Source organism: Boleophthalmus pectinirostris, unplaced genomic scaffold (assembly GCF_026225935.1).
Source record: "Boleophthalmus pectinirostris isolate CB_2022bp ecotype Guang Dong unplaced genomic scaffold, ASM2622593v1 HiC_scaffold_19, whole genome shotgun sequence".
Taxonomy (NCBI): Eukaryota; Metazoa; Chordata; class Actinopteri; order Gobiiformes; family Gobiidae; genus Boleophthalmus; species Boleophthalmus pectinirostris.
Window position 1 is genome coordinate 1,815,396 of NW_026571140.1, and position 110,771 is coordinate 1,926,166.

The 110,771-nt window shown below is 41.7% G+C and overlaps 2 protein-coding genes and 2 long non-coding RNA genes across 4 annotated transcripts; 2 read left to right on the forward strand and 2 right to left on the reverse strand.

Annotated features, from left to right (window-relative positions):
* Positions 1-2,467: 2,467 nt before the first annotated feature.
* Positions 2,468-60,455, reverse strand: LOC110174521 (beta-1,4 N-acetylgalactosaminyltransferase 2-like). The gene is made up of 13 exons (XM_020940624.2): positions 60,445-60,455; positions 59,289-59,465; positions 37,320-37,462; positions 34,202-34,342; positions 23,692-23,798; positions 23,583-23,620; positions 21,841-21,913; positions 13,412-13,525; positions 12,533-12,619; positions 10,889-11,070; positions 10,360-10,503; positions 9,714-9,942; positions 2,468-3,394 (listed from the first exon to the last, which is right to left on the reverse strand). Exons 3-13 carry the CDS (start codon positions 37,460-37,462, stop codon positions 3,207-3,209), a joined length of 1,446 nt encoding a protein of 481 aa, XP_020796283.2. The 5' UTR covers positions 59,289-59,465; positions 60,445-60,455; the 3' UTR covers positions 2,468-3,206.
* Positions 60,456-61,796: 1,341 nt separating this feature from the next.
* On the forward strand, positions 61,797-62,504 carry LOC129409291 (uncharacterized). Its single transcript, XR_008632351.1, has 3 exons — positions 61,797-61,836; positions 61,917-61,992; positions 62,135-62,504. It is a non-coding gene; the product is annotated as an uncharacterized LOC129409291 (long non-coding RNA).
* A 2,622-nt stretch (positions 62,505-65,126) lies between these two features.
* Positions 65,127-67,055, forward strand: LOC129409262 (uncharacterized). The gene is made up of 4 exons (XR_008632328.1): positions 65,127-65,236; positions 65,466-65,569; positions 65,927-66,076; positions 66,470-67,055. It is a non-coding gene; the product is annotated as an uncharacterized LOC129409262 (long non-coding RNA).
* Positions 67,056-71,297: 4,242 nt separating this feature from the next.
* On the reverse strand, positions 71,298-90,430 carry paqr5b (progestin and adipoQ receptor family member Vb). The gene is made up of 9 exons (XM_055155026.1): positions 90,279-90,430; positions 88,718-88,845; positions 82,594-82,799; positions 81,946-82,072; positions 80,026-80,070; positions 78,934-79,030; positions 77,202-77,346; positions 72,149-72,466; positions 71,298-71,470 (listed from the first exon to the last, which is right to left on the reverse strand). The coding sequence occupies exons 1-8, from the start codon at positions 90,330-90,332 to the stop codon at positions 72,198-72,200; spliced, it is 1,071 nt and encodes a 356-aa protein (XP_055011001.1). The 5' UTR covers positions 90,333-90,430; the 3' UTR covers positions 71,298-71,470; positions 72,149-72,197.
* Positions 90,431-110,771: the final 20,341 nt, after the last annotated feature.

Genomic DNA, 110,771 nt, shown 5'->3' on the forward strand with positions numbered 1-110,771 from the left:
AGCCTTTGTTTAAGCCGTTCATAAATGTATTTGTGAGATGTTTAATGTTAAACATGGTCACAGTCTGGCTTCTAGGTTCTTAGCAGTTTAGACTCATATGAGAAGCACAAGACCAGGACACTCTCACACAGGAGAATGACTAAGATGAAGGTAAACAGTTAAGAAACTAGTTTCTTAACTGTTTACCTTCATCTTTCTCTCCAGTGTGACCTGACTCTGAGTCCACATGCTGTGTCCTCATCACACTGTCCCAGTCTAGGGACATAACTGACATGGGCAGATGTAGGGACAGGAAATAAGAATAAATTCACCTTAGAACATTACAACTCTCTCAGTTTATGTTTGATTTATTCTTTAAGTGTTTATGTAGAAACTCCTCAACAGTGTAGTAGAGTGGAGTGTCTGTGGATCACCAGGAGATCCTGCTGCCTGTAGTTTACCATGTTCAAGGCCAAGTCTCTTGAAGAGGAAGAAAATGAATACAGACTGTTTGCTGTGAGCTGAAAGAGTCAGACACAGTAGAACACAAAGCCACAAAATGGCTTTGTTGACCTAAATATTAGTGTACCATGTCTCATCTGATCTTTTTGTATGAAAACATGATCACATCATTTACAGGTTTTAATTGGTACAGTTTTTGTGTTTCCTAAAAAATGTAAAATAATGACTTTGGCCTTTATTTTAGGAGGCCCTGGATATGGAACTTTATGCAATAATACTTTACAAGCCATGTTTCCATACTGGCTCGTCAAACCTGATCCCATCAGATCTCAGAAGCTCAGCAGGTCTGGGCCTGGTCAGTACTTGGATGGGAGACACTGGGAATTCCAGGTGCCACAGGAGGCGCCAGTGGCAAAAACTGTCATTGTGTCCTTAGGCAAGACACTTCACTCACATTGCCTAGTATGAAAGTGGTGTGTGTGTGAGTGATGGTGGTGGTTGGAGGGGCCAATGGTGCAAATTGGCATCATTACTTCCATCAGTCTGTCCCAGGGTAGCTGTGGCTACAGTAATAGTTTACCACCACTGAATGTTGAGTGAATGAACAATAAACTGTAAAGTGTTTTGGGCATCTTGAAAGGTGCTATATAAATGCAATGATTAACAAGCTGAGACAAACTAAGAACTACAATTTCATTCTGTAGGTATTTTTAAAGCTGTGAAAGAATTTCTGTGTTATTTTAAATATTATGAATCATTTAAATTCATAATCTTTTGTGTGTGTAATATAAAGTTATCAACAATTGCATTTTTGGGTTTTTCCATATGTATGTCATATGTCCTAGTTCAAGAACTCCTGACTCTTTAAGCTAATCTACTGAGTCGCCCATGAGAAGACAGCTAAGGGTTTTTTCCCTCATGTGGTTAGCATAAGTTTTTGGGAGAAAACTGACCAAATTGTTTATCACCTGGAGCCTGTAATCAAGTGTGAAATGGGAGGGTGGTTTAGCCTAAAGATTGTTACCATGTGATCATTGTAACCATTGTGTGATATAACATAATGTACTGTATTGTTATCTGTGAAATGACTGCAATAAAACCTGCTGTTGGGAGGAGAGCTGAGAGAGTAGAGTGGCTCAGCCAGTGGTATTGACAGGCTCTGACAGCTCTCTCTCCCTTGCGCAAGTGATTACTTTTAACTCGTTTTGGTGTGTCTTTATTTAATGTAATTTGATGTCTTAGGGTAAATTCCCTGACAAAAGCATAACTCTTTCTTTGTACTGTCTCTGTGTTTGTCTGTTTAAATAATGCACCGTGAGACTGGGATAAAGATGAACTGAAAAGTAGTGTGTGTGTGTGTGTGTGTGTGTGTGTGAAAACTGCAGAGGCTGTGTGGGTGGAAACCACAGCTGACAAACAATCGACATGAGAGTGCAACGCTCTGCAAATGTTCCTCATATGGGGCTGTGGTTAAGACTGGGCTGTATGTTAGACTTCAGATAAGGGTCAGGATGAGGTATTGGTTTCCTCTCAAAATGTCTTTTAAATGTGAGAAAACAGAGGTGTGAGACACACTCACACACCAGGAGGATACAAATAGTAAACTATCAATGACGCTGTTTTCTGATCTGTTCTGTTCTCTTTCCTCATCAAAAACACACCTGGAGTTATGTTTTGTTACTTTTGTTTCATACAAACTCTGCATCTTTAGGCTGAGCTCTTCTCTCAGGTCATGTTGCCATACACCTTCACTAGAATCATTTGGATCATTTCAGCCGAGTGCCGTTCTCTACAAATCAAAAGGACCTGTTCACTTCAAAAGTACCGCTTCATGGCATCACAAGGTGGAACGGAACATTTGGAGTTTTGGAGATGCACACAGACTAACAAAGTGTTACTCAAACATGTGTGAATGAAACCAACAACTCCGGCTCTGTTTTTAGACAAACTTTACTGACTGAAGAGGTAACATTAAAACATGGCTTAAAGCTCTTTTCTGTTATCAATTCTGTTATCAACATCAGATAATAATTTAAATATAAATACTTCATATAAATCTATTTTTTTAATAGAAAAAAAAATGTACATCTTTTTTTTTTACCAAAATGACACACATATCTGAAGGAGCTGCAAAAATATAAATATTTAAATTATTTCATATTGTCACATAAAGCTTTTGTCACTTTACACTCACTCACAGTGGGAAGAGGAACCACAACTTTTACTCAAGCAAGAGCAATAAATATCTCAAGTAGAAAAGTACTCTGAAAAGTAAATTCTGTAAAATGTTAACGTTTAAATGTAACTGAATAGGCCCCACCTCTGCTCTCGCTCCTGACAGTGAAAGCAAGTGGAACTGTCCAAGGTTCTGAAACCACAATGAGTCACACACAGAAGCTGGAGACTGGGAAGAAGAGGGAGGGATTTGGGCAGAGGCGGGTAGTATTCAGTTATATTTACTTGGGTAACTTGTACTTTTCAGGGTACTTTTCTAACAGCATACTTTTACTCCTATTTGAGCAGTATTTTTACTGACAATTTTGACACTAAAGAACAGATTCAGTACTCAATAATGATTCCAATACCACAAGAATATAAAGCACTCTTCCCGGACAATGTTATAACACATACATATATACATATAAAATGTATAATGTATGAAGTGTAAAATGTATACAATTTGCATAATACCCCCTCTTTCATTTTTGGTATTTGGTTGTGTCTTCAAGTGTGAAATTATTTTGTAACTGTCTTCAGCTGCTCATTCATCCGTACATGATACACTTGAGATAGTTTTTGAAGTAATGATGTTGTAGTTTGAAGGTCTTATCCGACGCATCATTTGGGTACCGATACTTGTTATAGTCCTTTGTGAGAGTCTTTGGCTGGTGTCCTATCTGCACATGAGCACACGAGGCCACCATCAGCGAGCCCAGGCCGTCCATGAACCATTCTGCACAGACACACACAACAATGAATGAATGTGATCACACCAGACTCCCATGTGGGCCACACAAACATTTTCTTATTGATACTTTGCAGCTGATGTCATCAACATTGCCTTGGGGTGTGATGTGAACTGTAGGCACTGCTCTGTCTGAAGCTGTTCTTTATTTTACTATATTCTGACCAGAAACACATTTTGTACTTTTTCTTAAGTATCTTAAAAGTTTTTGACAGTATTGAAAAGACTTTTGCTTCCGGTGGTAACATGTGTAAGAAAAACTGCTCCTGAAACTGGCGAGTGGTTTGGACATAGACACTGAAAGAATGAGCAGAGCAGAGAAGAGGAACAACAAAGCCCCGAGAGCAATAATTGAGCACTTCTGGAACTACCAAGTGAAAGAAATGATTATCCAAGTGGCATGGAAACAACTGACTGTATGAAGGACAATCATTTTATTTCAACTAAGATTACACAGCAAAAGTACAAAAGCAAAGACGGGTTTGTGATGTCATTAAACAACTCAAGAAACAAAGCATGACACACTCTACACGCACTCTACACGCACTCTACACGCACTCTACACGCACTCTACACGCACTCTACACGCACTCTACACGCACACTACACGCACTCTACACGCACTCTACACGCACACACGCACTCTACACGCACACTACACGCACTCTACACGCGCACTCTACACGCACACTACACGCACACTACACGCACTACACGCACTCTACACACACTACACGCACTCTACACGCACTCTACACGCACTCTACACGCACGCACACTACACGCACACTACACGCACTCTACACGCACTCACACGCACTCTACACTACACGCACACTACACGCACTCTACACGCACACTACACGCACTCTACACGCACTCTACACGCACTCTACACGCACACTACACGCACTCTACACGCACTCTACACGCACTCTACACGCACACTACACGCACTCTACACGCACACTACACGCACACTACACGCACTCTACACGCACACTCACTCTACACGCACACTACACGCACACGCACACGCACACTACACGCACTCTACACGCACTACACGCACACACGCACACACGCACACTACACGCACACTACACGCACTCTACACGCACACTACACGCACTCTACACGCACTCTACACACACACTCTCTCCACACACTCTCCACACACTCTCCACACACTCTCCACACACTCTCCACACACTCTCCACACACTCTACACACACTCTCCACACTCTACACACACTCTACACACACTCTACACACACTCTACACACACTCAACACACACTCAACACACACTCAACACACACTCAGAGCCTGAACTGGGGCACTTGGTTCCATGACGTGAGCAAACAGCTGAAGTCCGAGCGAGGGGATGTGGGACACACTCTGTGCTCTCTGCCCGGCTCGGGGCGTAGCTCCCGGACCTGAAGTTAGCCTTTCTAATAACCAAGAAACCTGGAGGCAAGTACCTGCCAGTGGGATTAAACATGTGACAGGTGTTGGGTGGATATGGTGGATATACGTAAATGTTCAGGGTTGTGTGACGCAACATGTAGGTGACATTAACGACAGCCACATGAACTTCCTTGAATGTCTTGTAATCAATGTGAGCTACATATGAGAAATATTTTAGCACCACTGCCAGTATTTTTAATGCTGCTTGAAATTAAATGTAATGCTTTTTAAAGCTTTTCAAGACCTTAATTTCAAGAAAAAAAAAAAATCTAGTTTAATAGCACGGGACTTCTGAACACAACCTGCTGAACTGTTGGTTTAGTTCAGTTCATATTACCAGAGAAGTTGTGGTTTAGTGGTTGGGACTTTTGAGTTTGAGTTTGCACGCTCTTCCTGTGTCTGAATGCCTCATGTTGCCCACCTCTTCCTCCTAAAACTAGCACAATATTCTCTTTTTACAAATCAGACACAGTCTTATAAGGAATGGAAATATATTTGTAACAACACTCATCATTATCTAGAAGAATGATTCATGACAAATACATGTAACACTAAAACATGTATTAAAAAAAAATATAGTCCTAAAGGTTGAATCAGAGGACAATAACCTGAGCATTAAAGATCATCAGAGGAGAACTGGAGGAATCGTTCAAAGACGTTTCTTACATTTGAATAGAGTTTGAATAGAAATCTATGATGCAAAATGTGATTGTTCCAACAAATGTAAGAAAATACACTGCAAAATGTGATCAGTGCACAGTACACACACATGTCCTGTCACACACAGGAGACTACACACACATGTCCTGACACACACGAGACTACACACACTGTCCTGTCACACACGAGACTACACACACATGTCCTGTCACGCACGAGACTACACACACATGTCCTGACACACAGGAGACTACACACACATGTCCTGTCACACACAGGAGACTACACACACATGTCCTGTCACACACGAGACTACACACACATGTCCTGTCACACACGAGACTACACACACATGTCCTGTCACACACACGTCCTGTCACACACGACTACACACACATGTCCTGTCACACACGAGACTACACACACATGTCCTGACACACAGAGACTACACACACACATGTCCTGACACACACGAGACTACACACACATGTCCTGTCACACAGGACTACACAGACTACACACACATGTCCTGTCACACACGAGACTACACACACATGTCCTGTCACACACGAGACTACACACACATGTCCTGTCACACACAGGAGACTACACACACATGTCCTGACACACACATGTCCTGACACACACGAGACTACACACACATGTCCTGTCACACACGAGACTACACACACATGTCCTGACACACAGGAGACTACACACAAATGTCCTGACACACACGAGACTACACACACATGTCCTGTCACACACGAGACTACACACACATGTCCTGTCACACAGGAGACTACACACACATGTCCTGTCACACACGAGACTACACACACATGTCCTGACACACAGGAGACTACACACACATGTCCTGACACACAGGAGACTACACACACGAGACTACACACACACGTCCTGTCACACACGAGACTACACACACATGTCCTGTCACACAGGAGACTACACACACATGTCCTGTCACACAGGAGACTACACACACATGTCCTGTCACACACGAGACACACACACATGTCCTGTCACACAGGAGACTACACACACACACACATGTCTGACACACCATGTCCTGACACACACAGAGACTACACACACATGTCCTGACACACACGAGACTACACACACATGTCCTGTCACACACACGAGACTACACACACATGTCCTGACACACAGGAGACTACACACACATGTCCTGACACACACGAGACTACACACACATGTCCTGACACACACGAGACTACACACACATGTCCTGTCACACACGAGACTACACACACATGTCCTGTCACACACGAGACTACACACACATGTCCTGACACACACGAGACTACACACACATGTCCTGTCACACACGAGACTACACACACATGTCCTGTCACACAGGAGACTACACACACATGTCCTGACACACACGAGACTACACACACATGTCCTGTCACACACGAGACTACACACACATGTCCTGTCACACAGGAGACTACACACACATGTCCTGTCACACACGAGACTACACACACATGTCCTGACACACACGAGACTACACACACATGTCCTGACACACAGGAGACTACACACACATGTCCTGACACACACGAGACTACACACACATGTCCTGACACACACGAGACTACACACACATGTCCTGTCACACACGAGACTACACACACATGTCCTGTCACACACAAGACTACACACACATGTTCTGTCACGCACGAGACTACACACACATGTCCTGACACACACGAGACTACACACACATGTCCTGACACACAGGAGACTACACACACGAGACTACACACACATGTCCTGTCACACACGAGACTACACACACGTCCTGTCACACACGAGACTACACACACATGTCCTGTCACACAGGAGACTACACACACATGTCCTGTCACACAGGAGACTACACACACATGTCCTGACACACACAAGTCTACACACACATGTCCTGACACACACGAGACTACACACACATGTCCTGTCACACACACTACACACACATGTCCTGTCACACACGAGACTACACACACATGTCCTGTCACACAGGAGACTACACACACATGTCCTGACACACACATGTCCTGACACGCACGAGACTACACACACATGTCCTGACACACACAAGACTACACACACATGTCCTGACACACACGAGACTACACACAAATGTCCTGACACACACGAGACTACACACACATGTCCTGTCACACACAGAGACTACACACACATGTCCTGTCACACACACACATGTCACACACGAGACTACACACACATGTCCTGACACACACGAGACTACACACACATGTCCTGTCACACACGAGACTACACACACACATGTCCTGTCACACAGGAGACTACACACACATGTCCTGTCACACACGAGACTACACACACATGTCCTGTCACACACACACACACACTACACACACATGTCCTGACACACAGGAGACTACACACACATGTCCTGACACACAGGAGACTACACACACATGTCCTGACACACACGAGACTACACACACATGTCCTGTCACACACGAGACTACACACACACACACTGTCCTGTCACACACGAGACTACACACACATGTCCTGTCACACACGAGACTACACACACATGTCCTGTCACACAGAGACTACACACACATGTCCTGTCACACACGAGACTACACACACATGTCCTGACACACACGAGACTACACACACATGTCCTGACACACAGAGACTACACACACATGTCCTGACACACACGAGACTACACACACATGTCCTGTCACACACGAGACTACACACACATGTCCTGTCACACACGAGACTACACACACATGTCCTGTCACACAGGAGACTACACACACATGTCCTGACACACACATGTCCTGTCACACACGAGACTACACACACATGTCCTGACACACAGGAGACTACACACAAATGTCCTGACACACACGAGACTACACACACATGTCCTGTCACACACGAGACTACACACACATGTCCTGACACACAGAGACTACACACACATGTACACACACATGTCCTGTCACACAGGAGACTACACACACATGTCCTGACACACAGAGACTACACACACATGTCCTGTCACACACGAGACTACACACACATGTCCTGACACACAGGAGACTACACACACATGTCCTGACACACACTACACACACATGTCCTGTCACACAGGAGACTACACACACATGTCCTGTCACACAGGAGACTACACACACATGTCCTGACACACAGAGACTACACACACATGTCCTGACACACAGGAGACTACACACACACACACACATGTCCTGACACACAGGAGACTACACACACATGTCCTGTCACACAGGAGACTACACACACATGTCCTGTCACACACGAGACTACACACACATGTCCTGTCACACACAGGAGACTACACACACATGTCCTGACACACAGGAGACTACACACATGTCCTGTCACACAGGAGACTACACACACATGTCCTGTCACACACAGGAGACTACACACACATGTCCTGTCACACAGGAGACTACACACACATGTCCTGACACACAGGAGACTACACACACATGTCCTGACACACAGGAGACTACACACACATGTCCTGACACACAGGAGACTACACACACACACATGTCCTGACACACACGGAGACTACACACACATGTCCTGACACACAGGAGACTACACACACATGTCCTGTCACACAGGAGACTACACACACATGTCCTGACACACAGGAGACTACACACACATGTCCTGACACACAGGAGACTACACACACATGTCCTGACACACACGAGACTACACACACATGCTATGGGACTTATTCTAATATGAATCACAATAGTAAAAAAACATAACTGTATCCTGGCTAAAAGCACAGCCTCCAGGTCTGTTTGTGATGACGAAACCACATTAGAAAATAGTGTGACATAGGAACTTTAATACTGATTATTCTTTGGAATGAACATGACCATGAGCATTGAGACAGATAAATACCAATCTTCATAAATACAAAAGTGTGCACAGGTGAAAGTGTGTTTCACTGACATTCTCTCATAACTCTGTGTGTCTGAGCACGACTCAGTGCCAAAGCACACAGATATAAGAGGAGCTCTGTCTATGGACGTCATTCATTTGCTTACCTGAGTGTGCCACTCTTTTTAGAAGAGGATCAAATCTGGCTTTTTGGACAGAGTCAGTTCGAGCCAAAAAGAAATTGACCACTCCGTCGGACAGGAAGCATTGTGGGTAACCAGGAAGTGCGTGGAATTTTCCTGTGGACTTTCTGGTAAGACAGCCTCCTTCAGCCTCATCTCCTTCATCATACTCCAGTGAAAAGTGAAACATGTTTCCTTGTACTGAGCCACCAACCTTTAATAAACAAAGAAAAACAAAGTATATGTTTGCCTTCATTCAAACTACTCTACATCTGTTCAAAGTACTAGTTTCAGCTCTTGTATGGGATCCGAATCTTTTGGATCTGTTCATTTTAAAGAGCTGTTCAAAGGACTGTTTATTTTATTTATTTATAAGAAAAGAAACAATGGGAGCACTCAATTTATCTACAAACTAATGACAGAGAAATGTCCAAAGCTCAGATGTAAGGTGATGAGTGGGAGTGTTTACCCAGTGAAATGATAATAAAGCATAGTACCACAATACTAAGAAATTAAAAACATACTGTTATTATGATGCTAAATAAGTCGTGTTGCCTACTCTGCACCTGTGGCATTTCCTCCGTTGGTTCAGCGTGAATAAATAAATATGCACACCACTTTAAGTTCTCACCACATCTAGATACGGAGCAGCCTCCATCACCTCCACCAGCTTCTCCATCATTGTGTTTTTTGTGAACACAAAGTCGTCGTCCACCCACAGAAAATATTTAGTTGTGACTTGAGAAACTGCGAGGTTTCTGCCGGCAAACCAACCCTGACGAGATAAACATCACATCATCACGTCTAAGGACGGTGCAGAGTGAGGTCATTCACATGATACGTGTGAGTTCACAAAAATTTACACAGCTCCTACTGCTGTGGCTCCCGCTGCCATTGGGTCACAATGACTGACCAATCACAGAGCAGCATTGTAATTTGGATGGAAGCACAAATTTGAGCTGAAATATTCTATTTGGATGAGATTTCTCAACTGGATTTAGCTAAAGTGTGATTTCTCTGCTTTCTCCTCTGCTGTGACGCTTCGATCAATCAGTTCAGTATTTTCTGAACATGTCTAATCACCTTCAATTTCAATACATTTTTGAAGATTAACACTAAAGACATCTATTTCGCTGGAAATCCTGAATTTGAGTGGTTACCTGAGCTGGGGGCATGATGTAGTGCTGGATGTTGTCTCCAGTGATCTTCTCGGGCTCCAGACTATCGTCAGCTATGATCACTGTCACTGTGGGGTAGAACTTCCGGATGCTGCTCAGGAGAACTTTGAGGTTATTGTAGCGCAGGAAGGTCTTGGTGGTGATGGTGACTTGAGAATTGATGTCTGAAAGACAGAGGAACAGTCACATATCACACTCTCACCCACTTCCAAGTCCGCTTCAGTTCTGGAAGTTAAATTTTCATACTTTTGTTATTATTATTCTAATACACAGCTCAAAAAAATGTAATATTTTGAAAACCCATGAGGTCTCAATGTGAGAAAAAAAAAGCTGGGTATCTATACAAATATAGAAAGGGTAATGTCTTAGGAACAAAAGGATGCTCCTCTTTAAATGGAAATTAAATGTTCACCATACAAAGGGCTTTATTTTATAGACAGGTTGGTCCATTTTGACAAAATTTTATTTCTGCAACTCAAAATACTTCTCAGTATCTTGTGTGGCCCCATGTGCTCGTCTGCATGTTTGACACTGTGACATGCTCCTAATGAGACGATAGACGGTGTCCTGTAGGATGTTCTCCCAGTGTAAGGGCATCACTGAGCTCCTGTAGAGTCTGAGGAGCAACCTGGTGGTGTCTGATGAACCCAAACATCATGTCCCAGATGTGTTTTATCAGGTTTAAGTCAGGTGATGGTGAGGGCCATTTGCTTGTATCAATCCAGGTTTTGCCTGCAGATTCTTGTCACGAGGTCGGGCATTGTTGTGCGTCAGGAGGAACCAGGACATACTGCAACAGTGTAGGATCTGACAATGATTCAAAGATTTCCTCCTGATATGACAGTCAGACTGCTGTTTTCTAGCCTGTAGAGGTCTGTGTGTCCCTCCATGGATCTGCCAGAACATCACTGACCCACAACCTAACTGCTCATGTGAACCATGTTACAGGCAGCAGAGAGTTCTCCTCATCTTCTCCAGACTCTTTCACATCTGTCACAGGTGCTCAGGGTGAACCTGCTCTCATCTCTGAAGAGCACAGGATACCAGTGGAGGACTTCCCAATTCGATGCTGCGCGGTGAACACAGAATCCACTACAGGACGTGGTGCCCTCAAGTCACCCTCATGAAGTGTGTTTGTGATTGTTTGGGCAGAGACATTCACACCAGTGTCCTGCTGGAGGTCATTCTATAGGACACAGGCAGAGTCTGTTCCTTCTGCACAAAGAAGCAGATATGTGTCCTGCTGATGGGTTGAGGAACTTCTACAGTCCTATCCAGCTCTCCTACAGTAAATGCCCGTGTCCGGAAATTGTGCTGGAGACAGCAACAGCACGTCCAGATGTGCCATCCTGGAGAATTTAGACAATCTGTACAGTTTCTGTAGGGTTAAGGAATGGCCTCATCCTCCCAGTGGTGATGATCACTGAAGCCAAAGCAACATTAGAGGAGAAGAAATAATATTATAAACATGCATGGATGACATTTAAAACCTCTTCAGGCATGCATTTGATGATGAAACAACATTATAACAAGGCAGTAAGCTAAAATAAAATGGATTTTGCATAAAAATGGCATGAAATTCAAACCAATTGAGGATTTCAAATGATGTGGTAAGAATGGACTTACCAGTCCCCATGTCGAACAAGACTGGGAGCTGAGGCCGCTTGATGACGATGGGAAACGTGGCTTCATGGTTCTCAAAGGAAAAGGAGGCTAAAACACAACAGAAAACTAAACAAAAGACACTAGACTCATGTGAGAGGACAGAGAGAGAGAGGACAGAGAGAGAGAGGACAGAGAGAGAGAGGACAGAGAGAGAGAGGACAGAGAGAGAGAGGACAGAGAGAGAGAGGACAGAGAGAGAGAGGACAGAGAGAGAGAGGACAGAGAGAGAGAGGACAGAGAGAGAGAGAGAGAGAGAGAGAGAGAGAGAGACAGAGATGAGAGAGGACAGAGAGAGAGAGACAGAGAGAGAGACAGAGAGAGAGAGACAGAGAGTGAGAGGACAGAGAGGAGACAGAGAGAGAGAGAGAGAGACAGAGAGAGAGGACAGAGAGACAGAGAGAGAGACAGAGAGAGAGAGGACAGAGAGAGAGAGAGAGACAGAGAGAGAGAGAGAGAGAGAGAGAGAGACAGAGAGAGAGAGAGACAGAGAGAGAGAGAGACAGAGAGAGAGAGAGACAGAGAGAGAGAGAGAGACAGAGAGAGAGAGGACAGAGAGAGAGAGAGAGAGAGACAGAGAGAGAGAGAGAGAGAGAGACAGAGAGAGAGAGAGAGAGAGCAGAGAGAGAGAGAGAGACAGAGAGAGAGAGAGGCAGAGAGAGAGAGAGAGAGAGAGAGAGAGGACAGAGAGAGAGAGGACAGAGAGAGAGAGAGACAGAGAGAGGACAGAGAGAGAGAGAGAGAGAGACAGAGAGAGAGAGAGGACAGAGAGAGAGAGAGACAGAGAGAGAGAGGACAGAGAGAGAGAGGACAGAGAGAGAGAGGACAGAGAGAGAGACCTACCCAGATCTCCAGTGTGGACATGGTAAACAGTGCTTTTGTAGGACACTGAGGCCAGCACAGAGTTCAGGAGCTGCAGGCTTGTGGACTCCACAGTGAAATTGGCCTCTTGGTTCCCTGTGTTTGAAATGATATTGTAAAGTGTTTGTAAGATGGTGAAAGAAAATAGATGTCACGCTAAAAGGTGAATGTAGGGCCACAAGTAGAACTAAATGTAGCACATTTCATACACAACAACAACAACAACAACACAACACAACAAAGAGATACAGAAGATACAGACACTACCAGGCAAAAGTTTAGACACACCTTCTCATTCAATGTTTTCATTCAATGTTTTCATCTCATTTAATGTTTTTTTTTTTTTTTTCTCTTTATGTTAACCCACTGGTCACCTTCACATTTGTTATCCATTTTTAAATGACCATAAAATACACATATACTCAGATCTCATCTACCTTTAGTCTATTCATACATGTGCACACTTTATATATTTGGTGCATGTATTTGACATTATTGAGCTATTTTACCATCAATGTACACCCAGAGTAAACAGTCAAAAAATATAATAATAATTATAATATTCTTTCCAAAATTAAGAGTGAAATGGAAAATTGTAGGTAAATTAATTGCATCGTACTATATGTGAATAATTCACACACACACGCAAAAAAATGGCAAGATGAAGAGGATGAGAGGTCAACTCATGGAGGAACCAAAGAAGATCTCAGCACAAGTATGGAGAAGGTGTCAGATGAAGAAATTGTTAAGTTTAAGGGCACAGGCAGATTAAGACAAGTGCTAATTAAGGTAGTAATTAAGTAGTTACTAAGCATGAATCATTATTAATTAAGTCTTTGTTCATTATTAATTAAGCTTTTGTTCATGCTTTATTAAGGCTAAATAAGGTGTAGTGATTATAAAGTGTTACCAGGGTGGCTACTTTGAGGATTTGAATATAAAGTATATCCCGCAGCCACAGGTCACACAGCCCTTTCTGTGTGGAGTTGCACATCCTCCTCGTGTCTGGGTGGGTTTTCTCAGGACCAAACCCCAAAAATGCACTAGAGATCAAATCCTCCAGCAACACAGTCCTGACCAAGACTAGCAACAAGATCACGGAGATGGGTCTCTGGGTGCGTGACTTTAAATTTAGTCCTGAGAGATCATACAAAGATTGTGATCAAGGATCTGTGACTTCTCAAAGGTTTATAGGGCACTACCAATTCAGAAATGTATGTAGGTGTGTATTGAAACAAGTATTTTGAAATTGAAGGCTGTATCAAGTGGTGGTTTGAATATTGTTTAATGAAGTTACACGTTGAGTTGAAGCTTAAACACTGAGATCTTATCTGTTGAATAGTACTACTGTGTTTCCTACATAATGGGTGACCTACGTGCTTCTAAGCAAATTCCTTTGCAGAACTGGACTGTGGAGATAACCAGATGGCTTATCTAAACAGACTTGGTGTGATTTACAATGGTTTGGAGGGGGTTGTCACTTCCCCCAAAGAAGAAATGCTGACACTTCAAGGCGACGATTCAAGGCGGGAACCTGCTCAACATATATGCATATTCATATGGATGTTTATAAAAAATGGGTTGAAGTATTCAGAAGGAGTCAGATGCCTGATGTAAGCCCTCTGTAACTTTGTAGGCAGTTAGGGACAACGATTTGACCCAGAGCTCTGTATTAGAATTGTATTGTCAGGGGAATAAATTTTTGTAATTTAAATTGATTGAGTCTAGTAATTTTTGATAGAACACACCTAACAGTTTATTGGTGACCCTGACGTGATAAAGGTATGTTGTGATTTTTAAGTTAATATTGTAAAGTTGGGTTAGAGTCCCATTGGGTTAGAGTCCCATGAAATGATTGGAGTAGGACTCCGCACCCTCCACTTGACGGGATTTCTCTCCAAGAGCGGCCGCCACTTTCAAAAGGTAAGCAGACAACCTGTTGTTCTACGGAACCGAATTTCTGCTATTGGATATATTAAATTGAGGAGAGAAGTACTGCCCAGTGAAAAGTACTAAGGAAAGGTTGACTCGCCGTAGACTGGCGTTACACCAGACGTGGTGTAACATTGTGAGGTTCCTGTATACCTTGGGGAGTTTGGGTCCCTCAGAAACAGGTAAGATATTTATTTTTGTGTGAATTACTTTTGCTTTGTGTAATTAAGTTGAAAGGTTAAAGTACGTTATGGATGTGGAGTGTGGCAGCGAATGTGAGGAGAGGGGGTGTCTGCCAGTGAGTGATTTGTATGAGAAGATGGAGCAGCAAGTGTTGAGTTTTGAGCTGGATAAGAGAATGAATATAAGAAGGAATAAAGAAAAGTTGCAGAAGGCCTGAAATCTGAACAGATAGTGTCATGGGTGAAATTGTCAGGGTGGTTGATGGTGGAGAAAGTTAGAATTAAAGAAGGAAACAGAGTAGAAATTCATTTAGTGTAAGTGTATATTTCTTGGGATGGACTATTTTCCTGTTTTAGTGTTTAGTGTTTAGTAGGTGTATTGTGTTTGTACTGTGTTGTCATTGTTTGTCCTGTGTGTACAGCACTGTGGCCAGCTGTATAAATAATAAATAGTTATAAGTAATAATAATGATTAATAATAATGATAAATAGATTTGGTATAGTATGATATGATAAGTGGTAGGTGAGGAGATAATATATGTATTGGCAAAGGTGGCTGCAGCCCAGGTGCAATTGGTTTAATACAGAGAGACACAGAAGGCAGAGAAACAACTGCATACTAAGGAATTTTTAAGTGATAAACAAACACATACAACTGAAAATATATGGGTGTATTCTGCATTATTCACTGCACCTATTGCGCCCCCAGTGTACACTGAGGCCTCCTGTGGGGACAATGGCGCCTGTAAAGGAAATGTTAGGAAAAGTTAGATACAACATTAGAGAGGACTCCCAAAGCTTGACTAGACATGGGGGAGAGGCGACAGAGACCATGTAGTCCATCAGACTCTGGCTCAGATGAATGGGACTGAGTGAGCATTTTGGCTTATTGAGTGTAGGACACACTCCTATGAACTTGTCTAAATTGGAATATCAAAAATAGAGGCCAATATCTTGAAAAGGAGTTTAGAGGATAGAAGGGAGAAGGTGACTGACAGGATGAGGACATAGAGGAAGGACAAAAAAAAAGTACAGAAGAAGAAATTAAAATAGAACAAATGAGAATGGACTAAGACTTACTGCATAGAGAAAATTAGGAATTGAGAGAACAAACTAGATTTATCTGTGATACTATGAAGGGTCAGGAAGAGGTCATGAGAGAACTAGTATAACAACAGGGACTAGAGACTAAAGACAAGACCAAAAGGTGACTGTAGCCTCCAAGAAAGGTGTAAAACCGAAAGGAGTCCATAATTTGACTGAATGGGACAAGGAGGACACTGACAAAGACTGTGATGAGGATAATGAGACTACTGAATACAATAGTGACACTTCTGTCACTGCACAGACAAACAGTAAAATGATTGAAACAACTATGGACAACTAAAAAAAGAGCAGAAAGGGGGTGCTTATTTGTCTCACTTAAACCAGTGGATGGGGGTTGGGAGACTATGTTCCTTTTGGAGTGAGAGACCCCACAGCCCTAGTTGATAAATTACCAAAGTTTAACCAAAGTTAAAAATTACAAGGGTGAGGCTCTAAGGCTATCTGAATTTATTAATGTTTCAGGCTGTAAAAGAGTTGTTTCCAAAACCTGTAGAGACTCCAACTGTCCTGTCAAGGACTCCTGGATTAGATTCTGGGGAGCATTATGATAAATGTGTGAAAATGCGTGGATCATGGCCACAGGGCATTTCTATATAATGTATACTTTTATGATTAATTCTACTCTTTTGCAGCATGAAATACTGACCAGGACTCATGGTAGAGATTATACTGATTATGAGGATTCTACTCAAATGCAGGAGGCTCTCCCTGACCACACATGCTCTGGAGGCCCAACAGATGTGGCATTCTGCTCTGGATTTGCACCCTTTAAAATTGACATCAAGGAAGATCAGGTTGTATATGTTTTACAGTATGAAATCAAACAAGAAGCAGCAGAATAAATTGAAAAGATAATATGTGGGCTGTGAGATGCAGAGGTATTGGACAAATCTGATTCTGATTGGAACACTCCCATCCTACCTAAACAAAAACATGACAGTCAATATTATGGTTTGGCATATGATTTGAGAGCTATTAATGATGTGACAATAACATTTTTCTTTCCTGCTCCAGATCCTCATAGGATTTTGACAACCCTTGAACTACAATATTAATGGTTCATGGTATTAGATTTAGTTAACACTTCTTCTGTCTCCCTCTAGTGAAGGAGTGCAGACTCTATTTTGCATTTATTTATAAGGCTGTGAATTACAGAACACAAGGTTACCTTAAGGTTTTAAACTAAGTCCAGGACTGTCTAATCAAACTCTAAAACCTTGTTACAGGATTTGGTTCTTCCTGATGGTGTGGTGCCGATTCAGTACATGGATGATATCCTCCTGGTGTCACCCACTCCTTTGGCCTGTATAGAGGCTACTTAAACTGTACTGACCAAGTTAGCTTTTTAGGCTTCAAGGTGAGCAGGAAGAAGCTGCAGTGTTGCAGACCTGCTGTGATCTTCTCAGAATGAACTGTATCTGGAACAGGTAATGCAATGTCTGCAGAACATCATTTGTCTATTTTATCACACCCAAAACCAAACAATGTTGTCCTTTTTAGAACTTTAGTCTAAAAAGAAAATAGAGGTTTTGTACTATGGGAGTAATAGGCGAGTTTCATTGTTGACAAAAGCGCGCGTTGCATGCTGGGAATTATTTTGGTCGGTGGCAAGAAACACTAATTCAACATGACGGACGGAGCGAGAAAGCACGTAAAGGGTATTGATCCCGGTTATTTATCCACTCTAAGGGCAGAGGACCCAAGATGATTAGACCAGAAATTGGTCATAAGCATCGACTGACGACAAATCACCCTTTTCAACCCCGACAGAACCTGGACCAAACCAAATTTCTGGTTGGAATCGCCAACTACCTGGACAAATATTCACTTTGGTGATATCCACAATGACTTGGTGGAAACTCCTGGGTCATTCACAGCAGAAAAGATGAAAACCTCCAAGAGTCTCGATGTGTTGTTGAACTTGTTGGAGTCCACGGTTTGTTAGGATCTTCTGCGTTTGCTCTGTGGATGTTTGAAAGTCGTTTAATTCACCGTTAGCGGTTCTTTTCACTCGGAATACGAAAAAGACATTTTCCTTCTTCCGTCCTTCTATTTGTGCATCCGATAATGCAGCAGGAATTTACCATTATCGGGGATAAATACACAAGGTTACGCACTGTGTTTGACCGCTATCCTGTTTCTTGCCTCCGACCAAAATATTTCCCAGCATGCAACGCGGGCTTTTAATAACAATGACGTCAGATGAAACTCGCCTATAGAAGACGACGATCTCTTTTTAAACCTGCTCAGCATGTGAGCAACTGTAAGCTCTGGGTACCAGCAACCATGCCTTAATGTCTGAAAACACTGAAAATGCTGAGGTTGTAACACTGAACATGTATTTTAAAATGTACTTAAGTTAAAACTGTTGTGGTCCAGGCATGTTCTATATTTAGGTGTCGTTTCCTCGTCACAAACAGACCTGAGCTTTTGTTTTGTTTCACACATGTTTAACACACAAATCCTGCACATTTAGATCCATACACCTTCATTAGAATCATCTGGATCATTTGAGACAGACTAATAACAAAGGGACATGTGTGAATGAAACAAAACAAAACAAAAACTCCAGGTTTGTTCTTTTGATAAGGTAACAACATTCTAACATGGCTTAAAGTTCACAAGAGTTGATTTTGTGTAATATAGGGCCTTTAATAGAAAATGGATTGGTATCAGTGTGGGATCGATATTTCTACTTGTATTGTTTGGTACTGGATCAAAATCAAAATCACTGGTGTCACCCATCACTACTTCACACTAGAAGTCACTAGTAACAGAGTTTACTAACAGAAGGTTCAGGCTCCCAAACTGTAAACTCAACAGATTCAAACATCCTTTTGTGTTGTTAATCTGCTAAACTCTGATAGTGCAGTTAAAAAAATTATTGCAAAAGGCTTAGGGAATGTGCAATCAAAACCGCACATAGGTCAAGGAATGTTGAATTATTAACAGAACAGAAGAATGCAAGAGCTCGCCTGTAAAGAATGATTTAAAGGTCCTGTTGGGGCATCACTCATGGTCACACTTGGTAGGGATGTTCCGATCACATTTTATGCCCCCGAGTCCGAGTCCAAGTCATTTGATTTTGAGTATCTGCTGATAACGAGTTCCGATCCGATACTTGTATAAAAATTATGAAATGAACTAAGAGCAAAGAATAAGATCCAGGATGTGTGGGGGGATCAGATTGTGTTGATTTCAATGTGGCGTATTTGGGTATTTGGTAACTTAGTGTGAAAATATTTATTTTATTTTTTTTATTAACTTTTCTAACCATGAACCATCATTGTTGAAAATGTTGACTTTTACCACAGTCTGGTCTTGGAATGTGTAACTTGGTAAACTTAATGAACTGGACAAAACAGGAACCAGACCAGAATCAGATCAGACCTGAAACTAGACTCCGCACAATCTACACTTTGTACATTTGATATTATATGTTTGCATGTGCATTATATTTGAAACATTTAGGCTCATCTATGAAATCCAAATAATACAAAATCTTACCTAATAAAAACGAGATGACAGAAGCCCCACAGCCTCTCTCCCCCGCACCACCACCACCACCACATCCACAAACCCACAGTGGAGCACACCGTAACATCGCTCCCACCGCTCAATAAACACTTCATGCCGCTGTTCCTCTTCACCAAAAGCAACAACTCCACAGAGCAACATGCAAACCAACAGCGCCACAACAGTGTGATGACGCCATCGGCCGCGCAGGTGTAAACACGGGCCACAGAACCACAGGTAACAGCGCCCGAGTACGACAGCCCAGAAGTCCCAGTGAAAGTGTGTCTCTAGTACAACAGGCACTGGGACAGTCGCGCTGACTGGACGTCCCTGAGCAAATCTCACACCTTAGTAAAAAAAACAAAACTGTTGTGTGCTGTTTGTACTGTGTGTTATATACATATATTATTTATCCGATACCTAATCAGACCATGACGGCTGAGTCCGGATAGAGTCCACAGTCACGTGATCAGATCGGGACAACCCCGATACTTGGTCTCGTATCTATTTTATTCTATGGTATATGTTTGTGTGGTGCTTTCTGTCGTCTTGTTTTTTGATAAAGCATGTGATCCCCTGTCCCAAGACAAAATTCTCCCATAGGAAACAATAAATACAACAAAATTCTCCCATAGGAAACAATAAAGGAAACAATAAAGGACTATCTTATCTTATCAGAGCTTAGTAACAAAGTTTAGTTAAAGACAAACTGGCTTGACTCTTGGCCATTTGTACTTTGCACTCGTTTCGCACTTGTTTCATTGTGTCATTAGCAAGAAAAGCTCTACCTAAGTATCTGTTTATGTGAAATCTATTGCATTTATATGTGTGGCCATCTTTTCTTTTTATAAAAAATAGTCAGTAACCATTTAACACAGGGCTGCTCCACGCACATCATACAAGAAGCAGACGGCCATACTGGTGCTTGGTGTTAATACATTGAGTCGTTCAAATGATTACTGTATTTTCCAGGCTATTAGACGTGCTCTTCAGCCTCCAACCCCATCAGAAAACGACCACGCACCCCGCAATCCAGAGCACCCTATACACGAATCCACTTGGGTGTCCCAGCACGACTTCACTAAACTACAAAGCTGCACCATCCACAGAACACACAAACACAAACGGAGCAGACATCGACAAAAACCCACAGACACACTCATCACTCCACGTCGACGAGGAACGGAGGAACGAACCAAAAAAGCGAGTGCAATGTGCCACTTCTAGACACAACTGAACAACTGAGTCACTGTGAACACGCCGACAATCCGTTGGTCCCAGACAGCACCCTCCCTACACGCCACAACTGAACAAAGCCCAGAGTCACCGTGAACGAACAAACAAACAAAACCACTCACCCATCACACTGTTGGGTTTCCTTTAAAGTCCGGTGCGGTTTATTTGTGAATAAATTTGGTAATAGGCCATTTAATGACAGTGCGCCTTATAATCCAGAGCAACTAACAGTGCGGAAAATACGGTACAAAGGTTCTGCCACCGCATTCAGGCTCAGAACGTTACTTTCAAGTCTTTATTCCCCCAAAATCTGACTACTGAAATAATCTTAGTACCGGATTGTCACAAAAATGCATCTAGTCATTTGGTCAATTTATTAGAAGGTTTGAGGGCCGCGTTTGCCCCCCTCCCTGGACACACATTAACCAGGAGGCTCACCTTGAACTGTCACTTCTTCAGGAAAAAGTACGGTGTTTGTACTGAAGATGCCTCTGCTGACTTTTAGGGTCACCTGAACAGATGGACAGAGTTACATGGTTACAGAAATACTCCAATTACTGCTTGTAGGCCTGTCACAATGATTATTACATCGAATATATCATCGATGGAACAATATATTTTAGGGATCAGTATGTATCTTGTGTACAATTTCTTTGCAATAGTGGGAGACTCGAGCTCAAGAGCTGGATAAGTAAGTTCTATGGCTAATTATTACTTCATTCTTTTTATTTGGTGCAGCTGCTGCTTAATAATGATACATCAGGGTGTGCGAAAAAGAAATATCAGTGCATCATCTCATTTAATTTGATGACAATTTGATACTGTATCGATGTCGTGGGCTGCTGTATCGATATCACCAAGAGTCATTTTTGGTATATTTTACTAAATTCTTTTGTGTAAGAGCTATAGCTGTGTTGACATTTTCACCATTTTGATAAGTAAAACGGGTGTTTTTCATCATTTCCAGACTATTGAGCGCACCTGTCGATAACCCGCGGGTGTCCACGTCTTCAAGAACGTTTTCACATTTGGGACGTCTGCTTTTATTGCCTCTGAAAGTTTAACCAGGACTGATCCCTGGATTGAACCAGAACTAAACCAGGACTGAACCAGGACTAAACCAGGACTAAACCTGGACTAAACCAGGTCTAAACCAGGACTAAACCGGGACTAAACCGGGACTAAACCGGGACTAAACCGGGACTAAACCAGGACTAAACCAGGTCTAAACCAGGACTAAACCAGGACTAAACCAGGACTAAACCGGGACTAAACCGGGACTAAACCGGGACTGATACTTGCACTAAACTAGGTCTGAACCAGGACTAAACCAGGACTGATACCTGGACTAAAGCTGGACTAAACCAGGACTAAACCAGGACTAAACCAGGTCTAAACCAGGACTAAACCAGGACTAAACTGTGACTAAACCGGGACTAAACCAGGACTAAACCAGGTCTAAACCTGGACTAAACCAGGACTTAACCAGGACTAAACCTGGACTAAACCAGGTCTAAACCAGGTCTAAACCAGGACTAAACCAGGACTTAACCAGGACTAAACCTGGACTAAACCAGGTCTAAACCAGGTCTAAACCAGGACTAAACCAGGTCTAAACCAGGTCTAAACCAGGACTAAACCGGGACTGATACCTGGACTAAACCAGTACTAAACCGGGTCTAAACCGGGACTAAACCAGGACTAAACCGGGACTAATCTTGGACTTGAGAGATGGCTGCACTTAGTCCTGTGATGTGCGGAGCTCTGTGTCAGTCTTTTCACCCACGATCACCTGACGGTCTATGCGGACGCACCTCCGGGCCCGTCCCAACACTCAGTCCTGCTTCAGTTCTGGTTTAGTCCTGGTTTAGACCTGGTTTAGTCCTGGTTTAGACCTGGTGTTTCTTCTGTTCAGTAAATAAGCCTGTGAAGTGATGCTTGTATTTTTGACAGTTGAGTTGCGTCTGTGAATTTGTATTCGTACTGAAGAAAGTAATCGTACATTTTCAGTTTGTAATTATAATTCTTGATGCCTCAACATTTCAGTTCGTATTCTCATGGATAAAATTCACACCAGTCCCTCCAAACCACATGAATCCTCGTAAAACTACAGTCGTCACACGGAATCTCCGCGCAGCTCTGCTTTGATGCCAAGACAGAAACCACACCCACAGACTAACCTTGTATCTGCTCCGCCCTCCTGCATGCAGCGCTAAACCTGTCACCAAGACAACTCATGTTACTGACTGATCGTGTGTGTGTGGTTCCATGTGAAGAGAGCGGCTGTACCTGGGATGAGGCGCTCCTTCAGTGGAGGAACAGTCACACCTTGAATGGGATACTGCAGAGGAGAGTTGGCCGGAGCCAGTAGCAGTTTGGATAATTCAGGCGACGTTCTGTGAAAACACATGAACTTTAGTGGTACTTCCTGTAGACAATGAGTGCGTATACATGCACATCAATAACCCAGTTATGATCGGGTTTTTTGAGTATCCCGGTTTCTTCATGGTGCATGTATACACAATAACCCGGTTTCAGTATCCCGGTTATCAGAACCCGGGTTACTGTAGCTGGTTTATTCCGATAGTAACCGGGATACTTGTGGCATGTATACGCAGTATCCCGGTTACTGCAACATAAAGTTGAGTGCACAATCATCCAAAAGACACTTTTCAGTCTTTTCACCACAACAGTAGTGACATAAATAGTGACCAACATAAATAAAGTGACCAAACGAGTAAAATGACTGTAAAATGAAGAGCTGCGTTAAACCTGCACTCGTGTGATCACTGAAAAACTAAAACATGAACTATCTCCTATACAACACACGCACAGAATAGACTCACCATCATCATTAGCGCCTCTTCTGTCACAAAAAGAACACACATAATCCACTGAGTCGTGTCATTTAGTCCAAAAGAAGCTGATCGCATCAGCGGCACAATGAGCCATGCAGTTTTAAGTTTTGTTCCTGTAAAATGTAAACAAATGTGATCAGAGCTGAATGATCTGATCAAACGGGCTGATGTGGCTCTACAGTGGTTCTGGTTTATATGTTGTAAAGTTGAGTTTATTTATGCAGAAGATTTTAATGAAGAATCTGTTGGGTTTGATGTGTGCAGTGGATTGTGGGAGATCTCAGAGCTCCTTAGCTTCTTATGCTAAAGGAGCTCACGGTTTCTATTTTTCTTGGTTTATGAAATTGATTTAAGTTAATTTTTTGCTTGTGCATTTGTAAGATTATGTCAAGAAACCGGGATACTCCATTTGATCATGTACACGCGGATATGAGTGTCCCGGTTTCTCAGTGCACATGTAAACACAGTAACCCGAATACTGACAGAACCAGGATATGGCTAATAACCGGGTTATTGATGTGCATGTATACACACTCATTTTTGAATGTACAGATACGTTGTAATGGATGTCATCAACGTCCTCTAGGGGTGTGATGCTAACTGAAGCACTGCTCTATCTGAGGCTTGTTTAACTTTAATCTGAGCTTTATTTCAACGTAATCTGACCAGAAAGAGATAGTTTAATTTAGATGATTGGAACTTGACAACAGCTGGGATGATTTGTGCACCTAAACAGGAAACTGAACGCTCAAACCGACCACGGGCTCCTGAAAATGTGCTGTTAAAATCAATGTAGTATTTTTTTTTTCTTGAGTTTTATCTCTAAATGTTTTTGACGGTGTTTGCTGAAATATGCACCATTATAACTGCTGAACATTCCACCATAGAGATACATTTAAAACACCCCCTGTGTGATGTCCCTGCACATTAGCAATAGTTTTCATTTTAGTGCATATAACCGCTTAGACTGCACGTTTCATTCTAATTTATTTACATTATTAATAATCGTGTCTCGTTTTCTAGTTGAAGAATTAGTTTTCATGCGCGGTCGTCCGTCCGTGGAACATGTTACCAACAGAACTGAGCACATGTACAAACTATGGCACATTTTCACACCTGGTGAAACAGTGGCTCCTCTCAAACCAAACCTGCACCCATAGTGTGGACTGATGAGTGTCTGATGAGAGAAGAGAGAGTGATGCTCTGGACTGAAAGAAATGAATGATGCTTTTGATAAGGATGATGGTTTTAAGATGCTGAGGGAACTGGAAGTGAATGATGTTACAGAATTGTTATGATGCTCTGGACATTATAAAGACATTCTCTTTATATAGCAGAGGATATAACAGAAACATCATGCAAATTATGATAAAAGCAAAAAAATTGGCAGAAGTGTTCTTTGGGATATACAGATCAAATTTACCTGATTGGTCATTTGGAAATTAAAGATGGCAACCATTTTTCAAGATGGCCGCCAAGCCATCCCAACAAACATGGCTTTTGTCATGTAATTTTGCATAGTTGGACAATTTTAATGATTGTGATTTCTATTTGTAGATTTTAAAGCATCCTTCAGTGATTGACTAGTCAATATAGTCATAAATAAATATATTTAAAGTACACTTTAATTAAAAACCACAAGAAATTTATGGCATAGAGATCAGCTTCACACTAAATTTGTTGCCATCATCATATGGCATTTACAAATCACAGAAACATCTTAGATATAATAATAATAATATATATATATATATATATATATATATATATATATATATATATATATATATACACACACACAAATTCTTCTGTGACTAGAAAGCTACAACATTTAAAACTACATCAACTAACAAAAAATGAATTTTAAAATCGTGACCTGAATATCTGAAATATGAGTAAATATGAAATACTGTATGTATTTCATGAATTGTCTAACCATCAACAAAAATATGATGCATTGTGCTTGATAATTGAATTACAAAATGTTCTTATTGAGATACAAAACTCTTATTAAATCAAAACCATCAAAATATGTTATTCATCAATCTTAATACAGTTTTAGTCACTAAAATGACAACTACAATGAATATTATAATGACTCAACAAAATAATGAACCTAATTCCAGAGCCATGATGATTGAAATATGTATAGGTTAAATACAGTAAGATGACTGATCTTACTAATAACAGAACTAAGGTGCAACTTGTTTGCCAACTGAATTTTTTTTTAAATCCTTATTGTGTAGATTTCCTTGTGAAAACTAAGCAACTGCATTTTGTAACATCATTTTCTCATTTTCTCAGCATATGAACAAGATGACATTTACTTAAACATCATACTAATCAACCAGGAAAAATGAACTTTAAACTTTTTGAGACACCTTGTTCATTCCCCAACTACTACTGATCACATACACAACTGCAAAGTGTTGTACAAGAAAGGCCCGACTTATAGCACTTGCATCTTCCTTGACAATTTTTCTTGCATGCACATTTGGTCAATTCCTGACAGCATGCAGCAATTGGAGGAAGTGTTGACCAAACTGTGCACCATTTTTCCATCCCCAATGCAATGGATTGCCAATGTCGAGGGTTTATTCTTTTACAACCCTGTAATTAATAATAAGCACTTTACTATATGGGATGCAGCTAAGTTCATGCAGTAGCCCTACACTTTGTGTAGGGCTATCTGGTGTCATTAGTCCCGTGCGATCTGTACACCATCCAGATAACTATAACCCCTGTTATCCTTGGCTCGGCTTTCCCGCGCTGGCACATCCTGTCAATTCAGGTGCGGCTACCCAACCGATGTAGGGACTGATCAGGTAGCATTTGGGATGCTAAGTTGTTTATGTTGACATGTATTTCTAACCTAGCTGACACTAAACCCTATGCTGAGTTCCACAGCAGTGATGTCACCAATCTGCCTTGGTAGTGCCTGACAATCACTCCATTGCCAAAATGTTGATTACCTCACACTATGCTCATTGTGGACAAATGACTTCTAAAAAAATAACTTGTTTACTAGGTCATGGCCTTTTGATTTCAACTTATCAATTTAGTGCACATCTTACTGATGAGTACTTCTTACAAGCAGTTCTGTGCAAACCCTCATCTAGTTTAGTCTGCGAGCCAACATAGTTTACTATTTTGCAGCCATTCCTATATGCTGCAACTTCTTGCAGCCATAGATGAGCGTTGGACCAATCATTACCATTGTCATTAGTTCATGCAAGACTTGTTATTGACTACTGGATTAAGGTACCACTACATCCATCAATTACCAATGCCAATGGATATGCATCAGTTAGGATAGGAGATTAAAATTAATTTTAATTCTTCAAAATGACTGAAATTTGAAATCAGAGGGTTATGGAAATAACACTTTTGACACCAGAGAGGTTGACAATATTGAAATAGACACCAAAATGGATAAAATCGACAAACTCTACCCAAGTCTATATGCAAAAGATGTTTTCCTGCAACATTTTGGTAGCCATCTTGAAAAATGGCCACCATCTTGGAATTTTGAATGGCCAATCGATCAGAATTAACCAGGAACCTGTGAAGGTTGAAAATTCCAAATTTCATGCTTTTATCATAATTTGCACAATTCTTACTAAATTATGACTTTATATGCTCCGCTAACATGTTTGATTTTATGAATATAACATCAACCTGCCCAGGGACTACATGTGGAAATGAGCACTGGCGCTACAACCAGGTACAAAGCATCTCTCCTATTAAGGTTAATGTATATTGTGCACTGTCCCTGTCTTATTAAATAAACAAACTAAACAAATTACTGTATTTTCCGGGCTATTAGACGCGCTCTTAAGCCTCTAGACCCATCAGAAAATGACTGCGCACCCCGCAGTCCAGAGCACCTATACACAAATCCACTCGGGTGTCCCAGCACGACTTCAGTAAACAACAAAGCCACACCACCCACAGAACACACAAACACACACGGAGCAGACAGCGACTGCACAACCAAACACACCCACAGACACACTCATCACTCCACGCCGACGAGGAACTGACCGGAGGAACGAACTGAAAAAGCGAGTGCAATGTGCCACTTCTAGACACGACAACAACTGAGTCACTGTGAACACGCCGACAATCCGTTGGTCCCAGACAGCACCCTCCCTACACACCACAACTGAACAAAGCCCAGAGTCACTGTGAACTCACCAAACAAACAAAACCACTCACCCATCACACTGTTGGGTTTCCTTTAAAGTCCAGTGTGGTTTATTTGTGAAAAAAGTTTGAAAATAGACCATTTAATGACAGTGCATCTTATAATCCAGAGCTCCTAATAGCCCGGAAAATACGATAGTTAAAAACACGTGCATCAGATATGACATATTATAAATCATCATTTCAGTTTTATTACCCAGCAACCATACTGTAAACAAGGGCCAAAGCTCATTTAATTTACATGATTACATGATTATTTGACTAATAAAAATACATGCATATATTTTCTTCTCCCTACAACTGTACAACTCACCCTTATGGAACAGATAATACTCCCTACAACTGTACAACTCACCCTTATGTAACATAACAGATAATACTCCCTACAACTGTACAACTCACCCTTATGGAACAGATAATACTCCCTACAACTGTACAACTCACCCTTATGGAACAGATAATACTCCCTACAACTGTACAACAACTAACCCTTATGGAACAGATAATACTCCCTACAACTGTACAACAACTCACCCTTATGGAACAGATAATACTCCCTACAACTGTACAACTCACCCTTATGGAACAGAAAACCCTATGTCCTGTCAATCATCATATCATCTTACCACCTCTTGTGTAAAACTGACATTTTTATTATTACTTTATTACTTTTATTTAAAATTTTTCTTCTACATTTCCATTTATATAATTATGCCTTATTTGATACCAGTTTCTTGTTAATTTTGCTATTTATTTAGAATGTATAATTACTATTTATATTATTTTTCTTTGTCATTAGATTATATTGTGATGTGTGGCTCCTGTGTCCAAATCATTTCCCTTGTGGATCAATAAAGTTAGTCTAAGTCTAAGGGTAGGTCTACCACATATCATTTTAGATGTTACCTTTTATTGTTAAGATGCTTTGTTCGCCGATAACAATGTATTAACATGTTTTATACATTTCACTTTTGCATTCTGAAAAACTGTTGGTTAATACACTACATGTGAGACTTGTTTAACAGCACAAATCAGCTCACTTGTTCTAGTTCCAACTACAGCAGCTCTCTCTGGTCAGACTGTTAAAAGAATGTTTACAGTCAGCATCACCTCGAGGAATGTTGAGTGTTGATGACATCAGCTGCATCGACTTCCCACAAACCGCCACTTGACTGACATAAATATATGAGCAGTGTTGGGGAGTAACAGATTACATGTACCAGAGTTACGTAATCAGAGTACAAATTATAAGTAACTGTATTCAGTTACAGTTACTGTTTCAGTGAGTGGTAATTGGATTACAGTTACTTTGTTGAAATAAATGGATTACAGGGTGGTATTTTCCTGTTTTCATGTGTTTCAAATGTGTAATTCCACTTATTGCCAGACACTAAACCAGGCCTAAACCAGGTCTAAAACCAAATCTAAAACCAGGTCTAAACTAGGACTAAAACCAGATCTAAAACCAGATCTAAACTAGGTCTAAACTAGGACTAAATCAGGACTAAAACCAGGTCTAAAACCAGGTCTAAACGAGGACTAAAACCAGATCTAAAACCAGGTCTAAAACCAGGTCTAAACGAGGACTAAAACCAGATCTAAAACCAGGTCTAAAACCAGGTCTAAACGAGGACTAAAACCAGATCTAAAACCAGGTCTAAAACCAGGTCTAAACGAGGACTAAAACCAGATATAAAACCAGATCTAAAACCAGGTCTAAAACCAGGTCTAAACGAGGACTAAAACCAGATATAAAACCAGATCTAAAACCAGGTCTAAAACCAGGTCTAAACGAGGACTAAAACCAGATCTAAAACCAGGTCTAAACTAGGACTAAAACCAGATCTAAAACCAGATCTAAAACCAGGTCTAAAACCAGGTCTAAACCAGGTCTAAACGAGGACTAAAACCAGATCTAAAACCAGGTCTAAACTAGGACTAAACCAGGACTAAAACCAGGTCTAAAACAGGACTAAAGCCAGATCTAAAACCAGGTCTAAACTAGGTCTAAACTAGGACTAAATCAGGACTAAATCAGGTCTAAAACCAGGTCTAAACTAGGTCTAAACTAGGACTAAATCAGGACTAAAACCAGGATTAAAACCAGGTCTAAAACCAGGTCTAAAACCGGGTCTAAACCAGATCTAAACCAGGACTAGAACCAGGTCTATACCAGGACTAAACCAAGACTAAAACAGGACTAAACCATGTCTAAAACAGGATTTTAACAGGACTAAATCCTGCTGTGTGGACGTGTCTCCTCGTCTTCTATCAATAATATTTTTAATATGGTTCAGTAAAGTCTGGGCTTTTTATTTTCTTTTATCAGACAAAACATCTTATGTTACAATATCCTGGTCTTTGCTTCTCTACAGCAAATCAAGTAATCCAAAGTATTCAGATTACATTACTCACTTTAAGTAATTGAATGCATTACGTTACAAACTACATTTTGGGGTATGTAATCTGTAATCTGTAGGGGAATACATTTTAAAAATAACCTTCCCAACACTGTATATGACCACTATTTATACAGGTACCGTATTTTCGGGGCTATTAGGAGCTCTGAATTATAAGGCACACTGTCATTAAATGGTCTATTTTCAAACCTTTTTCACAAATAAACCACACTGGACTTTAAAGGAAACCCAACAGTGTGATGGGTGAGTGGTTTTGTTTGTTTGGTGAGTTCACAGTGACTCTGGGCTTTGTTCAGTTGTGGCGTGTAGGGAGGGTGTGTCTGGGACCAACGGATTGTCGGTGTGTTCACAGTGACTCAGTTGTTCAGTTGTGTCTAGAAGTGGCACATTGCACTCGTTTTTTCTATTCGTTCCTCCGTTCCGTTCCTCGTCAGTGTGGAGTGATGAGTGTGTCTGGGGGTGTGTTTCGTTGTGCAGTCGCTGTCTGCTCCGTGTGTGTTTGCGTTCACTGCGGGTGGATTGTGGGGCGCGCAGTCGTTTTTTGATGGGGTTTGAAGGCCGTAACAAATAATAAAGTGTTGTGAGCGTACCACATGCAATTATTAAATACTGAAATTATATATTTGTTTGAATCCTACATAGTGTTTAACGACTGACATCTGATATATGTGTTTAAAGATACTGCTGTGTAGGTTGTGTCTTTTTAAGGAAATTCTTTACAGAGCAGCTGATGTGGGGTCATCCTGGCTGGCACCAAACCTAAATAGATCTGGGGCCTCATTTATAAAAACCTGCGCAGGAGTTGTCGTAAGTTAGTGCGTACGCCTAGTAGCTACGAGAGGCGTGTGCCACGCAAACTCCATATTTAGAAAACCCACCGCAGGCACCAAACCACGCAATCTTTGCTTTATAAATCCCACCTGCAACTACAATTTGCGCACGTAAACCTACGTCACGTCACGCCCTCTCCACACCTCCACCTCACCATAAAAGGACAGACCACGCCCTCTCCACACCTCCACCTCACCATAAAAGGAGCATGTAAAGTGACTGGTGAATGAGATTTCCCTAAACATGAGCCGATAATCAGTGGGTTTGAGCGAGACACGCGGGACAGAGGGAGGAGGACGCTCCACGCAGCACCACGTGATCACGACAAAGACTTTATTAAAGACTTTATTAAACAAGGTTTAATAAATAAATACAAAACTAAAAGTGACAACAACGACTCAGCTGTTCATTTAATCATATTTCATAACATTTAGGCAGCACATCTTTGCAGTAAAGCCCGTGTGTTTTTTTGCTGTTTCAAGAGTTTTATCTATATTTTTAAGTCTGTCTATGAAGTGTGTGTGGACTGGCCCTGTATATTTATGCATATACACGTAGATACGTGCACGCGCTGATCTGAATGGTCAAATTATGAGCGCGTGCGAGAGATTCAGATGCCCTCCCCTGGAGAGGGAAAGGAGCGAGGGAGAGACACGAGGATACGAGGACACAGATTTAGCATGAAACACATACAGATGTTATTCTGCCAATGAAAGTCCACCTGCTGAACCTGTGAGTGTGGGTCTGTGAGTGTGGGTCTGGGTCTGACCTCTGTGAGTGTGGGTCTGGGTCTGTGAGTGTGGTTCTGGGTCTGTGAGTGTGGGTCTGGGTCTGTGAGTGTGGGTCTGGGTCTGTGAGTGTGGTCTGGGTCTGTGAGTGTGGGTCTGGGTCTGTGAGTGTGGGTCTGGGTCTGTGAGTGTGGGTCTGGGTCTGTGAGTGTGGTCTGGGTCTGTGAGTGTGGGTCTGGGTCTGTGAGTGTGGGTCTCTGGGTCTGTGAGTGTGGGTCTGGGTCTGGGTCGGGTCAGGCATTATTCTGTTCTTCATGCAGTCAGAGAGCAGCTCTCATGTGCTCAGTTCCCCATTACACAAAAATGTAGGACAGATTTTGGTTGGGGTCAGGTTCGGGCAGTAGGCTTCGTGTTGTCCGCAGACTCGTGTCACTCTGGCGCTCGGTGCGTAAAGACTAAAGTAAAAGTGTTAAAGTTGCGTTCATTAAATCAAAGCCTGGCTCCTGCTGCGTCCAAGGGAAGAGTTTTTCTCTCAGGTCGGGTCATTATTTCGTCCTCTGTGTTGGTCACAGTCTGTGTTCTATAGAAGTCTATGGTCGCGGTGTGGACTGTGGGACTCTGCGCTTCACCGTGTCCGGGAGCATGGCCGAGCTCGTGCACGAGTTTCAAATGTATAATATTGTGGAGAATAATGAGTGGAATAAACAGCCCTTCTCCGTGTTTTGGCGAACCAAACATTTAAAGCGCAAATCTGAAGGTAATTCTTCTGTATATGTGGATTTTCTGATCAAACACTTCCTCAAACTCTGTTCACTTCTGCTTCTCTCCACGAGTGTCGCTTTTTCCCCGTGTCTCCAGACTTAGTGCTTACAGGAGGTCCTGAGTTGGCGTAGAGTTAAGCAAAGAGCCACGCTTTAGTCAAGTTTTATAAATACCGCGGTTGGCGTAGGAAGAGCGTACGCACGGATTTTTGCGCAAGCAAGCTTTATAAATGAGGCCCCTGGTTATTCCCATAAACGGAGAGGCTTCAAGGAGGATCCAAGGCGTGTACCTGATCAACATTTCATTTGCATATTTCTGTGAATGTATATATACTGGGTTAAGGGACAGATGCAGGGGTTCAGACTGCCTGTCCTGTGTAGAATAGGCAGGGACAGTGGTTTGACCCAGAGCTCTGTATTAGAATTGTATTGAATAGAGAATACATTTTTGTGATTTCAATCAATAGATTCCAGTCATTATTTTCTACAATTGGAACACACCAACAGGTTAGGGTTTAAGAGCGCATCTAAAAATATGGTACTACCTCATCAAACCATGACACCAGTCATATGCACTTTAAACAATCAACACACCATCTAATGCCATACTGACAAACATTCTTTGACAAAACAGCACATCAAGTAGATAGTGGACCCACCACCAGGCAACACTGCACCTTTAAGATGTCTAGTTCTTACAAGAATAAGACAAATAGACACATGTTTCTATTGCCTACTTCTTCACATTAATAAGAGCACAGCCTATTTTAATGACAGCAGTGGAAACAAAGCACCATGATACTCTTCAGTATATTTTACATGGATACATTTCCATGAAGACATTTATTTTTTTAAACTACTGTAAAGTTAAGACTTTATGAAGTGCGTTTGATGACTTTGATGATTTTCAGTTGTTTCTTAATTTGATGGGATAACACATGTTGTAATTATAAATGAGTATGTATGTGTCACATACCGTCACATAGAACGTGTACCTTTTCTTGTGCTTCTCCAGCTCTTCTTTCCTCCGCTCAGACACTTGGTCAAACTGCTCCTTGGGAATATGATCCTTCAGTCGCACAGAGCGTGGGTCGCACTCACAGGATCGTGAAGCTGGCATAGAGTGTGTGGCCAACCTAAAACAGGGACATCAGGCTCAACATCTGTCTCTCAGGAAAAGGACCTCCACTCAGCGTGTTTTATTTAGCCATGGGTGTGCCCGGATAAACAATAGTCCTGAATAGAACAGACAATAGCAGAGGAAGAACAGAACTCTATACAAAGGGCACAACTAAATAATTCACAAAGACTTTAATAATTCACAGTTGGCTGAACACATGCACTCCGCTGCACTACATATAAAAGTAAACCAGCGGCCACACCCAAAGAGACCATGGCCAGGAATTAAACTGAACATTTCAGGTCACACAGAGACAAGGAAGGAACAGTATGTAAACCTAATGCAAATCCATCCATCCATATATCAGCCGCCATGCCAGTCCTTTTGTGTTCATCTCAGTGAGCTCACGTTTACACGGGCCCCTGTTACAATGCTTTGTTCTTTTTAAATGTTCATTGACTTCTGTGTTAGAAGACTGTGGTGTCCAACTGGAGCTGAAGTCATCATGAATGTCATTGCAATGGTGCAATAACTGTGTAATAGGGCTGGTGCAATAACTTGGACTTTATGGTGACAGGGACAGTGGACATTAATAATGGACACGTGTGTCTTGTGACGAGCTCTGACTGTTGTCTGACTAGTGTGACATGGGAGTATCACTGTTTAAGAAAATTCTGTTGGAAAACAAAGTCACAGTGGACATGTACTGGTGAAAATAAGCAATCAAAGGTTGGTCAAACATGCATGAATGACTCCAAATCACTGACAGTATATATGAATGGACACAGCTAATGCACTAGCCGCGGCGTTCCAAATAGGAAGCGCTGGAGGCGGCTCTTCTGGCTCTTTCTACTCTGGCTCCTGTGATTTCCATTGAAATATTGTGGCCCCTCTGTGAGTATCGTCATTTTGGTCTTAAATGTTTGTATTAATTTGCTCTACATGATCCTGTATTTTTCATTTCGCTATTTTGTCCCTAAATCAAGAGATGCACATAAATAACAGACCAATCAGACGCCTTCATTCCCCGAGGTCGCTCTTGCTAGCGTGAGAAACAGGTTTGATTGACAGCTAGTGTGTTTCGTTGCTTAACCCCATAAGCCCCTTTCCCGATTTCTGATGAGAAAGGCGGGCACATTTAATGACCTCAATCATGATTGGCTCTTGTGGTTGCTATGATGCTCGCAGTCGGATTTCCAAATATGGAGCCTGGCTCCAGATTCGCTCCTGTAACCGTAGCAACGGGAGCTTCATCGGAGTGGAGCTGAAAGCTGTGGTGACGTCACACTCGCTTAGTCTATGCACCAAATACAACTTCTTGTGAGTAAATAGTGAGGGGAAACACCAAGATCATGTAGAGCAGATTAATACGAACATTTTAAAATGAAAATGACGAAGCTCACAGCAGCACTCATTTTTCAATGAAAGTCAATGGAGCCACAGTCAATGGAGCAGGAAGCGAGCCCATGCTCACTTCCTGTTTGGAATGCAGCGGCTCAGTTATTTATGTCCATTCACAGTCTATGATAAAGACAGGCTATGCTGTGGTGTGGTCCTATAGAGAAATGTATATGATGGTATATGATGGTATGATATTATAGGAGAGTGTGTTGTGACTGGTGTAAGTGGGGTGTGTCTAATGGTTTGCAATAAAATTATATTGAAATATATGTATGGGGCACCAGATTCCTAAGAAAATAAAACCACAGACCAAACTTACACAACTCTTTCAGTCTGAAAAATAAGACCTGACAAGAGATTTGTTATAACTCCCAAAAATCACTGAAGCCAAAATGACTCTCTGGTTTATTTTAGCATAAACAGGCACTTAACTTCAAGTTTTGGTTACAGATTCAACAAACAGTAACGCACTGAGTTTAACAACATGAGGTAGTTTAAAGTCAAGGTTCAACTTAATTCAGTTTAAGGCTTTCACTTGTTATTTCTAATACGGCCGCTATAGGACAGGGGGACGCAATCTAGAATCTAGTCTCGGGATAGAAGACGAGGGGCCAGTGTGGATCCAGGCAGCTGAGGGAGGGGACATCAACTCTTGGTCTCAGCCTCTGATGCAGGCGTGCAACAGCTCTCTCTCTCTCCACAGGAGGCAGGCGATGATGTCGCAAGCGGCGTCCGAAGCGAGCGCAGAGGTTAGGGTCGAAGAGGGGAGGTGGATGCACGTGTTGTGGTTTTATTCATAGAGGTGGGCATATCTCATGCAAATCATTTGTACGTCTAAGCCGACCTTATCTGATCAAGTTTACACATTCACTCCCGGATCACATACTTACTCCCGGTTTTACACAATAATATTGGAGCCCGCAGGTCACGTATAGTCTTAACCAGGTTCATAACTGAAATGGATTTGATATTATTACATTTACACCAGCAGTTTTCCTGCAAAAAAATACAGAATTAAGTGTAAACATTTTTTTCAAGAAGGTCAATCAAAATGAGAAAATACTTAACACACAAACAATCATTGAACTGGAGTGTTACACAGCGCATTAATTAAAACAGTCCATAGGAAGTGATATAAGGCAGATCGAGTTAAGGAACGGGTAGATAGTCCAGTGTCTCTCAAGGCGCCACAAAGTCTGACTGATAATTGAGCCAGGTCCAAAAGGGAGGGATGTAGTGCTGCTTTGTCAGGAGATGTGTCCATAATAAAATTAGCTTTTGTTGCTTCGGTCACTTGGTAATTTTTTATCAACCAGTTGGAAAGGGGGCGGAGGTGTGATTTTGGTATAAATATAATATAAATTCCCAAGGTGTTGTGCTATGTTATCTGGAGTCTTTACTCTGTCTCATCTCGTGAGGTGTTCATCAACTAGAATAAACACCAAGTGTCTTTTATCAGACACGCTGGTTTCCCGCCTCCCTGGGAAACACAGCTCTGTAAAATAATAGTCTCTTCTCCCCTTCTACAATATGATAAGAAAACAGTTGTCCCACAGTGTCCTGATGAACAGTGAGTAGGAGCACAGGCTTACCAGGGCTGGAGGGTGCTGCTGACGTTCTCTGCCTTGGACGTGGCTATACGGTAGGCCAGATCAGGAAGTCTGTACAAGACGAATAAACTGAAGACGGCCACCATGAAGATACCGCTGAGAACCTTGACTGTAGACCTGCTCATCTGAGGACATATCCACACCACACATGCACACCAAAATCTCATTATTATCCATGGACCTTGAAAGGCTCATCACACACACACCTGGTGTTGTGTTTTGTTTCATTCACACATGTTTAACACACAAACCTGCACATTTAGGCTGAGTTCTTCTCTCAAACAGAAAACACCTTGTGATGTCATGTGATAATACAGGAAGTGCTCCACTGTGTTTTTAAACTCCGTACGCCTTCACCAAGATCAGTTTGGATGATCAAACCCCGGTGATGTGCTCAGGAGGTGACCTTGAACAACAGGGAAGAGCCCAGGGAGAAAGAGGTGAGCTCTACAGAGGAACAAGTGTTTGCTTTCTTGCAGACGAAGGGGATTGAGTCAAATACCAACAGCATGGAAACATGTCAGTTACCCACGAAGACAAAGCCGCAGTATAATGGAGGTGCTGCTCAAACAGAGACACAAACTGAAAGGATCAAAAGTCCACTTACACTAAAAACTCAAAAAATACAACACAGACATTACGATGAAAGCTCGCTACTTGAGGAAATAAAAAAAATAATAAATCTGAATATGTGAGCAACCAACTGTATAATGTTATTCAAGTTGAATGGGATGCCAGAAGAAGCCATGGTACTGGTAATTCAGAACCAAAGTACACAGGCAAAGCACGAGCAGGCCTTGATAAGATAACAGACACACTATGGCTTTTATTGCATATTAATACCAGAGAAAAACAATAGTCTAATTCAAATAGTATAGAATCATGACAATGTGGATGTGCATACTTCACAATACACTGAGAACAGTATGCAGGACTCGGGACATCACAGTGATGCAGGGTTGTATTTCAAGGGACAAACGGGACACATAGGGCTGTATTATAAGAGACACTGTAATATAAGTGCACCTGTGGGACCAGTGCACTCTTGTTGTTAGTATCTCTTCATGATCTTTGTGCAAGCACATTTTGTGTAGTTTGTGCTTTACACATGTGTAGAGCTGTTAAATGTCACTCGTGGGTTCTAGATGGATTATAATAAATACATAGATAAAAAAAAGTCTTGTGGGCTCAGCTGCATGAAAAATGTGTAGGGGTAGAAACAAACAGCCCACAAAGAGGGTGTTAAATACAGTCCATATATACAAATATGAATAAACTATAGGGTCTAGGCTTCTCTTGTTTGACTCCAACTGACTCAGTATACGTGAAATTAATGGAAATAAAATAAATATATAAATTTGCAATGTAGTGTGCATAAAAAGTGGTGTTATTAAATTGTTACTGACTAAATATTGATGTCCACCCCATAAAAATCACCACACACTACTGGTGTTTGCCCAGCACAAACTGATCCCAGCTCTGTCCTGTGCTTTTGTGCTTTCTCATGTTTACAGACGGACACAAACTTCACTCACATCACTCCTCTTTCCCCACAGTCACCTGTCTGAACGTTCTGTGCTACAAATGTATGACTATTTATGCTGCTATAAGAAAATATTCTTATATGTCAGACCCAGAGCAGTCATTAACATTAAACTCCATTAAACTCAGCACACGGTCTCCAAGCTCCAGGAACAAGTGTAAAAGCTGATTAGCTCATGTGAAACACAAGACACTGCGCTTTGATACTTGTATGTAGAGTTGTGTTTCTGTGCACTCAGAGCTCAGATGCTCTGCAGAGGGAAAAACTGATGAAGAGAGGAGAAGTCGAGGCCCTGTCCTCCCAGTTCTGTTGCGTCAAAGAATAAATCTGCTTTCTACTTCATAACTCACAATCAATTTGGAAATTGATTCTTGCAAACATAATTTCTACGAGTGCTCATTCAAGGTTTCACCCGCCACTTTCTGCTTTCTCTGTCCCACAGGGCGCAGGCCAGAAGTGAGCTGAAGAAGGTTTAGAAGCAGACGTGAATAAAACACAGGGCCTGATCACAACCGGCCTCATATTCACTGAGAAAGATGCTTAACAATGAATGAAACAATACGGTCATTGCCGTTAACGCGTGGAAGCGTGTCCAGAGAAGACAAACTAAAATAAATTAATAAATCATTAGACCAGCCTCAGCAACAAAGTTCCTTGTTCCTAACTGGGAGAGCCCTGTACACTTCCTCCATCACCCCTTCACGAGTCACTGGTAAAATAAAATGAAGTAGAAGTAGTAAAGTATTGTACTTAAGTATAAATGTGAGGTTACTGCACTACTAGTACATTTTAAAGTGGATACTTTTTACTTGCTTCTCTACATTTGAGAGCAGGTATCTGTACTCTCTACTCCACATTTGAACTGGACTGAAAAGTGAAAGTATTTTCATTATAGTCTGAGACCTCTTGAAATGGCTGAGAGTTTATTTTTAACTCATTTGTAGTTTGAGCAAACAAAAATATACAAATAAAAACAACTGGAAAAAAACGTTTCCTTCACAGTCCATTTGTTCTTTTAGACTTCACTTAAGAACAAAAAACAATCAAATGGGAAAACAGTTTGTGATTTCATTATTCCGTTTTAGTGTCAAACAAAAAAGCAGATTTTGACCTCTATTTCCAATATTTAATTTACCGTTTATTTCAACTAACACCAATCAAAAAACAGTCTCAGTGCCTAGTTTAATTTGGATATTTTATTTTCCCTGGAAGTTGTGCTGCTCAGCACAGTGTCAACCATGGATCTGTAATAAAAACTTGTATTATTATAGTTCTGTGGAGTCAGCTGAACAAATGAGAGTTTATCGCTGCTTCCCGTTTCTCATCATGAAGTTCAACAATGACTTCCTAACACACATAAGTAAACATGTCCTGATATAACACATGTTGGTCCACAAAACTGCAATGATTTTTCAGGTCAGTTCTTCAGCAGCAGAACTTCATATAAACCAGAGAATAAAATACCAATAAAATAGGCACTGAAACGTTTTTTTGATTGGTGTTGTTTGAAATAAACTTTAAATTAAATATTGGATATAAAGTTCAAAATAGGCCTGGGCAATATGGAAGAAAAAATATATCTCAATATATTTGGTATATCTCGATATACGATAAATATCTCAATATGTGTACAGGAAAAATAACCCCCCCAAAACTACTGCAAAAACAAATATGCCAAATTCCACAATGTTCATTTAGGAAAAAAGTGCTTCTGTGACATTAAATAAACAACACTGCATACAAAAATAACTTTATTATATCGATATATACGATGTCAAAATCCATATCGTGTTTAAAAAATATCTCAATATATTTTAAATATCGAGATATCGCTCACCCCTAGGTCGAAATCTGTTCTTTTGTTAGACAGAATAAACAGAATAATGAAATAAACTGTTTTCTCATTTGATTGTTTTTTGTTCTTTATTAAATTTCTTAAAAGCGATTGGCACATGGACTCTTCACTTGATTCTGTTGATCAAATCTGAATCAAAATCAATACATTTGAAGTTTTAGCAAATACTTCTGTTATTTAAGTAGATTTTTAAACAAGTATTTTAATACTTTTACTTAAGTAGATTTTTCATGTGATACTTTTACTCCTGTATTTTTTACTCCTTTTTTAGGGCTGAACAATTTTAAGACAAAATTAAATTGCAATTTTTCTGGAAGATATTGCGATTTCAATTTCATCCATGTTTCAGTGCACATGAACATTTGCAAACATCACAGAAACTTAATCACACCACAATCCTGCAGCCACGACTCCACATACTCCGCTTTCCTTTCTTTCAGTATACATTGATTAATAATGTGTTTCATGCAGTTTTGTGCACATTTGTTTATGTTTTACAGAAACAAAATTTAAAACCACATGAGTCATTTGCATAAACTATAAGAGCGGAAAAAAAACAGGTCGCTCCTTGTGTGCTGATGCGGTTCAGCTTCTGTCAGACTAAAGGACACGATTCAGTGAAGTGTGAGTGTTCTCTCTGTGACCGAGGATGTGCTGCTGCTGGTGAGTCTATTCTGTGTTTCTATCACATTGCAGATGGTTCATTTGAAACTTTACATGAACGACAGGTTTAAATCCTGGCCTCCTAGCGTTGTGGTGAATTACTTTGCACAGACCAGATCGAAGCAGACCCTTAAATCAAAAATGACGGCAACAAAACAACAGCGGCAGAGTGCGTTGAGTAAACACAGAACTAAACTTCGCCCTTAAATTGGGCTTTAGGAGCACTGCAAAAAACAATGGCTCTGACACTCGTGTCAAATTGTGTTGTCCAAGATTGCGATTTTCTGTCAAAAACGATAGATCGTTCAGCCCTATCCAGTATCTGTACTTAAGTAAAATCCAATACTTCTTCCATCACTGCTGCAAAATCTCACAATGAGCAGCAACAGGTCTTTGAAAAAACAAAAAGACAAAGTTCAAGTATGTAAATTGTGAGGAGAATCAATGACCAAAGAACAATCGTGCCATGTTATCTTCTTCTGACAGCAACATCCTTTGAATAGGAATTCCCTGAAACCCCTGACGCTGGCTCCAAATAGTAGTGTGGAGGAAGAGGAAGGTGGAGCAGAAAGAAGTTGGGTTGGGTGAGTTTTCTTAATCCAAACACTGGATCAGCAGGCTGGCTCAAATCTAAAAAAGACATTTCCCAGCTTTTCCTGGTCTGATGAAATCCTGTCAAACAGTCCAACAAACTGGCTCAAACACAGACACGTGAACTGATCACGACGGCCATTACTCCCCTCACGTACTGCGCCAGAGAACAACTGCTCAACTATTTAAACATGTTTATTACTTTATCTTTGTGATTTTATCTGAAACTTTACACTAGAGCTCTGCACTGCAAGGCAAGTTTATTTGTGCAGCACAATTCATACACAAAGTAATTCAAAGTGCTTTAAAGAATAAGAAACACATTAAAATCACAATAAAAACAAATAAAAACAAATAATTATAAAGATTCAAATTAAAAGAGACATAAATTAGAGAGAAGAGGGCGGAATGAAAACCTTTCAGTCATATGCACAGTGAAAAGGAACCATTCTGAGCCTGGATTTAAATAGCGTCACTGCCCCACACCCAATGCAAAACAGAGCAGCACAGGACTTATTCTGAAAGGTCATTGTGGAACAGTTTATCATTCCACCCGCCTGCCCTCGCACTGTGCAGTCCCACAAACTAAATATGAGTGTAAAGTAAAATATACAAATGATTCATGTGTGCCTATCAGACATCATTTGTGCTGGATATTTTATTTGGTATTAATAAAAATATTTAAGCAGTCTTCCACTTCTCTGTGTTTGATAGAGCTTAAGAAAGTGAACGTCCTCAATGTGTGGGATTTCTGGGCAGGAGTGGGACAAAATATCACAGTTGTGGGCAGAAGCGGGAATGAAAATTCTGTCCTGCGCAGACCTCTACAACACAATCATTAACGTTAATGTAACTAAATGAATATTTGACTTCTGCCTGTGCTTCCTGTTCACAGTGTCCACAGCCCTGAGCCCAGACTCAGCCCTAAAGCTTCTGTTCAATCACAAAAGTCAGTGTTATGTTTAATAATATTATAATTTATGAGGTCCTTGTAAAAGAAGAGTCACCACAAAAATCAACACAAACATATCTCTCTCTGTTCTCACTTTGGAATCTCCATCAGACTCAAGCTCCACGCTCAGAGAGAAACTACAAGTTGTAAAAGTACAAAATGGACAATTTAAATGAACATTTTACTGCTGAATTATAATATGCGGCTGTTAATGCTGTAACATGTTTTGAATGCAAGAATATATTTAAAATGATTTTTTTTTAAATAAATGTTTCTTAAATAGCACTGTAGTGGTTATTATAGGCATTTATATTGGGCAGAATTAACAAGGCAGAGAAGTAAAACTGAATCAAGTACAGAACTGAGTTTTTTTTTTTTTAAAGTTGGGATAAAATGATAACCCAAACTGCTGGGTCAAAATAAGCCAGAGACAGCACAAGATCATCTCTGCAGAGTTCTGATGTAACGGACATGACAGTGTAACACTGCCCTGAATAACAGAGGCCAAGTTCTTGCTCGTGCCAGCCCATGTTTGTAGATGTCAACAGCGCCCGCTGAGTGCCATGCTCTAGAATCCTTCAACAACAGCTCCTCTACTTTAATCCACATCTTCACTGATCTGAAGTACACAGGTGTGTGGTCCACACCTCACTCAACCACCACAGTCTCCACAACACCTCCAGCACCAAGCCGTCTCCAACCCAAACCTCTCCTTTGTACCGAATTCTACAGCTTGTATATTGCACATTCTTGCCTTTTTCAGTTGTTCTAAATCGACGGGCACTGTATTTTTGTTGTTTGTTTGTATTTTAAAGCACTTGCACTTTAGCACTAATGTTACTGAATATTTTTACTGTATTGAAGAAAACATGAAATCTAACATTCATTAGTGCCTGGAATTTTTTTATATATATTTTTTCCCAAAAAATGAGCTTATGTATTGGTGATTCAAACTGTTTTTGAAAGGTGATAACCTAATGAGGTCTGAAGTGTAAGTCACAAGGGCCCGTCTGCATCAGGGTTATCCCGGCTTGGCTTTTTTTTTTAAACACCATACACGTTTTTTTTTTCCCCCTCAAACACATTATGGAGAATACAGCAAGTAGAAACATTTAGCATGAACTCATGGAATATGCCATCTGGCTTTTAGATAACAAAATGTGTGCTCCACCTTGATGCCAATGGCACCAATACGCCTATTGAACAATATCTGTTCCTGTGTCAGATCAAGACAGGAAAATGTATTTATGAGCCAAAGCACAAGAGGACATGAAGGGTCATTAGCAATCACCAGGCACTTGGACTGCCTCAGTGTCCATGTCCCCACATGGGGCTGGTTTTCCTGGATGCCTGTAAAATGTATCAGACAATGTAGCCAGTCTTGGGTATGAAAATGGGGCTATTACAAGTATGTAACTCAAACTGCAATGAACTCTTCTGACTCTGATGAAAGAACACTGCAGCATCGGCAATCCCAACATTTTCTAGGGGCACGAATATGATCCATCGATGGCACTGTAAACTTGGGGCAGACTGTGTGCTGTACAGTTGTGCTTGGCTGTTTGTTGAGCCTCATTTGCATCTGGTGATGTACTGCTTCAGGACTTTTGAGCTAATAGCCACACATGTATTTTTCAGACTATAAGTGTCACTTTTTTCATGGTTTGGCTGTTTCCTTTGATTTATACGCCGGTGCGACTTATATTAAAATGTTCACACTGAAGTGGCGAGAGGATCTAGTCTTGTGTGTCAGTATGTGCTGCTCCTGCTCCTCCTGTACCACTGTCACTTCACTCTACTGCACATGTCTCCTGCAGAAAGAGCCTCTGTTGTGTCTGTGTCATGTCAGTCGATCTCAACATTACTTCTGCACCACTGAATATTTAACATTTAAACAAACTTATAAAAGACGACTGAAAAGGCTGAACACAAATGCCCCTCAATGTCAAAAAAGGAAATCAAGCAGCAGAAAAAAAGTTTGGAGTGAGAGAGAAACTTGTGACACCAGGAGGATGCATCATGAAACTTTCCTGAAGTCACTGGATGGATGGACAAATTCTGGACTTCAGTGACACCGAAACCATCCTGTCGAGATTCAGAAAGACACGAATAATTCTAACTGGAACTGTTGCTGTCATCTGACGTTTCACAGAAGAGGAAGCGACGCTCTGTTTACCTCCGGAGGTTGAGGCCGAGTTGTTCAGAAGTGACACCGAGGATGAAGAGTTGAATGGATTTAGTGATTTGGAGTGAGATGGAGAGTTTGGTAAACTTGTTCTGTTATGTTGTTTATGTTATAGTTTATCTGAAGAACTGTTCATATGTGACGTTAACAGTCTGTTGTTCTCTCTTCTATTGTTTTATACTACAACTTGACTTTACACAGGAAATGTCAGTTCTTGGTCTCTGATTTTATCAAATACTTTTCCTCCAAAGTGTAACTTATATATGTTTATTCTTCTTAGTTTTTGGCTGGTGTGACATACTCCGGAGCCACTTATAGTCTGAAAAATATGGTATATATTTGAGAGCATAAAGGGAACAAGGAGCCAGCACATGGGTTGTTCAAGTCCATCATTAGACGCAGGGTTTTTGTTTTTTTTGAGGATATTTTTGAGGTTCTCTCTCTGCACTTTAAAGTTAACATCAGGAGTGTGACAACATACTTATTTAGGGTTTTTTGTTTATTTTGTTGAATGTTAGAGGGATTAATCCCCCATTAAAGAAAGTTTTAACTAGGGGTGTGCAAAAATATTGAAATTAGAGCCCGACCGATATTATCGGCTGATATGGGCAACTTTAGGCATATCGGCTATCGGCCGATATGCTTGCTGATAGGGGCCGATATTTCACGTGGGCATGTTATACCTCGTTATAAAGCTTAGACTCTCTACATTCTGTTCATTTAATCCAATTTACAGACAGATAAATGTCCTAATATGTGGCTCCACATCAGTATTTATCTACGGAGTCATTTGTGTGTGTGTGTCCGTACTGTCCCTGAACACACCACAGAGTCGCATCACTCACGTGTGTTTGTTTACACCTGCAGACACAGATCCAAACATTGAGATTATATTCTTTTTACGGACAATCGGTTTGAGTCTGGATTAAAAGGACATTTATTAGTGCAGATTTGTGATGTGAGGAGGAGCCTGTATGAGCGATGAGTGTTGGAAATATGTCGACTCTGAAGCTAGTTTTTGTCCTTTGTATGGGTTAGCTGCTGTAGCTCCCGCACATAAACAGACTGTTTTCTATTGGTTCTAAAGTGACTATATTGGCCGTATATTTGCTACTGGACCTGCACTGATATGTAAATGAGCTGTGAATAGACGTGTGAATTATGACATTTGCGCATATAATTAATTACCGCGGCGCGCACATATTTACGGCTAAAGGCTAATAGCGCTACTTTCTTTACTAGTTATGGGTCGGTCGCGAACAAATGACTCTTAGATCCGGCTCTTTGAAGCGAACGAGGGGAGCCTGATCCTTATTGGGAGCCGTGTTTTCTCTTTCTCTCACTTTTTTTCTCTTCACGCCGCGTGCAGACTCGTGGTTTGACAGCGGCAGCGGCTAAAAACGAAACTGAGAAATTTGCGTGTACGTAGGATTAAAAAAAATAAAAATAAAAAAACGAGCATATTTGACTGTAGTTTAGCATAAAATAAATAAGTCCCGGTTTAGTCATTTTTCAGTCCTGGTTTACACCTGGTTCAGTCCTGATTCAGTCCTGCTTTAGACGTGCTTTAGTCCTGCTTGCAACAAAACAATCTGAAGAGCCACTTGGGAGCCAAAAGAACCAGCAGCTTTTAGTGAGCCGAGCCAAAAGAGCCGGTTCTCTAAAAAGAACTGGAATACCCATCACTAGTGTCTAGAATGTGATGCAAAAATGCCATTAAGTCAACCTACTGTCTGTAAATATGATGTAAAGAGGCAGAGAATAACAATAAATGTTGCCTAAATAAACCCAATTCAAAATCCACCAGAGCCAAACCTAAGTTTTTTAAACAATTCAACATTTACAGTGAATTTTTACATCACTAAATATATCGGTGATTATATCGGCTATCGGCAGCTCCAACTCCCATTATATTGGTTTCATATCGGCCACAGCAAAATCCATATCGGTCGGGCTCTAATTGAAATATCGATATATCACATTGTTTAATGTGATGATACACTGTCGATATCAGTGGCTGTTGTATCGATATATCGCCAATAGGATTTTTTGGTGTATTTGACTAAATTATTTTGTTACAGTGCTACAATTTTGTTGTTTATTTAGAGGAAGGAAACTTGTTTATGTAACACCTATGACCTTTGAGACATGTTTCATATTCACTTTGCACAAGAAGTGGTTTAAGAAAGACTTTTAATATCACAGCCATGATTTAGACATTATTTTTTATTGAACCATATTGAATCATTTTGAAATATGTCATAACGAATCAAAAGCTCACTGTATCGAGATATGTATCGTATCGGCTATTTCATAATGATACCCAGTACTAGTTTTAACATCCTAAAAGGAGGCCCCGGGGAAGACCCAGGACACGCTGGAGGGACTATGTCTCTCGGCTGGCCTGGGAACGCCTCGGGGTTCCCCCGGAGGAGCTGGAGGACGTGTCTGGGGTGAAGGAAGTCTGGGAGTCCCTGCTTAGGCTGCTCCCCCCGCGACCCGGCCCCGGATAAGCGGACGAAAATGGATGGATGGATGGATGGATGGATAAGGAACAACAGGCAGACGTCGCATTTAATCAGCAAAAAACATAAATTTCACTTAAATTCCAAGGAGAAGGATAAATACGGGTGACATGTACTAACCGAGTGTGTTATAAAAACTGGTGCACATGAACCAAGCCTTTTTAACAGTTTCATTATGAGACTGGCTGTCGCAGAAGGCCAATGCATATTTGGAGGCCATTTTCATCTTGTCTTAAATCCATCATTAGACTGATCTTCTCCTAAAATCATGTCATTATCCAAACGTGCAATAGCCGCAAACATAGCCTGACAAAAAACTGAATTATTTATCGTGCGTTTTTGTAAAAAACAAGCAAATCAAAATGTTGGGAGTAATTTAAATATTTAGAAGTAGTGTTGTAGTAGTGGATCCAGTGTTCAGGTTCAAAAAGTATATCAAAAAAGTCTGTAACAAATACAGTTTATTAATCAATGAAGTCAATTTATCTTTTTTTTTTTTTTTTTTTTTTTACTTTTATTGCCACAAATCAATTTACATCAACAGTGTCCTGAGACCAGGCCTTCACACGCTCTTAAGCCTCCAACCCCATCAAAAAATGAGGTGTCCCAGCACAACTTCAGTAAATGACAAAACCGCACCACCCGCAGAACACACAAACACACACGGAGCAGACAGTGACCGCACAGCGAAACACACCCACAGACACACATCACTCCACGCCGACGAGGAACGGAACGGAGGAACGAACCGAAAAAACGAGCGCAATGTGCCACTTCTAGACACAACTGAACAACTGAGTCACTGTGAACACACCGACAATCCGTTGGTCCCAGACAGCACCCTCCCTACACGCCACAACTGAACAAAGCCCAGAGTCACCGTGAACGAACAAACAAACAAAACCACTGACTAGGGATGGGCATTCAATGAAATTTTCTTAATCGATCGTCGGAAGAATTAACGATCGATTATCGATTAATCATTAATGTTTTTATATTGAAATTATCATCATTATTATTACTATCTGCACTACTAATCTGCATAAATAAATTCAACTTTACGACATATAAACCATAATCACTCTAGAGCCACATCAGCCCGTTTGACATTATAATGTATTTAATTCCGTTTTTTTTTTTGTTTGTTTGTTTTGTTTTGCACAACTCTCACAGAAACAAAACTTAAAACCGCATCGCTAATTTGCATAAACTAAGCGAAGATAAAACTACAGCTCTTGTGTCGCTGATGCGGTCAATTTCTGTCAGATTAAAAGACATGACTCAGGTGAATACAGGTCAGTGTGACCAGATTTGTGTTTGTCAAAACCAGGACACCGTACGGGGGGAGGGAGGTGGGGACTCGTCATCCACATTGCGCGAATCTCACCTGGAAAAACTTTTTCCCACTGGACACGAAACATGTGTGCTGCTTTATACACTGTGCACATGGACTCACACTTGTCCCGAACGCAACGGAAAGTGTGGAATTTCTTGTACAAATCATCGTTAAATACCCATTTCTGCTTCAGTACGTTACAGACTGACCCACTGTTTGTGTCTCGCTCCTTCTGATGCAGAGACACATGTACACACCTGTTTGGTCACACTACACACAGCAACCTACATTCAGTTTGTCGATTAAAATTAACATAATCAAAATTCTTAATGATCAATTATCGATTAATCGACTAATCATGCCCATCCCTACTACACGCCACAACTGAACAAAGCCCAGAGTCACTGTGAACGCCACAAACAAACAAAACCACTCACCCATCACACTGTTGTGTTTCCTTTAAAGTCCAGTGTGGTGTATTTGTGAAAAAAGTTTGAAAATAGACCATTTAATGACAGTGCATCTTATAATTCAGAGTGCCTAATAGTGCTGAAAATACAGTAATTCCCCCTCTTCCCCCTTCTAGAAGAAGAGAAAAAAAATTGCAAAAATTAATAAAAATAAAAAATAAAATAAAAATGAAAAATAAGGCATGTTATTGAAAAAGTCAATAATTGGGCTCCACTTCTTTTCAAAAGTTGGCACCTTGAGCTGTAGTTGAGCCATTAACAGTTCCATTGTATTGCATTTGTATAAACTTGTCTGATTTTTGATATCCATTGATCAACGGTCGGTGTTTCAGGTTTCAGCCAGTAGATTGTGATCATCTTCCTTGCAGTCATGAGAAGATGCAGCAGAAAGCACTGATCATGAGAGAGACCATCAGGAAATGTATCAAGCAGAAAGATCTTTGGGTCCATCAACAGGTCCACAGCCAAAATGTTTTGTAGAACATCTTTAACATCAATCCAGAAACATTTTATATTGGGGCAGTCCCAAAATATGTGAGTCTGGTCACCCACAAGTCCACAATTCCTCCAACATTTGTCACCAAGACTGCATTTCGAACTAAAAGTTTTAAGCGGGGTTCTAAAAAATCTTAATTTGATCTTCCAGTCAAACTCCTTCCAAATTTGACTTCTGACAACCAAAACACACACTCTCCCAGGTATCATCATCCAAAGTCACATTCATTTCCATTTCCCACTGTTGTTTTATATAATTTTTATTATCAGATACGTCCATCAACAACTTTTGGTAAATCTCGCTCACTTGCTTTTTCAATACTCCAGAATTTTTCATTTTATCTTTAGACACATTTAAAACACTCTGAACTGTGAAAGTTTATCTAGATGCAACGATCAACCTTAAATTACTCAAATCTTTATATAATCAGGCAGTAAAAGTGCTAGACAAGAAACCACTAATACATCATCAAATCCTTACAAAATATAAATGTTAAACTGAGAGCGTGTTTCAAAGACATACATTTAGAACAAAAACAAATACTATGAGGCATCAGATAAAACAGAGCAAACACTGAGAGCACTAAAATCTAAAAGCTTATCAGTAAACTGCCATCGATAAAATGACATGTGTGGACAGATGTCTGATGGACAGGACCTTATCTGAAGAAGATGTCCAATAAAGGTTTACATTAATTAAACAAAACACAACTCTACAGTCCCTGACAAAAGTCTTGTCGCTTATCCATTTTGTAGAAACAAAAGCTTATAACCTGACTTTAAATTAATCGATTGGTTTTAGAAATGTCTCATATGAAGCTAAAACCCTCCCAAATTATGCTCAATATACTAAAATAAATTTGCTTCACTGAAGAAAGATTGATCATTTAATGAACACAGAAAGGTCAGATTTTGGCAAGACAAAAGTCTTGTCGTCTTGTCATATGATGCACCCAATCCTAGATTACAGCCTCACCTGTGATCAGTTACTGATCAATCAATTAGTGGGTGTGTATAAAAAGAAGCCCAGCACACCAGACCTTCACATCAACTGCAACTTGACCTCTGACAACATGCCTAAGATCCACCCTGAGACCAAAGCCTTAATTATCAAGAGGCTGAAGACCAGATCCACTGCTGAGGTGGTGACACCTTCAATGTGTCTCAGCGCCAAGTACAAAGAATAAGAAAAAGATCTGAAATGACTGGAGATGTTTTTGACAAGCCCAGGTCCGGCAGACCCCACAAGACAACTGCTCGGGAGGACCGTTTGTCGATTCGAAAATCCAAGGCCCCTTTTCCACTGCAGCAGACTCCACCAGACCTGATCACCTCAAGTCCCTGTGTCAACCACAACAGTTTGTAGAATTCTGTCTCGAAATGGCCTCCATGATCAAATCAATGCACAGAAACAGCACTAAACAAAAGGCAATTAAAAAAACATGTGGCATTTGCCAAGGCCCACAGCCTGATAAAAGGATGGACACTGGAAAAGTGGCAGAAGGTGGATTTCTCAGATGAATCCTCGGTTGAATTACATCACAGCCGCCGCAAATATTGCAGGAGACCTACTGGAGCCACATGGATCCAAGATTCACCCAGAAAACAGTTAAGTTTGGTGGTGGAAAAATCCTGGTCTGGGGTTCCATCCAGTATGGGGATGTGTGAGACATTTGCAGGGTGGAAGACAATATCAATATCCTAAAAAATCAAGAAGTATTAGCTCCTCTTACATTCCCAACCATAAAAGGGTCAAATTTTGCAGCAGGATGGTGCTCCATCGCATACTTCTATCTCTACATCAAAGTTTGTCAAGGTGAAGAAGATCAAGGTGGTCCAGGACTGGCCAGCCCAGTCACCAGACATGAACATCATTGAGCATGTCTGGGGTAGAATGAAAGAGGAAGCATGGAAGGCAAAACCAAAGAATCTTGATGAACTCTGGGAGGCATGTAAGACGCTTTCTTTGCTATTCCTGATGACTTCATTAACAAATTGTATGAATCATTGTCAAACCGCATGGATGCGTCCTTCAAGCTCATGGAAGTCATACAAGATATTAAATATGGATCTCACAGCACCACGACTTAATTCACTGACGTTATGCAACATATTTTTGTATTTGAAATAAATTATTTGTTCAATTTTCTGTAGGCGACAAAACTTTTGTCTTGCCAAAATCTGACCTTTCTGTGTTCATTAAATGATCAATCTTTCTTCAGTGAAGCAAATTTATTTTAGTATATTGAGCATAATTTGGGAGGGTTTTAGCTTCATATGAGACATTTCTAAAACCAATCGATTAATTTAAAGTCAGGTTATAAGCTTTTGTTTCTACAAAATGGATAAGCGACAAAACTTTTGTCAGGGACTGTAGATATGTATTTGATGACATGGCTTAAAACACACTTTAAATATAGGACCTTGAATGGCACGCAAACTGCAGCATCTGAGTAGAGTGAGTAGCATGTGAGCAACCACAGACCTATGATCAAACTGAAATCAGATGGTTTTGTATTTTGTTGTTTAACTCCAACAATCTGATAAAAGTCATTTTGAGAGCACTGTCACACACATGGCTTCACAAGGTTTGAGCCTGTAGTGGAACTGTTAAGGACCAAAAAGTGCCCAATAGTTCACTACTATGGTACAAGCATGAAATTTTTGAAATTTCTGGTTATGGAACCAAGCCTAAGTCGACCCTGGAGCTGAGTACTGAGCATGTCACAAAATGGCTAATGGCTGGCTGAAATAAGGCTGGCAGATAAATGACTGCTTAAACCGTCTTTTTTGTAAAATAATGTTAAATGATCACACATTATCACTAATGCTTCCACTTATGCACATATGAGTAACACAAGACTCTTACACTCATATGTTTGGTACTGGGAGATAAGCAGGACTCTTATATTAGTTATTTATAGCACTGTTAGAAGGATACAGTCTGTGTACTGAAAAATATTACTGTATATTACTGTACTGAGAGAGATTGTGAAAAAATAGAGTCTAAAAGAAAGCATTTAAGATTGAACTATATCTAGACAATGCAGCATAAAGCATAAAAGGTGAACTAGGTCACTTTTAGGTCGGCGGTTTGCCACCTGTTTGTTTCTATGGATATGTCATTATGTTCCACACTATGGCATTAACCTCAATTTTACATTCATTCATTTACAGGTGGTTTTATAACTCAAAAACATAAAAAGACATTCTGACTGAACGGGATCGCCTCTCCACAGATCTGACCTGTTACTCGGTCTGGTTTGGTCTCCATGAAGATAAAAAGGTTTAATAGTGTGAGTGACACACTCCAGACAAAGCACCAGCATCTCCATTTGATGGACCCTCCACCAGAAAATACCATCATTTTAATTTTAATACTACAAGGTCATTAAATGTACTACCAAGAAATGACATGAAGGGCTTTGTCAGCAATAACATCTCCAACGAGAAAAGCATTTGAAGGACCCATCCATCCATCCATTTTCTTCAGGTCGCGGGGCAACAGTCTGAGGAGGGCCTCCCAGACGTCCCTCTCCACACACACGTCCTCCAGCTCTTCCAGGGGGATCCCGAGGCGTTCCCAGGCCAGCTGAGAGACATAGTCCCTTCAGCGTGTCCTGGGTCTTCCCTAGGGCTGGGCGATATGGATCAAAAAATATATCTCGATATATTTTTGCTATATCTCGATATACGATATATATCTCGATATCTCGATATATGTTCATTTTTGCTATATCTCGATATACGATATATATCTCGATATATGTTCAAGAAAAAATAACCCCCTAAAACTGAAAACTGCAAAAACAAATCTGCCAAATTCCACAAGGTCCTTTTTTTTTATTGAAGTGTAAGAGGTCGGCAGTTCATACAGGAACATTTAAGATTACAAAAACCCTAATTACATAAATAATAATTTAACTGTAAAATAAAAGAAATAATACATATAATATTTCCTTCTTTTCATTCATAAATAAAACAACTCAACACAAGCTCATCTTTGCATTAACTCTGTTATCCAGACCAGATCCATAACCATGAGCTCATTTAACAGAAGAAGCTCAGGATGTTCCTTATTTCAATAGATCCATGTTATTATCCAGCAGTAAGGAGCTCTGAGGTTTAATCCCACAATCCACTGCAGATCAAACCCAACGTTTAAAACACTATTGTACAAGTGACACTGCAGCAGATTATTAATTAAAATATTCTGCATAAATAAACTTTACATTGCTAAACTACAATATATAAAGCATAATGACTTTAGAGCCACATCAGCCCGTTTGAGATAATAATGTGTTTAATGCAGTTTTGCGCACGTGTGTTTACATTTTACAGAAACGAAACTTAAGCACATGGCTCATTTGCATAAACAGTGCACTTTTCACGCAGCTCAGCTCGTTCAGCTTCTTTCGGGCTAAAGGACGTGACTCAGTGGAATATGAGGATGTGCTGCTGGTGGTTTTGTCTGTAAATGGTGGAAAAGGTTCGTGGTGCTTGAAGCTTTTCACTGGCACCAACTTTCGGCGTTCAGGGCGGTAGTGAGGAGTGAAGGAGACACGAGCGAACAAAATCAGGGAGGCGAAGGGCGCGCGGCGGCGACGAGAGAGAAGCGGCGAAATCTAAATTGAATATAAGCATTATATCGATATATACGATATGTCAGAATTCATAGAGTTTAAAAACTATCTCGATATATTTAAAATATCGATATATCGCCCACCCCTACATAAAAGTGAACTAATTTTGTTCTTAACAGCTTCACTACTCGGTTTATCAGGGGTGTGATCCTTGTAAAGGCGTGGCCAGACAGGGCCAGAGAGGTGGTGTAGACTTTGAGCGGAGACAGACCAGGAAGGGGGTGGCATAAAGTAACATATGTTTGCTACATTCAGGTCATAATTTAGTGTCCAAAAGACACAGGGCCCAATCTTGGCCCCAGTCTTAGCACTAGCGTAAGTGCGGGAGGTGGAGTTCTAAACAGTCGGTGTGTCGTGCCTAAATATCAGGTGGAGTGGAGCAGACTGTGTGGTGCATTCAGTGAAAAAAAAAAAAATCAAACGAGTCCACTGAAAAACAAAATGTAACGTGCTCAAGGCTTCTTTTGTTTGGAAATATATTAGGATGATAAATGCTTAAAATTCATAACATGTTCGTGTGCTGTGTGGGAATCATCCGGATGCCCTACCGCAGCAGAGCACAGCTCCCTGTATCGCCTCAGCTCTGCTCTGTAGTTTGGTTTGATGTGGATCTGTACAAAGGCTGCTCATTCACATGAGGCTGATTACAGTACTGTCCTAACATCCGTTTTCAGAACCGTCTGTGGTAATAATGTTGTGATGTTGATTTCCTCACAGACTCAGATCAGCGTGTGCATTCACAGACAAATCGGGGCTGTGACAGCAGAGCAGACACACATATGGGATGTGCTGCAGTGGTCAGTAGAGCTTTGTACTAGAGCCCGACCGATATGGATTTTGTTGTGGCCGATATGAAACGGATATAATGGGAGTTGGAGCTGCCGATAGCCGATATAATCACCGATATATTTAGTGATGTCAAAATTCACTGTAAATACTGAATTGTTTAAAAAACTTAGGTTTGGCTCTAGTGGATTCTAAATTGGGTTTATTTAGGCATTTATTGTTGTTCTGTCTCTTTACATCATATGTACAGACAGTAGATTGACCTAATGGCATTTTTGCATCACATTCTAGCTACTAGTGATGGGTATTCCAGTTTTTTTTTTTGGAAAACTGGCTCTTTTGGCTCGGCTCACTAAAGCAGCTGGCTCTTTCGGCTCCCAAGCGACTCTTGAGATTGTTTTGTTGCAAGCAGGACTAAACCAGAACTGAACCAGGACTGAAAAAGGACTAAACCAGGACTAAAACAGATTTAAACTGAACCAGGACTGAATGTCAGGACTCGGTCTCTCCCTCACTCGAGCCCAAGATTAGTCCTGGTTTATTCATTTTATGCTGAACTGCAGCCAAATATGTACTTTTTTTTTTATCCTGTGCACACGCAGATTTCTGAAAGTTTCGTTTTCAGCCGCTGCTGCTGTCAAACTACGGCTCTACAAGTGGCTTGAAGAGAAAAAGTGAGAAAAAGAGAAAACACGGCTCCCAATAAGAAACATGCTCCCGTTGTTCGCTTCAAAGAGCCGGATCTAAGAGCCGCTTCAAAGAGCCGGCTCCAAGAGCCGCTTCGATCACGACCGACCCATAACTCCTAGCTAGATAAGAAACTACCGCTATTAGCCTTTAGCCGTGCGCACAGCGGTAATTAAATATATGCATAAATGTGGATCATTCACACGTCTATTCACAGCTCATTTACATATCAATGCTGGTCCAGTAACAAATATACGGCCAATACAGTCACTTTACAATAGACCAATAGAAAACAGCCTGTTTATGTGTGGGAGCTACAGCAGCTAATCGCTAACAAAACCTAAACTAGCTTCAAAGTCGACATACTTCCAACACTCACCGCTCACACAGGCTCCTCCTCACATCACATGTCTGCACTAATAAAAGTCCTTTTAATCCAGACTCAAACCGATTGTCGTAAAAAGAAAATAATCTCAGTGTTGTGCACGGCTGCGGGTGTAAACAAGAACACGTGAGTGAAGTGACGTCACTCTGGTGGTGTGTTCAGGGACAGTACGGACACACACACAGACAAATTACACCGCAGATAAATACTGATGCGGAGCCACATATGAGGACATTTATCTGTCTGTAAATTGGATTAAATGAACATAATGTAGAGAGTCTAAGCTTTATAACGAGGTATAACATGCCCACGTGAAATATCAGCGAGCTGATATGGGCCCGACCGATATATCGGTCGGGCTCTACTTTGTACAGAGGCTCAAACATGAGCACTGCTCTGTACAGACCTGCACATCCTGCTCTGTGCTCATGGTGCATATAAGTCACTTGTGTGGGGCAAATGCAATGCAGGTCACCCTCCCTGTGTGTTAATGGTTTAATCATGTCTGTGCACAAAGCGAAAACATCAGAAACATTTACATGACAATAAACATATTCCATCATCTACGAGACATCCACCTGACTAAATGCAGTGGACAGTCAGCAGACGAGAATGTGAGCGTTCAGCAAGAGCAGAGGTGGACACTCGTACCTCAGATGAGTCTCTGGTGGTGGACTGCCTGGGAAATGGACATTTCAGGCTTTGTGAGTGGATGAGCTAAAGTGTGCATCAGTAAAAGAAAATCCAACTGGAGCATACACGGCAACGCCTCGCAAAGTGTTTTTGAGTGTTTTTCCCATTGACAAACACAGAGCCAGGGCCGCGCAGCAGGACGTCTGCACACGTGTGTCAGGTCTACAGCGACAGCAGCTGAATGAGCTTTACCATGTGTACAGACTCAGTGTGGCAAAGGGAAGAGACCAAAGTCAATTTAAATACACTAATTCTGAACCTGAGCTCCTTCAAACAGTAGAGAAGAACAGATGCAAGCTTTGATGTATTTTGATGGGGATAAGTGTCCTGTAGCGTGTCAGTTATAGGTTTGGGTTTATTTTCTGAAATCTGCGCTGGACGTTCTGCTCTATAAGCACGCCTTGTGTGGGCAATGCAGCCGTCCTCTTAAATACGCATCTAAAACGGGCAGTTTTTACACTCATGTAGGGTGAAAATACGTGTGCAATGTGGCCAGGGCCTTGTCTACACCTTCAAAGCTCTAATGTCATGAGGCTGTAGTTTTCAAGTGAACAGCTCCTATTTTACCTTTAGTTAAGTAGAACTATTGAAATGATTCAGTGAAGGTGTGTGGAGTTTAAAAACACAGAGCGCTTCCTGTACTACCACATGATGACATCACAAGGTGGAATAGAGTGTTTTCTGTTTGAGAGAAAAACTCAGTCTAAATGTGCAGGTTTGTGTGTTAAACATGTGAATGAAGCAAAACACAACTGCAGGTGTGTGTGATGAGGAAATGACAGATGAGAAAATAGTGCACTAGAGTAAAACAGAGTGGAAGGATACGGGTGAGGTTTAGGTGTAGACTTTTGACTCTTGTGTAAGTTAGATCTGTTATAAACACTACAGTATATCCTTATCTTTCACTATGTTAAACATAGTAAAGATGGAAGAATACTTTTTGGAGGTCTGTGTTTATCTCTGCGTGTTGTGGTTCAACCAGTGTCAGGTTTGTTTTGTAGAGGGTTTAATAAATAAGAAGATTCAAGACATGTTGGGAATAATATTATAATACTGTTATCAGTTAAAGATTAATGAGTACTACAATAAAATTTACAGCACAGTGGAAACAACCTCACATTTACAGCTTAATTTTTGTTGTAAAAGGGAGGAAAAATCCCACACAGACGCTAGAGCCGAGTCTTCTGTTTTTCTAATGTAATTGAGTGTAAAGGATGTATGACTGCTTCAGCTGCTCATTTTACTAAAACACATACAAAAAATTCAACTTTGCCTTCTTGGTTGGATCGCATGATATTAAGCAACACGGTGGTAGACTACACCTCTAACTTACACAGAAACCTTTAATAAAACACTTGTTGATAGTGACTCAGGACAGATTCATCTTGTGGTTAGTGGATGGGAATTCTCTCAGTGTGATGTCATCACTGAATTTTCAGTACATGTATTCATTCCCAACACTGGCCTGATAATAAGTGGATAGTGATTTAACTGTACTCATCTTTACATACACCTATAGTCACATTTCTTGGGCCACTCACAAAAGCAGCTCTGTTTTTTTCATGTTGTTGGCCTAAAGCAGCAGAAAGTCTGCAGACTCTGCGTTAAACCACAGCCCAGCATCAGTGTGAGCATCAGAGCACCGCGCTGCAGGCTCCACAGACCACCACTAATGAATAATACAATAATACAACTTTCATTTTGTCTTTTGGACTTGTGGGGTTTTAACCCTCACGTTCTCCTCGGGCTCACATTGACCCGAAGAAACTTTTTTTTCCCTTCCCGCGCTCTTGGGGCGGGTGAGTCAGACCCAAACATTTATTTTCTGGCCTGGCGAGAATTTATTTGAAAATACATTTTTGGGTCTGATTGAGCCGCTCTATGAGAACGGGAAAAAGGAAAAAAAAGTTTCTTCGGGTCAATGTGACCCCGCGGAGAGCGTGAGGTTAACCCTCACACATTGCAGCAGGAGAGTATTTATGTTCCAGCTGCTGGAGGCAAGTCATCCCAAAATGTGTAAACACACATTCTCCTGTACAGGCTTTAAAAAGAACCCAACTAATTTATCTTCAAAATTGTGGAAGTTTATAAACAGTTACAGAAAACAGAAAAAGTCCAAACGCAGTGAATCAGTTTTATTACCTTGCTGTAGTTTGCGCGGGTCACTCGTAGTTCCTTGTCTCCAAGAGAAGCGCGTCCTGCTCGTTTCCACCACCTCCAGACCCGTGCGTGTGCGTGTGCGTGTGCGCGCGGACCACCTGACCTGCGCGGAACAGCAGCTCGTCTGAAGAACTTGCGCCTCCTGTTCTCCGTTTGGATCTGTTCATTTCAAAGAGCCGTTTAAAAGACCGACTCTTTTTATATTTACACTTTTATTTAAAATGTTTGAGTGACGAATGGAGTTTACCCACTAAAATCATGCACAATTTAAATAAAAATGTGTTTAGTTTAAATTCAATTTTATTTTTTAAAATACTTTTTTTATTATTTAATACTTGTTGTAATAGTGTGATTAAAGATGATCATTTTTCTTTAAACTTATAATGACTCGAAGTGCATTACGTGTATGCAGTGTTGGGTAGTAACAGATCACATGTACCAAAGTTACGTAATCAGAGTACAGATTATGAGTAACTGTATTCAGTTACAGTTACTGTTTCAGTGAGTGGTAATTGGATTACAGTTACTTTGTTGAAATAAATGGATTACAGGGCAGTAATTTTCAGTTTTCACATTTTGGGATAAACCAGGACTAAACCAGGTCTAAACTAGAACTAAAAAACTAACTAGAACTAAGCCAGGACTAAAATCAAAACTAAACTAAAAAGCATGTCAATATCAAGTAATCCAAAGTATTCAGATTACATAATGGATTCCGTTACAAACTACATTTTGGGGTATGTAATCTGTAATATGTAGGGGATTACATTTAAAAGTAACCTTCCCAACACATGTAGGACAGAGCGGCACGTGTCACACTGCATTTTTTTTTAATTTTTATTTTATTTTTTTAAAGATCAGAACTTGATTATCTCATCACACTGTAGACTCATGAAAAAGATCATCTGTGTAAATAATAACTGTATATCCCTGAGATAGAAAATACAATCATAAAAATAAATATTTCAGTTTTTTAAATGATTGACAAAGATGAGTGACAAACTGGGCCTTTGTCCCATTAAACAAACTTTGATTTCAGTTCATTTGTTCATCTGTCAACAGGTACATATAGAATTCTTAGTTTTGTTTAATCATTTAGACTTTATTGATCAGTCACTTCCATATTGACTAGACTCACCTGCAGCTCCACATGGTCCAGAGGAGAGAGGGGGCGTGTCCATGCCCGCCATTTTTAAAACCTTGGAGGGGGGGGGGCTGGGCCGTGTGGAGGAGAACTGGTTGAAGTTCTGTTTTGTTTCATTGTTTTGTGCATCATTTGTTTTTTGAGAGTTTCTTTTCAGCACACTGTTTAAAGACACTTAGACACCTTGTTAAACACAAGGACTTCAGCTTTAGACTTTTGAAAGTCACCTGTAAAGGAAATGATACTGACCTGGGGGAGGGACTTCCTGCAGAGGGTGCAGCGGGTGCAGCGGGTGCAGCGGGTGCAGCGGGTGCAGCGGGTGCAGCGGGTGCAGCGGGTGCAGCGCGCTACACCCCAATATGTACATACTGGGAATTAGTAAGATGAAGATGTCTGCGTGCACCTTGCAATGTGGATGAAGCAGAAAGGCAACTGCAGCTGCCTTCACCCAGCCTGATGGACTACAAAGCCCAGATGCATGATGGGAAATGCAGTGTTGTCAAACACTTTTAATTATTATTATTTTTTAAATTAATCAATCATTGCATTTATACAGCGCCTTTCAAGATGCCCAAAGAGCTTTACAGTTCATTCTTCATTCACTCCACACTCAGTGGTGTAAACTAGTAGCTGTAAACTGTAGCCACAACTGCCCTGGGGCAGACTGACAGAAGCGAGGCTGCAGGTCCATTTGATTTTTACATTTAGTTGAATCACCTTTTGAAGAAATTGTACTTTTCAGAGTAGTTTTCAGACATCACACTGAAAAACTGGTCTGAGAGGGGTTAATTTGACACTAATTTGACAATAACAATAACATGACTTTTTTACGTTTCTCTGTCCAGCATGTTTAAATCTTACAAAGGTCACTTGATTGTTAGACCTGCATGTTTTAATCAGGTTGAGGAAATTTGACTTTATAATAATCTGTGGTGAGGCTCCTCCCTCTGGAATTCTCCTCCTCAAAACCTTTGGAGGGAAAATTCAAATGTAACAGGACACAGGACAGTTCCAGGAGCAGAGGACACACAGTGTGGAGCAGGAGGATTATGAAGCTGATCTGGAGGTGAGACTTTTCAAAGATTTTATGTGCTTCTCTGGCCAAGAATGTTTTCATTGTTAAAACATGTTTGTGGTGTTTTATTTGAAATTAGAGTTAATGTAAGGACTGTTTCCATGAAACAAATTGTCTTTGACTGTTTATCTACAAGAGTGTGACAGTTGAACTCAGATTTGAATGTGTTTGTTCCAGAGTCGTCTACAAACAAAGAGTGACGTCCAGAGCTCTGCTGGAGCTGTGGGGAAGTTCATGAATGTTCTATCTAATGTTTCAAAAAAAAGGAAGATGTTTGAGAACCAACAAACCACAGAGCACAGATGAACAATGTAAGTAACTCAACTAAAATGATTTTAAACAATTTTTTCAAAATGAACTTCCTATTGAAACAGTTTTCGTGTTTCTACAGGGTGATGTGGCACTAGGAGACTTTATACCAGATGCCCTCCCTGTTACTGCGTTTAGAGGAAGAAAAGCAGCACATGGTGAGTTTTGTTTCTGCAGATACAGTTCTAATGTTCTTGTGACTCTGTTCTGGTCCATTATAGGCACTTTAAATGTATTTAAACATGTACAACAGAGTAGATGATCAGAATGTGATCATCATGTGTTATTCTGTGTCCACAGAGACCAGAGCTTCTTCACTGGAATAAATCTTCACACTGTCCAGCTCCAAACTGTGTGTCTCTGTACTTGTGTGTCTCTGTGTGTTTGATTCTGTTTAAGACAAGACAGAACTGTGGAAAACTAAAGACTGTTTTTGTATTATTTTACAGAATTAGATCAATTAAATTAAATTATACAGACTTATACATTTCACAATAAGGTAACATAAGATAAATATGCATATTCAGCATGATTTGATCAAATTTCATCAACATGAAAAAGTGACGTTCATGTTCTGAGAAAAATATGTGTAGAGGAGATCGAAATAAGTTTCAAAGCCTAAACATAATTTTATTGCGTGCAACCGCTTTCCAGAACATTTTTACGCAAATCCAGCAACCTTTTTTTTTCAGTGCATATTTTATTATTTGAATAATATGTATATTTTTATTCAGGCAACAGCTCTTAATTTTTATATTGTGTAATATCTATTTGAAATACTTTCTACCCAGTGTGAATTGGACCCAGAAGTCCGTCCATGTTCACTTCCCTTTTGAACACAGCAGCGAACACTGCTCAAAAAAATTATTTTGAAAACACACAAAAAATGCTGGATATCTATACAAATATATATATATATATATATATATATATATATATATATATATATATATATATATATATATATATATATATATATATATATATATATATATATATATATATATACACAGAGCAATGTCTTAGGAACAAAAGGTGAAAATAACATTTTCACTCTACAGAGGGCTTCATTTATAGACACTCTGAAAATCAAAGTGATATAATGATGTGGAAGACTTGTCCATGTTGACAAATTATAATTTCTGCAACTCAAAATACTTCTCAGAATCTTGTTTGGCCCTCACATGGCCCTCTCCCTCTCCTCTCCTCTCTCTCCTCTCTTCCTCTCTCTCCTCTCCTCTCCTCTCCCTCTCCCTCTCCTCTCCTCCCTCTCCTCCCCTCTCCTCTCCTCTCCTCTCCTCTCCTCTCCCTCTCCTCTCCCTCCCCCTCTCCTCTCCCTCTCCTCTCCCTCCTCTCTCTCCTCTCCCTCCTCCTCCTCTCCTCTCCTCTCCTCTCTCCTCTCCCTCCCCTCCTCTCCTCTCCCCTCCTCTCCCTCCTCTCCTCCTCCTCTCCCTCTCCTCCTCTCCTCTCCCTCCTCCTCTCCCCTCCCTCTCTCTCTCTCCTCTCCTCTCCCTCTCCTCTCCTCCTCTCCTCTCTCTCCCCTCTCTCTCCCTCCTCTCCTCTCCTCTCCTCTCCCCTCTCTCCCTCCTCTCCTCTCCTCTCCTCTCCTCTCCCCTCTCCTCTCCCTCCCTCTCCTCTCCTCTCTCTCTCCCCTCTCCTCTCCCTCTCCTCTCCTCCCCTCTCCCTGCTCTCCCTCCCTCTCCTCTCCCTCTCTCCTCCTCTCCTCTCCTCTCTCCTCTCCCTCTCCTCTCCTCTCCTCTCCCTCCTCCCTCTCCTCCCTCTCCCTCTCCTCTCCCTCTCTCCTCTCTCCCTCTCCTCTCCTCTCCTCTCCCTCCTCTCCTCTCCCTCTCCTCTCCTTCTCCTCTCCCCCTCTCCTCTCCTCTCCTCTCTCCCTCTCCTCTCCCTCTCCTCTCCTCTCCCTCCTCCTCTCTCTCCTCTCCTCTCCTCTCTCTCCCTCTCTCCTCTCCCTCTCTCCCTCTCCCTCCCTCCCTCTCCCTCTCCCTCTCTCCTCCCTCTCCTCTCCCTCTCCTCTCCCTCTCCTCTCCCTCTCCCTCCTCTCCCTCTCCTTCTCCCTCCTCCCTCTCCCTCTCCCTCTCCTCTCCCTCTCCTCTCTCCTCTCCCTCTCCCTCCCTCCCTCTCCTCTCCTCTCCTCTCCTCTCTCCTCTCCCTCCCTCTCCCTCTCCTCTCCCTCTCCTCTCCCTCCTCTCTCCTCCCTCTCCTCTCCCTCTCCTCTCTCTCCCTCCTCTCTCTCCTCTCTCCTCTCCCTCTCCTCTCCCTCTCTCTCCTCTCCCTCTCTCCTCTCTCCCTCTCCCTCTCCCTCTCCTCTCCTCTCTCCTCTCCTCTCCTCTCCCTCCTCTCCCTCCTCCTCCTCTCCTCTCCTCTCCTCTCCTCCTCCTCTCCCTCTCCCTCTCTCCTCCCTCTCCCTCTCCTCTCTCCTCTCCCTCTCCTCTCCCTCTCCCCTCTCCCTCTCCTCTCCTCTCCTCTCCTCTCCTCCCTCTCCTCTCCCTCTCCTCTCCCTCTCCTCTCCTCCTCTCCTCTCCCTCTCTCCTCTCCTCTCCTCTCTCTCCTCTCCCTCTCCTCTCCTCTCCTCTCCTCTCCTCTCCTCCTCTCCTCTCCTCTCCTCTCCTCTCTCTCCTCTCTCTCTCCCTCTGCTCTCCTCATTGAGAGAAATCTTTCAACAATATAAATTGTTCCATCAGGTTTAAGTCAGGTGATGGCGAGGGCCATTTGCTTGTCTCAGTCCCTTCATCCTCCAGGTTTTGCCTGCAGACTCTTGTCACATGAGGTCGGGCATTGTCGTGCATCAGGAGGAACCAGGACATACTGCAACAGTGTAGGATCTGACAATGTTTCAAAGATTTCCTCCTGATATGACAGTCAGACTGCTGTTTTCTAGCCTGTAGAGGTCTGTGTGTCCCTCCCTGGATCTGCCAGAACATCACTGACCCACAACCTAACTGCTCATGTGAACCATGTTACAGGCAGCAGAGAGTTCTCCTCATCTTCTCCAGACTCTTTCACATCTGTCACAGGTGCTCAGGGTGAACCTGCTCTCATCTCTGAAGAGCACAGGACACCAGTGGAGGACTTCCCAATTCTGGTGTTGTCTAGCAAAGGCTGTGTCCCAAATCGAGGGCTGCAGCCTCCGAAGGCTGGTTTTAAGGCTGCATACGTCACTTCCGGTCAAACAAGGCCTGTCCCATTTCATTTTTATGTCATGCAGCCTTCAAGTGCAGCCCTAAAACCGGCTTCGTTTCCATGGAGATGGGGCCGCGAACGGAGGACACATCCAAGTATCCTTCGCAGTCTTCAGTATCCCAGCATGCACCGCGCGGCGGCAGTCAGATGTTCAAAAACACGGAGCGAAAACACGGAGCAAAAAGCCTGTGAGTAGAAAAACATGTGAGTAACACTTTTAACTTCATCAAATCATTACTAACACAACTGTAAATGTAAAATATGACCATAACTCCCACAAAACTGTCAAATAAGTTTGTTTTTAACTGCGTGAAGCGCGGAGTTTAGAGCTAAAGTTTGCCTAGTAATGTGCAGCTAATGCGATGAAAAATCCGCTCAAACTTTCATATTTGGACAGATTTCCATCAAACACTAATGATGTTTTTACTGTTAGGGGAAAAGAAGCCCACGGAGTGATTTAAAGAAGCTGCGAGGAGAAAACTCCACGTTTTCACGGACAGTGTAAACATGTAAACAGTTGGTCAGTGTAGCTCGGAGGTAAGAAAAAAACACACATTATTTCATACATTCAACTGAAAAGACTCAGTTTGACTATCAAAGCTCATATTTACTAGTAAATCACATAATATAAACCTCCAACGTGTGCATTTCATTCTGGGAATACATGATCTGCTTTTAACAATCCGTGCATGTTTGTAAAGTGAAGAAGTAAATAATCCTGCCTGGACAGGTCAGATTTATGATGGACATGAGGCTCATTGAACAGATTTGTGCAGACACTGGTGTAGATACGACCTGGTGTAGATACGACCTGACTGTCTGTTTGGTCTGTCACATCTAATGTTATAACAATGAGAAATCTGTTTTACATGAATTTTCTTTTCTCATCTGCAGCCTCCTGTACGAGGACACAGCACACTGCAGGGGCCACAGAACTGTTGGCTGACAAGATGCTTGTGATTCATAAAATGGGTCAAATGCACATGACAAAGTAAAGTCCACACTGAGCTGGAGGTGCTGACCCAGACTCCTGCCAACGATTAGGTATGGGACATGTTAGATTGAAAACTCCAATAATAATAAGAGCTGCAAATGAATCATGCTCATGTTGAAATTATGATTTTAAATTGTGAAAATACACATTTCTCACATGTGTGGGATTCCTCTGTTCATTTAGCTGTTTCAGATATAAACTGTCTTTGAATCTGAATGTACATCAAAGTTTAAGTTCAACGTTAAAATTGTTTATTGTCAATTCTTCATACGAAAAACATATAAAGCATTGAAATTGTGTTTCTCACTCCCTTGTGTATAAATAAATAATAATAAATGTAAATAGTGCGGGTGGAGTCCAGGTGTTCTTTGGGGCTGCATGCTCTGTCAAACTTATTTTCCTCTAATAGTTTTGTAGTTTTCTTAATGTGTGTGTCATTACAGGTTTTCACTCTGCAGGACACAACTTTGAATCAATCAGACCTAACACCCATCCTGCTCTTCCTCCTCCAGAAGACGAGAGACACATCACACTGAGTGGTCCAAGTCCACTGTCCATGTCTCCATTGTCCATGTCCAGAGTCTCTGAGGAGGAGGTCCAGAGTCTTATATGATCTGAACAAGTGTGTGAGACAGAAATGAAAACATCTGCTCATAAGTTTTTCTGAATGTTTTTCAGTCTGTACTGACATTTGATTTATGGTGAAATGTGCCGTTTATTTGGTGTCTCTTTTGATAGTAACTAATTACATGTACTATAAGAATGTACTATTGTACTGCAGTTAAAGCAGTGATGTTCTACATGATCATATTTGGCAAAGATAATTTGTTCATTTTTGATTGTCACTTGCTTCAGTAAAAAGGGAACACAATGAGATTTACTGACATACAGCTGTTTGTACTAACCTGTTAATGCAGAGTGTGTGTGTGTGTGTGTGTGTGTAATGGGTTTAATATTTGACTTAATATTATGATAAAGTATTTCCAGAAGTTCCTTGGATTGTTTAATAAACCAGCTTTTCTCAGGAGAGACGTCTTTCTTTCTTTACAAATCCTTAATAATGATAATATTTAGTAATGCATATCTCATCATAGTTTTTGTAAACTTTAAGATAATTTAGTCTATTTAAGATGTATCCCTTAAATATAGCCGTTTTGTTTTGCAAAAGTTAAACATACATTTTCGTTTTTGGCCATAAGATTTGGATGCGAATTATTAAAATAATTTGGTCACAAAATCCGACAGTTTGATGACCTGTGCGTCTTTTTACTGATCCGTGTGCGGAATCTGCGCGGAGCGTGTTAGCATTAGCATTAGCGCTAGCAGCGTCCCTCGGTTGCTGGGCGACGGGGGAGCGGCTCCGAGGTCTAGACTGTCCCATTTCCGCAACGGCCTGGCGTCCGCGGAGGCCAGTTCAAGGGCTGCAGCCTTCGCGGCCGACGAAGGAACTGCACAGTGAACACAGAATCCACTACAGGACGTGGTGCCCTCAAGTCACCCTCATGAAGTGTGTTTGTGATTGTTTGGGCAGAGACATTCACACCAGTGTCCTGCTGGAGGTCATTCTGTAGAACACAGGCACAAAGGAGCAGATATGTGTCCTGCTGATGGGTTGAGGAACTTCCACAGCCTTGTCCAGCTCTCCTAGACTAACTGTCTGTCTCCTGAAATCTCTCCAATATTCTGGAGATTGTGCTGGAGACACATTAATCTCCTTGTAACAGCACGTTCAGATGTGATATCCTGGAGAAATTGGACAATTTGCAGAAGTTGCAGTTTCTATAGGGTTAAAGAATGGCCTTATTCTCCCAGTAGTGTAGTCAAAGCAGCATTAGTGGAAAAATGCCAAACCCATGCAAACCAGTGCTTTATTAGAGCTTGTCTCATTGTTGTTCTTCTAGTTATTCTCCTCTACCTGTTGTTTATTTCCAGTAAAACAGGAGCATCCAGCAAAATATAAAATAATAACATTTTAAATAAATCATGTCTCTATAGCCAATCTGTAGCTGGTGGGCAGCTCTAATACATATTTGATATGATCTCGCAGGCCACATATAAATAGATTTTGGCCAAATTTGGCCCCTGGGCCTGAGTTTGACATGTCTGATTAAAATGCTAAGCTAGATATGTATTGCAGATATCTGTAATTCTGTTTTGCCTAGTCAAAATTACATTACAGATTTCTCAAATGACATTTCCCACCATCCAAAATGATTACGCCAAATCAGAAAGACATTGTTGAATCAACTAAGTTAATTCTGGATTAACATATCTCCTGGCTTGTGTGCGTGCTCACTGAGCTGTCATTTCTACACAAGCTGAGGACACACTCGAGAGCTCCTGTGCACCGACAGAGCTCACTTCAGTTTTACTCTACAAGTTTATCTTCTGATGTTGTTTAGGATTTCCCACTCTGTGATCAGTGATTAAAACATTTATTTATGCGACATACGCCGGTTATTGGATGTGCACACTTGTTTTATAGAGTTATTATGGAGGCACCCTCAGGACTGGTGTTTGGGTGACACTGGGAGAAGAGGTGCTCCGTGCTTCAGAAGTCTCACTGTACATGCACATGTAAAACAAACCTGTAGGGGGTGCTGTTTTGTGCATGCTGGGATGGCAGGGAGAAAAGGAGACCTAGTGCTCGTTTGTGGTCTAGTGTGTACTCTTTGTCAAATTTGCTTTTGGGACGTGATTGTTCTGTTTTGAATAAAAAACTGCATTTTGCTGAGATGGCATTAACTGTGTTTGGAGTTCTGTGTGAGCTGCTGTGTGTCAAAGCAGTTGAAAAAAAGTGTAGTTTGTCAGTTCAGATTTCAGTCTTTCAATTTATTCTTCTGGAAGTGTTTAAAATGTGAACTTTGAACAGAATCCTGTTATTCAAACATAAATCTCAAATCTAATCACAATACTTGTCAGAAAAAGCACTATTAGATATTTCCCCCATATTGTTCAGTACTCAGTACAGCGTTGCTTTGTCCTGAGCTGCTGTGCCTCTACCAGAGTCACCACTAGAGGGCAGTGTAGTATGCCTTCATGTAAAGCGTCCATCTGCATTTGCCTCTTCAAACATTCAGCAGCAGAGTTCCAACACACCTAAGGTGCATGTGACAAGGTTTGACACCTGTACCTGTGCTGAATATGTATCATAGTTAACCAGCAGTTTGTGGAAAAAAGTGGAAAAGAAAAAAAGAAAGAAAGTAGCTCTGACAGAATCCCTCTACCTCTAGCTGCATTTACATTAAACAGTGGTTCCTATGGCCTGAACATGCCCAACTTCTCCAGGATGGCACAACCAGATGTGCTATTGCAAGGAGATTTAATGTGTCTCCAGCACAATCTCCAGAACATGGAGGAGATTTCAGGACATGGACAGTTACTCTAAGAGAGCTGGACAGGGCTGTAGAAGTTCCTCAACCCTTCATATCTTCTCCTTTGTGCAGGAGGAACAGGCTGAGCTCCGCCTGTGCTCTACAGAATGACCTCCAGCAGGACACTGGTGTGAATGTCTCTGCCCTAACAATCACAAACACACTTCATGAGGGTGACTTGAGGGCACCACGTCCTGTAGTGGATTCTGTGTTCACTGTGCAGCATCGTGGAGCTTCACTGGCCTTTGCTAGACAACACCAGAATTGGGAAGTCCTCCACTGGTGTCCTGTGCTCTTCAGAGATGAGAGCAGGTTCACCCTGAGCACCTGTGACAGATGTGAAAGAGTCTGGAGAAGATGAGGAGAACTCTCTGCTGCCTGTAACATGGTTCACATGAGCAGTTAGGTTGTGGGTCAGTGATGTTCTGGCAGATCCATGGAGGGACACACAGACCTCTACAGGCTAGAAAACAGCAGTCTGACTGTCATTAGGTATCAGGAGGAAATCCTTGAACCATTGTCAGATCCTACACTGTTGCAGTATGTCCTGGTTCCTCCTGATGCACGACAATGCCCGACCTCATGTGACAAGAATCTGCAGGCAAAACCTGGAGGATGAAGGGACTGATACAAGCAAATGGCCCTCACCATCACCTGACTTAAACCTGATAAAACACATCTGGGACATGATGTTTGGGTTCATCAGACACCACCAGGTTGCTCCTCAGACTCACACACACACACACACACACGGACACACACACACACGCACACACACACACAGACACGCGCACACACACACACGCACACACACACACACACGCACGCGCACACACACACACACGCACGCGCACACACGCACACACACACATACACACACACGCGCACACACACACACACACCACTTTCATACTAGGCAATGTGGGTGAAGTGTCTTGCCTAAGGACACATCCATCCATTTTCTTCCACTTATCCAGGGCCGGTCACAGGGGCAGCAGGGACTTCACAACAGACACTTCCTTCAGCTCCTCCGGAGGTACGTTGAGGTGTTCCCAGACCAGTCCAGAGACATAGTCCCTCCAGCGTGTCCTGGGTCTTCCCCAGGACCTCCTTCTGGTGGGACATGCCCTGAACACCTCTCGAGGGAGACGCCAAGGAGGCATCAGAACAGATACCCTCCCCTCAGCTGGCTCTTCTCAATGTGGCGGAGAAGCGGCTCATGACCATAGGTGAGGTGGTCTCGGGGGTGGAGAGTCCCTGCGTGGATGAGTTCAAGTATCTTGGGTGACCCTCTGTGGCACCTGATTTTCATGTGTGTGTGTGTGTGTGTGTAATATACATATTCAGTCTGATCTTTCAGTTTATCTTGCTTATGGTTTTCCTCATATCATGTGTTAAGAATACTTCCATATACCACATACCCAAATATGTTGATTTTATTTTAGATTTTACATTTGCAAAAAGTGTCTCAACTAAACCCACTCTCCCCACCTGCTCTACAGTCTCATACTGGAGACTCCAGTTTAATACTCCTACAGTTTATACAGGTAGAATCACCAGTGCAGCTGCAGCTCACTGTGGGACTGGTCTTATTGTGACACTCACAGAGGACCAGAGTTCTACTGTGCTGTTGGTCACTCCAGTGTCCAACAATACAATCCATCTGTATGAATCTAGAGCTCTGCAGCAGCTAAACCTGCACCACCAGACTGTACATGTGCCTGAGCTCCTCCACACACTCTGAACTACACCAGACTGCACATGTGCCTGAGCTCCTCTCTATACTCTGTACTATACAGAATAATCATCCAGTGGACCAGAGCTGTACGTCGTGCAGTCTGAGTCCAGGTTGACCTCAGAGAATTTAAGTTTTCAAAATAAATAAATACAAAATAAATAAATAATAATAATAATTTATTAATAATTAATTTAATGGAAAGGTGCTGCTAAATGAAATACCACATGTTGCAAACATTATAATTCTGCATTTCTCAGGAAACCAAATGTGTGCATTTTAAAGTTCCATTTTCTCCATTTTCCATTTTCAGTAACATTGTTCTTTGATTGCTCCTGCAGTAAAAAAAAAAAAAAACACTGTCAGTCCTGTCACATTTATCCAGACCGCTGACTGAAACTTCTTGTCATATATAGTTAGAATTTTTGAGAGTTCAGGTCAAAGAGGGGGAAATGAGAATAGTTCTAATGTGATTTCATCTTGACATTTCATCAAATCTTGTTTTGCTCCTCACTTTAGGTCACCTACAACTAAAACCATGAACCTAAAAGTCCTCTCTCTGATCTGAACTCCATCACCTGCACCAATCCTGAATCAGTGCTAGTGCAGCCTCTGCAGCTCAAGGAAGGAATTCTGGAGGCTCTGAGCTTTCACATGAGACATGGCCTGTCCATGTGTCTTCAGTGTCCAGTTTGGCACTGGCTGCTTCACTGTGAGTGCAGTTCATTTCAAACCAGTAATAGAGCCCCTTACAAACCTGTTTTAATTACAAACTTGTTTTAAATGGATAGATTTTGTTCTATGTGCCAAACCCGTCTTTCAAGATTGAATACTTTTAATATCAGTAATAGGCCTAAAATGATGCAGTCCACTTTAAGACCTGGTTTAGTCCTGGATTAGACCTGGAATAGTCCTGTTACTGTACTCAGAAAGCCAAATCTTCTCTTCTCTGGTATTTGGTGTGAAATGTTTTAGAGCCTCTGACCCATTTAAAAAAAAAAACATAACTCAACTTTAACCTCAACTTTACCAAACATGCTTCTCAGTCTCTTCCTCTGTGTTTCAGTGTTGGCACTCTTTCCGATGCCCACTCTCTGTTGGCACCCGGTCCTTGGACATGGCGGGCAGGAGCAGAGGCAAACTGAAGAGGGAGATGATGAACACGGTGGACAGCAGGCTCAAGATGGCAGCGCCCACGGAGCTGCCGAAGGAGACGGGGAGGGCGTGCTCCAGGAGCCAGGGCCTGCGCACCAGCATGTCCTGCTCCAGCGCCTGCATCTGTGTGTGGGTGCCCAGGATGGCGCATACGTGGAAGAGCTGGTGGCTGTGGCCTGCAGGGGGAGTCAGACAACCACACTTTAATAGCTGGTTCTGAGCAAATGTTCTAAGACTTTTTAAATAGCTGAGTTTGAGAGGACAACACGACATTTATAAGATAATATTCAACGGGAAGCTTAAAGATCCCTTATTACACTGTTTTCTGATCTATGCTTGAATGTCATTTCCTCATCACAAACACACCTGGAGTTGTGTTTCGTTTTATTCACACATTTAACACACAAACCAGCACATTTAGGCTGAGTTCTTCTCTCAGTCAGAAAATACTCATTTGCATCATTTCAGACCTGGAATTGCCAATCTCATCTGAACAAAAGGTAAAAGGAGCTGTTCACTTGAAAACCACTGCTTCATGACATCTCAACAAAGCATTTTGAACTTTGGGGTTAGTTAGTTAGTTAGTTAGTTAGTTAGTTCCATCACCGCCATTAGTGTGAACCTAGATCTAAAACCATATTGTTGTTGACTTAATATAAATGGGGGTGTATTGCCATGGAGACAAGGAGGTCAAGGACAAGTAACAGCTCAGATCCGTGCTGAGCCGAGCCCAGACATCGAACTGAACGTCTTTAGAGGTATTTTAGAACAACAAAAACAGCTGTAATTAAATAAAAGCTAAACAGATGCCAGACTTTCCTGGCAGTAATAAGAGTTCACTTAGAGAAAAACTTGGAGCAGGACCAAACCAAATCTACATCAGGATTAAACTGGGCTCAAACCAGTAGAGGGTGTGTGAACACACCCCTATTGAAGTTTCCATTTAGAAACTGCTTTAAAATGCGGTGGTGATAGTGAGTGTGAGTTCAGTGTGACTGGCCGTGCCCTCTGTCAAACTGCACTACACTTATTCATTAAACAGTGGCTGTTGCTAATGATTGGCCTGGAAAGACTTTGAACTGATACACAAATATGAGTGGGTTATGCATAAAAAGACTTTCATCAGTCAGTGGTTCATGCACATGACGATGGTGATGTTTGAAAGTCAATGTGGAGTTTAATGATTGTTTGGGACAGAAGGAAGGAGCAGCTCTGTTGCCTTCCACTACTGTACTCCACTGCACTAAAGTTCAACATGCAAATGTGACTTACACTGTCAGAACAAATGTGACATTCAGACATTTGGAACAATATAAAGAATAAACTTCTAGCCATTTGGGTTTAGTCTTATACACAGTTTAGGACTTGACTTGTGACTCTAAAAACGAAGATTCCTTCTCACCCCAATTTCAATAAAATTGTATTTTGTCTACTTCACAAATAATAATGTCATCAATATTCATTCCTCAGCGTAAAAATAGAGACATTTAAGGGGCCCATATTGTGCCATTTTCTGATCACAAACAAACAGACCTGGAGTTATGTTTTGTTTCATTCACACATATTTAACACACAAATCCTGCATGCTTATGTGTTCCTCTCTAAAACTGAAAACACTTGGTTTCTCCTTGTGATGTCATTAAGGATTATTACAGGAAGTGCTCCACTGTGTTTACTCCATACACTTTCACTAGAATCATTTGGATGATTTCAGATTTGCCTACTTTAAAGTTACAGCTATTGTTTTAACCTCACTGAAAGCATTTCACTCTTTGGTGCCGATCCGACAGGTTATTACAGCTGCTTTCTATTGTCTCAACTGTACAAAAAGTAAAACAAAAATATTCAAAAATAGCAACAACTGAAGGTTTTTCTTGAGTATTTCAGGGAATATCAGTTCAACTGAGGCAAAAAATAAATAAATAAATAAATAAATACATAAATACATACAAATATAAAACACAACTCCAGGTGTGTTTTTGAGGAGGTTCCAACATTAGAAATGGCTTAATGCTCACAAGAGTCTGTTTCTCTTGGAATACACGGTCTTAATCATTGTCATTAGGCTATTCTAATGGACAAACTCTGTGGTGAATTGAGGCGTTTTGTCTCCTGAGGGCTACCGTAGCTGTAGTTTTTCCCTGTATCACTTGCACAGTTGTGTGGTCACATGTGAGTGTTAAAGGGCTTTCATTTGGCCCAGACACACATCTGTCTGTAAGTATTGTAATGTAACAACATGTTATCTTCCTCTGTGTGCGCATATGAGGCACTTGAAGCGTTTTATCCTTGAAATATACAACTAAAATATGACGCTAATAGCGCTAGCATGTCTGAAGGATTCTAGGAAGTCTGTGCTTGTCATTTTCCAAACGCACTCCAATCCCAACAGAACTCTGACTCTGACCAGTGCAGGAGCTGGACTTTACACTCTGATCATTCACATCAGAGAGAGACATTTTAGGTTTAAACCAAACTGGCAACTCAAATGAGAGAGTCATGTGAGGCTCATTGTGCTTTCTGGAACCAAAACACCAAATTATAACATAAACAACTTGTTCGTCATATCCAGTGTTTTTTGTGATTAATAATGATTAGAATAGTTCTTAGTTACAGCTGTGTTTGATCTGAACATTGGATCTGGAGACACAGTTAAAACATGTTTATGGAATTTAAAACCTAAATCTTACGTACAGTTCCTTTAGTTTTTTTTTTTTTTTTTTTCCCAAACTCCTGTCCTACGCAGTATATTGGAACTGATGCTAACTGTAGGCTCTGCTCTGTCTGATGCTTTATTAGACTTGAATCTGAGTTTTGGTTTACCAAAATTTGACCATAAAGCTGGACTTACAGCTGTTTTGTGCTGTTAAAGTCTCTCACACGTACAACTAGAAAAGCAGTCAGAGAGCGCAGACCTCCACCAAGGACTACCCCCATTTTTTATATACATTGCGATAAAATCAGTCTTCTGGATCAGATCCAGATCAGCCTTTGGAATATGAAAGAGGATCCCATTGTCCATCCCTGAGTCTAATTTCATGGGGTTTGGTCAATAATTAAAGGTTGTATAGAGGATTTTCCAAGGAACGAGAAATCCAGCAACTGTTTGTCCTTTTTCAAATGTTGCGCATGCGTGAAAACCACCCCCCCCCCCCCCCCCCCCCCCCCCCCCCCCCCCCCCCGCCCCCCCTATAACTCCTACGTAGAAACGCCTCCTCCCGCCTCCTCCTTACGCCAGAAACAGGTTGATTTACAGCCGGTGAGCTGCACATGACTTGTAAACAACTAACTACAGTGTTGGTTAGGCAAGACGGAGAAGTGAGGAGGGGGGGAGGGGGTGTGCGGACATTTCGTTCGCGGACGAGAAGTGAGGAGCAGGGAGAAGAGCGGAGCAGGAGAGAGGAGAGGGAGAGAGGAGAGGGGAGAGAGGAGAGAGGAGAGAGAGGAGAGAGGAGAGAGAGAGGGAGCGGTGCGCGGAGATTCCGTGCCCGGAGAAGTGAGGAGCAGGGGGAAGAGTGGATCGGGCAGTGGGGACAGGAGCAGGAAAGGGGAGCAGAGAAGAGTGCGCGGAGATTCAGTGCGAATGAACTAGCTACAACACACAGCAGCAAGCGGACTCTTTCTTTGCCTTGAAAATGACGTTTTCAGACATAGGATATCGCTTTCGTGTCCTGAAAAACGTTTGTCTATCTCTTGGAAATAAAGTACGTTTTCATAATAAGCTGAAGTTTCCTGTCCAGGAGTAATTTGTGGACCAGTGCGTCAGTCTTTAGACCCTGCGTCTGCTTCAGTTGCGCCATCGCTGGAATGAATCTTCAAGAATCACCTTAGTTTGGCTTCGCTGCTTTTCCCCTTGTCTTCTTCTTTCAGCGACCTCAAAAACGGACTTTCTTTTGCGGCGAACTGCTCCTGGATTCTTGTCGCCATTGCAACAAACTTTGTGCGAACTGCGAGGAAGATATAGGTCAAAAAAAGCCGCTAAGAACTGTTGCGTTGGTGGAGTAAACAGCGTCTGTGCGTCTTGCGTCTGTGGACTGCGTGACAGGTGTACGTAAACCACGTACCGGCGGCGCAGGCAAGTCAGTTACACTAGAAACGTAGGGAGATTGATTGACAGCCTGTCAGCTAACAGATAACGAGGCAGTGTCGTTATGTATTGGCAAATGTTTAGCCCCACCACGTCCAGAGTTGATGAATTTTTATTCTCTTTTTTTTGGTCATCATAATTACAAGGCTACTGCACCTCTATAATCTATCACTGACAATTTGAAACAAAAAAAAATCCTCCATACAACCTTTAACCGAGATATTGAGAAACTAAATTTTTGGCCCCATTTACCACAATGTTAACTAAAATTTCAAAGTGATCCAGAATCCAGGATTTCTTCTGGATCACCCCCAAAATGAAATCAGTTCTTCCTTTTCACATTTCCAACAAATCCTGAAAATTTCATCAAAATCGGTCCATAACTTCTTGAGTTATGTTGCTAACAGACAAACAGACAAACAAACAAACAGACAAACAGACAAATGCCGGCAAAAACATAACCTCCTTGGCGGAGGTAATAATTACAGTCGCAACTAGTTATTAGCAACCCGATTTCAGTTAGTCACTCTCACTTTTTCTTTTTTTTTTTTTTTAAATCAAAGATCTAAACAGGACCGCTCTGATCACCAGCTCCTGAAAATGTGTTTAAATCCATTTTGTATTTTTGATTGAGTTTTCAGATTATCTTAAAACCTTTTGGCAGTGTTTGCTCATGCGTTCATTGTGTCACCGTTATACCTGGCGGCAACATTCCACTATAGAGACACATGTAGAGCACCTCCTGTGTGATGTCAAGTGTCTTTACTAACATTATCGATGTACGCTATGTTCATTTGTTTTTGTGATTGATGTTGCAGACTCACCGATGTAGTCGAAGCTTCCAGGGGCCAGGCGCTCTGGGAAACGTGTGGAGAACAGGAAGCCGGTGAGGAAGGCCAGGCCGATGTGGTAAACGTGTATCAGGTTTGTGTTATTGTGAGTGCAGCCGTCATCTGTGCACAGGAACACCTGAGGACAGGGAGCAGGTCAGAGCATCTCAAACAGCACGCATAGGACCAGTGACACTACTGTCAACACCTAAAATGTACTCAAGAGTAATGTTACTTCAGAATAATATGACTCCGGTTTAAAAGTAGTGATCCAACTCAAGTAAGAGGAACAGATATTTGGAAACTACTGCTCATGTAAGAGGAACTTTAGGTGTAACTGTTTAGACATGACATCAGACAAAACATGAATGAAATAATACACAAAATCTGGTGTTTTCAAAGAGTAGACCACAATACAAAATCAGTCATATCTGAATAAGCAATGCAAGTCCAAACTAAATTTATATCTCAAGTACGGGGAATGTTCAGTTGTGACATGACAGCAGAGGTGCATAGGAGACAATGTACTTGTGGAGAAGAACCGTTATTTCAAATAGAGGCACTGCATTTTGTATGATCCAACATGGATTCTTCTCAGCCAGTACAATATTTGATATTTGTGCATCTGGCCCTTAACCAATATCTATTCTTATTAATATCAAGTTTTTAAAATCTATAGGCCCAAAGATTGAATGAAAGGAACACTGAAAACACATCAGATATGCTGGATATCTAAACCAATATTGCCAAGGCAATGTCTTAAAAACAAAAGAACACCACCTCTTATAATGGAAATAAAATATTCAGCCTGTAGAGGGCTTCATTTAATAGACACTCTGAAAATCAAAGTGAAATAATAATGTGGCAGGCCAGTCCAGGACCTACTGCACCAGCGTGGGGTCTGACAATGGGTTCAAGGATTTCATCCTGATACCTAATGACAGTCAGACTGCTGTTTTCTAGCTGATAGAGGTCTATGTGTCCCTCTATGGATCTGCCTTCCCAGACCATAGAGGCAGCAGAACATTCTCTTTGTCTTCTCCAGACTCTTTCACGTCTATCTCAGGGTGAACCTCATCTGTGAAAAGCACAGGACACCAGTGGAGGACTTGCATAGTTGTGGTCTAGAAAGGCCCATCTGTGCAACTTGTGTAGGGTTAAAAATTGGCCTCGTACTCCTAGTAGTGATGATCACTGTAGCCAAAGCAGCACTAGTGAAAAAACAGTCAAAAAAGACCAAGAGGGAGAAACTTGAGATGACCTCCACATGTAAAGGGTTTAGGGTTTGTCTCATTGTTGCCGCTCTAGTGCACCTGTTGTTTATTTTCATTAAAAGACGTGCCATTCTTTTGTTCCTAAGACATTGCCCTCTCCATATTTGCATAGATATCCAACATATATATATTTCACATTGAGATCTGATGTGTTTTTATAGTGTTCCTTTAATTTTCTGAGCGGTGTATTTAGTTTCATACATAAATAGACCTCTGATGTTTTATTAGCAAAAAATGTGTGTGCAGTGTTCCCCATATATTTGCTAGTTTTAATTGTGGTGGCACAAATACTTCTGAGCATTTTTTTAAATCTCCTATCATTTGTTAAGGGTGAATATCACTACTTAGTTAATATAGTATAGAGAGACAGCTCGGCCTCGTGTCTTAATTAAAGCTATGCTTATGTAACTTATGCTTACGTGTGCTGCAGGTTTTAAAAGCTCGTCTCTTACCCTGTAGAACAGAGGAATGCTGTCAAACAGGTACGGATAGGCAAACGCCACCACGCGCACAGCCTTACTTAAATTTGGACTTGGCTTCTCCGGAAACCTGCAAACAAAGGAGAAGGTCAGGGAATGTCTGCTCACTGTTACATAAAGATAATGTTCTAGACTATTCTGAGCAAGACACACACATAACACATGTTATTATTGGCTGAAATAAATAATGGAAAATAGATTTCCTAACAGAATTTAAATAAAGTACAACATATTAATATTAGTAACCTATACAAGAAATCGTAAAAAAGTATTTTTAGAATTTACTAGTGAGGTAAGAGTATAATTTTAGTTTAATTTGAACTTGATGTAATTAAAATTAAAACATTAAATACATTTTCATTCAGTTTCAAAGGACAGACATACAAATGAGACAAACTAAATCAAATATTATATTGTCAACAAGAGGAACCAAAACATTACTGGTGCTTTTTTGTCAGTTAGTGAAATTATCCATTTATTGTAGGTTTACTGTAGCTCTCTGTTCAGTCATGTTTACATAGAAGATAAAACAGTGAGAACATTATCTGTGTCCTGTGTGTGCGTCCTGTGTGTGTGTCCTGTGTGTGCGTCCTGTGTGTGTGTCCTGTGTGTGCGTCCTGTGTGTGCGTCCTGTGTGTGTCCTGTGTGTGTCCTGTGTGTGTCCTGTGGGTGGAGGTGAGCTGAGGTGACAGGCAGGTCAGGACAGGAACACCGTCGGCTTTGGCCATAGGCCATTGGACACTCCTCAGTCACTCTTATGAAACCACCAAACACTCCCAAATGTGTCACTCTTTTATTCAGCTTCATTTTCTTACTTTTGACTTGTTGACATTTTCCGATGTAGGAATCTAGAGCTAACCTGTGACCTCTGGCAGTGGGTCCAGGAAAGTGGTCTATTTACTTTGAAGAAGAATAGATTTTTAAATTCTCTTGAACATTTTCAAGTTGGAATGCAGCAGAGTCAGAAGCTGTTTTCGTAACACAGGCAGAGCACGCAGACTGCACATATGAAACAATCAAGAGGCCACAGTCACAGGCAAAACAAGCTCAGCAAAATGTGTTTACCTCTTCACAGAGTCCTGATTATAGTGAAGGAAGGGCAGGCCCAGTCTGAACAGGAAACACACAAGTGAAGAACACAGTTAGGGTCTAGATAATAGAGCCCGACCGATATATCGGTTGGCCGATATTATCGGCCGATATGAGCAACTGGAAAATATGCTTGCTGATAGGGGCCGATATTTCACGTGGGCATGTTATACCTCGTTAAAAAGTTTAGACTCTCTACATTCTGTTCATTTAATCCAATTTACAGACAGATAAATGTTCTAATATGTGGCTCCGCGTCAGTATTTATCTGCAGAGTCATTTGTCAGTGTGTGTGTCCGTACTGTCCCTGAACACACCCCCAGAGTCACGTGTGTTTGTTTACACCCGCAGACATAGATCCAAACACTGAGATTATATTCTTTTTACGGACAATCGGTTTGAGTCTGGATTAAAAGGACATTTATTAGTGTAGACTTGTGATGTGAGGAGGAGCCTGTGTGAGCGGTGAGTGTTGGAAATACATCGACTTTGAAGCTAGTTTTGGTTCGTTCTGATAGGTAAGCGAATAGCTGCTGTCGCTCTCACACATAAACAGGCTGTTTTCTTTTGGCCTATTGTAAAGTGACTATATTGGCCGTATATTTGATACTGGACCTGCACTGATATGTAAATGAGCTGTGAATAGACGTGTGAATGATGAAATTTGCGCATATAATTAATTACCGCGGCACGCAGCATTTACAGCTAAAGGCTAATAGCGATTGTTTATTTACTAACTAGCCTAGTAGTGATGAGTCGGTCGCGAACGAAGCAGCTCTTAGATCCGGCTCTTTGAAGCGAACGACGGGAGCCTGATCCTTATTGGGAGCCGTGTTTTCTCTTTCTCTCACTTTTTTTCTCTTCACGCCGTGCAGACTCGTGGTAGACTGACAGCCGCTAAAAACGAAACTTTCAAAAATATGCGTGTGCATAGGATAGAAAAAACGTGCATTAATATATTCAGCATAAAATAAATAAACCAGGACTAATCTTGGGGTCGAGAGAGGGAGAGAGATAGAGACCGAGTATGGTTCAGTTCTTGTTTAGTCCTGCTTTAGACCTGCCTTAGACCTGCTTTAGTCCTATGACATATCATGTAAAGAGGCAAAATAACAATAAATGTTGCCTAAATAAACCCAGTTTAAAAACCACCAGAGCCAAACCTAAGGTTTTTTTTTAATAATTCAAGACTTACAGTGAATTTATCCATCACTAAATATATCGGCGTTTATATCGGCTATCGGCAGCCCCAACCCCCATTATATCGGTATCATATCGGCAACAACAAAATCCATATCGGTCGGGCTCTACTAGATAATGCTAGAATGTGCATACAGTTGGTTCTGGGATAAATACATTATATAGAGGTTATATGTATAACTGAATACTGTCCCACAGAACAGTGACACAGTAACTCTGTCAGAGCTGTCCCCTGTTTGTGAGTACAGCATTAAACACCACAAAAACACAATGTAAATGTATAATATTTATGGGTGGAAACTGTTTTAAAGTTGCACTTTAGTCGTACATTACATTATTACATTTATTCAGTTCCAGGTGTTTTTGTTGTGAATGGACTCCACAGATCTGATCTATAACTTTGATGGTGATGCCTCCTGCTTGTCGTCATGGAGATGGATATATTCATTGGCATACAGTGGAACATTACAGACATTGCAAACCAGTAACATCCCAATGGAAACAATCAGTTGGTAAACCCTTCTGTAAAAAGTTACATAGTGAACCTTTAATCCTTTTAAATAAGACTATAAATGACGGCTCTTTTTGTGAACATTGTAGTCTATTTAGTGTCTTAAACTGTTCAACATTTTCCTTAAAAGAGCACATTAACACAGGTTCATAAGTGTGAGTGTGTTGTAGGACGTGTGGTGGTACCTGGAGTAGCAGGCCAGGCCGGTGGACAGGATGCTGTTGCACACAGCGATGGGGATGAAGTATTGGTGGAAGGAGCTGTTGACCCACTTGTCCGGGAACACGTAGAACGAGTAGCTGATGGCCGAGCCTGCAGCACAGCATAGAGCCAATCAGATGTGGTTTTGGTAAGAAGCATCTGCGTTAGTGGATGTGTGTCCAGTCATGCGCTGGTGTTCCCCTGTACAGGACAACTAGAGATGGCTGAAAAATCATCTACCTTATATGATGTTTGAGGATATGCGGCAATAGAAGAATATTGAACAGTGACATTGTCCAACTGCTGAAAAAGAGTTGGCTGTCATTATTACAGTTAGAGCTGAAAAAACAGTCAATATTTTTTAACAAATTTGCAAAGGCCAAGACCATTAACATTTGGATCTCAGAGAAGACTGAATCTGAACTTTAAACTAATCCAAGAATCCGATGCTTTTCAGAACATGTTTGTAGTGGTCGGAACTATAGGCTTAAGCAACTTTTATAATATAGGATATTTTAGTTTTATTGCTGAGGAGAACATGCACAAATCATCAATAGATTTTTTGCCATTGCGTCCATTCAGATTGTGTTTTTGATTGTAATCTTAGTGTGTGTGTGTGTGTGTGTGTGTACCCAGGCTGTAGAAGCTGAGCGCTCCGTAGTCCCAGAAGAAGCAGATGTGGCGGGCGCGGGGAGACATGGAACTGAAGGTGTGGGCACAGCTGGAGGCCAGGGGGTACAGGCAGATGGAGATCAGGTACATGACCAACGGCCACGTGTACGAGTCCTGCCAGGCCGAGTACAGGAACACCACACTCACCAGCTTCCATAGAAAATACCTGAGACCACACACATGTATCTGAGCTCACAACATGCACCACTTTACAGAGGAGCTGTCATTTTGTCTCCTTCGCTTCAGGAGTTGTGGGACACTAACTTATTCACAATCACAGTAACTCGTACTTTGAGTAGTATTTTTCTTTCGTGCTTAAATTAACTTTAAAATTACTTTTTTTTTTTTTTTTACATTTCATGAACTTGATTTTTCTGTGTCCCCATATATGAGATAAACATGCCCAAATCAAATATAACTTTTACTGATAACAACTGTAATACTAATTTATTGTTAATTATAAAAACAATGGATATGATGTCCCATTTACATCATCTCTAACTAATGTAACCATAAAAAAATTATCGTATTTTCCGCATCATAGGGAGCACTCTTAAGTCTCCAACCCCATCACAAAACCACTGCGCCCCACAATCCAGAGCACCTATACACGAATCCACTCAGGTGTCCCAGCACGACTCAGTAAACTACAAAGCCGCACCACCCGCAGAGCACGCCAACACACACGGAGCAGACAGCGACCGCACAGCGAAACACACCCACAGACACACTCATCACTCCACGCCGACGAGGAACGAACCGAAAAAGCGAGCGCAATGTGCCACTTCTAGACACAACTGAACAACTGAGTCACTGCGAACACAGTGACAATCGAGCGGTCCCAGACAGCACCCTCCCTACACGCCACAACTGAACAAAGCCCAGAGTCACCGTGAACGCCACAAACAAAGTCCCACTGACCCATTTAACTGTTGTATGTGCAGTTTGTATGTGAAAAAAGTTTGAAAATAGACCATTCAATGACAGTGCGCTTTATAATCCAGAGTACCCTATAGTGGAAAATACAGTAGTAAAAACACTAGTGTACAGTACAGTGCATTTCAAGTCAGATCAAGTATTAACAGCAGTAATAAAAGCAGCAGATGGTACAATTATGTGGGTTCTAGTGCAAATGGTAAACAGTGCCAAAGGAATCTAGTGCAAGGTCTTTTTTTGAGGGGGGTCTGAGTCCAAGTGTTCTTTGGAGAGTTCTGTTCTTGAGGAGGTGTAGATTTCTAGCTTCCTGGCAGCCTTAGTTATGTTATATTTTGGTGTTTAAGACAATTATCCGATCAGAAAGAAAAACGAGCCTCATTCGGGTTGCCAGTTTCAGTGCTGAAATCCAGTTGGTTTAAACCTAAATCTGATCCGAATGGTCACTACCTAAACCTCAGCGCCTGCACCAGTCATGACTCAGCGTTAGTGCAGCCTCTGAAATCTGGAGGTTCTGACTTGGACTTGGAAACTTTGATGTGTCTGTGTCTGCAGGTTAAGGCTCTGGTGACACAGGTTCAGTTGTGATTGGAGTACATAAAACACTCAATGAGTAAAACAAATTCCTTACTCTTTAGATCAGGGGTGCTCACACTTTTTCAGCATGCGAGCTACTTACAAAATGAACAAGTCATAATGATCTACCTAATACAAAGCCAAACAAACTGCACTGAAACACTCTGTGCCCCTTTTTTGGACCCTCCCCCACAGTTTGAGAACCTCTTCTTTAAGTGAACTTCCTCTGGCACTTTACACAAAACTGTGAAAAAAGTGAAGAAAGATTTTTAAACCAGTTATTTTAAAGTTCCAAACTGGAGTTACATTCTTTACTGGTTTTGCAGTGATATTTACCAGCCTCTGCACGTTTACCAAACCAAACACACATCATGACAAACACAGATGCATTTGTGCGCTGTTGTTAGACAAACTTCAGCCAAATGTGGCAGTAGGTCTGTTCTGTAGATCCGCTCTATGCTGTAGACCTGCTTTGTGCCAACACTGGAACACAAATTTAGACTGGTTTTTGCTTCACGTTTGGTCTTGCTCTTCTAATCAGCGCACTGTGGGAGGGGCTTGTGTTCGCTGTACGCAGGAAGGAGCGAGAGCGTGAAAAGGCGAGGGGCGGCGTGCTGACGTGAGGCAGATGGACAGGTAGGATGTTTAGGAAGTTGAACCTGCCCTGTGATGCACGCTGGTACACGAGGGCACACGCTGTTGCAGACGAGCCGTGCATAGGGAGCGTGTGTGTTTGTGATGCGCCGTAGAGTCTCCGCGGGTTTCAAATGAGCGCACAGGCTGCACTGAGACGCCCCACACGCTCCTGCACCCGCTACAAGTTTATTACCAACAGCAGCGGCCGGAATGAAATATGATCACACTTGTTGAGTGTCAGACCTCGAGTGAGAGACAAGACCGAGTCCAAACGCGAGTCTGAGACAAGACACGGAGATCTACCCACACGACCTTGGAGATCGACTGGTAGATCGCGATCGACGTATTGAACACCCCTGCTTTAGACACTGATTACCAAACAGTGAGAAGGTTCGATTCCCATATCGTGTGAGGCCTTCCCATGGTCACAGGGCTCTCCAAACTATGAGCCCCTCAGACCCCCTGCAGAACTGGCCCAACTGATCATATGCAAAATGTTTTTACTTCAAATTGAATTAATTCTACTTCTGTTAGCTCAATAGCATATCATTGCATTGTGATACAGACCTAAAATTACTGCTCCGATCCTAATAAAAGCTTCTATCAGTATTGGCTCTATTAAAGCTGTGTAAAATGCATCCTCTGTGACTCACTGTATCTGCGACTCACCCTGTGGCCCTCACATTCAAGTACATTTCAATATGCAGCTCTCGGTGAAAAACGTTTGGACATCCCCGGTGTAAGATCTAGGCTTGTCAGTATATTTTGCAACATTTCATGGCGTTTGTAGACTGAACAGATGCTAACAGGCTAACAGTTCCACAGTCAGCCCGGAGCAGCTTCCCTTCAAATTTTAAACCTCCTATTTTCACTCACTTTGTCTGCCACAGCTTAATTAGAGACACATCCGTTAACCCTAATGAGAGAGGAGCTGTCTGTCTGTGCGTGTGTGTGTGTGAGCAGCTCATTAGCCCCGGCTTCTTTTCCTCGTCACTGAGCACTTTAATTGTGGCGACTGCAGTGAGCGCCTCCAGTTCTGTTGGACTCATTAGCGGCCGGCCCCCGAGCAGCTTGGGCCCCTGACACCGCAGTAGACAGAGCACATAGGTTCATCGTTCATGTGACTATGGAGCACAGCAACAATTACTCATAGTTGTGTTTTGACTCTTTCATGATCGTTTGAGCAATCCTGAACCGATATTTTGCTTGGGGTTCTGCATGTATGTCTTTGGTGAAATGTTCAACAGTTCTCCTGGTGTAACAGTGGTATGTTTTGGCTGTGAGATGGTGGTCCTCCCTTCTTCGGTGTCCGTCTGTGTGCCCAAAAATATGTATGCGACTACTTGAGGAGCCAAAGCATTTGTGAGAGCTAGTACCTCGTCAGTGAAAATACCAACTTTCTCCACAACTTCCACTCTAACCTTAAAGCCGGGTTAAGGTCGGGATCAGGAAGGGAATATAAATCAATGTAATGGAAATGGAAAGTGAACATGTTTGTGCAGGTGCTGGTTCCATAGATCCAAACAAAGCCCATCACACTCACAATAGTGTTACTACGAGGAGAAGGTTTGGAGTTCAGTGTGTGTTGGCGCGTGGTGATGTTTTGGTGTGCGATGGGCTTCATTCTGTCATTTGATGTACATTTATTTAATTAACAGACTATCTTGATCTAAAAGAGAAAAGATGCTCTGAAAAAAGATGGTCACGTTGGTCATTTTTGTATTACTTCAAATGTAGGGCTGGACGGTGTGCTTGAATTGTGGTCTCATCTCTGCCGTTCTAGTCATATCTTCTTGATTCACTATCTCTGTTTCTCTATTTCTCTCGATCTCTATTTAATTCAGAAGATGCTACAAATTAGATCTAATGAGGATTAGTTTGCATCATTAGTTGCATCATAAGTAAGTAAACTGGCACTGTAAAAGAAAGCCTTTAATAATTCTAAAAACCTCACGAGAACTTGAGACGATGTAAGTTTCAATCAGATGGATATCTGCTGCCTGATTGGGCCAGTTTTATTTATGGACCATAGAACAGATGTGATGTATAATCCAGCCAGTGTTGGGAAGGTGACTTTTAAAATGTATTCCCCTACACATTACAGATTGCATACCCCAAAATGTAGATTGTAACGTAATCCATTAAATTACTTAAATTAAATTACTTACTTAATTAAGTGAGTAACGTAATCTGAATACTTTGGGTTACTTGATTTGCTGTAGAGAAACAAAGACTCGGAAATCATAACATAAAATGTTTTGTTTGCTAAAAGAAAATAAAAAGCCCAGACTTTACTCAACCAAATTGAAAATATTATTGATAGAAAGAGGAGGAGACACGGCCCGCACAACATGGTTTAGTCTTAGTTTAGAACTGGCTTAGTCCTGGTTTAGTCCTGGTTTAGACCTGGTTTACTCCTGGTTTAGACCTGGTTTAGTCCTGGTTTAGTCCTGGTTTAGACCTGGTTTAGACCTGGTTTAGTCCTGGTTTAGTCCTGGCTTAGACCTGGTTTAGACCTGGTTTAACCCAAAATGTAAAAACAGGAAAATACCACAGTGTAATCCATTTATTTCAACCAAGTAACTGTAATCCAATTACCACTAACTGAAATAGTAACTGTAACTGAATACAGTTACTAATAATTTGTACTCTGATTACGTAACTCCGGTACATGTAATCTGTTACTCCACAACACTGAATCCAGCATCTGTCTGTCTGTATCTTATCTTTGGTGCCAGGCCTCCACAGTATCAGTGACAGTTTAAATTGTGGGCACAAACAGATGATACCAGACATACACGCCCTGCAGGATTCATGTGTTTCTAACTGTGATGTTATGTACAAATCACAACAGCCTCTGTCAGTGTGAGTGAGAGGTGTGGCCTTATGCAAGACACAAGTATGTGGATGACTATATTCAACATCTTGGCACATAGATGCTTGATCATTCAATTCAAATTCAAGTTTAGCTGCTTTTCTGTCATTCATTCAGTGAAGTAGGCTATAATAGTATCCACCTCAAAGCTGCCTGCCTTTCTTTCCAAAGTAATGTGACTTTGAATAAAAGTTCTTTTCATCAATAATAAGGCATGAGTTGTATTTATATTCAACCCAGTAGTATTGTTTACAGACATCACAATACACTATACATTTACTAAACAGATTTTTAAAAAATTTTACATTGTTCTTTTACTCTTTATAGTACATCATTCATTCACTCCATCACTTGGGGCTGGCAAACGTTTGCTGTAGCCATAGCTGCCCTGGGACAGACTGACAGAAGAGAAGTTGTGCCATCAACCCCTTTGAAATTCTATACAGCATTTAAATCAAACCTAGGAAAAGTACTCTCAAATCCAGAACTGAATTCAAATCATTTCAACCAAACACTAGATTTTAGCACTGTTCTCTGGCTGCCTTTTGTGCTGCGGAGTGTGCTGCGGAGTGTGCTGCGGAGTGTGCTGCGGAGTGTGTTGCGGAGTGTGTTGCGGAGTGTGTTGCGGAGTGCGGAGTGTGTGTTGCGGAGTGTGCGGAGTGTGCTGCGGAGTGTGTTGCGGAGTGTGCTGGAGTGTGTTGCGGAGTGTGCTGCGAGTGTGCTGCGGAGTGTGCTGCGGAGTGTGTTGCGGAGTGTGTGCGGAGTGTGCGGAGTGTGTGCTGCGGAGTGTGTTTGCGGAGTGTGTTGCGGAGTGTGTTGCGGAGTGTGCTGCGGAGTGTGTTGCGGAGTGTGCTGCGAGTGTGCTGCGGAGTGTGCGGAGTGTGTTGCGGAGTGTGTTGCGGAGTGTGCTGCGGAGTGTGTGCGGAGTGTGTTGCGGAGTGTGTTGCGGAGTGTGTTGCGGAGTGTGCTGCGGAGTGTGTTGCGGAGTGTGCTGCGGAGTGTGTTGCGGAGTGTGTTGCGGAGTGTGCTGCGGAGAGTGCTGCGGAGTGTGCTGCGGGAGGTACCATGTGGGCAGGAAGTGAGTCCAGATGTTGAGCGTCTCATTGGTCATCTGGAAGAGACTGAGGACACAGTCTGTGGCCGAGCTGCGAGGAGGCCGGTACCCAGACATGATGGAGTCCTCCTGAAAGACCTGAGAAGAACCAGGAGCAGAGGAGAGGATGATTAGGTCAAGGCAATCAAATGAAAATAGCCATTTGTATGATCGTAATTAGCAAACCTTAAAGACTGCTATTATTTAACAGTGAATAAAATCTGCCATGTGATTTTGAAAGTGTTAACTGTGTAGTTTAGACTAGTGTCACAGAACTAAATATCAAACTCTGTTTTGATATTAAGAGATAGCTTGATACTCAGTACCAATTTTGACACCAAAAATACATTTTTTAGAATGTAAAATGTAAATTTCAAAGTAATTTTGGTTTAATTTTGTTTAATATTATTATAGGTTCATATAATGGTTCTCCTAAGATAACTGTTGAGAAAATTTTTGACTACAACTTTTGTTCTTTTTACCCCAGTTTACCCGCATAGCAGTTTAGACCTCGAAATGTTCTGAAATATGTGTGATTTTTGCAAGTGGTTTCACAAAACCCTAGTGGAATTATATTTACTACAAACCTTACATATTTTTCCCTAGCTTTGAGCATTTTTGTGAAAACTTGGACATCACAAACAATATTGAGAGGTAAACATTCTATAACATAATAGTAATTATTATTTAGAGAATAAAGTTTGATCATCTTTATTTTGTTAAATTAACTGTGAAAACTGTGTCTCATCAGTGTTTGTGACTCAGTGCTTCTTCCTGTATTTTTCCTCAAGTCCCTTCAGTTTAAGGATCAGTTTGAATCTAATCAGCCTCTAGTCTGCCAGAGCGCGGCCCTGTGGAGACCGGTATGTCTGATGGAGTATGTTATTCTAATCTAGAAGGTAAACAGGATACAGAAATTCATACATTAAACACTGACATGAAGGAAAGCCCTCTTAATAACAACATGAATATTAATACATCTGTAGACTGTAACGGTTTATTGAAAAAGCACTGTCCCTTGTTTGGTATCAGCCATCACTGGTTGCAGCCTTAGTGTGTTTGTCCTCGTATGGAAACCCTGAAATACATGCTACTGTTTATGGACCAAAACTGTTACAATACTAAAGGCTATTAAAAGCTAGGAGTGGTTTCTCTTAACATAAGAATACAGCTTTATTTAAGTTTTTAAGTTTGATGGTCCTATAATGAATATATAGTAGATGGTGAATGTCCTGCAAGAGGGGGCATTTCTAAGTCAGATTTTGTAAATGATGACAGCTATAATACAATGCAGTATCATAGTGGAAATAGTCAATTTGCACTAAAATGCCCAATTACAACACAACTAAAAGTATAATGTAGTTATAGTTAGTTATACTTATAGTATAGTTTTATTGCATTCCTTTAATTTGATATGATGAATGTTACATCGTCTCACAACAACAATGATTTTGGGGTGTACTGTGCAGCTGGGGATCTCATATATTTACACGGATCTGTTGTTTGCGACATCAGAACAGTAAAGGACTTACTTTGGGCACCTCTTTGATGGACAGGACTGGAGGTAGTTTGATGAGGCTGAGCATGGTGAGTCGGTGCTGGTTGTTAGTCTGGCAGTTGGTCTTATGGTTGGTCCGGTTGTAGATACGGCGGTTGTTCTGATCGCTGGCCTTAATGTAGGTCTTGTTGCGTTTGGTCTGAATGTTTGTATGGTTGTTGGTTTGATTGTTGCCGTTAAGGTTGGCCTTGTTGTTGGCCTGGCTGTAGATACAATGGGTGGTCTGGTTGTTGGCTCAGTTGTAGATGTGGTTATTGGTCTGGTTGTAGACTTGGTTATAGATGCGTTTGTTGGCCCAGTTATTTGCCCGGTTGTAGATGTGGTTGCTGGTCTGGTTGTAGATGTGGTTGCTGGTCCGGTTGTAGTTGTAGATATGGTTGTTGGTCTGGTTGTAGATGTGGTTGGTTGGTAGATGTGGTTGCTGGTCCGGTTGTAGATGTGGTTGCTGGTCTGGTTGTAGATGTGGTTGTTGGTCTGGTTGTAGATGTGGTTGCTGGTCTGGTTGTAGATGTGGTTGTTGGTCTGGTTGTAGATGTGGTTGCTGGTCCGGTTGTAGATGTGGTTGCTGGTCCGGTTGTAGATGTGGTTGCTGGTCTGGTTGTAGATGTGGTTGCTGGTCTGGTTGTAGATGTGGTTGCTGGTCCGGTTGTAGATGTGGTTGCTGGTCCGGTTGTAGATATGGTTGTTGGTCTGGTTGTAGATGTGGTTGCTGGTCCGGTTGTAGATGTGGTTGCTGGTCCGGTTGTAGATATGGTTGTAGATATGGTTGTTGGTGTGGTTGTAGATACGCTCGGTGGTCTAGTTGTAGATACAGTCGTTGGTCTGTTTGTAGATGTGGTCGCTGGTCTGATGGTAGATATGGTTGTTGGTCCAGTTGTAGATGTAATCACCGGTCTGGCTGTTGGCCTGGTTGTAGATATGGTCACTGGTCTGATTGTAGATGTGGTCGATGGTCTGGTTGTAGATATGGTTGTTGGATGTGGTTGATGGTCCAGTTGTATATCTGGTTGATGGTCTAGATGTGGTCAGTGGTCTGGCTGTTGGTCTGGTTGTAGATGTGATTGCTGGTCTGGTTGTAGATGTAGTTGTTGGTCTGGTTGTAGATGTGGTCGATGGTGTGATTGTAGATGTGGTCGATGGTGTGGTTGTAGATGCGGCCGCTGGTCTGATAGTTGTGAGTGTATGCACAGCGAGAGGTGACACTGAGACTGGCGACAGGTGGACTGTGTTTTTATACAGCGCTGTTGCCATGGCGGCTCCTGCTGGCCCCTCCCTCCCTTGTGTCATGAGTCCTGTACGGCGAGTTACCTGGCCCCACCCTTCCCTCTCGCTCCCTCCCTTCTTCCCTCTCTGTCTCTCACCCTCCCTGTGTCTCTTACTCTCTCTCTCCCTCTGTCATTCTCTCTTATCCTGGCTTTCCCTCCTTCCTTATCTCTTTCACCCTCCCTCTCTCGTTCTCTCTCTCTTCCCTCTCTTTCTCTCCCTCTCTCATCATGAGTCAGTGCCAAAGACTTCCCCTAATGTCAATGTGAGTTGTTGAAGATTAAGCGATTTAAGTGATTAAACAATGGGCAAGGCGCTGGCTGCAGTGGCATTCTCGGAGAGTTATTGCCGGTCGTGTGTCAACATCAATCATCTTTACTTCTATGAATCTGATTATATAACAATGAAATTAAAAGAATTTTAGAATCCACACTTGGAATAACACTGCTGTAAAACAATGCTGCTGTTTTAAAGAAATGTTTAAAATGATAATACTAAATCTTTATTTTAAGGTGCTCTACCTGACTCTTTCCCTCTGAAAAAACAGAACTGGTTCATTTGAAACAGTTCGCCATGGTCCAAAGTTATTCCTCACTGACCTCATGCAGTCTGAGCATCCTAATTATGGAATCAAAATCAGTACTGATTATTGAGTCTATTCCTTAGTATTGAAATCGAGTTTGAAATAGTATCCTAACATCAATAGTGTTCATTTGCGAGATAAAATAAGATCTATCAAACTTACCGTATGCATTCTGAACATCTTAATTATTCACTGTGATGAGTTTCTATGTCAGGGGTGTCAAACTCATTTTGGTCCGGGGCCGTATCCAACCTACTTTGATCCCAAAGGCCAGATCAGAAAACTCAAGTTCAAATATTTGTGCAGAGAAACGCAAATCTATTACAGAAATCTTTTTTTAATTGATGAACTCTTTCTTTAACAAAATATTATAATATTATGAACAACCTGAAACTTTAAGAAAAATGCAATTTCAACACAATGTTTTAACATGAACTTGTATGCATTTCATAGAATTTAGTCATGCTTTCTTTTTGCTCCTTAAACTTGGCATCTTTTAGCCTGCACAAGTGCATCAATATCAGGCTCTATGTCCTGAGGAGCTGTTATCCTCAGAATGTCATTCAAGTGTTTGTGTGTTTTGTGTTTAGTTTTGAGCGCAGATTTGTTTTATTAATGTTCATTACTGAGAAAACCTGCTCACAAAGGTAGTAACTGTAAATCTATTATTTCTAGTTGCATGTCTGTGGGCACATCAGAGGTTTTGACTGTGAATGGTGTCCGAAAAATTGCTAATTCTGTGTTCAGGTTTTAAAATATAATTAAAATATTTTAGTAGAAAATCAGCCAAGGGCCAAATTAAAGGTCTTGGAGGGCCAGATCTGGCCCCCGGGCCATATGTTTGACACCCCTGTTGTAAGTGCTTTTCTCAACTCTGTGAGACCATGTGGAGGTTTGCCACTAACATCACACACCATGTTAGTGCACACTTCCTGATAATCGGACAATACAAATGCTTTATAAGTAGATGCAGACAGTACACAGCAGACAGATTTTGACCTGAAGAGCTACTTATACAAGATATCTGTAGTGGGGCAAGACACAGCCTACTTTGCTAAAATACATGATAAAAAATCTGGTACAGGGCCTTCATCGAGGGATATCATCATCTCATATCTTAGTGTTATGATAATTGTGACAGGACATACTTTAGTGATTATTCACATCATGAGAAACAAGTGTCAAATGCTTAATCCTCTTTCATTCCTGTTGTCTCATATGTTCAATCCATTCCACTTTATTTCTGTAGCACTTTTCACAAACAGTTTCCAAAGTGCTGCACAAATACATAATAATAACAACAATAATAAAATGATAAAATAAAAAACGCCCATATTTAATCAAACTAATCTTAAAACAATAAAACCAGTAAAATAAAAGCAAAATCATAGAATAGCAATACATAAATAAAACCAATAAAATACATTAAAATAAATAAACGACACAGAGGACCACATAACTCACATGGTGTTAAAAGCCAGAGAATTAAAGTGGGTCTTAAGACGAGACTTAAAACTCTCCACTGTGGGGACTATTCAAAGCGTTCCAGAGTTTAGGGCCGACCACAGAGAAGGTCCTGTCCCCCCTGGGTTTAAATCTCGTCTTAGGGACCAAGAGCTAGAACTGGTACTCGAAGCGCGTGCAGGGGTATAAATTTGGATGAGGTCCGAGACCTACTGTGGGGCCAGTCCATGCAAAGCTTTAAAACAAACAATAAAATCTTAAAATCAATTCTAAAATGAACAGAAAGCCAGTGCAAAGACATAAGGATCGGGGTAATGTGCTCTCTCCTTTTTGTTCCTCTTAAAATTCACGTTGCAGAGTTTTGGACAAACTGTAGTTGGTAAAGTGCCTTTTGTGAGATGCCAGAATAAAGTGTGTTACAGTCGTCCAGGCGTGATGAAATAAAAGCCTGTATTACTTGTTCAAAAAGTTTTAAATATAAAAAAAAAGGTTTAACTTTAGATAAAAGCCGCAAATGATAAAAACTTGATTTTAAAACATTGTTGATCTGTTTGTCAAATTTAAAATCACTGTCTAAGATGACGCCGAGGTGAGTGACTGTGGGACGAACATCATTTTTGAGGAGTCCCACATCAGTGAGGGGACTGCTGACCTTTCTTTTCACCTGTCTTTTCTTCCTTCAGTTTTAAAAAGTTTTGGGCCGACCAAGCCTTGACATCAGATAGACAGTCGAGTAGGGGTGTCAGGGGGCAGTGATCCTTTTCTCCAATTGGCAAGTAAATCTGGCAATCATCTGCATAAAAGGTGCAAATATGTTAGCTTTACTCATTTGATAACTTTGCGTGGATCCAGAATACACACTTCTCCAATACTTCATGTGAGTTTGGTCACCAGCGCGTCTCTGCGACTTCAGATGGCCGTGGTTAACTGGATTGAATCTGATTGCACTGTTCTGTCTGAACCTGGCTCATGATGGTGACCAGACTCATATCAGACCTCTGTACAAAACATACAGAATGGTATCAGTCGGGTTTTGCCAGGTTAACTTTAGCTAACTTTATAAAATCAAACTTTCTAAATGAATATGAAGTAACATTAATGTGACATAAACAGACAGATTTAAGAAAACACTTGTAGGTTACAGTTTTTTTTGGAGTAAAGAGTGTTGTCACAATACAAAAAATTCAAACTCAGTACTAAGAAACAGACTAGACTACTCAATACTGATTCTGATACCACGATGATAATAAAAAATACTCTTTATTTAGATAATAGAATGTGATTTTCAACATTAAATTCTAGTGATTCCCATGTGACCTTATATATGTGTGTAATCCTCAGTGGTCCAGTAGGTTTCATAGTGTCCATGTGCAGTGTTGGGAAGGTGACTTTTAAAATGTATTCCCCTACAGATTACAGATTACACACACCAAAATGTAGTTTGTAACATAATCCATTAAATTACTTAAAGTGAGTAACGTAATCTGAATACTTTGGATTACTTGATATTGTCATGCTTTTTAAAACTTCATGAATGCACCAACCACATCCTGAAAATTCTTGTTTGTTTCTTCAAATTGTCTGTTGAGCCCAAGTCTCCATGAATAAGCGACTGTTTGCTGTAGAGAAGCAAAGATCAGGAAATCTTAACATAAGATCTTTTGTTTTGTCTGCTTAAAGACAATAAAAAGCCCAGTTTTTCCTTAAACATATTAAAATATTATTGATAGAGAAATTACTTTTATATGAGATCACTGCTGCCTGAAATTATGTCCACCTACTGTTAGTGTCATGTTGTTTAGTCCTAGTTTTACTCCTGGTTTTAGTTCTAGTTTAGTCCTGGTTTAGTCCTGGTTTAGACCTGGTTTAGTTCTGCTTTTTAGACCTGGTTTAGACCTGGTTCAGATCTGGTTTAGATCTGGTTTAGTCCTGGTTTTACTCCTGGATTTAGTTCTAGTTTAGTCCTGGTTTAGTCCTGTTTTTACTCCTGGTTTTAGTTCTAGTTTAGCTCAAATGAGGATCTAGTTTCAATACTAGATTTTCAATACTTCTGTCAGCTCTTTGTGAGAATCTGTGAGTGTTGGAGAGGTCAGGAGGGAGGTTTTTCCAGTGCGACTGAAGACGTGAGGAGAGGAGGAGTGGAGGGAGAGAGGAGGTATATGATATAATGAATGTACACATATGTTTACATTAGTTTGAGCGTTGTATAGCTCATGTAGCGTGTGACTCTGGGGGAAAGAGGAGGAGGGAGCCCTGGAGCTCGAGGAGGAGGAGGAGAAGTCCACTGGGACAGACCACGACCAAACAACACCATAATGATAATGAAACCAGAGACACAAATCACACACTCATTTACAGTAAATACATCAGATGAGTTATAAAAGGTTGATGGGACTTAATGAGAAGTGTGAAAAACAAATGCAAATATATATATTTTTAGCTTTTTACCAATGGTGTTCCCTCATCAAAACATACCTGAAGAGGCTTTAGATATCATCGATGCATGTTTGAATAATTTAGTGTTCTCTCCTTGAGCAGCATTCAAACCCTTTTTTTATGGTTTGCTGGAAGATTCTGTCCAGTGCTCGGTCTGCCATCCTCCGTCACCCACGCTCCCACACAACAATGCTCCATTAATACTGTCATGACCCAGATCAAAAATAATATTTCATTTACAAAAAAGGAGTTAACAAAGAATAATGTCTACAAAAAATATGCGATGAGGTGTGAGTTCGTAGGTTCGGAGTCAGACTCGGACTCGGACACGGACACATCAGCACGTCAGTGGTTTCGTGTCTACAGTAAAACCACTGGCTTTGAGACTCTTGTGTTTAAAGATCAGAGCTCTGCACTTCTAGTTTAGAAACAAGTCAAACCTGAGTGATTATTATTTGTGAAATGTGGTGCAAAACTTCAGATGTTATAAAATTGGAGACAAAGTCCACAGGACCCGTGACATTAGGCAAATGAAAATAGTGTGATTTTAATTGGGTCGGGTTGGGTCGGGTTTGGGCACAAATATCTTAATGCCTGTCGGGCTCGGGTTGGATTTGATCACTGCTCTGTTGGATGTGGGCTGGGCTTAGAAAAATTTGGCCTGATCCACAGTGTATCACAGATCACTGTAAACAGGAGCTGTCTACTGTCTGTTTGTTGTCTGTCTCTACTGTTTGGTGCATCTAGAATGTGTCTGTCATGTTCACAGTGGCTCAATGACCACTCTCAAAGGAAATGCTCTTTTACGTCGACCATGACAGTGACAGTGTAAACACCATCTTAGAAAGTTAGTCACTAAAACAGCCTGGGTGGTTTGAAATGCACTACACAAGAAAAACAGACAACATACAGCCCTGCAGTGATGTGAGGAGAGCAGGAGCTGTGGCACCTGCTCACTCCGGCCCTGTCTGTTATCAGGGTGAGACTGAACACACAAACACTCACACAGAGGTGAGAGGAGGAATGTAAGAGCAGGACACAGCACACAGTCACGAAGCAGGTGTGGTCAGCAAAAGTCCTGAGTATAGTAAGAATGGCACAGAGGTTAGAACTTGAAAACAACAAGATCCCAGTTCAATTCCCACACTGGGGGAGGGTCTTCTGTGGTGTCACCTGACAACACACATACACACAAGCAAAAACACAAGACAATCACAAGCCTAACTGTCGTGCCCTTCTGATGCACACCGCTAGTTTAGCAGGGAGCAGGTTAGGGTTAGTTAACAGTAGCAGGACTTCTGGGAAAGAAGCCGCGTGTTTGTCTGTGATTAATGTTCATATCTTGACAGACAGAATAGGGAAATAAAAACACCAGGATTACGTAGAGGGGGTTAATACACATATTTTAAGACCAAAATGAAGAGCCTGACGGCAGCAGTTGCAGGAAGAGGGGCGACATTTTTCAGTAAAAACTTAACAAGCGCAGTCAGAGACATCAACCTGGTCCCCATGAGGCGTCAGTGGGGTCAGTTTATCACCACAGAAGCAGTTTATGAGGAGTCCAGCCCATATTACATGATTGTTATATCCACAATACAATGTGTGTATCTGTACAGGCCAATGAACATTTGTGTGATCTTGGTCACACATGAGAATGTCTGTGTTTACTAGTGTCTAACCAAAATGTCATTTTTCATGAGTTGTGTGTATGTCAGTTGTGTGACTGTAGATCAGTGTGTGTGTTTCACCAGAAAAACAAGAAATGGAAATTATTTTTGTTCCAATTAGAATTTTAACAGCTACACTGAAAGAGAAAGAAACTGTTAATTAGTGATGATCTTGAACACTACAAATATTTTACTATACAAATGCATAGAACTATAAATAGATCATATTTTTTCTGAGACTTTGAGACACTACCGTTGCTCGAGCTCCATCCTTTGCGGAGTTATGACCAAAAACGCATATTTGACCTTGACTGGTTTCAACCTGTAACATCCAGTGTGCCCCGGTTATGTGTGTGCCAACTTGTGTGATGATTGGGTGAATATTTTAGGCCACAGATGGTTCAGAAATTGCCGAAACTGACGTTTCAATTGACCCGTGTGACCTCAAATGACCTGGGAAACTTTTTTTTTGCAACATCGGGCACAGGGGTTTGACCCACGTACCAAATTTGGTGACAGTCGGTCCATAAATGGTGGAATTATTGCGGGTGGACAGACACACACACACACACACACGCAGACACACCTACACACAGACACACACACAAATACACAAACACACCAGGACACACACACCCACGCAGACAGACACACACACACGCACACACAAACACACACACACAAAAACACACACACATACACACCCCAACAGACACAGATACACACATAAACACGCACACACACACAGATACACACACAGATACACACACACGCAAACACACACAGATACACATACACACACAAACACACAAGCACACAAACGCACAAAGGCACATGCACACAAGCACAACCACACAAATGCACACACAAACACACACAAACACACACACACACGCAGGGTGAATACAAAACCTGGTCAGCCCTTCGGGGACCAGGTAATTGGAGTCAGTGGAGGCAGAAATGCCCCCATGCTCACTTCCTGTTTGGAACACGGCAGCTTCTTATACAGTATATGGTCAGAACGGACATCTGATATCAAATTCTCTTGATAGAAATGGAAACTGAAAAACTCTTGTTGTTTGTTATTAGTCAGATATTTCTGAGAAGTGGACCGTAATCTCCTTTACAGTGTATTACTCATTCACTCCTCAACCTCCTCCAAACTGTTGCCACTGATGTCCTGGAGCAAAGGACTTAAGTAGTAGTGGAAGTTATAGTGGTTGCAGTAGTGGTGTTAGTGGTAGTGATAGTACTTTATTTTCTTCAGTCATTCAATTTAAACAGGGCTCCATACAAAAGGATGCTGTGTCTCTGACCTGCAGACTTACTCAAATGTGATGTGTCCTTTTTGATCTTTGTGGACTTGCTTCTGTGATCATTAAAAGCCAAACCGTTGGTGCTCGACTGTGTTTGTTTTGAATGGACAGACCGCTCGCTCGGCTCACGTCAGACACAGCGGTGATGAAACACAGGTTAATGTGTAAGTTTCACTCAGTGTTGGGAAGGTGACTTTTAAAATGTAATCCCCTACAGATTACAGATTACACACCCCAAAATGTAGTTTGTAACGTAATCCATTAAATTACTTAAAGTGAGTAATGTAATCTGAATTTTTTGGATTACTTGGTTTGCTGTAGAGTAACAAAGATTAGGAAATCTTCACATAAGATGTTTTGTCTGCTAAAAGAAAATGAAAAGGCTGAGTCTTTACTTAACCAAATTAAAAATATGATTGATAGAAGAGGAAGAGACACGGTTCACACAGCACAGTTTAGTCCTGTTAAATCCTGTTTGAGACATAGTTTAGACCTGGTTTAGATCTGTTTAAGATCTGGTTTAGACCTAGTTTTAGACCTATTTTAGATCTGGTTTAGACCTAGTTTTAGACCTATTTTAGATCTGGTTTAGATCTGGTTTAGACCTGGTTTAGACCTGGTTTAGATCTGGATTAAACCTGGTTTTAGACCTGGGTTTAGACCTAGCTTAGTGTCCGGCAATGAGTTGGAATTACCAAAAAAGAAAAAAGAAAAAAGGAGGATATAGCCCGAAATGTGAAAACAGGAAAATACCTCCGTGTAATTAATTTATTTTAACCAAATAACTGTAATCCAATTACCACTCACTTAAACAGTAACTGTAACTGAATACAGTTACTCATAATTTGTACTCTGATTACGTAACTCCGGTACATGTAATCTGTTACTCCCCAACACTGGTTTCACTCTCAAAAGCATAAACACACTCAAGTGCAGAGTCTCAACTTAAAGGGCAATATTACACTAAATTCTGATCTATGTTATATAATGTGAGTTGGTGTTTTGTTTCTTTCACTCATGTCTAACACACAACAGAAAACACTTGAATCACTTTGTGTTGTCATGTGATCACTGTGGTTTTAACCTTCACGCACCTTCACTAGAATTATTTGGATAATTGCCCATCTCTACTGAACAAAATGTAAAAGGAGCTAAAAAAAAAAAACACAACAGCTTCATAACATCACAAGGTGGAACAAAAACATTTTGAGGTTTGGAGATAAATAATAAAGACTAATAAAGAGTTACTTATACATGTGTGAATGAAACAAAGCACAACTCCAGGTTTGTTTTTGAGGAGGGAACAACATTCTAACAGGGCTTAAAGTGTTAATTTAATGTTATACCGGAGCTTAACACATGGAGAAAACTTTGGGTTCCAGCTGAAATGGTTTGATAATTCAGTGGGTTTTTAATGTAACCAGAACTCATGTTTTGCTCAGTCATTATTTGAGGTTGAAATGCAGAGGAGGGAGCGTTCTCTTTCTGGAATCTCAGGCGAGGCCGGGTGGAGTGCTGCAAAACTCTGTGTACCAAAAAGCAAATATTGAACTTGATTATTTTTAGACTGGACTTGTGTGATGAGAATGAGTCTGCAGTGTGCTGTCTGCATCTATATCTCAAGTTATCCTCCGCGAACCAGGAAGTTATGTTGTGTTGATGCTGGATGTTGTTTGCTCTGTTGTGAAGGCAAAAATGTGCACTCATTGCTGAAAGCTGTGAAAAGCGTTTATAAACTAGTTCTGTTTTTCCTGTTTTAAAGGAACTATATGATAAGATTTTGATGTAAAATCCCATGAACATATGAAGAGATAAGAAGATGAGATGAGCCTTTATCAGCTCCGTTCACCGAGCCGCCTGGTTAATTGTGTTTCTCTCAGAAACTGTGGAGCTGCACTTCCTGCTCCAGTCATTGTGTACTGGGAATAAGAGTCATGCTAAAATAAATCTTTATTTAAATCTTCAGCAGAGGACAGCAGGTTACACATGTTTAATCACAGACAGTGTGTTCAGACCTTTGTCTAAAAGCTTAACTAAATTTAAACTAACCTAATCTAAATCTCATAATAGAACACAAAACAACTTTATTCAAGTTACATCTAATAACAAGTCCATTGTTTATCTGTGGAAGATCATTCAGATTGTTGAGCTCTTTTTACATCAGTAATTCATTTTTATTTCATTTAGCAGGAGCTTCGAGACACAGACACCTACTTTTATGAACACAAAAGCTTCCTCTGGTGAAGAACTTGCATCGTAGCAAAGGTCTGAACATGCTGTGTGTGATTATGTATCTATCGCAGCTAATTCTGAGTGGAATCAACTAGGCAGCTCTGTGAATAAGGCCTATTGTCTCCAGATGGAGAAATTTGTGTTGGACAACACCCAAACAAATTTCATACAAGGTACAGTGCTCAGTACTTTCCACTGATGAGAGTTGTACTCCACAGAAAACAAAGAATCATTACACAAATTCACTATGTCCCAATCCTTTATGTTCATATGACACTCCCCCACACAGTCTAAAAGTGCACTTCATGTTGCTGTCTATCCTCATCGGCCTTTGTAAAAATAGAGCTTTTACTGATAACAGTTGTAATTCTGATTTATTCTTAATTCCAAAAACAATGGACATGATGGACCGTTCTTAATCCTCACTACCTAAACCCAGAACCTGAATGAGTGCGTCTGCTGCTGTCCACACACACAGACGATCAGACTGTCACTGTCTGCTCTGCTGCTCTTGTGGCCTGTAGAAAGAGCCGCTGTCGTGTCTTGGATCATGTCAGTGTGTTACTGGATTTCAGACTTTCCAGGGGGCGGGGCTAGGTGTGTCAGGTATGAATGGATGTTCAGCCACTGGAGTTTGGGTCATTTCTTCTCATCATTTACCTGCATTTACAATAAGCACTTGACATCAAGGAACCACTCACTCACCCAAACACACACACACACACACACACCAGTGAACGCAGACACTGGAGGTGAGGGGGGGTTAAGTGTCTTGCTCAAGGACACAGGGTCAGTATTGGTAGTGCACCAGACCACTCCAATGATGAATGAGAGGAGAGAGAAAGCGGGGAAGAGAGTGTAAGATCTTATTTAAAGAGCTCCGGCCACAATAATAATTAAAACAAAACCAAACAAAACAAAACAAAAAAAACTCTTTCTTTAGAAAATAGAATGTCATTTTCATCAACATAATACTTTCTTTTCTCATGTGTCTTATATGTGTGTTATCCCTCAGTGGTCCATAGTGGTCCAAGTGTGTGTACGGTATTTTCCGCACGATAGGTGCTCTGGATTATAAGGCGCACTGTCATAGAATGGTCTATTTTCAAACTTTTTTCACAAATAAACTGCACAGGACTAAGGCAAATTAAAAGAAACCCAACAGTGTGATGGGTGAGTGGTTTTGTTTGTTTGTTCGTTCACGGTGACTCTGGGCTTTGTTCAGTTGTGGCGTGTAGGGAGGGTGTGTCTGGGACCAACGGATTGTCGGCGTGTTCACAGTGACTCAGTTGTTCAGTCGTGTCTAGAAGTGGCACATTGCACTCGCTTTTTCGGTTCGTTCCTCTGTTCTGTTCCTCGTCGGTGTGGAGTGATGAGTGTGTCTGTGGGTGTGTTTCTCTGTGTGGTCGCTGTCTGCTCCGTGTGTGTTTGTGTGTTCTGTGGGTGGTGCGGCTTTGTAGTTTACTGAAGTCGTGCTGGGACACCTGAGTGGATTTGTGTATAGGTGCTCTGGATTGCGGGTCATTTTTTGATGGTTTTGGAGGCTTAAGAGCACATCTAATAGTGCAGAAAATATGGTACTAGTCTATGTGCTCTTCTACTTGTTCTGGTACAACTCAATATCATTCTAAAGACGTTCAGGAAAGGTTCATTTCTGTTGTGTGAATGGGACGTTTTTAGAATTAATACTGATTTTCGATACTTTTGACAACTCTATTTCCTGGAGACGTGTCCTGAGAGGGAAAATGAGAGTGTGTTTGTAAGAGAGAGTATGTGTAAAGCTTTCTCTTCCATCTTGTGGCCAGCATGTGTCACTTTCATGTTCTTACATTATGTTCTGTCTGTGTAAGTGCACAAGTGGCCAGCAGGGGGCAGCGCTTCAAAACAAATGCTTCACATTACAGCCGCCTCACTCACTGTCAACACCTGAGAGAACGTGTCCTTTTGGACTTCTGTTGATGGATTTACATTTGAGCAGTGATGACAAAAACACCAAATTGTGAAATGAAAAATTCTTGCAGGTCTGCAAGCTCTTATCACCTGTGTTTGTGTTTAATGATTGACAGAGAGACAGAGAGTGAGAAGACAGAAAGAGACAAAGAGAGAAGAGAGCTCTTCTCTCCTCCTAGTGTCCTCCTCTTCTCTCCTAGTGTCCTCCTTTTCTCTCCTCAGTGTCCTCCTCTTCTCTCCTCCTGGTGTCCTCCTCTTCTCTCCTAGTGTCCTCCTCTTCTCTCCTAGTGTCCTCCTCTTCTCTCCTCCTGGTGTCCTCCTCTTCTCTCCTCCTAGTGTCCTCCTCTTCTCTCCTCAGTGTCCTCTTCTTCTCTCCTCAGTGTCCTCCTCTTCTCTCCTCCTAGTGTCCTCCTCTTCTCTCCTCCTAGTGTCCTCCTCTTCTCTCCTCCTAGTGTCCTCCTCTTCTCTCCTCCTAGTGTCCTCCTCTTCTCTCCTCCTAGTGTCCTCCTCTTCTCTCCTCCTAGTGTCCTCCTCTTCTCTCCTCCTAGTGTCCTCCTCTTCTCTCCTCCTAGTGTCCTCCTCTTCTCTCCTCCTAGTGTCCTCCTCTTCTCTCCTCCTAGTGTCCTCCTCTTCTCTCCTCCTAGTGTCCTCCTCTTCTCTCCTCAGTGTCCTCCTCTTCTCTCCTAGTGTCCTCCTCTTCTCTCCTCCTAGTGTCCTCCTCTTCTCTCCTCAGTGTCCTCCTCTTCTCTCCTCAGTGTCCTCCTCTTCTCTCCTCCTAGTGTCCTCCTCTCTTCTCTCCTCCTAGTGTCCTCCTCTTCTCTCCTCCTAGTGTCCTCCTCTCTTCTCTCCTCCTAGTGTCCTCCTCTTTCTCTCCTCCTCAGTGTCCTCCTCTTCTCTCCTAGTGTCCTCCTCTTCTCTCTCCTCCTAGTGTCCTCCTCTTCTCTCCTCAGTGTCCTCCTCTTCTCTCCTCAGTGTCCTCCTCTTCTCTCCTCCTAGTGCCCTCCTCTTCTCTCCTCCTAGTGTCCTCCTCTTCTCTCCTCCTAGTGCCCTCCTCTTCTCTCCTCCTAGTGTCCTCCTCTTCTCTCCTCCTAGTGTCTTCCTCTCCTCCTAGTGTCCTCCTCTTCTCTCCTAGTGTCCTCCTCTTCTCTCCTCAGTGTCCTCCTCTTCTCTCCTCCTAGTGTCCTCCTCTTCTCTCCTCCTAGTGTCCTCCTCTTCTCTCCTCCTAGTGTCCTCCTCTTCTCTCCTCCTAGTGCCCTCCTCTTCTCTCCTCCTAGTGTCCTCCTCTTCATGTCCTCCTCTTCTCTCCTAGTGTCCTCCTCTTCTCTCCTCCTGGTGTCCTCCTCTTCTCTCCTAGTGTCCTCCTCTTCTCTCCTCAGTGTCCTCCTCTTCTCTCCTAGTGTCCTCCTCTTCTCTCCTCCTGGTGTCCTCCTCTTCTCTCCTAGTGTCCTCCTCTTCTCTCCTAGTGTCCTCCTCTTCTCTCCTCCTGGTGTCCTCCTCTTCTCTCCTCCTAGTGCCCTCCTCTTCTCTCCTCCTAGTGTCCTCCTCTTCTCTCCTCCTAGTGTCCTCCTCTTCTCTCCTCAGTGTCCTCCTCTTCTCTCCTAGTGTCCTCCTCTCCTCTTCTCCTAGTGTTTTCCTCCTCTCTTCTCTCCTCCCTGTGTCCTCCTCTTCTTTCCTCCTAGTGTCCTCCTCTTCTCTCCTCCCTGTGTCCTCCTCTTCTTTCCTCCTGGTGTCCTCCTCTTCTCTCCTCCCAGTGTCCTCCTCTTCTCTCCTCCCAGTGTCCTCCTCTTCTCTCCTCCTGGTGTCCTCCTCTTCTTTCCTCCTAGTGTCCTCCTCTTCTTTCCTGCTAGTGTCCTCCTCTTCTCTCCTCCTGGTGTCCTCCTCTTCTTTCCTCCTAGTGTCCTCCTCTTCTCTCCTCAGTGTCCTCCTCTTCTCTCCTCCCAGTGTCCTCCTCTTCTCTCCTCCTAGTGTCCTCCTCTTCTTTCCTCCTAGTGTCCTCCTCTTCTCTCCTCCTAGTGTCCTCCTCTTCTCTCCTCCCAGTGTCCTCCTCTTCTCTCCTCCCAGTGTCCTCCTCTTCTCTCCTCCTAGTGTCTTCCTCTCCTCCTAGTGTCCTCCTCTTCTCTCCTCAGTGTCCTTCTCTCCTCTCCTCCTAGTGTCCTCCTCTTCTTTCCTCCTCCTGCTCCTGCTCAAAGTTCACATTTTAAACACGTCCAGAACAATTGTCAAAAAACACACTCTTTGCAATTAACTAAACGGGTTCATTCAAATTCCAGTTATGTTTTGATTGCGATTAATCTTACAGTCCTATTCCTTCTCTTCTTCCTCCAGCCCCTACCATGGCTCAGAGCCTCATCTCATCCCTTCATCTTTATCTTCCTCCTTTGCTTTTCCTTGATCTCACCATCCGAGCCTAAACTGCACGTGTGCTGACCGACCACACGGGCCTGTCCTCATCACTCCGGATCGTTTTTTTCTGCTCAGAGGAGAGACTGAGGAGGAGTGCAGCCTGGAGTAAATGAGAGGAGAGAGGATGAGGAGGTCAGGGAGCAAAGGAGGAAGAGGAGGAAGAGGAGCAGTGATGATGAAGAGGCCAGGCTGGACACTAATGACCACACCAGAGTGACTTCAGGAGCACGAGTTTGCATTGGGAGCTTCATAAGTGAGTCTGGGGTAAGGACAAAACTGCACTGATAATATGGATTTGTTATTATGGAATGTTCCACAGTGTGACATTAAACAGATCTGACTTACATTTATTCAATTACAGGTGGTTTTATAGCTCAAAAATACCTAGAAAGACAGGCATTCTGAGTGTGAGCAGGGTCGCCTCTCCACAGATCTGTCCTGTAACTTGGTCTGGTTTGGTCTCCATGAAAACAGAAAAGTTTAATACCACACTGTGAAATATTCCAGACCCATGTTGACTCCTGTTCCTGATGGGAATCGCTGCTGTGGTGGGTGCAGTCAGTGGAACTACATCTATCGCTGCAACAGTTTTAAGCTCCTCACACTGGAAAAGAAACACTGATCAGAGGAGTTATATCCTGCAACACCAAGTCTGTGATTTATATAGTAACGGGTAAATGAGTCGGAGCTCTGGAACACGTCTCGTTCTTTCTGAAACAAATCACTCTGAAGCGCTGCCTCGGAGCTCGTCTCACAGCAGCCGCTCATGTGACCAAAGTGTGGAAGTGTCGGTCCCTCCTCCTACTGCTTCACTCTGTGTGTCAGTCGCTTCAGTGCATCGAAGCGTTTCATTGGCTCAGTGAATGTTCCGCTCTGTGATTGGTTCAGATGCTTCAGAGTGTTCAGCGCACTTCTGTGGTTTGACAAGAGCTAAACTGCTACAGTATAAAGATGCACCAATATTTCTTAAAATGTTGGTAGTGAGGAGTATTGTGTGACGTTAGTGGTGATTTTGGCGACTTTTGGCATTTGTTTCATTTTCGATGGCATCTACAAGTGGAAAAAAGTGATCCATGGTTTGGGATCACTGTGATCTAATTCCACCTAACAAGGTAACACCTATTCTCTTATTTACAGCTGCTATTTATGTTGCTCTTTACATATTATTTTAAATCATCATTATTATTGTTGTTATTGTTAGGTACGGTGTCGCTCTGCACACAAGTATTGTCTTACATTAACAATACTTCATGGATGCTGAGACACCTGCATCGTGCCAATGGTTAAATTTGTCCACTAGAGGTCAGTGTTTCTCCGAGGCCTCAGACACGTCAAACCATTTGAGACAATATTGTGACTGAGGCGTCAATGCTTCACGAGGCTCCACTCGCCCATCACTATATTTCTATGATCACCTGCCCCTGTGGTAAAACCTGTGTGGGTAAAACAAGCAGGGCTTTACAAACGTGTACTGCAGAACACAGGAGCACAATCAGATGTAAAAACATGAAGTATCCTGTGGCGGCTCATTTTGCTGATTTTAACCATCCTGTCTCTTCCTTAAGATATTTTGGCACTGAACACGTGGAGCTGCCCCCTAGAGGTGGAATCTAGAAATGCTCCTGTCAAAAAGAGACACTTCTGGATTCACCAACTTAAGACTCTCCCTCCTCATGGACTGAATGTGAAGTTTGATCTAAGATGTTTTTTTGTGATAGACTTAAACTATTTCCGTATTTTATAAAATGTTTTTTTATGTAAATATCTAAACTGTTGTTTCTTGTTGTAGAGTGGGCTGATCTCACACGGTGACTTCACTTTGGGACGTCCCATTGGAGGGGGATATGAGCACCTGGGCTGGCAACCATTTTGTGTGCTGTGGTCCAAAGCAAGAAAAATATCTGATAAAGGCTTTTTTTTTGCTGAAACGTTATTTTGAAAATAAATAAGCTTTTGGACAGTGGCCATCTGAGTGTGCTATGCTTTTTTCTCTTTTGTCTGGCTGCTTCTTGCATTTGCTCCTCTACAAGAATTTTGGTGTGTGTTTTCAGTTTTTTTTTTTTGAACATTCAATATTCCAGACAAAGCATTAATTTCCATGGAGAAAAGCATTTTAATTTAGTAGCTCATTTTCAAGACACCAATTTGCCATTGTCTCCTGTTCTGACCCTCCCTGTACACGTCCTCTGCTCTCTACTGTGTTTAAAATGTCCAAAATCTAGCAGGCGGGTGTCAGAGATTATAACTGCAGAGCTGCTTTAAAACAAAGTGCAAATTGAATCACTATCACAGTGCTTGTCACAAAAAAATCACTTAAATTTTTTTTCAATTTTTCCCAAATTGTTCAGATTTGACAGTAACGTTATACTGTAATATTGGTACTTTGTTTTTGGGCTTTTTAAAAGGTCTGTGTCTGATTTTTACTGTCTTCAAATGTGGTTTGCAGTTCCTCATTTTCTTCTTCATTCTGAGCATCCCAAATATTCACCACAAACCAGATGTGGGTAGATACACACGCAGATACACACACAGATACACACATACACACACACATACGCATACACATACACATACACATACACATACAAGAGGGACACACACGTGTGCAGTGCAGTGTATAGAGAGAGTTTGAGAGGAGACGTGTTGTGTTGGTGCAGTAGCAGGACTGGAGCAAGTGTGCGTGTGTGAGGGTGTGTGTGTTTGTGTGTGCATGTGTGTGTGTGTTTCCCCTTCATCATGTCCACCATGAGCAGCTCCTTCAGAGACGTTCAGTGAAACGTTCAGTGAGACGTACAGTGAGATGTTCAGTGAGATGTTCAGTGAAACGCTTCAGTGAGATGTTCAGTGAGACGTTCAGTGAAACGCTCAGTGAGATGTTCAGTGAGACGTTCAGTGAGACGTTCAGTTTCAGTGAGACGTACAGTGAGATGTTCAGTGAGATGTTCAGTGAGACGTTCAGTGAGATGTTCAGTGAGATGTTCAGTGAGACGTTCAGTGAGATGTTCAGTGAGACGTTCAGTGAGACGTTCAGTGAGATGTTCAGTGAGATGTTCAGTGAGACGTTCAGTGAGATGTTCAGTGAGACGTTCAGTGAGACGTACAGTGAGATGTTCAGTGAGACGTACAGTTTGTCACGAGTTCTGTACCAGCATCAAAAAGTTTCTGTCTGCACTTAATGTCTTAATACTCTGTTTAAAGTGCACTGTGGAACTTTTCTACAGGCAAGTACATGACGATGTTCCACCTTCCATGTCACACTACGGTCAAAAAGTTACTGCGTAATTAATCTGAAAGACCAGAGCCACCTTGTGCGTGATTAAAAACAGCTCAGAACAGAAGAGTGGCACAGACGTGTCTGCATGTGCCTAATGGGATTATTTATTGTCACAGGAAGTAAATACCAATAATTCATTCAGTGATTTGGTTGTAATTGGCCCCTGGTGAGCTCCACAGAAGCTCGTCTTCTTCCTGTCTGTGTCAGGACTGAGCTCTCAACTGAATGGGCCTGATGCAGGAACTGAAAACCAGCCTTAACTTTTACCTTTAATTCAGTAGAGATTTGGCTCTGAAATGATCCGAAATATTCTAATGAAGGTGTGTGGAGTTTAAAAACACAGTGGAGTTCTTCCTGTATTACCACATGACATCACAAGGTGGAACTGAGTTTTTTCTGTTAGAGTCTAGATGTGCAGGTTTTTTGTGTTAAACATGTGTGAATGAAACAAACACAACTCCAGGTCTGTGAAGATGAAACGTTATAATAACAGTGTGTGACATGGAGCCTTTAAATGTCAAACTGTGGAACATTCCTTTCCACCATTGCCCACTCCGAACATCCACATAAATGCACTCTCTCTACCTTCTTTTGTTGTTGTCATTTCAGCTGCTCCTGTCTCCTGGCCCTCCCTTTCACAGCAGCAGAACCACCAGCCTCCTCAGCTCCCTGTCTCCTCCTCCTCTTCACAGTGACTGCAGATCCAGGTGCTCATCATAAACCATATGATTCTGTGTTCACCTCACCAGACTCAGTCACAGATTATTTATAAACCTCGATAGAACGACTCATGTAGAAGTAGAAGGAAGACACATTTTGAATCGTCTTATTTAAATTTCAAATTCCATAATCATGTGACAGTTGGAAAGAAGTCCTTTAAAAAGAGTGATTCCAGGCACAACAGAACCTGTGTCTCCAGAGCCTTAATCTGCAGATAGAGAAACACACATTGTCTCATTCTCAGTTTATGAACAGGCCTCATGTGAAGCTCAGAACCTCCAGAATTCCGTTTCTGAGCTGCAGAGGCTGCACTAGCACTGACTCATGACTGGTGCAGGAGCTGGGTTTCAGGGAGTGACCGTTCAGATCAAAGAAAGGCATTTTAGGATTATTTTCAGATGGTTTAGTCATGAGAACGGACAACACATGAGGCTCATTCTGCTTTCTGATTGGATGATCGTCTTGAGAACCAAAATACACAATTATAATAGAATCAATTTGGCATCATGTCCAGTGAATATCAGCATTAAAACTGTTATCAAACTGATACTTGATTTGTAAGAGTAAAAATAAAACCTCTCCAGGCTAATGGAGAAGGAAACATTCAGATGATGAAATGATCCAAGTGTTTCACCTGAACTCTCACTTAATCAAAGATTAGAATCAAACTTAAGAAAGATTACAAAGATTACACAACTAAATGATTTCACCTCTCCTCTGAAGTTATAAATCTGTAAAGTTGTGTGATTGTGCCTCTTGTTTGTGCTCTTGTTCACACGTGTGTCTTCTCCAGTGCGTTCTCTTCTTCTGCTCCTCTGAGGCTCCATCCAAACCCCAAACTCAATCAGGCCCTTCAGCACCGCACTAACTCCATCAGCGGCCAATTTATGCAGCGCACCAAAGCCACGGACCCCACCAGCCCCAGGACCTGCCTAATGTGATCACAGCTAACAGAGGAGGAGGCACCAGGAGGCCAAGGCACCGCGGAGGGACAGGACTCCAGGTATGTGTACAACCCTGTCATTTTAACATGCACTTTTATCTGGTATGGAGGAGTTTTGATTTATTCAGGCTGTATGTCCACATTTATGTACTTGTCTTGTACTTCTGTGAGTAATTACATACTTTTACTCCTATTTGAGTAATAGTGTAACAGTAC

What these genes read in the sequence shown, in the direction of transcription:
- LOC110174521 (XM_020940624.2), bottom strand. Translation starts at nt 37,462, where the DNA reads ATGAGCAGGTCTACAGTCAAGGTTCTCAGCGGTATCTTCATGGTGGCC. An exon ending in TGAAGAAGTGACAGTTCAAG is followed by an intron (nt 13,526 to 21,840) that starts GTGAGCCTCCTG and finishes TTTCAAACACAG; the next exon opens with GGAACCAAGAGGCCAATTTC. An exon ending in CTTGTTCGACATGGGGACTG is followed by an intron (nt 11,071 to 12,532) that starts GTAAGTCCATTC and finishes TCTGTCTTTCAG; the next exon opens with ACATCAATTCTCAAGTCACC.
- paqr5b (XM_055155026.1), bottom strand. Translation starts at nt 90,332, where the DNA reads ATGCTCAGCCTCATCAAACTACCTCCAGTCCTGTCCATCAAAGAGGTG. An exon ending in AATCAGGACTCTGTGAAGAG is followed by an intron (nt 79,031 to 80,025) that starts GTAAACACATTT and finishes CTTTGTTTGCAG; the next exon opens with GTTTCCGGAGAAGCCAAGTC. An exon ending in TGGAAGCTTCGACTACATCG is followed by an intron (nt 72,467 to 77,201) that starts GTGAGTCTGCAA and finishes CTCCCCCTGCAG; the next exon opens with GCCACAGCCACCAGCTCTTC.